General features: G+C 38.9%; 4 protein-coding genes across 8 annotated transcripts in view; all 4 read right to left on the bottom strand.

The window, feature by feature from the left end:
* Window positions 1–478, bottom strand: part of LOC127450567 (troponin T, slow skeletal muscle-like) — an 8,548-nt gene extending 8,070 nt beyond the window's left edge. For both annotated transcript variants that reach the window (XM_051714802.1, XM_051714803.1), the window contains exon 1: window positions 471–478. The gene's annotated coding sequence lies outside the window, so the exon portion shown is untranslated. The remainder of the gene's footprint in view (window positions 1–470) is intronic.
* Window positions 479–23,641: 23,163 nt separating this feature from the next.
* On the bottom strand, window positions 23,642–55,332 carry LOC127450725 (uncharacterized). Of its 3 annotated transcripts, none has more exons than XM_051715035.1 (14): window positions 55,108–55,332; window positions 41,273–41,376; window positions 37,490–37,561; window positions 32,628–32,699; window positions 32,055–32,168; window positions 31,801–31,948; window positions 31,354–31,377; window positions 31,130–31,180; window positions 30,822–30,866; window positions 30,665–30,709; window positions 26,483–26,524; window positions 26,242–26,345; window positions 25,564–25,886; window positions 23,642–25,471 (listed from the first exon to the last, which is right to left on the bottom strand). In XM_051715035.1, the coding sequence occupies exons 2-13, from the start codon at window positions 41,309–41,311 to the stop codon at window positions 25,818–25,820; spliced, it is 825 nt and encodes a 274-aa protein (XP_051570995.1). In that variant the 5' UTR covers window positions 41,312–41,376; window positions 55,108–55,332; the 3' UTR covers window positions 23,642–25,471; window positions 25,564–25,817. The 3 variants fall into 3 exon arrangements, with proteins under 3 accessions (XP_051570995.1, XP_051570996.1, XP_051570994.1); XM_051715036.1 differs by having other exon boundaries at window positions 41,273–41,372; XM_051715034.1 differs by lacking the exons at window positions 37,490–37,561; window positions 41,273–41,376; window positions 55,108–55,332 and adding exons at window positions 33,011–33,056; window positions 34,548–34,648; window positions 34,752–35,068.
* An 8,787-nt stretch (window positions 55,333–64,119) lies between these two features.
* Window positions 64,120–122,614, bottom strand: LOC127450689 (carnitine O-palmitoyltransferase 1, liver isoform-like). The gene is made up of 19 exons (XM_051714967.1): window positions 122,537–122,614; window positions 118,967–119,109; window positions 118,317–118,456; window positions 100,396–100,567; window positions 99,795–99,896; window positions 99,492–99,629; window positions 98,748–98,825; window positions 97,281–97,388; window positions 90,434–90,521; window positions 90,152–90,347; window positions 86,958–87,146; window positions 86,726–86,831; window positions 86,164–86,280; window positions 77,955–78,119; window positions 77,512–77,640; window positions 71,967–72,122; window positions 71,479–71,592; window positions 71,262–71,354; window positions 64,120–65,316 (listed from the first exon to the last, which is right to left on the bottom strand). Exons 1-19 carry the CDS (start codon window positions 122,610–122,612, stop codon window positions 65,206–65,208), a joined length of 2,421 nt encoding a protein of 806 aa, XP_051570927.1. The 5' UTR covers window positions 122,613–122,614; the 3' UTR covers window positions 64,120–65,205.
* Window positions 122,615–122,979: 365 nt separating this feature from the next.
* Window positions 122,980–139,575, bottom strand: LOC127450805 (serine/threonine-protein kinase BRSK2-like). 2 transcript variants are annotated; one of them, XM_051715169.1, is made up of 19 exons: window positions 138,268–139,575; window positions 136,491–136,585; window positions 135,970–136,055; window positions 135,662–135,802; window positions 134,096–134,212; window positions 133,983–134,016; window positions 133,772–133,840; window positions 133,386–133,532; window positions 132,990–133,021; window positions 132,707–132,871; window positions 130,902–130,999; window positions 129,888–130,038; window positions 129,262–129,322; window positions 128,143–128,746; window positions 127,714–127,762; window positions 127,071–127,194; window positions 126,767–126,980; window positions 126,593–126,682; window positions 122,980–126,463 (listed from the first exon to the last, which is right to left on the bottom strand). In XM_051715169.1, exons 1-19 carry the CDS (start codon window positions 138,353–138,355, stop codon window positions 126,255–126,257), a joined length of 2,574 nt encoding a protein of 857 aa, XP_051571129.1. In that variant the 5' UTR covers window positions 138,356–139,575; the 3' UTR covers window positions 122,980–126,254. The 2 variants fall into 2 exon arrangements, with proteins under 2 accessions (XP_051571129.1, XP_051571130.1); XM_051715170.1 differs by having other exon boundaries at window positions 128,143–128,425.
* Between the last annotated feature and the right edge of the window lie 4,604 nt (window positions 139,576–144,179).

Raw genomic sequence — 144,179 nt, 5'->3', positions numbered from 1 at the left:
CAGTTGAATATCTTTTCTATATTTTTCTTTTTTTTTTTTCCTTTTACCATTTTATATTACATGACATATTTCAAAAGAAAATAAAATTGAATGAGCCAGAGAGACAAGGAAATATTGGAAAGGATTATAAGGAATTGGAAAGGAGCCCAGGATTATGCATGTGTACACCATTTGTTAGGGATGTAAGCTAATAGAAACATGAGATCAGTATGTAATAATAACCCTCCCAGGAAAAGGCAGGGTAACAGTAAGCCAAAGCACCCAATCAGGGCCATGCATGGCTCTGTAAAACCAATCAAAGCTCAGCATTCATATAGTGCATTCAAAGTCATTTTGGTGTAATTGGCCAGGCTTTATTGATAATCACTAAAGCTGAAGCTTTATTTGGCTGGGGCAAATACAAGTCAAGGATATATGTATGTACGTAAGTGACAAAAATCACAGAACAATTTAAATGGATGTCTACTCACCCTCTGCTTGTTCCCTAACAGACAGTTAAGACAGACAATAGGAAGAAAAAGAAAAAAACAATGAGCAGACAGGAGTGATACATGTGCCCTTTAATGTGATATTTTAAGCTCAATAGTTAATGTTAATAAATGAAAATACGTTACTAACTCATATTCCTCCTCTACATCAGACATGATGAAACTAGGAAAGAGAACAAAAGAGAGATTGATGTTTAAAAGTGCAAAGAAACATAAAAGAACACAACCCTTTATCTTAATAACAATTATTAAAGTGATAGTTCACTCAAAAATACAAATTCCATCATCATTTACTCATCCTCATGTCGTTCCAAATATGTGTGACTTTTATTTCGTGGAACACCAAAGAAGATGTTTAGGAATATTTTTATTAGGAACTGACAGCCTCAGTCACCATTCACTTTGTATGGACAAAAGATACAGTGTGTGTTGGGTAAATTGTTCAAAAAAGTAATCCACTTCAACTGACTAATTACTTCTCCAAAATTTTAATCAGATTACATTCATTACTTCATGGAAGTAGTCATTGTATTATTAATTTGCCTTAACACTTTTAAGGTATTTTCTAAAGCACTTTTAACAGAAAAGTTTTTGTTTTTCCATTCAACAAATTAAAAAATAATGTCTATATTTCCTACTTGTTCATTGTTACAGCACCTCATGTTTCTCCCTTATAATAACTCATTAGTGAGTCTTCAGTGGCCATAAAAATGCAAACAGACAAACATATGAACATGAATCATGTTTTATATATATTCTACATAAACACAATTATTTTGGCAATATGTGTAACCCAAGCAATGGTCTTAAAGCAATTAACTTTAATGAATGGCAGTAAGTGTAATTGGATTACACAGATTTAATTTAATGTGTTTAATGTGTTATGCTACCTTTGACTGAAAAATTTTATATTAAATCAGCTTAATACTTTGTAATCAGATTACACCCAGCACTGATGATGACTGCGTCTAACATTCTACCAATCTGCCTAACATTGTTCTGTTGTGTTCCAAAGAAAGAAAAACATTCAGGTTTGGAACAATATTATGGTGAGTAAATTATGACGGAATGTTCATTTTTCGGTGAACTATCCCTTTAATATGCTAAGAGTGGGGATGAGATAGCAAGAGAGAGTGACAAGTTAAGATCCAAGTAGCAACAGATCTAAATTGTTCCATTGTCCCAGCTTGCTGACACCCCTCTGAATGCTTCATAAGAAGACTGATGGGGTGCGAACAGGTGGGAATGCAGAGACAAAAAACACAGAGAGAGATACAATTTCTGACACTTGCTTTGGTTCCGTTCATCCATTAATCTTGCACTTTTCTGTTGTTTCAGACATGGTCTTCTCTCATTTTTTCCCCATTCAAGATCAAGAGGTACTTACTTTACCTTTGTAGCTGATAAGTGTATAAGAGAGTCTGTATAACTATGATATGCACTAGCAAGAGCAAGGATATTTTAAATAAAGATGTTGTAAATCACTGGTGGTTTCAAATGACTTGTGTTGCTAAGTACCTGCCCTTGATTTCTTAAAATGGGATTCCAGTATTTGATTTTAGGAACTGGCAGTTAATGACTATCACACAATGTTTGATTACAGAGTGAGAAAATAATCATTGGTATCATTAACCTTTTGCTGAGTGATTTCACCTCCTGTGCCTTATGCTGGCATGTCATAGCCTGTGTTATCAGTGTCATTCAAATCTATCTCTGTTATTTGAATAAATTGTATGGTTGCTATGTCATCACCCAAGAGATTTTATGAGGTGGATAGCTGTCATCACCCTTCTTATACTTTACTATCTCCAAAGGCTTTGCCCATATAAAACCAGTGTCCTTTCAACAGTTTTACCTGCTCTTACTGTGCTAATGAGATTCTCAGCATCTAAAGGACATGAGTCTAGCAAAATTCTGCATGAAACCATAGACAAATGAATAGATCAAATTACAAATGGTGGTTGCTCTTTCTCCAGATGACCCAAGTGCATAAAAGGAGCAGACAAAAGAGTCATTTTGAGACAATAAGATGGGAAAAGCATCAGACAAAGAGAGGGTTTCGGGGATGTGTAAAGTTATGAGAGGTTGTAGAAGAATTAACCGTGTAATTCTGAAGGGTTCATTTGAGCCAAGGACGCATGGGGAGATTATATGAGTCACGACGAATGTTTATTGCTCTAAGAGTGAATTTTATTAATAGTTACAAGAGTGTTAGCACTCGATCCAAAATGCAGTTGAACGAGATACAACAAGTATGCCTGAAAAAAGTATTCTGGTATGACCATTGTTGTCAAACTACAGACATTTCTAATAGATTCAGTGCACATATATTGTATAGATTTAGTGTGCATAATATTCTGCCCAAAGTCATTATATTACATTAATTATTTGGTCCTGAATAACCACATATGTGCAGTTTTGGTCCCCTACAGGAAACTGAAGCACATTTAACAGATGAACATTTACAAATAACACTGTTATAACTGCACACAAGACCTGAAGATAACAAGTAGACCTCCAGTTTTGAGAAATCGTAGATAATGTGTTGAATTTACTGAAAATACAGCGGAATTCATGTACTTTTTCCAACTCAGTCAACAATGACAGCTTATCAAGACAGAAAGAACAAACTATTCAGACAGTGAAGAAATATTATGCTAGATGTATTCTTTAAAAATGAACTCCAATGATAGGTCTGTATATGGGTAGCTGATGCCAATTAGTCTGCTTGATGCATAACCTATCCATGGACTTTCATTTTATTAACATCGAGTTTTAAAGGTATAATTTAAATGAATGTATAAAGCTAAGCATATATCTTAGGTCCTGTACCTGCTTACCATTTTTTAATCCCCATTTTTAGCAAAGTGCTATATAAAATAGTTTTTGATAGAGTATAGCTGCAGGGTGTCACAGCAAGACATGTCAACTACTCATATGGAGTTGTTTAAAAAGAAACAAACAAAAGACTTTTACCTTATGGTGAGGCTAGGATGGATTCACTGTGGATAAGGATGAAAGACAAGCACTCATAGGCTTTCAATGAGAAGAGAGTCTCAGTGAATTACGAGAGTTTTGTAACGAGGGGCAATGGGTTGTTTTTATATGTAGACAGGGACAGATGGAGGGTTTTAGCAGCTACGGCAGAGGACCATGGGTGGATTAGAAATTAACCCTGGGACAGAAAGATGACCACCACAAGGGATTAGGGGAGACAGAGGGAATGACCTCATACAACAAAAACAGAGATAGAAAAAAACAAAAGGGACAGTTGGGGACTAAAATAGTGCAGGGGATTTACTCACAATTCTTCCCAGAATACATATTTTCAAATTCACACTTTGAAGGGTAAAAGGATGGGCTTCCATCACTTACCAATGATACTGGTCTTTTAAAGCGAATATTTATTTTAAAAAATACAAGAAGAATATGATAAATACTGCATCAGAAAAGTATGTATTTGTTGTTTTCCTTTCCTGTTCCTTTATGCACATAAAGTAGTCAAAACAATAACCATATACGTAGTTAGTCATTAGATAGATCCTCAAGACACCCTTTAACCCTGTGAGGCCCATTGTTGTAATATTACAACATCAGTTTTAGCTCTACCAATGTAAACCTGCACATGTTTTTTTTCTCTCTAAAACCACATTTACACAACTAATAAGTCCTATTGTTCAGCCTTGCAATGCTATTGGATGTTACATTTTGTAAACAGGCCTGTTCACCTGGCCATGAACTCACACAGCCTGCAAACTTGCCTTGAAGCACATCATCTTGTTTTACTGGACAAGATAAATCAACATTCAAGTAAGTAAAATGTCAAAAATATTTTTTTTTCTGTGATTAGTAATATGTCTAGATCATGCAGATATTAAGGTACTGTTGAATGCTTTGATCATATTAGATTTTGAGCTTGTTATGTCAATGTTGTAATTTTACAACACTGGGTGAAAGGGGTAGCTAAATTTGCCTGTGCACCTTGCACATTACATGGATGAATTGTACTTCTCACCTATTTCATGTGAAAAAAATACTAATAGAAACATACTATTTTTGATCATTTACAAGTTTAAAATGTCTTCTTTGTTACCATTTTGAGTTCAATCAAAATTTCAAGTTGAATTAATGAATACATTATTTCTTTGAGAATTTGAATGTATTTGTGTAGCAATATTTGAAACTATCTGTATCTTATCATTTATAAAATATACTTAACTGGTCCTGTTTTCTTTTCTGGGCTTTGCTTGTTTGCCCAAATATCAGCTTGCTTCACGAGGGACAGATGATAATGTTCTGGAATGTTGGGGGGTATAAGTGCTATTAGCATGATAAGTAGAGGGCACAATAAGCTAGCCAGACAGTATTGTGTGAGTTCTGTGGAATGTGTGAATTCTGTAGAATAGGTCAATTCTTTAAAACTTGTAAGTATGATTGGGATTTATTTGCATTGAGATTATTTAGCCTGGAAAATAGTCAGTGATTTTTTTTTTACATTTCAGAATGCCACCAGCCAGGAAAGACCGTCTAATCTACAATGTGTATGATGTCATTGATGCCATCCAAAATGGGAACAGTGACTTTGAGAAGGACTCTGATACAAGTGATGAAGAGGAATGTGGAGATGCCTGTGAACTGGAAAAGGAAAATAAAAAACCCAATGACTGCCCATCGGATGATTATGTGGACATCATGCCAACAAAACCAAGCCATTCAAGAACACAGACCATGCCCCGTGACAGGTATCGCTGGCTGAAAAAAGATTTTATCAGTACCAACACTGATTTTTCAGGTCAGGGCTATGAACAGAGCTAAACATAGTAAATGCCAAAGTTTTCATTCAGTTGATCAGGTTTTGTAAATACAATCTGAACATATATCTTTTATAATAAACAATTTTTCATAAAAATATGACTTGTCTGATTATCATTATTGTGTGATTATTAGTGTATAGATACTGTATATAGGCTACTGTTATGGGGCTACATAAGCAGTACACCCTGCAAATGAACCATTAGATGTTCTCTACATTTGTTCAGACAGTGAGTAAAATCACTGAAATTCTGCTACCCAACAGGCCCAACATTGCAATATTACAACTTTTCCCTAAAAACTTACTAAAATGTAAAAAATGTAAAAACCCATTTATTTCTGCATTAGAGGCCTCCTACAACAACATATAAAAGGTGAAAAATTTTTTTTTTTTTAAATGTTTCTATATTTGGGTCTCACAGGTTTAAGCAGCCTCACAAAAAGCCACCAGTGTGGCAACCAAATAATGCCTTGAGCATCTTTTCATTTTTACAGTCCAGGTATCATTATATTTTTACAGTCCAGGTTAGTTTATTATAAGAAATCAATAGCTGTTGCCATCAATAAGGTCCAACTACCAGTTATAATCGGCTCACAGAATCATTGTTTTGTTGGAAAATGAATACGAATCTGATTGGTGTCTTAGAAGCTAAGAAATAAAACAAAAACAGTGTAGAAGCAAACCAGAAAAGCTTGCAATAATGTTTTCTTATATTTCTCTGCGAATATAAATCTATAGTTGTGGTTGGTTGTGGGGGTTTTTCCTCTTCAATGACACACTAAATGCAACACATTTATGAATCAAAATAATTTTTATTAAAAAGCATTTATCCAAAATAACATTTTGATTTTCAAATGTATTCATCCCCCAAGTCAAAAGTTTGCACAATTAGATTTTATGCCAATTCAGTGCTAGTACTTCAGCTCTATTTACAGCTGAAGTGTATAATTTCTGTGCCACTGTAGGACCAGTATACAGAACAGATAGTCACGGCCCCAACTCATGCCACTGGTCCTGTCAATTGCCAATGGTCCAAAATGTTGTGTCAGGCTGGACGGGTCGCTCAAAACTTTGGAATTTTTACAGCGCCACAGAGACAGTGTTTACAGTTTTGACAAAATAATCTTACAAATGGTTTACTTATAGTTGCCTCTGCAGATTAAGCTGGGATAGGAAGAAGTATTTTAACACACCTGCTGCTGAAAATGAAGCAGAATATCATACTGCCATATGTCTGGTAGAAAGGATGATGTTAACTGCCGGTCTGGACTAAAAGTAGCACTCTTTATTAAAGCCAAAGTGCTCAACCTTATACTCTCATCACACCACAGAATGTTTTTCCAAAGGTTTTTATATTTTATCAGATTGGTTTCAAGGAAAATCCAGGAAACTGTTATTGTCTGCATTTCTTAAAAATGGCTTTCTTTTAGCCACTCTCCCAGAGAGGTTGGAACTGAGAAGTGCTGAAGAGATTATGTCTTGGGTGGTACAAACCTTAATATTTTAGCAAAAGGGCCCTGCAGCTCTGTTAGTTGCAGCTGGTCTCTTGAATACTTCAGTGGAAACAGGGAACGGCCAACATAAGGAGCTCTACAACCCAAAACAGACTGCCAAATAAACATTGCAATGTCAGATGTACGTTCAGGTATTTAGTATATGATCCGTTAACATAATTATCCATTTCAACGTTACAGAATACATTTTTTACCGAAAGATTTAAATATGATTTTTTTAGTCATGTCAGGATCCTGCCCTGGGATTGGGATTTGGTTAGTTTTGGTTACCATGTGTTCTCCTTGACCCTCCCTGCTTATTTGCACCCTGGCCATACCCAGTTGTTAGCCCTTATTAGTGTCATCTCACCTGTTCTCCATTAGCCTACCTTTGTGTATTTATTCCTGCCTTGTTCCTGTGTTCATTGCTTGTACTGTCTTGTGATGTTACTTGACTTTAGGAATTCTATCAAGTTTCCTTTTCCCTGTTATTTCATCTTTTTTTATCCTTTCTGCTCCCTGACAGTGTTTTTATTGCTTGTCCTTAGGATTGCATCTTGGATCAAGTGCTAATACTCTCGTAACTATTAATAATTTGAACAAACCCCAAGCCCTAAGTAATTAACTTTACCCTGTAACATCAATGATACCTCAAATCATACAGCTTGTGGAGGAGAGGTATGTTATTACTTTTCTAAGCAAACAGACTTGTGATTTCCGTCAAGTAGATGATAAAATTTACAAAAACATTCTCATAGACTTGGTTGATGGAATGTTTCGAACAAAATAAAGGGGCTACAGTGAATACTTCATATAGGTACTGTATTTAATTACATAACATGAATGAAATATTAATTTAAGGGATTACTGACTTCCTACTTGTTAGGAACATGAAGAGGAAAACCAGCTACATGCCACTTGCAATGACTGGTATTATTAAATATGTCATGAAATTTGTTAGATTCCCTTTATTGTTCTTTCAGTTATGGAACCGTAGAGGGCAACAGAGGAGAGACATCTTCAGTAATTTAATCTTTACCTCCATCGTTCTATACCTCTAAATTCCCCATCTGGTGAGAGTGTGCTCTCTAAAATGTGCATACATAGCAGTTATAAAAGCAGATACAAAAGTAGAAAATGTCTGTATTTGAGGTGATTTGGTAGTTATGTTATCACATATTAAGTACACTGGATACAAACACAATACACCACATTCAATGTACAAAATTAAACATTTTATAGTGAATTAATAGCCTTGTTTTTACAAAGAAACTACTGGCATGGTCACTATGAGAGTCTGAAAGGAAGATAGAAACAGACTGTGAGTGATACATTTGCAAACTTCAAAACTATCAAAAATATAAAGTAATAGGTCAAAGATAGGTAATTGTTCTACAAAAACAGCACAAAGAGATTGTAAAAAAAAAAAAAAAACACTTCAAACAGGAGAGGGAAAGTACACTTTTATGACATAATACGGGTTATGCAGAACAAACCTCCGTATTCTGTAAAACAGGTTGCATCGCTTCTGGTTCAGGTCCTCTGTACGTGCTACGTTGAATATGGCACTGTTTTATTCAAGATGCCTTCACTGAGGTACACAGTAGAAATCATTGTTAGGATTATCCCGCTTCTGGTACTTTATTGGTCTTGACAAAGACATTTTCTTCTTCTCACTAACATTCAGATATTAAAATCGAATTAAACTCCAACAATAAAAAGCACTAGCTAGGTTAGCTGAAGTCCATAGCTATCGCTGTCAGTTAATACTGTTACCGCCTTCTCCGACAAGCAGCTGTGATGAGGCCAGTTTTCCAGTTTGGTCATGTGACATTCGACATAAAACCTATTTACCTGTGAATTTGTGTTGTATTGGGCTACACTGTTTTCTTGGTCAATAAGAAAGGGAAAGAAAATATCCAAGTGGAAAAGAGAAGGTCGAGCAATCAGCACTATCCTGTCTTCTCCCAAGTCCAGAACTAGAGTTCGAGCAGACATCAAGGTAGGTAAGGAAGAATAAGCAATGCCAAGAACTGCTGACTTTCTTTTAATCCACTGGTGCATGGTGTCCACTACAATGAACAGGTCTATACCATTTTTACCTATTAAGGGTGTGATGTTACATGCAAACCACTATGGATGATTACCTTTGACGTAACCATAATTCTACATGACAGTCCTCTTTATGTCATTGCGTTTTTTATTATAAACCATATAAATTCAACATGGCTAACAAAACAGGTGATGCACCGTACAGTACCTCTGGAATATGTCCCAGGTCTCATTTAAAATTAAACTGTGATCGAGCCTTCTCAGCTGCAGCACCACACCTTTTGAATAATTTGTCGCTCCATATAAGATCCTCTCCAACTACATGTTTTTAAATCAATTCTTAAATCTTACCTTTTTTCTGTAGCATATATGGAACTATGCTAGTGTAGCATTATTACTCTTATTGTCTTGTGTATGTGTGTAATTTATCTTTGTCTTTTGTCTTGTTATGGTGAATCTTATAAAGCTATATTTATTTTTAATTTGATTAATTGTACAGCACTAAGGTCAACAGTTGTTGTTTTTAAATATGCTTTCTAAATAAATGTGACTGACTGACTGAATATGTACTGTACCATTTACTTCTATTGCAAGATGTGTCAAAATACATATTTAAAAATATATTGGAAACTATAGTGTTCTTGTTTTGAAGAAAATAAAAACAAAGATTTTTTTCTTTGTGATTTTCATCATTTGCATTAACTAATTACAAACAAGATCTCCATTACTCACCACTCCAGGAAGCAGGATCTCAGCAATCAGATACTCTGCATTTCCAGTTGGGGGATCCACCAATGAACAGAACTGAGCTGGAGTTTGTAAGGCAAAATAAAGGCATGCATTAATAAGTTACATTAAAATAAGTAAAGTTTTGCCTCACATTAACCAAAGAAATCTCAAAATGAGCATAACAAAAGAGTGAAGAAAAAAAAAAGGCATGGCCTTTGTACAATTTCTGGTTTATGCCAAACATAAGTGAAAACACATCATTAAACAGTATGTAACAAACCAAACAATTTACAAGTCAAGTTGTACCACTTTTGTTGAAGTGCAGAAATATACATCCAATTAACTTTAAAATGAACTCACCATTTGGCAGATGAAGGCGTGGTGTGAGGTTTCTTGTACATACAGACCAACAACAGAAGAGAGCAATAAGCCACAGATATGCAGTATGTAAACAGCATGGACTGCACACTGACAAATCACTTCTCACATGACCCATTTAAACACAGTAATATCTGTTAATTCACACAACTTCTGAGTCCCTGTCAGGTCAGTTTATTGTACTGTATGATTCAAGCACACATGTTCAGATCCAAAAAAGGACAACAGTTCATGACAATATAAGAACAGATACAATTACAGACATATTATAGTTAAAATCCATTTTAAGATAAGACTAAAGAGACTGAAAAAAGCAAAAAAGATCACTTAAAGACTAACTGAAACAAGTACTCAATTTTAGGATAAAGATCTGACACATTAACTTATATTTAAAACCCAATTACACTTTCAGAATTTCTGTTATTTTCTTTCCATTGCCCTCTAGCCACAATTGCTTTCCTAAGAATTTGGTGTCTTCTCTTAAACATAGATAACAGAGGCATCACAGGCAAAGAGCTGTCTCAACATACAATCCAAGGCAAAGTGAAATGCTGTATTAAATAACACTGCAAGACATAAACATTTTTTTAAAGGATGCCGTAGAATGGCGTATGCACATGTGCAAGTGGTAATATATGTGCAAGGTAGGTGTATTTACAGTTATTGAATTAAATATGAGTGAATTCACATATGTACATGACATATTTATTTATTATTGCACTATTGCTCCTGAAGGCAGTTTAATTGTTCATGTGGAATATGGCCTGAGGGTAAAAACTGTCCATTGTAGTTTCCTTCTGTCTGATTTGGTGGCTGAACCAAACCAGACAGTTATAGATGTTCACAGGACAGATTCTATGACGGCCGAGTAGAACTGAGTCAGCAGCTCCAGTGGCAGGCTGAACTTCCTCAGCTGGCAAAGGAAGTACAAACTCTGCTGAGTCTGTATGCAGACTCGTCACCTTTGCGGATGAGGCTGATGAATGTGGTGTCATCTGCGAACTTCAGGAGCTTGACAGAATGTATTCATTCGTATACAGGGAGAAGTGCAGTGGAGAGAGCACACATCCCTTAGGAACACCAGTGCTAATAGTGAGGGTCCCGGATGTGATTTTCTGAAGTCTCACTAGCTGCTGCCTATCTGTCAGAAAGCTGATGATCCATCAAAAGAGCTGGGTCAGTTTGGTTGAGAGAAGATCAGGCATGATGGTATTAAAGGCTGAACTGAAGTCCACAAATAGGATCCTTGCATAAGTCCCAGGTCTGTTGAGGTGTTGCAGGATATAATGCAGTACAACACTGACAGCATCATCCACAAACCTGTTTGCTTGGTAAGCAAACTGAAGGGGGTCTAGCAGGGGTGCAGTGATATCCTTCAGGTAGGCCAAAACCAGTCTCGAGAGCGACAGGTCTGTAGTAATTAAGTCCTGTGATTTGGGTTTTTTTGGGACCGGAATGATGGTGGAGCATTTGAAGCATCAGGGAACTTCACACTGCTCCAGTGATCTACTGAAGATCAGTGTGAAGATGGGGGCCAGTTGGTCAGTGCAGACTTTCAGACAAGCAGGTGAGACACCCTCTGGGCCTGAAGCTTTCCTAGTCTTTTGTCGCCGGAAGACCTGGCACACATCCTCCTCACAGACCATAAGTGCAGGTTGAGTAGCAGGAGGGGGGAGGAAAGGGGTTTCAGGAGGTGTTGGTGTGTGTGTGTGTGTGTGTGTGTGTGTGTGTGTGAAGTAAAGATCAGAGCGGAGGAGGGGTGTGAGACTAGGCTTTTCAAACCTGCAGTAAAACACATTTAGTTAATCAGCCATTTGTTGATTCCCTACTGTCATGATTCACTGTTGTCTGCCCTGTGTTTTGCCCTGCCATCTGTTCCCCCTGGACTACACTACCCATAATCCCCAGCTCTGATCACTTCCAGCTGTTCCCTATTGTTCTCACCTGTGTTTCATTTAGTCATTAGTCTTTGGGTATATATATGCCCTGTTGTCTGCTTGTTCTTTGTCAGTTGTTGTAGATGTATATGTGTTTTGACCTCCTGTTTATCGACCAGTTCCAATCGTTGATGTTTCCTTTGTTCCTGTGTTTTCCCCTTGTGGTTGTTTTCTTTGTTCCTGTGTTTACCCCGTTATTTTGTACTTTGTTTATTTATTTTTTATTAAAGTTTGCCACACCTAGATCCAGCCTCCCGTGACCTCCTTCCTCACGTTACAGAACAACTGACCGCAAAAATGGATCTAGCGTCATACTTCACGCAACTGAGCCAGGCGGAATTATCTATAAGGGAGTATTCTCATTTTTTCTCCACCGTTGCCATCCACACAGGAGTTGATGATGAAAACCTGAAATCCATTTACAGAATCGGACTCCCAACACGCCGGTAGAGGGAATTTCTGGAGACCGGAGACTACACGTGGTTTCTGAGTCTTCCATGCCTCAGCCTGCTCCATGCCATGTCACAGCCACGCCTCAGCCTGCTCCATGCCATGTCACAGCCACGCCTCAGCCTGCTCCATGCCATGTCACAGCCACGCCTCAGCCTGCTCCATGCCATGTCACAGCAACACCTCAGCCTGCTCCATGCCATGTCACAGCAACACCTCAGCCTGCTCCAAGCCATGTCACAGCCACGCCTCTGTCTGCTCCGTACCCTGTCACAGTCACGCCACAGTCGGCTTCACGCCATATCACAGCCATGCCTGAGTCTGCTCCACATCACTTCACAGTCAATTCTGAATCTGCTCCACGCCAGGTCACAGCCAAGCCTCCCACGGCCCCTGTCTACAAGTTGAATGATCCGCCATTGATATCGGTGCGTTGGGCCACAAGAACCCTTCCTCACAAATTATCAACGCCCACACCTGCCATGGCCAACGAGCCAGAAGCTTCAACCGTCCCAGAGCCAGCGTTGCCAGTCTCGTCCAATCCCAGAGCCAGCGTTGCCAGCCTCGTCCGTCCTAGAGCCAGCATTGCCAGCCTCGTCCGTCCCAGAGCCAGTGTTGCCAGCCTCGTCCATCTCAGAGCCTGCGTTGCCAACTTCGGCCTCCCTGAGGAGGAGGAGGAGAAAGGCTTCCGTTTCCAAGTCTCAGCCCATGTTCACGACCACAGAGGTCGTTTCCAAGTCTCAGCCCATGTACACGACCACAGAGGTCGTTTCCAAGTCTCAGCCCATGTACACGACCACAGAGGTCGTTTCCAAGTCTCAGCCCATGTACACGACCACAGAGGTCGTTTCCAAGTCTCAGCCCATGTACACGACCACAGAGGTCGTTTCCAAGTCTCAGCCCATGTACACGACCACAGAGGTCGTTTCCAAGTCTCAGCCCATGTACACGGCCACAGAGGTCGTTTCCAAGTCTCAGCCCATGTACACGACCACAGAGGTCGTTTCCAAGTCTCAGCCCATGTACACGACCACAGAGGTCGTTTCCAAGTCTCAGCCCATGTACACGACCACAGAGGTCGTTTCCAAGTCTCTGCCTATGTACACGACCACGGAAGTCATTTCCAAGTCTCAGCCCATGTTTCAAGGAGCACAATACTTGTTGACCCCTCTCCAAACATAGCACTTATGATTGTGACCATAAAGCTCTATTTTGGTCTCGTCACTCCAAATTACAGTGTGCCAGAAGCTGTGAGGTGTGTCAAGGTGTTGTCGGGCATATTGTAACTGGGCCTTTTTGTGGCATTGGCTTCTTTCTGGCAACTCGACCATGCAGCACATTTTTGTTCAAGTATCATCGTATTGTGCTCCTTGAAACAACCACACTGTCTTTTTTCAGAGCAGCCTGTATTTCTCCTGAGGTTACCTGTGGGTTTTTCTTTGTATCCCGAACAATTCTTCTGGCAGTTGTGGCTGAAATCTTTCTTGGTCTACCTGACCTTGGCTTGGTATCAAGAGATCCCCAAATTTTCCACTTCTTAATAAGTTATTGAACAGTACTGACTGGCATTTTCAAGGCTTTGGATATCTTTTTATATCCCTTTCCATCTTTATAAAGTTCCATTACCTTGTTACGCAGGTCTTTTGACAGTTCTTTTCTGCTCCCCATGGCTCAGTATCTAACCTGCTCAGTGCATCCATGTGAGAGCTAACAAACTCATTGACTATTTATACACAGACACTAATTGCCATTTAAAAAGCCACAGATGTGGGAAATTAACCTTTAATTGCCATTTAAACCTGTGTGTGTCACCTTGTGTGTCTGTAACAAGGCCAAACATTCAAGGGTATGTAAACTTTTGATCAGGGCCATTTGGGTGATTTCTGTTATCATTATGGTTTAAAAAAGAGCCAAAAAACTCTGTGATAATAAATGGCTTCATATGATCACTATCCTTAAAAGACAGATTTTTGCATGATCAGTCAAATTTTCAAAATCAATGCCAAAATTTCACAATTTCTGCCAGGGTATGCAAACTTTGGAGCACAACTGTATTGTGAAAAGGAATATTCCTTCCATCTGAGCACCCATCTACTGAGGTACTTCAACTTGGGAATTAACATTACTTGCGTTTGAACATCATATTTACGGGCAAATTTGCGTCCTTTTTTTTTTTTTTTAGATATTTCCATTGAAGCAAAAAATTGTGGGTTGTGAGTGCCCAGAGGAATACACCTCATGCATCCTCCGCATTCCCAAGAAAAGTCACATTCGAAGGCTGCATACATGGTATGTTCTTTCTATACATTTTACTGTGTTCTAAGCTGTAACCATCCATGTATCTGAATAATGTTTATTTGTTCTCTAAAGATATAAAACAATGGGGTTTTGTTGCTGTAGTCATATGTGCACTTTGTTTTTCAGAGGTTCTTTATTATCTAATGCTTTATTGTCAGTGTGTTGCTTGAAATTATTTAATAAAAACAAATATTCAATAGTTAGTTTAAAGTGTGTTCCTTTTCCCTATCTATCAATGCCATGTCTTTTTTAAAATAATAATTTGTAAAACTGCATGTAAATAAAAACATAATGTAAAAAATGCATCATCTGATTGAAGTCTGTCCCAAATGCACACTTTTACCAATCATGCCCCCTCATGGACTTGCAGACTAGTGCCCCATCGGTCTGCGCTCAAAGGAAGACCACAAGGGCGGAGGGTGCCATTTGGGAAAGGGTGTAACTTGTAGGACCTTCTGACTCCAGTAGTTCCACCAGTGCATCAGAATCAGAATCATATATATATACACACACACAGACACACATACACATACATATATATATATACATACACACATACGTAGTGCAAATCTAAATACAAATCAGTTATATACAGTGCAAGGGAATGTAATGGCAGAAGAGGTTGGATGTGTTGGATAATATAAAAAGACTAAGCTGTATATTTCACATTAATTATTGCTCAATGGGGCAGTTTTAACTGTTCATAAGAAGGATAGCCTGAGGGGAAAAAATGGGACAGATGAGGAGGGGGTGGTACAGCCTGTGACTGACAGATATTCAGGAACACCTTCTGTTTGTCTGACACAGAGGTGGTCTTCACACACATGTCTGGCATTGAAAAGTTCAGATACAGACAGATAAAAGGATGGGTTTAATTATAAAATAAACACCAACGCCACCAACACAAATTAAATACCAATTTCTCAACAAACGAACAAATGTTGGTCTTCAACAGTCCTGGACAAAAAAGTAACAATTTCTTTAAATTAACCTGGCTGTGGTTGGATGACTGTCACTTTGTATTTTTCCCATGGTCTGTGAGGTAAGGCAAAACAAATAATACATTTGTCTTATCTTTGCAAAGATGAGATGGAACAGGATGTCTCTATTGCTTTTGGAAACCCTTCAACCACTTAATTCACCCTTTCATTTTGAATCCTTTAATTGATTTTTAGAAATAATTAAAAGATGACATGGGAAAACTAAATAAATAACACATTGTGTTTTGATACCACACAGTGAAATTATTAAATCAGTGTCATTCCTTTTGTATGCACCATTTATAATAAAACAAGTTCAATGTTTCTGCTTGTTTTCTAGAGTTACTATTTGCTTTAGGTTAATGTGTCTTTATCTCAGACCCGCTCAGTGATACAAACTCATGAGAGGAAAAAGATGAGAAAGTCACAGCTGGTGTTCTAGATGTATATTTTAGTGCCACGTAAAAAAATAATAATGATAATAATAATAAAAAAATAGAGAATAAAGTCGTAGCCTTATGAGACTAATATCTTGATATTGATATCTTGAGAATAATGTAAAAATTATTATCATACTTTTGACTTTATTCTCAACATATTATGACTTGAATATTCTTCTTTTTTATCTTTTTTTTTTTTTTTGGCACAAAAATGCTGCCGTATTATTTTCAAATTGATTTTGTTGTTGTTGTATTTAAAGCTTTTTAAAGTGTTTAAGCATAAATTGACCCTTTCAAGTTATTTTAATAAGGAAAATAAATAAATAAATACCACTAACAAAATTACAATTACAAATTAACTTCAGAAAAGGTCAAAAGACCCTGCCAACAACGCTATCGAAGATTCGTGGACACTCTGACGTAGTTGAAATAGGCGGCATCTTTCGTTCGGAATGCTTGGTTTTGTGAACTATATTTAAAGGGGCCGCAAAACATCCAGACATGTCAACCGGTATCTTTTTGCCGACCTATCACAAGTAGCGTATATCCTCATGAAATCTTTTAAATGTGAAAGTAAGAAATCGATCGATGGCATAAAGTAATTAAATATAAAAAGACAAATGCTGATGGTATAAATGTGTTACCGATTGATCAGGCAGCACGGATTTGCATGCTATGGTGCCAAAATTAGCATGCAATATATTATATATAATATTATATAAACCATAATATCCACTTCATCAACTCACCTGGCACACCAACAATTTCAGACACCTTTGTCCACGCATCGTTTTTTTATTTATATCCCTGTAAGCAAACAGGGACAGATCGTATATTACGGGAAAACCAGCCACGGCAATAATTAATTTCTTCTCCATTTTGTCTTCGGAACTATTGTTTGATGGGAACATCTTGGTTACATACGTAACCTCGGTTCCCTGAGACGAAGGGAACAAGACATGCGTAGTTACGCGTATGGGGGAATGCCTTCATACACAACCTATTTGAAACCTCTCTACAATAACACCAATATTCTAATATTGGCTATGGTGTTTGAGCCCCGCCTGTTTTGGCGCGAAACTGACCGCTATAAAAATAGGTGCACAGACACCATTTCCTCAGAATTTCTGACTGAGAACAAGGAGCGCATCACTCGTGCCTCAAGAACTCTGAGTCTTGTTGTGCGGCTAGCGTTCGCAATGTCTCGTTCCCTTCGTCTCAGGGAACCGAGGTTACGTACGTAACCGAGACGTTCCCTTACGACTCAGTCCACTTGACATTGCGTAGTTACGCATATGGGGAACAGAATCCCATCACGCCGCACTACACAACATAACCTCCCAGAGAGGAAACATGGCGGCACAGTCTTGTGGGACGGCGACCGACATGAGTATGCTGCAGTGAGTGATCCTTGTGATGACCAGAAGGAGAGCACTCATAACGAATATATGAACTATAGTCATATGGTATGAATTAACTCCTTATGAACCCAGCCGGGAAGGGAGTTTATTTATAATGAAAGTGCTTGTGACTTATGGTAAATTATAACAGCCTGAATGCAGGCGGTTGTGTAAATGATGGGAGCCCGTACTTAAAGGGAAGGGCATGAGTATATATATATAGGAGGCCATGCCTCTCGTTGAGTGTGCTTTAACACTAATTGGCAAGTCTGATCCTGCGACTCATAAGCCAGGGTAATTGCATCAACAATCCAGTGAGAAAGTCTTTGCTTGGAGACAGACATTCCTTTTGTGCGTCCTCCATAGCATATAAAGAGCTGATCAGACAGTCTGAACTGGCAAGTACGCTCAACGTTTGCTTGTAGCGCCCGCACAGGGCATAACAAATGCAATGATTGTTCCTCATCCGAATTAAATGGAGGAGGGAAGAAGGCCTGAAGGTGAACCACCTGAGCTTTGAAGGGTGTGGTCAGGACCTTGGGCACATAGCCTTTCCTGGGTTTGACCGTGGCTCTTGAAAGACCGGGGCCAAATTCCAGACATGAATTGTCGACTGATAGTGCATGCAGGTCACCAACCCGCTTTACTGAGGCCAGAGCCAGCAGTAGTGCGGTCTTAACGTGAGAGCATGCGCAAATCGACAGAGTCCAAAGGCTCGAAGGGGGGCCCTGCGAGAGCTTTTAGGACTAAAGTTAAGTCCCAAGTTGGGACTGTAGCCGGCCGAGGTGGGTTTAATCGTCTTGCTCCTTTAAGGAACTTTATGATTAAATCATGCTTGCCTATAGAGGCGCCGGCTTCATGTGTGTGATACGCATATATAGTTGCCACATACACTTTGAGCGTTGACGGAGTGAGTCCTGCATCTAATCACTCTTGAAGAAATATTAGAATTTCATGTATGGGGCAGTTTACTGGATCCTTGCTATGTGAGAGACACCAATCAGTGAACACCTTCCATTTTAGTGCGTAGAGGCGTCTCGTGGATGGTGCTCTGGCCTGTAAAATGGTGTTCATGACTGAACGCGTCAGTTCTGGTGCGTGTAGTGTGCCCCGTTCAGGGGCCACACATGCAGGTTCCACAGCTGGGGCTGGGGATGCCAGATTGTGCCTTGCGCCTGAGAGAGGAGATCCCTCCTCAGTGGTATTTCCCATGGTGAGCTGTACAGCATCTCCATTATTTCCGGAAACCATGGCTGGTTGGGCCATTTCGGTGCAACTAATAGAACCATTTCCTTGTCCTCTCGGACTTTGCATATGACAGAGTGAATAAGGCATACCGGGGGAAACGCAAATTTGCGTTTCGCCGGCCATTTGTGTGTCATTGCATCCGTTCCCAGCGGGGCTTGTGACTTCAAATACCAGAGGGGACAGTGGGTATTCTCCACTGAGGCAAATAGATTGATTTCTGCTTTGCCGAATATTTCCCAAATCCTCAACACAGTTTGAGGATGAAGTCTCCATTCACCCGGTATCACCCCTTGGCGTGACAGTAGGTCCGCACCGTAATTCAGGCGGCCTGGGATATATGTCGCTCTCAGGGAGAGGAGATGATGCTTGCTCCAAAGGAGGAGGCGACGTGTCGCTCTCAATAGTGGCGGTGAATGAATTCCACCTTGGCGGTTTATATACGCCACAACTGTCATGTTGTCTGAGCGAATCAGGACATGACAGTTCGCTATTTCTGACTGAAAAGACTTTAAGGCTAGAATTACAGCCGACAGCTCTAGGCGGTTGATATGCCACGCCCTCCTCACACCTGTCCAGGTGCCGAAAGTCGGGCGTCCATCGCACACTGCCCCCCAACTTGTGTTGGAAGCATCCGTAGTCACCACTTTAAGCCTGACAACTTGCCCCAGCGCAACACCTTGCTGGTAAAACGCAGGAGCTGTCCATGGTACTAAAGCAGCTATACAGCGGCGGGATATGGTGATGCGCATGCGCCCTTGGCGCCAAGCACGTTGTGGTACGTGGCGCTTCAGCCAGCACTGAAGAGGTCTCATGTGTAAGAGACATAATGGGATGACTGCTGATGCCGCCGCCATAAGTCCTAATGCTTTCTGAAACAGCTTCAGAGGAAGTGTTCTCCCCAGTTTGAACTGAGACAGACACTGTAGAATGGCCTGAACACGCAGGCTGGTGAGGTGTGCACGCCCGCTCGTGGAGTCGGGGCGGACTCCCAAAAAGGAGATTTTTTTGGCTGGGGGAGAGTGCGCTCTTCGCCCAGTTTACACTGAGGCCCAAGCTGTTTAGATGCTGAAGCAGTAAGTCTCTGTGCTGGCATAACAGAGCTTCTGATTGCGCCAGTAACAGCCAATCGTCGAGGTAGTTCAAGATGCGTACGCCGCTCAGTCTCAGAGGGGCGAGAACTGCATCGATGCACTTCGTGAATGTGCAAGGAGCCAGAGACAGTCCGAAGGGCAGGACTTTGAATTGATACGCTGTTCCCTCGAACACGAATCTCAAAAACATCCTGTGATGTCGTACAATTTGGATATGAAAGTACGCATCCTTCAGATCTATCGACGCAAGCCAATCGTGTGGGCGTACATGCGATAAGATCCAATTCTGAGTAATCATTTTGTACGGGTGCTTTATAAGTGCGCGATTTATATGTCTCAGATCCAGGACTGGCCGAAGTCTGCCGTCTTTCTTTGGAACAAGAAAATAACGGCTGTAAAACTCCTTTTGTGCTTGACAATATGGTACAATCTCTATCGCGTTTTTCACAATAAGACTGTGTATTTCGGCTCGTAACACAGGCACATCTTCAGACGAAACCATGGAAGACAGAACGCCGTTGAAACAGGGTGGCTGGCATGCAAATTGGATCATATAACCATGTTCGATCGTTTTTTGCACCCATTCTGAAATGCCCGTTAGGGCTCGCCACGCGTAATGGGACAGAAGGCAATTTGGTTTGCTCACCGTATGATATAATGTGTCGCTCTCCATAGGGAAGCGGTTGTGCATAATGTGTGTGCTTTGAAGAGGAAAAGGGCTCTTTATTGAGAATGTATGAGCATCTTGTGCATTTGCAACAAGTGCTGTATTCTTTTTTGCATTTTTTATTGCATAGGACACAGAAACAACATTTTGCAAAACATTGTGAACAACGGTTACAACGACTTGGCCTAACCGGTGGCTCGACGGGGGCAGGTGCTGGCGCTGAGTTAGCGGGCATGAGACTTTTAGCCGGGCGCTGGCTTGAGACAGAGCGGGGGCGAGCCATCTGCGCTATGCTCCGTTTGGGCATAAAGTGTCTTATAGCTTGTGATTTCTGCAGAGTCGCGACATAACGCTCAGCAAACTTACTCACTGCACCACCAAAGAGACTGGCAGAGGCAGAGATGTGCCGCTACCGCCTCCTCCACAGGGGGTAGTTGGGCATAGCCATTCTTTTCCCCGTGGTCCACGTTCGTGAGAACAGCGTCACTGCACGTGCGCGCTGAGAGGGGCACGTGCCAGGACTTAGAGAGTTCGCTGTGAACTTCGGGGAAAAACGGGGCAGATTTGCGGGACGCGACCGTTTGATGGTGTCCGGATTGCAAGAACCACTCATCAAGGCGAGACTGCCCAGGTTCTTCTGGGGGAGACCACTCGAGTTTGAGTTTTTCGACCGCCCTCGCATGGACACGAAGCATCTCCCTGTCAATTCGACCGCCCTCGCTGGGGGGAGGGGTGGTAGCATCATCCGCTGACTACTCGCCTGATGCAGCGAGAGACATGACACCATCATTATCATCCCCAGCGTCAGAACCGCCAAACGAGATGAGGCCACATGCTCCTTCGGAGGGCCGGAGCTCGTCTCACATATAGCGTATTGGGAAACCTGCGCTTCGTGGAGATTGAGGGGCTCGTGGGGCATGTGAAATCCACCTCAAATTCATCCTGCTTGACCTCGCGGCCCCACCGTGCCTCCTCGTGTGAATCCTCGGGTATCACAGAAGAGGCAGGTGGGAGGGCACAAGAGGCTGATTCGTTCCTCAGAACGAGGGTGATACGAGCGAAGCATCTTGAGACTCATGTCCTCACAGTGAGGACAGTCTGTCTCCGTGAGAGCTGATTCTGCGTGGGTGTGGCCACAATGCAGCTCTCTTGCTTGTCTGACGAAGGGATGTGTCTCTCGCATAATGAACACTTACGGAACGGCATCTTGAAAAAGACACGAACACGTAAGTGGCTCTTTTAGATATATATAAATATATGTAAGTTAATATATATTTATATTTTATATAATTTATATTTATATCACACAATTTATAATTGCTTTAAAAAGGATACTCTACACCTGCCGACGCACTGCGGAGAATCAGGATGCTGAGGCCCGTTCACCAGCGAAGCGTCAAGCGGCGAGGCGGAGAGATGTTCGCCGGAGCACTGCAGCGGAGCAGAGAGTCTTCTCGCTGCTGTGAAGATTCCGTCCGCTGACTCGTGAGTATTGACGGCGAAGGGTAGAGGGCTTCTAGAGGAGAGATGAATCGCTGTTTTGAAGGAAGAAATTCTGAGGAAATGGTGTCTGTGCACCTGTTTTTATAGCGGTCAGTTTCGTGCCAAAACAGGTGTGGCTCAAACACCATAGTCAATATTAGAATACTGCCGTTATTGTTGAGAGGTTTCAAATAGGTCGTGTATGAAGGCATTCCCCCATATGCGTAACTACGCAATGTCAAGTGGACTGAGTCATAAGGGAACCAAAGTTTACACTGTAGTGTTCTCTAGACTTCACTAGAGCAGAGCACTTCTATATTCCAATAGGTTGCCACCAAACCGCGTCAGAGCTCATTACCATAATGTTGCCCGCACTTGAAATTTCCTCTGACGCCCACAATGCCCAAGACGTGCCGGCCACGGACACGCCGCTTCTCGCCGCCGAGAGATGTTGGCTGCCATAGAAAATGAATGACTTGTGGTCAATTTGACGCTCTCGACGCCTCTGGTCTGAACGCACCATGAGGAGAGGTAAGTGTCTCAGTTAATGAACAATTTAAACAGATTCTTAAAGTACTTTAAATGTATGTTACGGTGAGACCACGATAAGATACGACAGAGAGAATATCAATCCTGGTATGAGTAAAATTACATTCCTTTATGCTAAATACACTATATAGACTTTTTATTGCTTTCAGTACTTATTTGTTGTATCGTATTTCAAGAACAGTGTAATATTGCAAATATCAGTTCACTGCCTGTGTATATTGTCATAAGTAAGGAAAGGTCTGTTAAATGACTGTCGATCTGGATTTTATTTTGTTTGCTTCTTTGATCAATGTAACTGGTTAATTTGTTACTGCACGGAGTGAAGAGCGCGCCAATAAATGGCAATGCATTCTGGGTAATGTAGTTCGGTGTTTAAAAATAACATTCTATGGTTAGAAAAGGGGAAAAGTTACTGAACCTGTGAGTTCTGACTTTGTGATACTGTGGTTGCCTGCATATTAGAGAGATGGGACAATGTACTAACTGAATAATGTATTCACAGATTGTGAAAAGGAAGATTGTTGTAACACTGTCCCATTTTATGATTGCAGGTATGGTTGGTGAATTTTATTTCATTTATTATTTCAATTTTTATCATTCATAAATTCCGTTAGTTTAATAAAATATGCCTTTGGTGTTGTTATGCATTTTACTGAATGGAACAATCTAATATAAAATAAAAATATAATACTTTGTAATGTACTGAGTCTGCAAGAAGCACTCTGAGGAGAGATTGTGAAAAGGAAGATTGTTGTAACACTGTCCCATTTTATGATTGCAGTAAACACACAAAAAGGCACTGGTGGTGTTTGTACTTATTGTGATCCTGTGGTGCAAGTAGATGTCCGCCACATTCACACAGATCTGTCCAAATAAAAAGTCCCTTGCAAAAATTATAAGTAAATTCTGACGCTTGTTGTGGTATGCGTGACACAAAGGTTTTATAAAAAGCAATATATCAGTGAAGGCATCATTGTCAAGATAGATTTTACTCTAATGGATACCATTTTATAAGAATTTCCTTATTATTATTATTTATTATTTTGTACCTGAGAATGCAGTCAGGCAAAGCATTTATAATATGGAAGAAAACAAACAAGTCAACTAGGCTATATATTGGAAATGAAAACAAAGACTTTCATGATATAATCCTTTAAAATTAGACTTATTTAATGGGTGTATTTTGCAACAATAAAGTATAATATAACAATACATATAATACAAATTACATTAAATTAAAAAATAGCTGCTGAAAAAGGCAGTATATTTTACATTTGGCATATCAGTATTTTCCTGTGAGTATAATTTCCCTTCCCCTTTTTAATTTTCAAGAGAAATTCACTGGCACAACCAAACAGAAATGAACAGTTCTGTCTCTTCACCCAAGTGTTGAAAGGGACACATATTTAATTTAACTTTATGTTTAACTACAGGCTCATCACGGTACACACTTGATTAATTAAAAGTCATGAAGCTTAATACAACAAGTGTTTTATTCATGCACAAGGGAAATTCAGGACTCCCAGTTTCAAAATGGAAAATAACACCACTTGGGTGAATTTGTTTGTGCATGTTAATAAGCTGCATTAGTGTGGATGATCAGGGTTTCTGCAGGTTTTATGAAGCTAAATTTAAGACCTTTTTTAAGACCAACTAAAGAAAATGTAAGGAATCAATGTGTGTGTGTGTGTGTGTGTGTGTGTGTGTGTGTGTGTGTGGCATTTTGTTTTTATTTAGTACTGCCCCGAAGAAGCTATTTGACATAACACATCCTCACATATATTCCACACAACAAAATAGTAACTGAATTTACACACATGATCCTGTTAAGAAGTTTACATTCCCTTGGTTTCTAATATGGTGTGTTGCTTTCTTGATGATCAATGACTGTTTGTGTAATAATTGTTCACGAATCCCTGCTTTGTCCTGAGCAGTGAAGAAACCCAACTACAGTAAAATTATTCTTCTGCACATATGAGTTCTTCCCAACAGTGGCTATATATGAGGTCCAGATTACTAATACACAACTATTACAAAAGGTGCAAACAATTACTGATGCTCAAGAAGGCATCATAAGAAGAACCAAGGGGTGCACACTTTTGAACAGGATTTGTGTAAATAAGAGTACATTTTGTGTTGTGTAGCTTTTGAAGGACAGTACTACAGGTTATTTGTATACATTCTGAAAGGGGTATGGAAACTTATAAAAACAAAAGGGTTATGCAAACTTCTGCACTTAACTGTATAGCCTATATAGTTTGTAAAAATGTATGGTTTTTAGTTTTTTCATGATTTATCTACATTTTAGCTTTTTTTCATGTACAAATTCCATGTAGCCTATCCTATCCATATGATGTCATATTGCATGTGTAATTATGAAATGACTTCACAAAAATTCACAACATTGTAACCAAAAATTCAAAATACAACCCCCCCATCTGAAATATAAGTGCTTGTACTACGTAAAAAGTGCAGTGTAGCTGTCTAAGTGTGACATTGTCTGATTTACCTCCGTGCTTGTGGGGAAATGAACATTAAACCAGGACATAATTACAATGTTTCGAGAATTGTCGGGACACCGGGACACACCTCTTCAAAATGGGACGCCTGGTCACCCTACTAAATGCAATGAGAAAACAATCCCGCAACGAGAAAACAATCCCTCATACAACATTTAATGCCATGACCTTATGAATTAAAGACTTGTTGCTTCGATTTAAGACCTTTTTAAGGCCTTATTTTGCAGAAGGGCGAATTAAGACTTTTTAAGACCTGCGGAAACCCTGAGATATTGTCAATGACAGATTCAAAAATAACACTATGACATGCAAAGATCTTATGTAGTAGGTTGTATGTAGAATCTGGAAGAAAAACTCCACAGGACTTCAGTTTCCATACGCAGGGGCAGACAGTGACTGTGATGAACTGGAACAAGTTGGGAAACAACCCAGATTCACCCTTCTCAAAAACCGCAGACTTGAGAAAATGGAAAAGCAAATTACATGTATTCACAAACTCTGTGGTTAAAGACAACAAAAATTTGCCAAAAGACAAAATGAGCAGCTTACCGTGTTTCAGACTGGTATTATAGGAATCATCATGGAAGGAGAACAGGAAAAAGGAAGAAGTTTTTAATGACAAGAAAACCAATAATGTCATCATTCTACTTTACTGATATGGAATGCTACAGTATGTGCACAGAATGACATTTCATAATGGTATAGACAGTTGTGAAAGCTGTCGTTAAAGCTTGTTACTGACACTGTACATATGAACATTGTATCCCTGTCCGGAAAAACTACAAAAGCTGGTATTACCTAAATCAGACATCTACCTCTACAATCTGTAAGGGTCCCATCTCTGTGGTAATATTTTCCTGTGAAACGTTTCCCTTTAAAACAAACAACAATAAAAATGTTTTTACATAGATAAAACTCAAAAAAGATTATGGACAGGAAACAAAATATTTGGTATATTTGATAAAAAGCTAATGAAACTCAAAACAGCCTCACCCAAAAGGAAAGTATATCCAGCTTTAAATTCACACACAAATGCACGTTTGTTTGTCTGATGGGGACTTTTCATGGATTTTTATTGTTTTTATGCTGAGCTAATGGTACTGTATTTTCTACCCCTAATGCTAAATCTATCCCTCACAGCTTTTTAAATGAAATATTATTAAGTTTGTTTTGTTTAAGTCTTTTTCCTCATGGGATTCCACATAAATGCTTCATTACTTTTATTACCTTCATTACTTTTATTATCCTGTACAGGTACCACACACAAAAGAGTAGAAGGATATTCAGTAGTAGAGAGACAGCAAGGCTCCAATTGTATGAATTAACTGTAGCTGGGAAACAAAACATAAAAGCATGCTTATGCTGGTTTACAATGGCATTTGGAGGTAAGGGGAGAGAGACAAAGAGAGAGAGAAGAAGGGCAGACAAAAATAAATCAGTCAGCCAGACCAAGAGCTCTTAAACTTACACAACATTTCCTGCATCTGTGTTTTATTTTCTATTTGGTGATCTGTGATAAGAGGGACACACAAAACAACATACAGAAACAAATCACTTTTTGACTTATGACACTTATGAAGTTGGCATATGATGAAATTTGTTTGATTAGTTGTACCCTGAGCCAAACTTACATACATACATATATATATATATATATATATATGTACAGTAAGTATATTATGTTTATAATAAAAGTGTAAGTATGTCAATGCATACTATATGTAATATATTAGTAATAGACCTTATTCACGCTAGCACCATCTTTGATGACAATGAGGCTGTGATGGATAAACTTACTCTCTCTTCAATGGCACGGATGATATAAAGCTGTAAAAAGCTCCTACATCACATCTGATTTTCCACAACTCATGTTGTCTGGATTTCTTTGTCTACTGAATGTTCTTAGATGTTTTTTTATTTTCAATGTTTTGTCCACGGAATGATCCAAAAACACTTTAAACTGCAGTACAGCCCATTGAAGAGATGTTAATTCTATCCCTCACAGCCTCGTTATCATTCCCGTTAAAAATCAAAGATGGCACTAGCGTGAATAAGGTCTATAAGTAAATTTAGTAAAACTATTAAATTAGTAACAATGGACACTCAGTGGTTACTTTATTAGGTACTTTTTAAGGCAAATATCTAATCAGCTAATTATGTGGCAGCAATTTAATAAACAAGCCCACATGGTCAAGAGTCAGTAATGTCTTAGAATTTAATGTCTCAGTAAATGTCTCAGAAACTGCTGATCTCCTGGAATTTTCAAGCACATTAATTTTGTAACGATGTAGCTGCTGGCAATGGCAATGATGATGACGAAGATGATGAGAACCCAAGTGCAGTTTTATTTACAGAACGTGAAATCCAAAAACCCTAACTAAATATAAACATGAACATGGCTTGACTAAAAGCTTGACTTGACAAAAACTTGACAATAAACGTGGCCTGACATAAACATCTACACTCACATTCAATACTTGACAAAGACACAATGGAAAACATGAGGCTTAAATACATGGACATGGGGAAACATAAACCAATGAACAAATAGAACTCATAACAAGCTAATTAAACAATAAACCAATGAAAACATGACACATGAACATGGAGGGAAAACAGGAATCACATGACAAGGGAAACAGGAACTAAACATTTCAAAATAAAAGACATGAATCAACAAAATACACATGACAAATTTCTAGAGCAGTAATTCTCAATCAGGGGGCCATGGCCCACCAGAGGGCCTCAGCAAACTTCCAAGTGGGTTTTAAGATGGTTTAATTATTTAAAATAAGTTATATTAAAGCAATATGACAAAAATACCACAAAAACGTTTTTGTTTTTTTTTTATTTGAAAAGATGCCGCCGCTGATGGCTGCTTCAGTGTGGAGCTCTCTAGCATTTTTGTTACTTTTGTTTGTTTGTCATGTTTTTTGTCACTCTTTCCCGATCAGTTTCACCAAGGATGAACTGCTGAATACTCGGCAAAGCGTACCTGATAATTATTTGCCAGTGTTTGATCATTCAGGCATTTTATTAGACACCTTAGTTGGAGGCTCAGCAGTGCTCTACAAGCGATCCAAAAGAAGCATGCGAGGGAAGCGAGCCAAAGCGCTTGTGAAGCTTCCTCAAAGTGGCTTTAGGACTCCGCTGCCGAGTATTCATCTGGCGAATGTCTGCTCCAAAAAAACGGACGAACTGCTTCTGCTCACTCAAACAAGTAAGGACTTTTCTAACTCCGCTGCTCTGTGTTTCACGGAAACCTGGCTGAGTGAAGCCATCCCGGACAGTGCATTTCATCTGCCTGGCTTCCAGCTGTTCAGAGCAGATCACGTTGCTGAATCATCTGGGAAAATGAGAGGTGATGGAACATGTTTTACATCAAGTATACAGTTGGTGTACAGATGTAACAGCATTGAAGAAGATGTGCTGTCCTAATTTAGACACTCTTCATCAACTGTAAGCCTTTCTACTCGCCGTGTGAGTTTCCCTCGTTTATTCTGGTGAGTGTTTATATCCCACTACAAGCCTGCTTTGACTGCACTGATCGGAGTGTTTTTAAGGCTGCAGCCACAGACCTGGAGGAGCTCACAGATACTGTGACATCATATATCAGTTTCTATGAGGAAATGTGCATCCCTACTAGGACATTTTTATCATTCAATAATGATAAACCATGATTTATAGGAAAACCCAGACAGCTTCATCATGCCAAAGAGGATGCTTACAGAAGTGGGGATAAAACATTGTACAACCAGGCCAGGAACATACTTACTAAGGAAATCAGAGTGGCTAAAAGAAGCTACTCTGAAAAGCTGAAAAACAGTTTTCAGCCAATGATCCTGAATCCGTGTGGAAAGGCCTAAAAAGCACCAGCGAGTACAAGACACCTCTCCCTCGCTCTGTAGAGAGTCAACTAATGGCTGATGAACTGAATGTGTTTTACTGCAGGTTTGAAAAGCCCAGTCTCACACCCCACACCCTCTCTGATCTTCACTTGACACACACACCAACACCTACTGGAACCCCCCTCCTCTCCCTCCTGCTACTCAACCTGCACTTATGATCTGTGGATGTGTGCCGGGTCTTTCAGAAACAAAAGACTAGGAAAGCTTCAGGCCCAGATGGTGTTTCACCTGCTTGTCTGAAAGTCTGCACTGACCAGCTGTCCCCCATCTTCAATAGATGACTGGAGCAGTGTGAAGTTTCCTGCTGCTTCAAACGCTCCACCATCATTCTGGTCCCCAAAAAACCCCAAATCACAGGATTTAATGACTACAGACCTGTCGCTCTCACGTCTGTGGTCATGAAGTCATTTGAAAGACTGGGTTTGGCCTACCTGAAGGACATCACTGGACCCTTGCTGGACCCCCTTCAGTTTGCATACCGAGCAAACAGGTCTGTGGATGATGCTGTCAATATGGGACTGCATTATATCCTGCAACACCTTGTGCCCACCCTAATCTGTCGATGGATCACCAGCCTTCTGACAGATAGGCAGCAGCTAGTGAGACTGGGGAAACTCACATCCGGGACCCTCACTATTAGCACTGGATCTCCTCAGGGATGCGGTCTCTCTCCACTGCTCTTCTCCTTCTATACAAATGACTGCACTGCAAAGGATCCCTCTGTCAAGCTCCTGAAGTTTTCAGACAACACCATGGTCATCAGCCTCATCCACGACCATGATGAGTCTGCATACAGATGGGAGGTTGATCAGATTCCATCTCTCGGGACCTGAAGTGGGACACCCACATAGTCTCCATTGTGAAGAAGGCTCAGCAGAGGTTGTACTTCCTTCCCCAGCTGAGGAAGTTCAACCTGCCACAGGGGCTGCTGACACTGTTCTACTTGGCCATCATTGAGTCTGTCCTGTGTACATTTATAACTGTCTGGTTTGGTTCAGCCACCAAATCAGACAGAAGGAAACTACAACGGACAGTCAGGACTGCTGAGAGGATTATTGGTGCCCCCCTGCCCACCCTCCAAGACCTGTACGTCTCCAGAGTGAGGAAATGTGCAGGTAGAATCTCTCTAGACCTCACACACCCTGCCCACTCCCTCTTTGAACTGTTGTCCTCTGGCTGGTGCTACAGAGCACTGAGCACCAGGACATCCAGGCACAAGAACCCTCAGGCCATTTTCCTCATGAACAATTAAACTGCCTCAGGACTCCCCCATAGTGCAACAATGTAAATACATATCCATGTACATATGTAAATTCACATATTTCATTCAATAAATGTACATACCCCTCCCTTGCACATACATTACCACATGCACATGTACATATGCCATTATATGTCCTATTATTTGTATGTCTATTTATACTCTTACTTTGTTTTATATTCTGTGTCTCAATGTAATGTTCTGTGTGCACTTGTTGCTCCTATCACCAAAAAAATTCCTTGTGTACGTGAGAACACTTGGCAATAAAGCTCATTCTGATTCTGATTCTGAAAACAACCACTAAAAATCAAGCTGTTCATTCCAGCCCCATTCACTCCTGCAGAATCTTACTCAGAGTAGATGCACACGGTTATACCAAGTATTGTAAAGGTGTACCTAATATAGTGGCCACTGAGTGTATACCGAAGGCATTATGTTACTCATGAGGCTGTTTGAATAAGTGGCAAATGTTGGTGCTTACTCATGGTTTGATGAATGGTAGTTGCTGATGGAGTGGTTGACAGATCTACAAAATGTAGCATACTGACATTTGAAAAAAGCAGAGTTATATGATAAGAATAATGCTACTCATTATCACTGATCAAGTTGCTCTCATGAGTGGCAAACTTGGTGCTTACTGATGGTTTGATGAATGGTTTTTGCTGATGGAGTGGTTGACAAATCTATAAAATAGTTAAATATTTGCCATTATAGATTGTTCTATCCATGCAAGCAAATGAAGATTGTTTCTAGCAATATTTTTTTTCTTCAAATTTGCTACAAAATTTGTACTGGATTTTAAAACAATGTATACTTCGTGTACATAAGAAAAATAATGGGATCCTGCAACACACAGGAAGATAACAGGATAATGTAACTTTACAGATTTACAGCATATTGGTTTAGAATTGCAGAATTTTTATGACAAGATATCAAAGCAACTTACATTCAAATACAGTGATGGTTTGCTTGATTCTTGGTGGTGAACTTGTTGTCCCTATATGATTATTAGGTTAATGTTAGTAGTTTCATTCAACAAAGTTTTTTAGTAGGTTCTTTCACTTTTCTCTCACATTATCTTCAGGTTCATATTAAATATGTACAACAAATAAAAGAAGATTAGAAAAAGAAAATTTGTGGTTGCAAGAGATAGAAAGTCAAATAACTTACTCTCTTTTGATGGGCATTTTAGAGCTAATAAATTCAAGGGAGACAAAGGAGAGAGAGGAAGTCAGTTCTTTGAGTTTGGCAGTTACGTAATAAATGAATCTGTGCCGGCAGAAATCTGTATTTAGCTCCACAGATTTCCGTAAAATCTGCATGCTCATCATGCTTAAAATGCTACACACCACGCTGTGCATGTTTGTTTATTCAATATTTGGGCTAAGCAAATGAGTTAATCTGAAAATGGAGTAGTCTCATCTCAGTTTAACACATTTTGCCATATTTAACCACACAATGTTTATCTCACAATCAATGCAGCAAATGTGAAATCAGATTCCAGGTGAACTCCTCTTGCAAATGAGATGTGTAGTGGTCTTTGGCCATACCAGGGGTAAATTAAGTTTGAGGGGAAAATAAAAGAAAAAAGGTAAATGAAAGGTTAAAAGTCCATACCTGATAATGATTCGTTGCAAGATTGTAGGTACATTTGCCCAAAGATGGTTTTGTTCACATAATTTGTTTTGTAACCACCTGTACAGCTGTGATCGGCACAAACCTTTTCAATATATTCTATGGAATTACCATTTCTTTCTGGAATTATCTGTAGAAAGGAAAATGGGAATCAGTCAATAACAACTGATACTGATTAAAATTTTTGAGCCAATTTCAAAAATATAAATAAATACACTACAAGCAATTATACTCACATAATTTAGCATTATTTCAAAACTTTCTACTACTTTGAATTTTTCCTTTTTCTTCTTATTTTTATTCCAAGACGAACATAGAGTGTTCATCACTGAAAGAAGTGTCAACTGTTGCTAAGAAAACAGTCAAGAACAGAAGACACACTTAAAAAAAATAGTTATATACTGTATGATAACCATAACATGACTATTATTTTTTAATACAAATCTAAAAAAGGTAAACTTCTAAACTAAATCTATACATTAAAATTCAAACCAGACTAGACCGTTAATTACTTTGCCTGATAAATACAGTCTTGTGGGTGTAGGGAATAAATCTCTGGCCAATTTATCCATCACCCCCATCTATTTCTATACAGTATATGTGTACAGATAACAGTCCGTACACCTCTAGTGGCTAGCATGTAAGTTAGAAAGGAAACACAAATATAACGAGCTAGATTAAAAAAACAAACACACATAAATTAACTACAAAACATTCTGACAACTAATCAATATATTAATAATAATAATAATAATAATAATAATAAAAATAATAATAAAAGTAAACAGTCTTTTACTGTTTGTTCTTACCTCTGCAAGATTTGTTTCGGATGGTGAGAACACTTTAATTTCAAACAAATGGTCTTCCATCAACTCATCATACTACAAGAATTCACAGAAGATATGGCTTATATTTGTGTGTATATAATGTGCAGAAAGACTAAACCTTATTTCTATTTCTATTCTAATGTAGTAAATGACTAGGGTTGGGTAAAAATATTGATTTTCCGATGCATCAAAATCTTAATTTGAACGATCTAGATATCGATTCTTAAATCCCAAGACCAATCTTTCATTTGTGTGGCAACCCTCTACAACACGAGTCAATCACTATATGCGACAAAATTTTGCACTATACAACAAGAAATTTCTGCACTTAGCCATTGGCTGGTAAATTTTCTGATTTCACTCACCATGAGTAGTATATTGGTGTAGACATTTTGCACCAAGCTCCTTTTACTGCATGTAGAGAATAAAAGATTGGTTTGACTGGTTCCATTTAATGTGTGTCTAAAGATGAGGTCTATGCAATCCATTTAAATAAACATTCAATGCTAATCACACATACTGTAGCACGGATGCGGGGAAAAAAAAGTCATTCGATTTAGTGCGCTCAATCAAAACACTTCTGTGAATAGCTCACTAAAATGCTGCTATTCTTAAAGAGACAGAACCGTTTTAGCACTTGTTCTATAATTCAAAGTAAATACTTTTGAATAGTACAAACTATGTAAACAATAAACATGTAACTATACAGTTTTTAAAGTATATATACAGAATATACACTGATCAGCCACAACATTAAAACCACCTGCCTAATATGCTGAGATGATATTCTTCTCACCACAATTGTACAGAGTTATCTGAGTTACCATAGACTTCGTCAGTTTGAACCAGTCTGGCCATTCTCCGTTGACCTCTCTCATCAACAAGGTGTTTCCATCTACAGAACTGCCGCTCACTGGATGTTTTTTGTTTTTGGCACCATTCTGAGTAAATTCTAGAGACTGTTGTGTGTGAAATTCCCAGGAGATCAGCAGTTACAGAAATACTCAAACCAGCCCGCCTGGCACCAACAATCATCCATGTGATTATCTAATCAGCCAAACGTGTGGCAGCAGTGCAGTGCATAAAATTATGCAGAGACGGGTCAGGAGCTTCAGTTAATGTTCACATCAACCATCAGAATGGGGAAACCTGAATGGTGCCAAAAACAAAACACATCCAGTGAGCGGCAGTTCTGTGGATGGAAACGCCTTGTTGATGATAGAGGTCAACAGAGAATGGCCAGACTTGTTTGAACTGACAAAGTCTACAGTAACTCAGGTAACCGCTCTGTACAATTGTGGTGAAAAGAATGGCATCTCAGAATGCTATTCTGAGATGCGGGTTCAGACTGTTTTGGTGGCACGAGGGGGACCTACACATCATATATCAGTTTCTGTGAGGAAATGTGCATCCCTACCAGGACATTTTTATCATTCAATAATGATAAACCATGATTTACAGGAAAACCCAGACAGCTTCATCATGCCAAAGAGGATGCTTACAGAAGTGGGGATAAAACATTGTACAACCAGGCCAGGAACATACTTACTAAGGAAATCAGAGTGGCTAAAAGAAGCTACTCTGAAAAACAGTTTTCAGCCAATGACCCTGAATCTGTGTGGAAAGGCCTAAAAAGCACCAGCGAGTACAAGACACCTCTCCCTCGCTCTGTAGAGAGTCAACTAATGGCTGATGAACTGAATGTGTTTTACTGCAGGTTTGAAAAGCCCAGTCTCACACCCCACTCCCTCTCTGATCTTCACTTCACACACACACCAACACCTCCTGGAACCCCCCTCCTCTCCCTCCTGCTACTCAACCTGCACTTATGATCTGTGGATGTGTGCCGGGTCTTTCAGAAACAAAAGACTAGGAAAGCTTCAGGCCCAGATGGTGTTTCACCTGCTTGTCTGAAAGTCTGCACTGACCAGCTGTCCTCCATCTTCAATAGATGACTGGAGCAGTGTGAAGTTTCCTGCTGCTTCAAATGCTCCACCATCATTCTGGTCCCCAAAAAAACCAAAAACCACAGGATTTAATGACTACAGACCTGTCGCTCTCACGTCTGTGGTCATGAAGTCATTTGAAAGACTGGGTTTGGCCTACCTGAAGGACATCACTGGACCCTTGCTGGACCCCCTTCAGTTTGTATACCGAGCAAACAGGTCTGTGGATGATGCTGTCAATACGGGACTGCATTATATCCTGCAACACCTTGTGCCCACCCTAATCTGTCGATGGATCACCAACTTTCTGACAGATAGGCAGCAGCTAGTGAGACTGGGGAAACTCACAACCGGGACCCTCACTATTAGCACTGGATCTCCTCAGGGATGCGTTCTCTCTCCACTGCTCTTCTCCTTCTACACAAATGACTGCACTGCAAAGGATCCCTCTGTCAAGCTCCTGAAGTTTTCAGACAACACCATGGTCATTGGCTTCATCCACGACCATGATGAGTCTGCATACAGATGGGAGGTTGATCAGATTGATCTCCTAGCCAATCACATGTAAGCCAATGCCTTATAAGTCTGCTCACAATCTATCACATTGCTGTTTCAGTGTGCTAACACGGCAACCTCCACCACCCCACCACCACCAGTTGAGTCCCGTCCTGCACGGGGGTAGGCTCCTCGCCCCTGCCTCTTATCTCTGGCAAGATATGACGGTTCCAAGTATAACTTCTTCAGACTGCCAGACGGGGCTTATGCCAAAGAGAGACATTACATTTCTGTATTATATTCATCAAATAAATGTAATATAAAACTTTACTCAAGTCTACGAGTCTTCCTAACAGAAATATATATTATATACTATCAATATACATGCCATTTAATATATAAAATTTCAAGACATCATATTTATTGATGGAATACATGGATTTCTACATTTTTTAAATATGTGACTAAAACAATGAAAAACATATGAATATTTACGTAATGTACCTAGTTAGAAGGTCCCCAGTATAATTAACAGCATTAGCTGAGAGAGAATTTCTTTCATATGAAAGCAAAATGGACATTACAACTGAAATATATGAATTGGAATCTAATCTAAATCTAATCAGATGGAGAGCTTGCAAATTGGAATCAAATCGAATCAGGAAATCCATATCAATACCCAACCCTATAAATTATTGATGTCAATTAATAAACACCATAGGAGATTTGTAAGAATGATGACAAAACTACATACTGTGAGCTGTTAGTTGCATGTTTTGGATGCATTACAAGGAGGCTTAAAGAAAAAATTAAACCAAAAATTAAAACATTTTCAACATTTACTCACCCTCATGCCATCCCAGATATGTAGGACTTTTTTTCTTCTGCAGAACACAAATATTTTTAGAAGACTATCTCAGCTCTATGGATCCATACAATTAAATTCAACAGGGTCCAAAACTTTGAAGCTCAAAAGGGACATAAAGGCAGCATGAAAGTAATCTATATGACTCCAGTGGTTAAATCCATGTCTTATGCGATATGATCGTTGTGAGACACAGATCAATATTTAAGTCCTTTTTTACTATAAATTCTCCTCCCTGTCCAGCAGGTGTCGATAAGCACAAAGAATGCAAATCACTAAAAGAAACGCATGGATTAAACCACTGGGGCTGGTTGCACCAGCTATACGTACGTTAGAACTTAGACTAGTTGTGGCGTAAATGGGCACTAAGTCACAATTTACGCACTACTAAATATTTGAGCGTTGCACCATTAAACTTAGGTAGGACATAACCCTACGTATAAACTAAATATTTATGGAAGCCTCCGACAGGAGTAACGGTTGGAATAAAAAAGCAGAATGATACCTGTATTTAATGACATTAATGAGCTCATGTTTTGCTTGATAGGCAATGGGTCCTTTCAACATACAGTATATGATGGTGTTGACATTTACACTCATTTACATTTACGAGAGAGAAAAAAAAATTACTTTTAAGCGGCTTTTCAGCATGAAACCGATCTAAAGGTGCAGTTTTCAGAGTGCGTCGCCCGGTGTCAAGTTTCAACACATTCAAAATATAGATAGGATATTAAAATGAATAAATGTCTATTTTTCCAGCCTGTTGTATTAGTATTTATTTATCACCCCTTATTTATTTTCGATACAGTTCCTATATATTGTTATTTACACAGGGCAAATTAAACGTACTTTTGTTACGTATCGTATTTAATGGGGATATAATTTATTACAGCTGACAGTTACATGAGCAGACAAGGTTTGAACATCAACCGTAGCGAGATAAACTGAAATTCACGGCTTTTTAACACTTCTGTGTACAAATATGAAGGTTGCTTATTGGTTTAATACGTGTAAACATCATATTATGCGACTACGCATTACTTTACGGAGAGCTTACGACCTACTAGTTAAGTCTTGCCTTAAGAACAGGTGGTGCAACCAAATTAAGCACTGACTTAGTTACAAACTAACTAGTAGTTACTAAGCCCTTAGTGTGAACTTTACGTCCCAACTTACATGAGAACGTATGCACAGCTGGTGCAACCCTATCCTGGAGCCTTATGGAATACTTTTATACTGCCTTAATGTGATTTTTGGAACTTCAGATTTGTGGCCACCTTTCACTTGCATTGAATGGACCTACAGAGCTGGAATATTCTTCTAAAAATCTTTGTGTTCTGCAGAAGAAATAAATTCCTTCACATCTGGGATGGATGAGGGTGAGTAAATGATGAGAATTCTTTTTTTTTTTTTTTTGGTGAACTTTTCCTTTAAAATTATGCTGTTGGCCCCTCATTGGAAAACACCTCAAACCTACAACTTTCCCAGGTTTCCCAGGTTAGCCAGAACATGACAAAAAGAATAAAACTTAGACTCACCAAGTGTACTTTGATTCCATTATGCATACAATCACATTGGCCATGATGAACATTTGTTATGAATAAAATTGCCTATTAAAGAAAGGGGAGGAATTAAGTTAAAATAACAGCTGTCTACATGATCTGAAATATTTTAAGATTCTTGAAACACTGTAACCACTAAAGGCTTCTCAGCCCTTGAGCTCTACTCCCTCTAGCTCAGAGGTGCCCAAACTTTTTCCTATAGAGGGCCAAAAATCAATCTTGATTGAGGGTCGTGGGCCAAAAGAGAACAGTGCATTATAACAAACTCAGGGGTAGGAATTTATCTCTGAAAATGGGGGGGTCAGGGTCACCCCCTTACATATGGGGCATTGCATAATGTGCATTGTTACTAAAAAAATGTTTTTATTATTTACATATTTCCAAATATTTTGGCTATTAAATTAATAAGCCAATTTAATAAAACAATGAACTTTAGTCAGAGATATGAAGTGGTTAGTGTTCTGTAAAATTATTATTGTATCATTAATAACATTTTATAACACATCCAGATATTATTGTTGTTATTATTATTATGATTAACTACATTGTAGCATTTGATCATTTTAGCGCGTGAGCACGACACCGAACTGATGCAAAGCATGAGAAGCGGAGTGCCTGTCTGTGCATGTTTATGGCGTGAGCATCCGCCACTGACTCGGCACCATCTGCACAACGGGCGGCACGAAACAAATAATGTTCAGCGAAAATTCAAATAAAGAACGCAATGGATATATTAATTTGGAACTATATCAGTTTGCAGGGGGATTTTTTTAGACCAGAGCCCAGAGTAAATTTACAATCCTGTATGGAACTAGAGATGAAGATGAGAGATGTAACAGGTGTTTAAGTGTCTCTCTTCATCATGCAGCTGGTACATTTCACAAAGTATTTTTGCTATTTCTGCCTTTCTTGCAAATGTGCTGCATTATGAAAAATGTTAACTATGTTAACAGCTTTGTTGATTATAAACAGGAACAATATATTTTTATCGCATCGCTCGCTTACGGAGATGTGGTATAACACTATTTGCATGTGAATTAACAGGTTTAGAAAGATTTATACATCTGTAACATAAGTTCAGTATCTATGCGACAAAGCACTTTTTCACTTCGCATGCTTACACTTCTGACACTGCTGACAACTGCACGAGAGAGAGAGAGAGAGAGAGGGAGAGACAAAGCAGATTTAATTGAGCAGCTTCTGGAATTACTGTTTGATACAAAAACAAGTTTATTGATTTGATTTGTTCATCTGTATCTAATAGTTTACTAATTTGCAACCGCACTGTAAAGTTAAGAAAAGTGTGCAGGAATTTCCCACATTATGAATGTTGAAATTGCAGGAATTATTAATATTTTTTTTTATTTTTCCCCTTTTTCACCCAATTTGGAATGCCCAATTCCCAATGTGCTTTTAAGTCCTTGTGGTTGCATAGTGATTTGCCTCAATCTGGGTGGCGGAGGTCAAATCTCAGCTGCCTCCGCGTCTGAGACCATCAACCTGTGCATCTTATCACGTGGCTTGTTGAACGCGTGTAGACATAGTGCATGTGGAGGCTTCACGCCACCCACCATGGCATCCACGCTCAACTCACCATGCGCCACACTGAGAACAAACCACATTATAACAACCACGAGGAGGTTACCCCATGTGACTCTACCCTCCCTAGCAACCGATCCAATTTGGTTGCTTAGGAGACCTGGCTGGATTCACTCAGCACACCTAGCAAGCTAGTGAACTCCAGGGGTGGTAGCCAACGTCTTTACCACTGAGCTAGCTAGGCCCCCAAAATTGTGGGAATTATTAAAATTGTGCGCAATAGCCGCAATCCCATGCCGAATTTCAGGCTCTGCAAACTGTTTTATCAATCAAATCAAATAAAATCCCTTTATTGTAATTCAACCATATACACAAGTGCAACAGTGGGTGAAAGTCTTGGGTGCAGTTCCGAGCAACATAGCAGTCATAACAGTGATGAGACATATACCAATTTACAATAAACATCAGATTTACACAACACAATATACAAATAATAATATACAATGTACAGTATACAATACACACAATATAGAATACACATACACATAATATAGAATACACAGTATACAATAAAATTAGTATATATCAAATATACAGTAGGTTGTATTGTGCTGTATTGGCATTCAGGCTGTCGGCTGATAGTCAGTTGCCAGTGTGTTGTTAAGAGAAATATAATTATGACAGTCCAGTGTGAGATTAATAAAGTGCAGTGCTGATGTATTTTGATCGTGAGAGATCAAGAGTTCAAAAGTCTGATTGCTTGGGGGAAGAAGCTGTCATGGAGTTGGCTGGTGCGGGTCCTGATGCTGCGATACCTCCTGCCTGATGGTAGCAGTGAGAGCAGCCCATGGCTCGGGTGGCTGGAGTCTCTGATGATCCTCCGAGCTTTTTTCACACACCGCCTGGTATATATGTCCTGGAGGGAGGGAAGCACACCTCCGATGTGTCTGGCAGTTCGCACCACCCTTTGCAGTGTTTTGCGGTTGTGGGTGGTGCTGTTGCCGTACCAGGCAGTGATACAGCCAATCAGGATGCTCTCTACAGTGCAGGTGTAGAACTGCATGAGGATGTGGTGGTTCATTCCAAACTTCCTCAGCCATCTCAGGAAGAAGGGGCACTGGAGAGCCTTCTTCACAACGGCCTCAGTGTGGATGGACCATGTGAGTTCCTCAGTGATGACACCCAGGAACTTGAAGCTGCTGACTCTCTCCACCGGTGCTCCATTGATGGTGATGGGACTGTGTTCTCTGTATTTTCTCCTGAAGTCCACCACAAGTTCCTTGGTCTTGCTGACGTTGAGGGAGAGATTGTGCTCCTGACACCAATGTGTCAGAGTGTGTACCTCCTCTCTGTAGGCTGTTTCTTCATTGTCAGTGATCAGACCTACCACCGTCATATCATCAGCAAACTTAATGATGGCATCGGAGCTATGTGTTGCCACACAGTCACATGTGTACAATAAATACAGGAGTGGGCTGAGAACACAGTGTTCAGGGTCAGTGGTGAGGAGATGTTACTGCCCATTCTGACCACCTGGGGTCTGCTTGACAGGAAGTCCAGAATCCAGCTGCACAGCGACCTGTTTAAGCCCAGAGCCCGGAGTTTCTCATCAAGCTTGGAGAGCACTATGGTGTTGAATGCTGAGCTGTAGTCTACAAACCGCATTCTCACATTTTACTTTAAGGAATATGTGTTTTATAAAATAAATAAATAAATAAATACTCTGCAATCTGCTAAACTAATGCAATGAAAAGCTGTGTCAAAAGCATTTTTTATTTTTTTTCACTCTTGTCATATACTTCAAGACGGGCCAAATCAAAGGACATCAAAGTTGGCCCATGGGCCCTAGTTTGGGCATCTCTGCTCTAGCTGAAGTGTGTAATTCCTGCGACCCTCTAGCATAACCAAATGCATTTGCAAAAATCACTGTTTTCAAACAGATTTCAATCAACTTCCCCCATCTAGCTGTGGATGTACAAATGAGTCCCACCAAAAACTGTTTTTTGATAGCACCACAAACCCACAGTGTTAAACTTTTTGGTGAAATCAACCTACAAATGGCTAACTTATAGTTGACTCTGCAAATAAAGCTGGGATCCGAGATACAAAAAATATTTAAAACCATTATGGCTACATTCGATATATACTGCAATAAATTATAAAGTTCTTTCCAAGAAAGCTCAACTAACATACAGTATTAGTAAAAAAATCATAACTCACGGATAACAAATTAATTAATGTCCAGGCTTTCCCACACATTACGCTGCCTTGTTAACCACTGGAGTTTAGCTCCATATGCCACAATATTTCGGTTGACTTGCTGGCTACATAACATGGAAGAAGCAGTGAGACAAAGCAGCAAATGAATTAAAGTGCAGATATAGATGAGCATATATGCTGAGATGGGACATAATTGTAAAAAAAAAACATTCTAGTGCTCAACTAATAATAGTTTGCATTGTCCCTAGACAATTTTCAGTCCATTCTGTAATGGGTTCAAAGGAATATGTGTTGAATACGTTAAGTACCCAAATGGTCTTTGTTTATTACATCATCCTGACAAATGGATCTGGCAAAAACCTAGAACACTGAGATGCAAAAACCTCTAGTGGCCTCTTAACACTCAAATAATTACAGCAACAATAAGAGAAAATTGTAAACTTACTTTACTATATTCACATTATGAACTGTTACCTTCTGGCAGACGATACAGAGTTCCACTTTACAGAACTCGTTAATAGAACTCAAACTCTTAATAGCAGTTTACAATGAGCCAGTTGTATTGGGATGAGAGTTGTTTAGACTGTTTGAGTTGTGTGTAATGTACTTTAATGGATGAATGTTTGTAAACATTAGTGTTCAGAGTCAAAGAATCCAGAAGAATCCAGAATCAAATTTCCCTATGGGGACAAAGTGTAGGCCTATTCTATTTTATTCTTATTAACACAGTTTAATAAACACACAAGACTGGATTTAAAAACAAAGGATAGAGCAAAAGGTTTGAATAGAATAAAGGGTGTATACACAAGTATAAGTCCTCTGAAGATGCCAACCAAGTTTGAAGGTCTGCCTTCAAAGATCTGTGTAGTACATACTTTCAGCACTTTTAAAGTTAAAAAGTATTAAAATCTGCAAGGACAAATGCATGCATGTGGTTAGTTTAGGCTTCCTGACATAAAATGAAAATAAAACTTCTAAATCAAAGTAATCCATGTATCATTCGTTCATTTCATTCAAAATCGGAAAAACAAAAAACGACTTATTTCATTGTTCATTTACAAAACCAATATTAAAAAACAAATAATTACTTATTTTTCATAATTTCAATATAATGCTCAAGTTAAAATAGGAAAATTGGAAAAAATAGCCACGGGACAATCCATGTATTGTAATCCGTGTTCATTTCATATCCATTTTGAAAAAAAAAAATTTAAAAATGGAAAATGAAAAAACAACTCGTATTTTTATTTAGCAATTATTTGCTTTGGTAAATTATTCAATAACAGTTTTTTCCCTTTTTAAAAAATGCATTATGCATTCAGAAAATTAAGTTTGAGAAAAATGACCTTAATACTGATTTTGTAAATTAGATTAATCTGTAGGCTGTTATTTCCCGAAATGGCCACGGAAGTTCGCATAAAGGCTAACAAGGATTGGCACTTTTAACCTACTTTATATTCTGCTGTTTCTGTGAGGATCATAGATGCTGGAACTTAGTTTTATATGGGGACGTGGGAAAAGGTAATAATTTCTCCTTGATTTTAATCCTGTGCGAATTGGTCCTGCCAGTCATTTTTACGGACTGCACGTTCCCACGCCAATTATCCTGTAGACTATTTTACCTTCTATAAAACACCCAGTAAAAATAACCCCTGGTTATAATTCTGCATGCTGGTAAAAAAAGCCACTGAATCTGCACTGTCCAACCTTTAACTTTAGTTGTTTCTCAACTTGAGAAAATAATTTATGTGATATTTATATTCCAATTACAGTCCTACTTTAGCTAACAGTATTTTAAGCTTTACTATTGTGATGTACATTGTTTGTTGTTGGTAGATTTTCACATTATGGAAAATATAAAAACGGTTCCACATTTTCTCTCGGGGGGTACCTCTGAACCCCCATAATGTATATTTCTTTAGTCACAAGGCCTGCTATGCCCCTTAGGTATCTAAAAATATGCAAACACAAATACTGGACTACTGTCAATCAGCTTCAAAACAAACAGTTGATTTTATCTTCTAATATTCATATCAAAGTGCACTCGGTTGATGAATATTTGAATCTTTTGGTAGAATATTCCCCAAACCCCACTACTTTGGCTTTGTCTCTGGGGCCCCAATGTCATAATCCTTGCCTAATTCTGAAGAGACTGTTTTGACTTTATGATTTATTTATTTTTTCTATTACAAAGTACTATTGCTGCCAACTTGTACATTTATAGTAACTATTTCATAAAACTGATCAAGCATTTCTTATGTCATTTCATAGCTACAGTATACTGACTACTGAAACCATGTAAGTTATTGTCCGGACCTTTGCTGGGAAGGAAATGTAGAGACCGGACCTCTTGGAACTTTAACTGAATACCCCTGGTTTATATCAAATAAAGTTAATATTTATTGCACCAAAAGATGAAATATAGTGTGCATGCTAAAAGATCCATGCTTAAAAAGAGCAGGGTCATAGAATGACAAACAATCTTTTGTAGCATGTATAGGCGGTTATTAAAGGGATGTAGTATTTGGAGGCACCTCTGCTAGTCATGCTCGTTCACGAGAACTATTTTTCATATTGCATTGTCATGCAGGACTGTTTGCGGAACACACTGCAAGAGTTAAAATTTTTATATTTTCGCGTATGTCATTGGCTAATTTTGTTCATGGTTAAATTGTTTTATGGAGAAATAATGGGTATACAAAAGCAACATTACACACTCAATGGATTTCCCATTTATTTATCATCAAAGGTGTTTCTTGTCTTAAGTTTATTCTTTTTTTTAGATCTGCATACAAAAAGGTTAATTAGTGTTTGACAAAAAGCGCTTGGTGCAGATGTAACCTGACACCAGTACTCGCTCGCACTGCAAAGCTTACTAAACAGATCCCATCTGATCATATCCACACAAAAAAAAATTCACTTAGGACATATTTGACTGTGTTTACAGACTTTCTACAGTGTGCGTTCCCGCGCTGGTAAAAAAATAATTCATTGTTTTATCTGCTTACTATAAACCGCCCTGTAATATTTAACTTTAATTTATTGCTGCTTGTCATTTTTATTTATGCAGATTAAACTATCATAAATATCATAATAAAATAAAAAGAAACAAATAATTCCACCTTCCTACTAGGAAAAGTGCAATGGCAAACTACAACCTGGAAATTCCTACAAAATATTGCACTCCACTTTTGCCAAGACGCAGAGGCCTGTCGTCACACAAACATTCCAAAACCAGAAAGATGCACAAACATGGTAATATACCTTGACTTTTATTCAAAAATATCACTCTGTGAAGCAAAGGTTCTGCATTACATGATGATAACACTTGTTTAACAAACATTTGCAAAGACACGTGTTCTAATCATGCTATATTGTTCTCTTTCTATAAGTACCTGTAACGCAAATACGAGCATTGCAGCATCATTTACAATATGGTTGCTCTGACATGTCTCTAATAACAGTCTAACACCTGCTAGGCTAACAGGATCATTCCAATTTTGTTTTCTTATAATATTATGACCATCATGCAATGAAATGCCATTATGATCAAACATCAAAGATATCAAGCAGAAATATCCCACATCCAAGTTTTATGTAACACAACATAATGACTAGACTTTCATTTTGATAAATGTTACATCATGGCAACCAAAAAATTCCTGCATTCATCTCCAAAACATCACATTTATGTTAGTTTGTCCCTCACACTCTCATTTTCATCCCATCAAAAACCATATATGGGGCTACTGTGAATAAGGTCCATATGTGCTTGGCCCCCAGTGATTGCCGCTTGCGGCTATATTTATTATAGGGACTAATAAATAAATGTAATATTATGGAACCCTATATTAATTGTACTGATTTTCTTCTTTTTCTTCTTCTTTTTTTTCTGCTCTAAAAGTGTCTGGGCATCAGAGACCGTAAGTTATACAGACACCAAACTTGGCTGGATGATCCCAAATCCCCCTCACTACTGAGGCGCACAAATGCACACCCATCTGACCCTAGGTGGCTCTGTAATAAACACATTTGCATTTTGGCTCATATCTCTGCAACCGTAAGCGCTAGAAACGAAATTCTGCAACCGTAAGGGCTAGAATCGAAACTCTGATTCCTTGAGACAACCCCTACAAAATGTATATCTCCGATTTCATTTCCATCTATAATTGTTTTCTGCCATTTAACATTTTTGAAAAACCTTCTCCTAGACCGTTAGTCCGATCGGCGTGCAATTTGGTATTCATCATCTAGGCCTACAGACCCTCCTGATAAAAAGTTATCAAAAGAATTTCGATACGTGAAATCGTTCCGAAGATGTTAATGATACAATTCCGTGGGGGTCATGTGACGCCATGCGAGGATCGGATGTGTGAATGGCGAGCTCTGCGCATTTTGCTAGTTTTAATACCTTTTAATGATATAAACTGGAGAGGTTCGATACACTCTGTTCCATAACTGTTCTTGGAGGTCAATATGTCAAAGAATTCAAAATCCTCAGGCTCTGGAGTCATTAAAAAAACACTTACATGCTCAAGCTGACACCCCCAAGAAGGCCGCGAGCCAGGGAGCAGATCTGGACGGGAAGGGCAGGAAATGCGGCGAGAGATGTTGAACATCTCAGCAATGCTATTGTTACTGACTTGGAGGATCTTGCTGTGATTCGTCGATCAATCACTGCCATGGAGGCAAAGTTCACTGAAATGGCTACAAGAGTGGCAGATGTCGAGAAACGGATCAATTATCTGGAGTCATCAGAGAGGGAATTATCTGCTAATCCGCTAGCGACCAAAGAGGATTTGTAGCATGTCTGAGAGAAGTTGGTGAACATGGAGAACTGTAGCCAGTGGAATAACGTCTGTTTTGTCGGAATTCCTGAGCCGAAGAGGGTCAGAATATGATGAAATTCCTGGATGGGCTCCTTCCGAATCTGCTCGACATAACAGGCCATAAGCTGGAAATCGAGTGAGCTCACAGGATTCCAGCGCAGAGATCCACGGAGGGAGACAGGCCCTGATCAATTCTGGCCAAATTTCTGAGATCATCCAATAAAGATCTTGTGTTACACGAGGCGAGGAATAAAGGAAGGCTTTCTTGGATAAACCACAGCATTTTCTTGTTCCCAGACTTTGCAAATTCGGCAAGAGAGAAACGTGATTGTTTCAAGGAATGCAAGAAACTTTTACATCAACGGAAGCTCGCTTTTGCACTGATATTCCCTGCCAAATTGAGAATAGGTGCTAAGGAGGGCTATAAAACATTCACATGCCCACAGCAAGTGATGTCCTTCATAAAGTCAGTGGAGTGAGTAAGTCATTTTGTGGTACTCATGTTGCAGCTGAGTGGACCGGCTCACTGAACATTCACTTGACTGTCTGAGAAAACTGAGCGCTTTTTTTGTGCTGGTTCCACTTAGCGACTGGAGTTTATTTTGCAGAGTGGCACACCTTCGGGACAGTTTTGTGGATGAATCTACACACTCTTTGAGTTTATTCTGCCTACTGGCTGGAGTTTGTTTTATAGATTATATTTTGCTGTGTAATTCTGTCTCACAAAATATGTACAGAAGCACCGGACTTGAGCAATCTGATAGCAAAGTTCTCTTCGCGGGGGTTCTCGTAGGCGTGCGTGGACTGTTTGAGTTTGGAGGGATGGACACCAGTTGGTGCTGTCGTGCATGGGGTTAATGAGCACATTTTTCTTTTTTCTGTTTGTTTTGTTCTGGGGGAAGTTCGGGTTTTAATGGTCGCACCAATGTTGGAATATGGTCTTTATAATCTTGTTTTTGACACACAATCTATTTTTTCTTATATGTCAAATGTTAATATGAGTGGATTGTCTCTCTCCACATGTAATGTGAATGGGTTGGGGCACCCCATAAAAAGAAGGAAGGTTATTTCTCTTCTTAAGCATAAGAAATATGATATAGTGTTTCTTCAAGAAACACACCTTTCTCCGCAGGAAGCGGAAAAATCTGGAAAGATATGGGGTGGGCATTTTTTTATAGTACTGGCTCGAGTAAGAGCAGGGGAGTCATTACACTGATAATTAAACATCTACAATTCAAATGTCTCAAACAGAGCCACATACGGAGAAAAAGAAATCATATAGTTGGCAGTATAATGTGTCCCTTTTGCAAAATCCTGAATTCCAACAAATGCTAAAGACTGAAATCAGTGTCTATATGGAGACCAACTGTTCCTCAGTATCCTCTGTGGACGTGGCTTGGGAGGCACTTAAGGTGGTTCTTTGGGGCTAGATTATACAGTATGCCGCATTCACCAAAGAATCCAAAGCACAAGAACTTGTGGAATTGGAAGGGAATATTAAAAGTGCCGAAGCAGAGCTGAAGCGCAGAATGTCGTCTAATGGCCTCAGGGAATTGACCCGATTAAAATACAGATATAATTCTATTTTGTCGTGGAAGGTGGAGTTTTGGCTTTTCAGGTCAAGACAGTCATACTTTGAGTCGGGGGACAAAGCGGGGAAGCCTCTGGCTAGATATTAAAAACAGAGAGAGTCTTTTTCTACCATTCCCTCAGTGAAATCTGCTGGTGGTAAAATTTTTACCCCGTCCATTGATATTAATAATGCTTTTAAAGAATTCTATCTTGATCTCTATGGTTCCACAGCTTTGTCTACTAATGAGGATATTAGAAACTTTGTGGAACCATTAGAACTTCCTGAACTGAATTCTCTTGATTCTGAGATAACCGTGGAGGAGCTTGGCAAGGTAATTAAGGCCTTGCCTACGGGCAAGACGGCTTTGCCGCTGAATTTTTTAGATCTTATGCTACAGAACTGACTCCACTTTTGCTAGAAAGTTTATACGGAATCATTAAAGAATGGAAAGCTTCCGCCAACCATGATACAAGCCTGGATCAGTCTGATTCTTAAAAAGGATAATGATCCAAGCGAGTGTAAGAGTTACTTTCCAATTTCCCTGATCCAGCTAGACATTAAAATATTGTCAAAAATTTGGGCTAACCGATTAAGTAAAGTTATGTCATCTCTTATACATATAGATCAGGTGGGGTATATTCTGGTCCGTAACTGTTCTGATAACATTAGGCGTTTCGTCAATATCATGTGGTCAGTGGCGAATGATCAGACTCCGGTCGCTGCCATCTCACTTGACGCTGAAAAGGCATTTGATATGGTAGAATGGGATAATCTTTTTTTTTTTTAATGCCCAATTCCCAATGCGCTATAAGTCCTTGTGGTGGCGTAGTGACTCGCCTCAATCTGGGTGGCGGAGGATGAATCTCAGTTGCCTGAGTCGTTGGAGACTGTCAACCCATGCATCTTATCACATGGCTTGTTGAGCATGTTACTGCAGAGACATAGTGCGTGTGATGGCTTCACGCTATTCTCCGCGGCATCCACACACAACTCACCAGGCGCCCCACTGAGAGTGAACCACATTATAGCGACCACGAGGAGGTTACCCCATGTGACTCTACCCTCCCTAGCAACCGGGCCAATTTGGTTGCTTAGGAGACCTGGCTGGATTCACTCAGCACGCCCTGGATTCGAACTAGCGACTCCAGGGGTGGTAGTCAGCGTCTTTACTCGCGTCTTTACCCAGGCCCCCCGGGATTATCTTTTTAAGATTTTGGAAATGTTCGGGTTTGGGAATACTTTTATTGGGTGGATTAAGTTACTTTATAGACACCCGGTAGTGGCGGTTCAAACTATTAATTTCTGATTATTTTACTCTGGATAGGGGCACCCGGCAGATTTGCTATCTTTCCCTCATAATGTTCTGTCTTGCCCTGGAACCATTAGCAGCTGGGATAAGAAAGGAGGAGGATTTTCGAGGGGTGGTTGCGGGGGGTGTGGCGCATAAGCTTCTGCTTTACACAGATTATATTTTATTGTTTGTCATTGACCCTACTAGATCTATGCCTTGCCTCCACAGATTTATTCATTCCTTTTCTAAGTTCTCAGGATACAGAGTTAATTGGTCTAAATCCGAATCTTTGGCTCTGACAGCGTACTGCCCGGTAACAGCTTTTCAGCCAGGCGCCTTCCAGTGGCTCAAACAGGGCATTAAGTATTTGGGTATTTTATTCCCAGCAAATTTGTGTGATTTAATTAGAGTTAATTTTGAACCTTTAATAAAGTTGTCGAGCGATGTGGGCAGATGAGCTTCATTACATTTACTGTATCTATGACTGGGAAGGTTAATGTTATTAACCCTCTGGGGTCAACGGACAGGCCGGCGCATTCTGCTGGATATTTTCCTCATAACAGCGGAAACAACTTAAAATACTCCATCATTTTTGGGCATATAGATAAGTGTAAGACATCATTAGAGACTATAAAGGGTCTACTTTTATTTGTGTACACTCACAATAACAACAAAACCTTGTGCTTTTGTAAAATAAAGAAAATAAACAGGGTGCGTTTTCAGCCACCTCTGTCTCCGCGAGCATCTTTCTGAAACACGTCACAAAAATGAACTGAAAAATATTATCACACAAACATGAAACATATGTCTAAAGAAAGCTTAAAACAATTCAAATTTAAAACAAATATTCTCCTGCAATGTAATCTGTATGAAACAAAGTGATGTACAGTTTCTCCTGACTCAGCTACTTATTGCTAATGTGATCACACCCACCAGCAGAGCACGCTATTCATACGGTAATGTGCTGAGACGATCAATGCAAATGGTAAACGCCCCCAACAGTGCCTTAAAAAACATCAAGTTCATTCACTTTTCTGCGCGTTTGGAAGATGGTATGCTACACAGGTGAGGAAGCTCCTGGCTAGTGACGAAGAATTCACATTTTCCTCAGAAGAAGAGCGGGAATCCGACGAGGGACATTTGCATTTTGAAGAGCGACTTGATCCAGCTGAGGATACAATTTCGGATGAGTAAGTCTTTACTTACATATTAGTTGACATGCTATTTTATATAAACATGTAAATATTTTACTAGTTGGACTATTTCCAGACTTGCCAGCCAGGATTCAGAGTATTGAAATTTGAAATATGTCCTAATAGGCAAGTTTTAGTTACATTTAAATGTTGTTTCGGCTAAAGCAGGTATTTAAATTGTATGCTGTATGATATAAATATGATATGTAATATGATATAAAAATAATATGAATGTTTAGATTATATTTTAACTAGTGTTTATGCTGCCTCATTGTCATCAACGAAGATTGTGCTTGCAAATATCTGTTCGGGTGTAAATGTGTAAAATGTGCTGTAAATATGCCCATATTAGAAAATCAGCATATTAGAATGATTTCTAAAGGATCATGTGACACTGAAGAGTGCAGTAATGATGCTGAAAATTCAGCTTTGATTACAGGAATAAATTGCATTTTACAATATATTCAAATAGAAAAGTTCTTTTAAATTGTAAAAATGTTTCACAATATCACTGTTTTTGTTGTATTTTGGATCAAATAAATGCAGCCTTGGTGAGCAGAAGAGACTTCTTTTTAAAACATTTAAAAATCTTACAGATATAAAACTTTTAAACGATAGTGTAGGTCTAAAGTTTTTAAGTAAAGTCTATATAAAGAAAATGTATGGTCAGATTACTTCTTTTAACTTAAACTTGATTCTGTGAATAAGCTACAAACAATACATTCAATCATTAAGTCTCCTCACATTCATTCTCACTCAGGGGAGGGTCTTTGTCTCCTCAGGTGTGAATCACATCAATATTCATGATCATCCACGCCTCCTCGCATATGGCCTTTCTAACACTAAAAGTGTCTTACAAAAGTTAAATGACTATATTGTTTTGTATGAATGAGTGATCAGGTCATGGTTTTCACATCATTTTTGTAGCAAAAACTCTAGGCTAAAAGATCCAGTTCTCAAAAGTCTTGTGAACAAATGTTTTGTATGTGTTATATGGCCTTATTTCAGTGACTTAATTTATTTTTTTATTTTTTTCAAAAACCACGCATAAACGTTATTTTCTCAAAAATACAAACATGTACATACATGTTGTTCACATATTATTGTAGCCCAGTTTGTGCTGAATACAGTGTTATCAGATTTTAGCCATTAATATGTTTTTAAGCAACTGAAAAAAGCACAAAGGTCAAGGCATGTCAAAACTTCTCCAGGGCCCAAAACACCCTCAGACCCCAGAGGGTTCAAATGAATTGTATTCCAAAATTAATTTACCTGCTACAATCTCTCCCTAAATAGATGTCCCTCTCTCTTATTTCAAGCAATGTGATAGCATAGCGAAGTCCTTCATTTGGAGTGGTAAACTTCCCAGATTACATTTCAATAAGTTACATAGGCCGATTGACAAAGGTGGGCTAGGCCTGCCCAAGATTTTGTTTTATTATTATGCATTCGGTTTCCACTTGAGAGAGCCCCTCCCTGATTTTGTACTGAACAGGAATTTCTTGCCCCTATTTTGCCATTGCAAAGCCTTTCTATCAAACTAACCGGAGAAGTTAAGTTACACCCCGTTATCTCGCATTTGCACACAGTATGGACAAAAGTGTCCAGAGTGTTTAATTTAGACATTTATTTAAATGTTGCCTCGAGCATATGGTTACACGAGCCCATCCACCATATTAATTATGTATTAATAAGTCCCCTTTCTGCTGGCCAGAGTGGACTGTGAGGGAGGTTAATACGCTCAGTGACCTATATGACAGTGGAGTATTGAGCTCCTTTGAAAATATGGTTTAACATTTTGGGATTCCCAGATCTCAGTTCTTTAGGTATTTACAACTGTGCCACCTGCTCTGTACTATTTTTTGGGACTAGCATACGTCCCCCTAAAGTGGCAGATACTCTGGGAGTGGTGATTACTGCTTTTGGAAAAGGTCATGAGGCATCAGTGTATTACTCCCTGCTAATGCAGAGTCTGGGGGACGGAGATTCAACTTCTCTTAAGAGATTATGGGAGAAAGATTTAAACTTGGTATTGGAGAAGGGAGTGTGGGCTAGGATTCTAAAAAACGTCAAGTCTACATCTAGAGATGCAAGGGTGTGCCTTACGCAATTTAAGATTTTACATACTGGACCCCTCTAGATTGTATAGGCTTGGTCTTAAGGACACACCCACCTGCTGGCGATGCCAATTTGAAGATGGGGACACAACCCATGTTTTTTGGTGGTGTGTTAAGATCCAAGAATTTTGGTTGAGGGTTTTGTGTGACGTATTGATCACTCAATTTTCAGGGGTTTAATTTGATAGTTTTTATGTTTTCCCTGAACTGTCTGGGAGTAGTGACGATGTTTTCATTTGTTTTCATGGTGTGATGCTAAACTGATAAATTCTACAGGTGAAGACCATAATTATTAGATGAGACATGTACAGTAATGAGATATTGTATTATGTTTGAAATTAATTTTATTATGATTTTCCTCTTTCCTGCATTTTCCTGCCTGCAATTCACTTTCTTTTGAGTGTCTTTGCAGAATGTGCATGTCTTCTCTTAAGGGGAAGAGGTGATTTGGAAAACAGTATGGACATTAATTCAATATCAATTAAATGTATTTGTACAGTGCTTTTAATAATACATACTTTTTTATATTTGCTTTACAGAGAACATTGAACTTTTGTGTAAAATGTTTATAATGTATGTCCAAATAAATGTTTATTTGTATTGCATTATGTAGTTCTTTTTGTACGGTAGTTTATTGTGAGACTGCTAAGACATTATTTCATACACAAGAAAAATAAATTCAATCTATCAACAGGATCAGTTGTTTAGTCAACACTGAGTTCTGAAACTTTGTATACATTATCTGCAGACATTCCTGACAAAAAGTTATCAAAAGAATTTTGATATTGTAAATTGTTCAGAAGATATAGGCCAATAGGTTTTTGGGTATGGCTTATTATGACTAATTGACACAAATTTTGTGAGCACATATTTTAAACGTAACAAAATTTGTACACATGGACAAGAGGACCCTCTGAGGTAATATGCCAAGTTTCATTTATCTTTGATGCTAGGGGGCACTATAACTTAAGAAAATCCTATTTTTGCAATTGTGCTCAAAGCAGGTGAAATGTCATACCAAAATAGCTGTCCACAGCATCCACAGGATCTTTTCTGTCAAATTTGATCATTTTGGTCATCTCGCCATATGTGCTTGGCCCCCGACAATAGTCGTTTGCGGCTATATTTATTATTATTCTGCCCTAAAACTGATCGTGCAGACCAAACTATAATGCCTAGAGACTTTCAGGGATGGTAGTACTCCAGCTGGCTCGCTGTACACATTGAATCACCTGATCGGTCCATAGGTGGCGCTATAGTGAACAAGCCAAAACAAAAAATCACATTTTGGGACATAACTCTTGAACCATAAGGGCTAGAAACAATTTTTTTTTCCAGTGATTCCTTGTGTCATGCCAAAGAGTTTTGCCCCCTGTCAAATTTTTGCTCCGCCCCTTCATTTTCCCGCTATTTTGGAATGTTTTTAAAAAAATCAAAACTAACTCATCCTAGGCCGTTTACCCGATCGGAACCAAACCAGTGCAAAAATATTCAGCACAGTCCCAATATGAAAAGCTATCAAAGGAATTTTGACATTTTTATTTATCTTGAAACTGAAATGTCAAAACGTATGTAGTGGGCATGTCCATTTTACTAAAACGGTTATAACATTTGAAGGGATTGAGATATTATCACCAAATTTGGTACACTTATGTATGGGGTCATTGTGAGCATACAGAATTGCACGCCTTTGCCTCTTGGTGGCGCTATAATAATTAAAAAACTGAAAATGGCACTAACTATGGAACGGTTGGGCCGATCGTATTGAAATTTTGCATGCAGTGTCTGTGTCTAAGGTGCCATCAATGTCTATAAGGACAGTTGCATACCTTGAAAAACATGGCCGCTATCAACAAAATCTTTTAGCAGCTATTTGAACTAGTCCTAGTCCATTCACCCGATCAGAACCAAACCAGTGCAGAAAGATTCTCTGGAGTCCCAATATTAATAATTTTAAAAAAGCTAACTTTGGATTCAATGTCACAAAGAGTTATAACCGTTTACTTAAACGGTTATAACTCTTGAATGGAATGAGATTTTCACAAAATTTGAATGTATGGGGTCATTCTGAAATTGCATACCTTTGCCTCTTGGTGGCACTATAACAGTCAGGAATGTAAAAATACCATATCTGTGTGATACCTCACCTGATGTTTCTCAAAATTAAGGCACTTTAACATTGTTTTAGTTGCTTTCAGGCTATCTAATTAATACTTAATATCTGTTGCATGTGAAATTAAAGGACCTTAAAGGCTTGAACCCCGTTAATCGCTGCTTGCAGCTATATTGTAATATTGGTTTTGTAAATGAATAATGAAATAAGTAATTTTTTGTTTTTCCTATTTTTAATTCCTAACTGAATATGAAATGAACGAATAATACACCGATTCAAAGTAACCAGAGCCCCAAACATTCTGAAATATATCATTTAGAGTGTATTGGTTTTGTCTTGAAATCAAGTCCAAATGAAAATCCAGTGGGCCATCTAACAGTCCTTTCATTACGAGCTTGTCACAGAGCAGACTGCTTTACGTGTCAGACAGTCGCACAGGCAACAATTCCGTTTGAAAGGGTTAGTGTGAATTGAAGATTAAGAAATATTAATTTATAAAAACGAATCTGGATAATCACAAATTCTGCATTTTGAATTACGATTTAAAGAGTAAAAAAAAAAAAAAAAAAAAGAAAAAGGTATCCGGAAATATGCTTTAATCGTTGCCAACCAATGCACCAATATCTTTTCAGATTTAGACAAATTAAAGTAAAAATTAAAATCCTAAAATCCCAATAAAGCCATTTCTCTGTGAGCACGATGTAAAACATACGCCTTACCTTTCAGGCTTCTTGTCTCGTACTGTAGCCTATCATTTTACTTTCGGTTTTGAAGCTTCAACGAACGAGCCCCCTAGTGTAAAATCCCCCTTACATTCCACTCACGGAGTGCAGGAGAGTGATCAAGTGGAAATAGTTATTATTGTACTGGTCTATAATTTGTGGTCAACAAACAGCAGTTCTTAAGTAGCGTGGATATACCATGGCGTGTGCTGCTGTTTTACAGTCAACCGCAACCTTTGGTGTAATTAAACATGTCCCCACCCCCTTAGAAAGTTTACACCGTTTGCAATGCGACACTCTTAAAATGAAAACAAATAAAATTAATCTTGGCTGAAGTGCACCCACATTATGAAATAAAATTCCAAGAACATAATAGTGTACATTATGCTACTATTATTATTTATATTTGTAATCCGTGGAAAAATATCTGTCCGCACTGACTCGAGAGGTTTACTGCTTTTATAAAACGGAGACAAAATGAATATGATGAAAGACGCCAATTTTTAACAAGCAGTTCAACGTGTTTATAAATGATCATGTGAATAAATAATTCCTCTGCAAAGTGATAACCACCGGGAGGCGCCAAGATGAGTCTGATTGCCTCTGTCTTCTGATTCCTCACAGCAGTGCCGGTCCTACCCCATATGGCACCCTAGGCGAGACCCTCCAGTCACCCCCAGTCACGTGCTAAAAATTTATGTATTCATTTTTACACAAAAAAGTACAAATTAATTTATAATTAAATATATCAGAAATGGGTATAAACTGAATCTAGCAAAACATTAATAAAAACAATGTTGGGAATAAACACTACTAAGTTATGGCTTCTTAAGCAGGCATCATAAATTGGTATCACCATATATAGAAATAAACTTAAAGTGGGGGGCCTGGGTAGCTCAGCGAGTAAAGACGCTGACTACCACCCCTGGAGTCGCGAGTTTGAATCCAGGGCATGCTGAGTGACTCCAGCCAGGTCTCCTAAGCAACCAAATTGGCCCGGTTGCTAAGGAGGGTATAGTAACATGGGGTAACCTCGTGGTCGCTATAATGTGGTTCTCGCTCTCTGTGGGGCGCGTGGTGAGTTGTGTGTGGATGCCGTGGAGAATAGCGTGAAGCCTCCACACGCGCTAGGTCTCCGCAGTAACGCGCTCAACAAGCCATGTGATAAGATGCACAAATTGACGGTCTCAGACATGGAGGCATCTGAGATTCGTCCTCAGCCACCCGGATTGAGGCGAGTCACTACACCTCTTGGGCATTCCCAAGAAAAAGGGGAGAAAACCGGAAAAAAACACACAAAAAAAATTAACTTAATGTAAAGTGCACAAAAACCAAACCAAGTGGTCTAAGATGTTCAAAAAACAATACAAATAAACAAATAAATAAATAAATAAATAAATAAAAGAAAGGAAAGAAAGAAAAAAGCAAAGGCCAGAAGATCTGTGCACACTGTACAGTATGTTTCACAGCAGGCACATCTGTAGGCTTTCATCATTACTGGGGAGTCTGGGGCTCAACAAGTACACCATGATGTTGTAAGGGGGTCTGGGGGCATGCTTCCCTGGGAGATTTTATGTTTCTATTTATTATTTATTTATTTTATTTTATTGCAAAAATAGCACCAAAGCATTAATTTGAGGTTATTTTAAGAGCATCATTTGAACATTTTCTTTAGTAGCCTACATACTGAATATTGTGTAGCATTAATGAAACTATGGACTAAAAACATACTGACACCTTTTCACATTAGGACACAGCACAAGCTGAAGTTTATCAAACTTATCTTTCTCAAAAGCCTGCTGTGGCATTATCATGGTACAGTGATGGTACAACATGGTAAAATCTTGGTATTTTTTATATTTTGTGGTATTTATATGTTAGGCAACTCAAAGGAACATGTCCAATAAACATGGTATTGGCTTTGTCATTTTTGGTACTTTTAAGAGCTTTCATGTAATGTTAGTGTTTTGATACACTTTTATTTAGAAAATGTCATTACCTGCAGTAGACAATCATTTATGGCAAGCCGTTTTAGCTTTTATTCATTCGCAGGATATGCTAGTGGAAATTTAATTATTTATATCAACAATTACATTTTCACTAGTTAGAATTCTAATTCTTGATATCAAGAATTCACATTTTTACTAGTGGAAATTTAATTATTTATATCAACAATTACATTTTCACTAGTTAGAATTCTAATTCTTGATATCAAGAATGTAATTTTCACTAGTGGAAATGCCAATTGTTGATATAAATAATTAAATTTCCACTAGTAAAAATGTGAATTCTTGATATCAAAAATGACATCATTACTCGCAGAAATCACATTCTTGATTTCAAAAATGGGATTTCAACTAGTAAAAATCGTAATTCTTGATATCTGTAATTCAATTTTCACTAGTTGAATTTCACAATGACCTCTGATATTGTTGCAAGCTGAATTTACTTTTATTCATTTGCAGGATATGAATTGTTGATATCAGTAATTACATTTCCACTAGTAAAAAATGTGAATTCTTGATATCAAAAATGACGTCATCACTCATAGAAATCACATTCTTGATATCAAAAATGGGATTTCAACTAGTAAAAACCATAATTTTTGATATCCATAATATAATTTTCACTAGTAAAGTTTCACACCAATATGTCATTCACTCGTATTCAAAACACAATTATTGATATCAAAAATTTGTTTCTTACTAGTTGAAAGTTGAAAGTCCAATTTCACTTATCTACAATTCTTTTCTTTCTAGTAAAAAATATAATTTTTGATATCAAGAATGCAATTTCTACTAGTGGAAATGCCAATTTTTTATATCAACAATTGAATTCCAATGAATAAAAATGCTCATTTTTGATATCAGTCATTCAGTTTTCACTAGTGACAGTTTTAATTTCTGATATCTGTAATGTAATTGTTACTAGTAAGAAAGTCTTGTTAGATATCACTAATTACACTCCAAATTATTGATATCTGAAATCCACTTCCAGATATCAGAAATACCAAATGTAACACGTTGAAATTCAATTACTGAAATCAAAAATTACCATTTTCACTAGTTGTACAGTGCATCCAGAAAGTAGTCACAGCACTTCACTTTTTCCACATTTTGTTATGTTACAGCCTTATTCCAAAATTGATTAAATTCATTATTTTCCTCAAAATTCTACAAACAATACCCCATAATGACAATGTGAAAGAAGTTTGTTTGAAATCTTTGCAAATTTATTAAAAATAAAAAAACGTGTGTTTTGAATTACCTCAGCGACTGGTTATTACTAGCCAGTCAAAGGCACTACTGATTGAACACAGACTTGCTGCTTTGCCATTTGGAAAATCTAGTCTAATGTCATCTGGCGAAAAGCACACTTTTCCCCAGACAGTAAATCTCCTTTTTAGGAGTTCATGTCAACCGCCTAGAGCTACTGGCTGTCTTTCTAGCTTTGAGAGCTTCTCATTCTGATATTGTGAATCACCACATTCTGATTCGTACGGACAACACAACAGTAGTGGCATATATTTGTCATCATGACACGCTGGCCCACGTATGGCCAGCAAAATGCAAGTATGCGCTTCAAAACGGTGTGCCTCCTTCATTCTGTCATCAGCAAAGTCTGAGTGGACATGGAAACAGTTCTGTTAATTACGCCATAGTGTCCCAATCAGCTATGGTTTCCAGAAATGATAGAGATGTTATACATCTCGCCATGGGAAATACCTGAGGAGGGATCTCTTCTCTCAGGCACAAGGCACAATCTGGCATCCCTAGCCCAAGCTGTGGAACCTGCATGTGTGGCCCCAGAATGGAGCACGCTAAACCAAAAGAACCAGAGCACCCTCCAAGAGACTCCTCTACATGCTAAAATAGAATGTGTTCACTGTTTGGTGTCTTTCACATGGCAAAGACCCAGTAAACTGCCCCATACATGAAATTCTCATATTTCCTCAAGAGCGATTAGATGCAGGACTCACTCTGTCAACGCTCAAAGTTTATATGGCGTATCATGCACTTGAAGCTGGCGCCACTTCAGGCAAACATTATTTAATCATAAAGTTCCTTGGAGGAGCAAGACGATTAAATCCAGCTCGTCCAGCTACAATCCCAAATTCGGACCTAACTTTGGAACTAAAAGCACTCGCAGGGCCCCCCTTCAGTGTTTTCAGTAAAACGGGTCGGTGACTTACATGCACTTTCAATTGATAATTCATGTTTGGAGTTTGGCCCCGGTCTTTCAAAAGCCACTGTCAAACCCAGAAAAGGCTATGCGTCTAAGGTTCTAACCACGCCCTTCAGAGCACAGGTGGATCACCTTCAAGCCTTCTTCCCTCCTCCATTTAATTCGGATGAGGAACAATCCTTGCATTTGTTATGCCCTGTGCGGGCGCTACACACACATTGAGCGCACCCGCCTGTTCAGACTGTCTGATCAGCTCTGTGTGCTATGGAGAACGCATCAAAAGGAATGTCCGTCTCCAAGCAAAGACTTTCTCACTGGATCGTTGATGTGATTGCCCTGGCTTACGAGTCACAGGGTAAAATTTGCCCAATTGGTGTTAAGCACACTCAACTAGAGGCGGTGTGTCTTTACAAGACATATGTTTAGCAGCACCATGGTCTTCTCAAAACACATTCGCAAGGTTTTACAACCGAGACATAACGTCTCTCTCTTCACAAGTCCTCTCTGTTTAGAGTGCTTGCTATTTCGTTTGCCAAACATACAGGCTTTAATATGGGATCCCCATCATTTTACACAACTGCCTGCATTCAGGCCGTTGTAATTTACCATAAAGTCACAAGCACTTTCATTATAAATAAACCCGACTGGGTTTGTGAAGGGGTTAATTCATACTATATGACTAGTTCATATATTCATTCTGAGTGCTCCCCACCTGGCCCAACATGAGGGTCACTCACTTGTGGCATACTCAAGTCGGTCGCCGTCCCACGGGACTGCGGCGTCATGTTTCCTCTCCGGAATGTTATGTCGTGTAGTGTGGCGTGATGGGATTCTGTTCCCCTTATGCATTAGCAAACGCAATGTCAAGTGTACTGAGTCATAAGGGAATGTCTCGGTTGTGTACCTAACCTCGGGTCCCTGAGACGAAGGGAACGAGACATTGCGAACGCTGGCCACACTACAAGACTCAGAGTTCTTTTGAGGTGCGAGTGATGTGCTGCTTGTCCCTTAGTCAGAAATTTCTAAGGAATAGTGTTTGAGCTCCTGCTTTTATAGTGGACAACTTTGCACCTAAAAGGGCGTTGCTAAAACAATATAGCTAGTATTAGAATATTGGCATTTTTGTAGAGAGGTTTCAACTAGTTCGTGTGAAAGGATACTCCCATATGTGTTAGCAAATGCAATGTCTCGTACCCTTAGTCTCAGGGAATCGAGGTTACTAACCAAGACATTTTGCGACGAGAAAACATACTGCGCTCCGAACGGTGTAATTAATGGCTTCACAGGGCACTTTGAATTTAATACAATAACGTAGGATCGTTACAAACAGAATTTTCAATAAAAATGACTTCAAAAGTGAGTTCAGCCTGTTTTATTACACATTTCAGCCCTACAAAACTGTGGGACACAAAGCCTTAAATACAGGATGTTTCGCTCTCTTCTCAAATACAGGACCCCAAGAAAAAAGGTGTCCCGTATGGATGGACGTCAGGACGTCCCCGCTAAAACGGGCAGCAACAATAGCAGCGGCAACAAACGCTGCATATGTCACCCCATTTTTAAGCCATTGTCTGTGAAGAAAGTTCATATTTGGATACTGCCCTCATGAAAAGCATAATCAATGGTAAAACATCCATCGCTAAAATCTAATGCATGGTGAATATATGCAAGCTTACTGCGTTACCATGACAAGTAATGTGGACATGATAGCAAAAGCAACTACAGTCTGAACAGAAAAAAATATGATCTGGCCACATATAACTTGCAGTTTGAATAGTCACTCAAAAAAAATCAGATTTTTCCTGCAGTGTGAACAAAGCAAGCCTTTAAGACCATTTTTATTTTGAGTATGTCCTTGACAAGTCTGTGCTCAAAAAATTATCAACAAGTTAAAGGAATAGTTCACCTAAAAATGAAAAATGTACTTTTACTCACTCATTTACTCACCCTTATGTTGTTCAAAACCCATATGTGTTTACTTTTTCTTGCAACATAAAAATAGATATTTTAAGCAGCTCTATTCCTTAGAATAACAAGGGACAACTTGAGGGCAGTAAATAATTTTGTGTAGTTTCTTTTTGCTAGCCAGCTGATGTAATGTCATTTTACATATACATCAATGATGAAAAGAAATTAAAATTATGCTCATCTTTTCTTTGAGACAGCACAAAAAAGAAAGAAAAGATGACTGAAACAGGCAAATTGCTAGCAATGCAGACACAGTGTTTGTCTTGTACCATGAACTTAATAAAACATGTAATTTAAAACCAAAAATGATCCAATTTTGGTCGCATTTAAATTATCTTTAACGTATTTAAAGCGAAAATTATTGCATTTGCCACATTTACTATTTTAAAGGACCGAGGACACCCGCGAGCCCCCCAAAATGGTTTGGTGCCCCCCAGTGTTCAAGATATGGTTACAGCCTTGATTCAGTATATATATATATATATATATATATATATATATATATATATATATATATATATATATATATACAGTTGTGCTCAAAAATTTGCATACCCTTGGAGAATTGGTAATATATGTACCATTTTTAAAGAAAACATGAGTGAGCAGGAAAAACACATTTCTTTTATTTCTTATGGAATTCATATTCAACTGTAGGTTATAACAGAATGGCACAATCATAAAACAAAACATGGCAACAAAGAAAAAAATGAAATGACCGCTGTTCAAAAGTCTGCATAGCCTTAGTTCTTAATACTGTGTATTGCCCCCTTTAGCATCAATGACAGCGTGCAGTCTTTTGTAATAGTTGTCTATGAGGCCCCAAATTCTTACAGGTGGTATAGCTGCCCATTCGTCTTGGCAAAATGAATCCAGGTCATGCAAAGTCTTTGGTCGTCTTACATGAACCGCACATTTGAGATCTCCCCAGAGTGGCTCGATTATATTAAGGTCAGGAGATTGTGATGGCCACTCCAGAACCTCACCTTTTTCTGCTGTAACCACTGGAGGGACAACTTGGCCTTGTGCTTAGGGTCACTGTCGTGCTGGAAAGTCCAAGAGCGTCCCATGCGCAACTTTCATGCAGAAGAATGCAAATTGTCTGCCAGTATTTTCTGATAACAGGCTGCATTCATCTTGCCATCAATTTTCACAAGATTCCCCGTGTCTTTAGAGCTTACACACCCCCAAAACATCAGTGAGCCACCACCATGCTTCACAGTGGGGATGGTATTCTTTTCACTATAGGCCTTGTTGACCCCTCTCCAAACATAGCGCTTATGGTTGTGACCATAAAGCTCTATTTTGGTCTCATCACTCCAAATTACAGTGTGCCAGAAGCTGTGAGGCGTGTCAAGGTGTTGTCGGGCATATTGTAACCGGGCTTTTTTGTGGCATTGGTGCAGTAAAGGCTTCTTTCTGGCAACTCGACCATGCAGCTCATTTTTGTTCAAGTATCGTCGTATTGTGCTCCTTGAAACAACCACACCGTCTTTTTCCAGAGCAGCCTGTATTTCTCCTGAGGTTACCTGTGGGTTTTTCTTTGTATCCCGAACAATTCTTCTGGCAGTTGTGGCTGAAATCTTTCTTGGTCTACCTGACCTTGGCTTGGTATCAAGAGATCCCTGAATTTTCCACTTTTTAATAAGTGATTGAACAGTACTGACTGGCATTTTCAAGGCTTTGGATATCTTTTTATATCCTTTTCCATCTTTATAAAGTTCCATTGCCTTGTTACGCAGGTCTTTTGACATTTGACATGCTCCCCATGGCTCAGTAACTAGCCTGCTTAGTGCATCCATGTGAGAGCTAACAAACTCATTGACTATTATCAATTGATATATATACACAGACACTAATTGCAATTTAAAAGCTACAGGTGTGGGAAATTAACCTTTAATTGCCATTTAAACTTGTGTGTGTCACTTGTGTGTCTATAACAAGGCCAAACATTCAAGGGTATGTAAACTTTTGATCAGGGCCATTTGGGTGATTTCTGTTATCATTATGATTTAAAAAGGAGCCAAACAACTATGTGATAATAAATGGCTTCATTTGATCATTATCCTTAAATAAAAGACAGTTTTTTTGCATGATCAGTCATATTTTCAAAATCAATGCCAAAATTTCACAATTTCTGCCAGGGTGTGCAAACTTTGGAGCACAACTCTGCTTTATCTTGTTTTAGAAACATTGCATAAGATATTTAGGTTTTTCAGAGAACGTATTTTTAATATATGTATTTTTTCTAACTGTACTGGCAGATTTTTTTATAGTCAAAACAAGTGAAATCTACCAGTGCTGAAGAAATAAAGTTTTTGGAATACATTACTGACCGTTACTGACAGCATGTATTCTGTAATCTGTAGTGGAATACATTTTAAAAGTAACCCTCCCAACCCTGTGTGTATATATATATATATATATACATATATATATATACACACACACTACCAGTCAAAAGTTTTGAAACACTGATTTTACCACATCCTAAATCTGCTTTATTTATACATGTTGGATACAGCTTGACCTGTCCATATATGTTTCATTAAAAAATTAAGTATAATAATCATATTGTCAGCAACTTAAAGACAAAACAAGAAGTAGCTATATTTACAAATTTAATTTATGTGAAAAATTGGAATATTGCAAAAACAATTTGTGAATAAAGCAGTGTTTCCATCCCATGTGTTGAAAAGAAAAATCATCTCTTCTATTCACATGGCTTTCTGAACTTTTTTGATGCACATCTATATTCCTATATAAATTCTACAGCAATATATTCTATAAATGTGTTTTATTTATGTGCATATGTCTTCTAATCAAATACAAATTTTTCCACCTCAAGCAGGTATATACATTTTATGCCCATTTTGGGTATTTTATTATCATTTTAGTGTTTCCATCCAGCATTTTTTTTTTTTTTAATACATGGATGGAAACCCAACTAATGTTACGCCAAATCATGGCACATACACTCAGACTCCTGTTGTTCCAAATCTGTGTGACTTTCTTTTTCCTCCTTTTCCACAAAAGGAGATTCTACGCAAAATCTTAGCCTCGTTTACGATTCACTTTCATCACATGGCAAAAAGATACAGCGAAGGAGAACAGTGACCGAGACTGTCATTCCCTAACATTCTGCTTAACATCTCCTTTTGTATTCCATGGAACAACATGAGTGAGTAAATGATGTCAGAATTGTATTTTGTTTTGTGTGAACTATCCCTTTAAAAGGTGTTGTAAGTGGTTTAAGCAGTTTTGCTAAATTCCACTATAGCTACTGGATTAAACTGTACCTATTTCTTCAAACACACATCCCTGCTATTTTAATAATCTTTACAAATTAATTTACCATAATGCAAAATATTAAGAAATTCACCACCACTGTAACGGTCAACGCACATGTTATAGGTCTAACTAATCTACACAAGCAAGTGTTGCAACATATCATAATCGCTCCCACCATTAATCAACAAAATACAGATGCAAGAGTTAGACATCACGCTGCTCGCAATGTATAGCTCCATTGACTTTAATGGTAGAAATGTAGTTTTGTCACATCATTCAGCTTGAACTGTCGATTCTGTGTTAAACACACTCTTTTACATATATGTTTCCAACTGGATCCGTCACAAGTACTTCTTCCCATATCTCATAACTTATAAATTATGCATTAAATACAAGTCACCTGTCTTTGCACTTCCTGTTAATATTTAATCATATTTGACAAACAAAATTACGTTTTTATGAAGTTTTTTTGCGAAAAAGAAAAACTTTATGAAATCGATTGAATAGGGAAACACAATTAACTTCCCTGCTATAGCTCCACTTTACCCCACATTCAAAACATTACACATACACCTAAAAAAAAAAAAAAAAGACAAATATCAATCCATCTTCAGTACAACAGGAACGCACATCCAGACTCCCTGCCATGATTTATGACTGCTTTTTGGGGTTGCCTTGTGTGGGTCCCTTGAAGTCTGGGCTCAGTAGACTCATTAGATCCATCATGGCTTGACTGATTTGAGAGCCAAATTTATGAGAGTCCTGTGAACAAGATTAAATTTTACATAATTTCACATGCTATACAAGAGACAGGATAATGTGTCAAATAACTGACAGAATTATTTATTTTTTCTCTCCCTTTTTCTCCCCAATTTGGAATGCCCAGTTCCCAATGCACTCCAAGTCCTCGTGGTGGCGTAGTGACTGGCCTCAATCTGGGTGGCTGAGGACGAATCTCAGTTGCCTCCGTGTCTGAGACCATCAATCCGCGCATCTTATCATGTGGCTTGTTGAGCACGTTACCGCGGAGACATAGTGCATGTGGAGGCCCACGCTATTCTCCGCGGCATCAATGCACAACTCACCACGCACCCCACCGAGAGTGAGAACCACACATTATAGCGACCACGAGGAGGTTATCCAATGTGACTCTACCCTCCCTAGCAACCCGGCCAATTTGGTTGCTTAGGAGACCTGGCTGGAGTCACTCAGCATGCCCTGGATTCAAACTCGCGACTCCAGGGGTGGTAGTCAGCGTCAATACTCGCTGAGCAACCCAGGCCCCAATAACTGACATAATTAACATGTCATCATGTACAGTACTGTGCAAAAGTTTTAGCCACTTAAGAGGTTTCACAAAAACATTTGTCTTAAGATGGTTATTTATAAATTCAACTTTAGTGTGTCAATAGGAAAAAATACATTTTAGACTCACAAACATTAATTTTGCAAATAGAAAAGATTAGAACAGAAGAACAGGGCGCTCTGCAAGAGATGGCATTGCCCCCACAGAGCCCCCCACTGAACATCGAGTCAGTCTGGGATTACATGAAGAGACAGAAGCAATTGAGACAGACTAAATAGATAGAAGAACTGTGGTGAATTCTCCAAGAAGCTTGGAACATCCTATCTGCCAACAACCAAGAAAAACTGTGGCCAGGTGTACCTAGGAGAACTGGGGCTGTTTTAAAGGCAAAGATGGCCACCCCAAATATTGATTTAGCTTTTTTATGTTTACCGGACTTTGTATGATGTTAATTGATAAAAGAAAACCATTTATGGCATTTTTGAAGACATCCTCACAATGCAACATATTTCACAAGTGCCTAAAACTTTTGCACAGTACTGTATATATGCAGTCCTGTGAAAAAGCATAAACCATGAAATGTTTCTGCATTCTTCAGCCTATGTGTGCATATCTGGAACTTTTATTTGGATCATATTGATGGGTGAAGGTAATATAATTTGACAAACAGCAATGAAAGTTTGACAGATATTTTTCAACAAAAATACCTACAGAAATGTAATTGTTTTCAGAGGAAATAAATAACTACTTTATATTCAGCAGCTGGTATTGCCTCTTTGGCAGAAATAACCTGTCCAGGTTTTTTTTTATTTTTTTTTTTTTACTGTCTGTCCGTCTCTAATGTCAGCATAAGGATTTTTTTTTTGTCAATTCCTGTGTGATGTTGGAGGCTTATCTTACATGTACGGCCCACTTCACACTGGATTGAGATCTGGTATGAAACCTTCTCCATTTGTGGATTATTTTTTGTACAGCTGAATGGTGGATTTTTAATAGGATATTGCATTAATAATGATAACAGTTGCAAATGGCTTTAAATCCCATTCCAGACTCATAAGCCTCAACAAACTTCCCTCTAAGGGGTTCAGGCAGCACTTTGATCTTGGCATGATGGTAACATGTACTTCAATGCTTATGACCAAACCAAACTAGAGGTCTGCTACTTGCCCTGAGCGTGTTGGGACCCGACAAACTGTCGATAACAAACTGTATAATTTTGGTTTGGTTTTGCAATTAATGAAAAAATAAATGTAATATATACTGATCAGCCACAACATTAAAACCACCTGCCTAATATTGTGTAGGTCTCCCTTGTGCCGCCAAAACAGCGCCAACCTGCTATTATTCTCACCACAATTGTACAGAGCATGACTTTGTCAGTTTGAACCAGTCTGGCCATTCTCTGTTAACCTCCTGTTGATTTTTTCCCCATCCTGATGGTTGATGTGAACATTACCTGAAGCTCCTGAACCATATCTGTATGATTTTATGCACTGCAACCACACAATTGTATCCGATTAGTTAATCGCATGGATGATTATTGGTGCCAGATGGGCTGGTTTGAGAATTTCTGTAACTGCTGAAACTACGTGTGTTGGTGTGTGTGTGTGTGTGCTACATTGTTTTGACTTGTCCCAGGGTATTCACTGCTAGATTTAGAGTTGTTTGTCCAGTGTGTGTAAAACTATCATTGTTTTTAGTGTCTATAAACAATACTTCACTTGTTTTAGAGTATTATTTATTGCTAAAGTGTAGCATAATTTATTTGCGGTGTAATGAAGTCGTGTTTGTTCCTGCGCTTGTCACCTCTCGCGACCCTTAGTTTCGGTTGCCCACGTGACTAGCTTTGTTGTGCTAAGTAGCATTAAGGCATGTCCAGCGCCAGGTAAAATATTTAAACCGCGGGATCCATAATCATTCCAGGAGAAGCGATCTATCTACAAGAGTCTGCAGTTGCATTTAAGTGTGTTTATTCCATTGTTTTACTTTAATGTAGAGTAGTATTAATTGCTAGACTTGTGCTGTTTGTTTACTGTCTTGAACTCGCGTCGCTTAAATGTGTGTTGGTGTGTGTGTGCTACATTGTTTTGACTTGTCCCAGGGTATTCACTGCTAGATTTAGAGTTGTTTGTCCAGTTTGTGTAAAACTATCATTGTTTTTAGTGTCTATAAACAGTGCTTCACTTGTTTTAGAGTATTATTTATTGCTAAAGTGTAGCATAATTTATTTACAGTGTACTTGCCCACGTGACTAGCTTTGTTGTTCTAAGTAGCATTAAGGCGTGTCTTGCTATTTTCACTTTACGACTCATTAGCAGCGTGTATATATTTGACGTGAATGCTGACGTGGAAGCGGCAGCGGAAGTGGAAGCCCTCGTGTAAAGCCCTCCTCCTCTACCAGCAAGTCTACCTGTGCGAGTCCACCGAGCAAGGACACGACAAAGCGCCACTCACCATAGCTCTTAAGTATCTTTTAATTGTATCTATTTTCTTATTTTTCCTTCTACATACTAAACATGTCTACTTCACGAATAACATATGCCTTCAAGCACATCCCTATTATGTGTTACAGACAGTTTACACGATATAAACGCAAGACAAAACGCAACCCACACAACCTACGGCCACTTTGCACTTCAGCACCTCCTCCGCTCTCTTTCTCAGTGGGACTCTGGAATTGCCAGTCAGCTGTGAACAAAGCTGACTTCATTCCTGCTTTTGCCACACAGTCCACCCTCAGCATCCTTGCACTGACAGAAACATGGATACGTCCAGAGGATACAGCAACACCTGCTGCTTTCTCCAACAACTTCTTCTCTCACACCCCTCGACACACCGGTAGGGGTGGGGGAACAGGGTTGCTCATTCCAAACAACTGGACTTCTTCACCACACTCCTCTCCATGTAACAAAACTTCTTTTGAATTCCATGCTATTACTACAATGCAACCCACAAAAATACATGTTGTTGTCATCTATCGCCCTTCAGGTCAGCTGGCAAACTTTCTCGAGGAGTTGGATGTCCTGCTGTCCTTCTTCCCGGAGGATGGTAGGCCACTTGTGGTCCTTGGTGATTTCAACATATACCAAGACAAGCCCCAAGCCACTGAACTTCATGCTCTTCAGGCCTCATTTGACTTGGAAAGACTAAGCACTACAGCAACTCACAGATCGGGTAACCAGCTGGACCTCATTTTTACACATAACTGTGCCAACTCAAATATTCTTGTGACTCCTTTACATGTCTCTGATCACTACTTTGTTCAAATCAACAGGACTCTCCCATCTACATTAAAACAGACTCCGCCTTTGGTCTCCTTTCGCCATAACCTCCGTACTCTTTCACCCCCACACTTTTCCACTGTGGTCTCTAACTGTCTTCCCACACAAAAATGTATTTTCCACCCTGGATGTAAACACTGCCACAGACACACTAAGCTCTACTTTAACAACCTGCCTAGACAGCATCTGTCCTCTCTCCTCTAGGCCAGCATGTACAACACCACTCAGCCCCTGGCTCTCTGACGTCCTTCGTGAACATCAGACTGACCTCAGGGCAGCTGAGAGGAGATGGTGGAAATCTAAAGATCCAGCAGATCTAGGTAAGTATCAGTCTCTGCTTGCAACTTTTTCAGATAATGTTAAATCTGAAAAACTTCCTATTACCATAAGATAAACAGCACCACAGACACTCGCAGCTTGTTTAGAACATTCAACTACAGTAACGCCTTCCAAAACGGTCATAAATCTAGGGGTAACCATCGATAACAAACTAAATTTCACAGACCACATCTCAAAGAATGCAAGATCATGCAGATTTACACTCTACAATATCAGGAAGATAAGACCCTTCCTCTCTGAACATGCCACACAACTTCTTGTTCAATCACTTGTCATAACTACAGTGGACTACTGTAACACTCTCATTGCAGGCCTCCCTGCATGTGCAGTTAGACCCCTGCAAATGATCCAGAATGCAGCAGCACGTCTGGTCTTTAATCAACCAAAGAGAGCGCATGTTACACCACTCCTTGTCTCTCTTCACTGGATGCTGGTTGATGAATGTATCAAATTAAAAAAAAATTCTTGTTGCTCTTTAATCTGTTTTGAATACTATTCTGATGCTAGTGAAACTTTGTAATATGGCACTTTTCATACCACTGTCTCCTTAAGATGATTCGCTTATGTTTTCCTCTTTTGTAAGTCGCTTAGGATAAAAGTGTCTGCCAAATTAATAAATGTAAATGTTACAGTAGTAGATCAGCTTGGACATTTTTGCAGCTGCTATCAAGTTTGCTCATGCATTGGCCATCATTTGCAAAAGGCAAGTTTCTAAAGAGAAATCATCCACTGAGCATTGAAACTGCCGCTCAGTAAGTAATTAATTTTTTAGTTAAAAAGTGCAAGCATTATTTAGAGTTGTGACGAGAAGGAGGGCAAGGCTGGGCAATGATGATGCATGACCAGTGCTGAACCAGCTGATCAGCAGGATAAAGGGGAGCCGGAGGCACCAGTTTGAGAGAGATGGAGAGACACACATGCAACGCGGCCATGTGTGTCTGTTTATGTTTGTTTTAAGTTAAGTTTGACATTAAAACTTTGTTGACTGTTCAGCTGGTTCCAGCCTCCTCCTTGCCCACCTTGAACTGTTACAGTGGTGCCGAAACCCCGGAGGGAGGAGGGATGCGCTGTCACAGAGTCCTCACTGCTGCCATCCACCAGGGAGCAGCCGCGGCTGTCAGCCTGGGGACAGAGGGGTCGCTGCCGTCCACCGAAGAAGGGGAGGAGCAGTTCCGCCCGCCAGGGGCCGGAGGACTCGCTGCCGTCCGCCGGGGGAAGGGTGAGTTGATGTCCACCAGAGGGCAGAGGAGCAGTTGAGGACCGGGCGGCAGCACGTCAGGGAGAAGGCGAGCAAGTTCTTCTATCTGTCCTCTCTCTCTCTCTCTCTCTGTGTGTCTCCGCTCACCCTTTCCCTCTCCTCACGTCTCCCTTCGTCTCTCCCCCAGTTCACAGGAGGCAGGGTGGACCACCAGCTGACAGAATGGCTGGAAGGGCAGAGTCTCCGCTCCAGTGATTGGGGGGGGGGGGAGTTGGTCAGACTACTGAATAGGGAAGAGTGTGACAAGGAGCAGGCCTGGCCAGGCCATGATGATGCACAGCTGGCGCTGAATCAGCTGATCAGCGGGAAAGCGAGATAAAGGGGAGCCAGAGGCGCCAGTTCGAGAAAGCGAGAGACGCACGTGCATGTGGCGGTGTTTGTTTTAATTTAAGTTTGACATTAAAACTTTGTTGACTGTTCAGCCAGTTCCCACCTCCTCTTTGCCCACTTTGAACTGTACAAAAGTGTATGAGTATATATAAAGGGTTTATGCCAGAGTGGTGTAGGGTTGCTCAGCTCTTACAGTCTCTTTGCAGGAGTGTTTGGAAGACACATGGAAGTTGATCATTTCCTCTCCCATGATGATGTAAGATACACCATAGCCATCATCAGCAACCTTACAGAGAAACACAAAATATATATATATTTTTTAAACTGAACCTAGGAGTGCTTTTGTGTGTGTATGTGTGCATGTTGTTCAGTCAGTTCACTTTGTGATCACTGTTCTAACAATTGCTTACCGGACCAAAGCCTCCTCCCAGCGAGATGAACTCAGGATGGTTGACCAGATCAAACAGCTCCATCTGTTGCACAGGCGTCTGAGAGGTGGAGAGGCGCCAGGGCTCCGACAAGACCTATACAACCACACGCACATACATGCAAATATAGAGATCATTTTAAACCCACATGTACACTCACATCCTTGAGCTGCTCAAAACTCTCTTATCTATGAATGTATCCTTATCCTTTACATCAATATAAAGATTAACAATCTACTACTAAATGTAAAGAATAATGTTGTTTTGGATGTTTTTTAAACTACTAAACATTCTTAGTGAGGTCTTGTTGGTGCATTTTGAGTGGTCAAAGAGAAGGTGGTTTAAGGAGATTGTATCATTTGTTGACATCTTTAATGTCCAATATCAAACTCATGCCTAGAACAGAAATATCTCCGACCATAACGACTTGGGTAAATTAATCAGCCTCCCCAACATAAACAAACACTGACCTCTTTAAGGAAATGGGACTCTGTCCCCAGGTATTTTGAGACCACATACAGGCAGAAGAGGTGCCTGTCAATGCCAGATCCAGTCATGGCTAGACGGTAGAGATTCTGATGCTTCTCAGCAGCCTTTCTGAACAGCTTGCTGCAATGCTCTCGGTCCTATGAATAAAAATCAGGGTCATGCAGGCTAAACACTTAAACTAGCAAAATGAAATATTTGCCATGTTAGAGGTTACACGACACTGGGAGCTAACTGTGTGTGAGTGGCCTGTAGTTCATCCTTTTTCTAGAGCATTTGTTCTCAAAATGTGGTAAATCGGAGTGCCCCCAGGTGGTATGCAGCACAAATGAAGCTTACACTATTAAAAAAATAAGAAAAATAAAGTTTCTCTTTTATGTTCAGGTCATGCCTAAAGGTTTTTTGTTTTCTGGCAACAATTTTTTTTTTTTTTTTTTTTTTTCACACAAGTATTAAACCTTTTGTTTTAAGAATATCTGGGGTAGTTTCATAGGATCTGTGTATAAATAGCACTGATAAAAATATGATCACTTTGCAACCCATTTAGCCAGATGGCTTATTTTAATGAAATGTAAAGACAAATCCCAAATTATTTTACTTTGAACATCACTTGTACTTAAAACATTTGATTAGTGATTTGATGCATCATCTGGCATTGGAAAAATTAGTTTCAAGATCATTATGGCAATGATCTTAAATTTGGCAGCCTGTTCTTCCAATCAAAGATATTTTCAGGGTTGGGATGGTTACTTTTGAAATGTATTCCACTACAGATTACAGAATACATGCTGTAAAATGTAATTTGTAACGTATTCCGTTAGATTACTCAAGGTCAGTAACGTATTCTAAATACTTTGGATTACTTCTTCAGCACTGGTAGATTTTTTTCACTTGTTTTGACTATAAAAACTCTGCCAGTACAGTAAGAAAAAAATACACGTTAAAAATACATTCTCTGAAAAACAAGATAAATCAAATTGATCTTGTTTTAAGGATTTTTATATATTTTTACAGAAAAAAAAAAAATTATCAAGAATACGATTTTTGCCCTAATATAAAAGGTCTTACTAGAAAAAAGAAATTATGATCCAACGTGAATTTTGTTGATAAAACAAATATGACTGTGTCTGGTAACGTGCATGTAAAATGGCTAGAAATAGCATTTTAGCTTAGCGTAAATCTGACAATTTACACAAGGTTTATTTCTATTTCTTCTGCTCCAAACTTACTTCTCTGTCTTCTTGTATGAATGTAACACATCATAAGCAAGTGTTTCACCGCTGTTCAAATGCACTTTGGATCGCATCATTTATATGTATAAATGGTTTCTCTCTGAAAAGACTAAATATTAAATGAAACAAATGAAAATGAAACGTAATCTCTTCAGTAATCAAAACACTTTTTGAATATAACTGTATTCTAAATACCAATTATATAAATTGTAACTGTAGTGGAATACAGTTACTTATATTTTGTATTTTAAATACATAATCCCGTTACATGTATTCTGTTACTCCCCAACCCTGGATCTTTTGGATTTGTGAACTTTATTTTTCCCCTCAGTTGGTTTCTCCCTTTCCCCTATATTCCCCCTCTTTTTTTTAAATCACTGTAATGTTTTATGCACACTTATATACTGTTAAATTTATATATGTTTCATTGCATTGATTTATTGTGTTACATGAATTTGTAGACTTTGTGTATATCAAAGGTGCAGTAAAAATGGGAAGTTCTATTGGTACGAGTTGTTATTTGTGTGCATGTTTGTGCAAAAAAAAAAAAAAAAAAAAAAGAGCGGACAAATGTGGTGTTAAAAAAGGCAAGATTTTATTCTGTTTGTCCTCTTAAAGTCTGAGCATCTAAATTCCTGAAGGTGAGCTTAAAGAGCCATCTGCTTTTGACTGGCACTATTGTAACACCACATGGATTGAGCACTCAGTTTTGAGCATGGTATAGATAATGAAACGTCTCGGGTTACTTGACTGTAACCCTTGTTCCCTGAAAAAGCGGAACGAGATGCTGCGCTTGATTCAGCGCTTATGGGAACGTCTTTAGGAGTGACCAGCTGTGAATATGTGTGCAACACGTCAATGAAATTGACTAGAAACTTTATAGCCTCTGTTGGTGACATCATAATGCGCCAGTACCAGGGGCTATAAATAGATGTGTCACAGGTGCATCGTCAGGTATATTTGTCTGAAGAGCAGTCCTGGGACATCCTCAGTGCGGCAATGAAGCGCAGCATCTCATTCTGCTTTTTCAAGGAACAAGGGTTACAGTCAAGTAATCAGAGACGTTCCCTGTCAAAAGCTACACTTAATGCTGTGCTCGATTCAGCGCTTATGGGAACGATAATACCCACGCCACCACACTGTGGGTGTCTGGACCCCTTACGGTTGTGTAGTGTGTGCTCACAAGAACGCGAAAAGTCTCAGACATGAGCTTGTGATGTTGACTCAAGGACGTGAGAGCCCAGAGTGGCATGAACATCCAAACTATAAAATCTTATGAATGTGTGTGGAGAGGACCAGCCTACCGCATTACCGGTGGACGTAGGCCTGAAGAGCACGGACTGGACACAGTCTGTGAAGTTTCTCCTGATCCGGCATTGTGAACGTCGGAGGACAGAAGGCCTCAAGAGTGACCGGATCAAGCCTCGAAGATCTAAAATCGGACGCAATCCCCCATCCTTCTTGAGAACCAGGAAGTATCTGCTGAAGTAAGACTCTTTCTCTCTGGAAGGGGAACATGTTCTATGGCCCCTTTGACCAGAAGAGATTGCAGCTCTTGTGACAGTAAATGTGCTTGTTCCGGTTTCACGGTAGTGGGGACCATGCTGTTGAAACACGGAGGACGGCGAACAAATCGAATTCTGTAGCCCTTTTCTACTGTCTTTAGGACCCATATAGAAATACCTGGCAGTAGCTTCCATGCTGCCAGGTTCTCTGAAATGGATACCAATTTTGATACTTCCCATTGAAGGGATGTTGGATGTTCCGTGTCCTGGGCGACAACAGGAAGCATCGGAACACTCAACATTTTGCTGGAAACCGCTGCCCCCCCGAAACACCAGAGGCAGTGGGGATGGAGAGGTTTTGTGGGGGTGTCGGGAAGGAGCGGGTAGATGTTTTGCGCACCCGTCCCGAGGGAGGCTACCCCCACAGTGCTGGGCGCTAGACCGTCAGGACTACTTCTTTTTGGAAATAATGGTCCTGAGGTCTTGCTTTGGAGGCTGCTGAGGGCGACGAGCCGGTCCCCAATCTTTACAAGGGGGAGCGCGACTCACCACACTTTGTTTTTGAGCCTTCCTTCTAGACGGACTGGGGCGAGGCTGGGTGGCCAGCAGCCCCTCCACAACTGCGGCAAGACAGGAATTGCACAAAGGCTTCCTCGTGTTTTTTGACCTCCTGAAACCTGGTGACGACTGTATTCACTGAATCGCCAAACAGGCCGGAAGGTGAGACTGGGGCATCAAGTAGGAATACTCTGTCCTTATCTTTGATGCCCGTGAGGTTTAGCCACAGATGCCTCTCCGTGCTGACCAAAGCAGCCATTGAACGGCCGATAGCGCGAGCCGTCTGCTTGGTTGCATGGAGAGATAAATCTGTGCCTCGACGAAGCTCTGAGAATGCTTCATCGTCGATTGTACTACCCGCACTCAGGTCCTTCAACAGATCAGCCTGGTATGCCTGTAACACCGCCATGGTGTGTAGCGCAGCACCAGCCTGACCTGCTGCTTGATAAGCTTTCCCCACAAGCGTTGAGGTGGTTCTACACGGCTTTGTGGGGAGAGTTGGTCTTTTTAATGATGATGTCGAACCAGGTGAGAGATAGCCCGTGAGCGTCTCTTCTACCTGTGGCATCATTGTATATACCCATACCTTAGCACCTACGATAGTCGAATATGTCGACGTCGAAGGCACAAAGATACGGGAAGTATAAGGTTTCCCCCATGAACGAGTCAACTCGTCATGGAGGTCTTCAAAGAAGGGGAGAGACTGATTTTGTGTTCCCATCCCCTGGCCTCCAGACAGAAATCTGTCTTCTAGTTTCGATCGTTTGGGGGTCTCCTGTTCGCGTGGCCAGTCTAGCTGTAATCTGGCCACCGCACGAGTAACCACCTCAAGTAATTCCTCAACTGCTTTGTCATCACGTGAGGAATGTTCAGAGGTAGGCAACTCAAAGTCCGCAGACCCAAGAGATTCATCGTCCCCCTCATGAACCGAAGAGGCGCCGGGGCGCGCTTCGAGATCACGCAAGGGACAAACTGGATCTGGAGAGAGGGCGAGCGATAGGGACGGACCCGTCTCTCGCTCCTCAGCCAGATCCATACGCGAACCCCACAATGAAATGGTGGGTGCTGGCTCTTGGAAGTAAGCGAGACGAGCGTGCAAAGTCTTCACTGTGAACAGCTCACAATGCTCACACTCACCCCAACGCAAAAGCAAAACAAAACAAAACTGCTGTGTGTCCGATTCAGCCATAGGACGGACATGCATGGAAACACACACCGTTTTTTTTGTTGATCACACATTTTTTCTTTCTTTTGTCTTTTCCACACTTGAATGACAGAGAAAGAGAAAGTTTTCTGCACACTGCCTGACAAATCTAACTCCTATCAGAAGAAAAATAGAGAGCTGAGAAGCCGAGAAGCACAAACACATCACAGAGTGGTCTGAAGACATAAGACCTGACGATGCACCTGTGGCAAATCTGTTTATAGCCCCTGGTACTGGCGCATTATGATGTCACCAACAGAGACTATAAAGGTTCTAGTCAATTTCATTGACGTGTTGCACACATATTCACAGCTGGTCACTCCTAAAGACGTTCCCATAAGCGCTGAATCGAGCGCAGCATTAAGTGTAGCTTTTGACAGGGAACAGGCGGTGCAGTTCCAAGTGCTACATTGCTCCAAATTCCAAAATATTTTTAGGATGAATTTCTCTGAATTGGATTGCAAATTTTAAAATAGCTTGCAAAATAAAGTGTTTGAAATGGATTGCAAACATTCACAACAGTGATTTATCTCAACTACAGAAATATTCTGTAAATTTGAATCAATATAAGGCATTATGACATTATGTGTATGGTGCTCACAATCCTTAAGCTTGCACTCAGAGAGATATCAATTTGCTCAATGCTGAAAAAATACAGTATATGATGGAATGTTAATGGTGACGATCTAGTACTCAAATGTTCTGATTTAACAGAAGGTGGCACTTGGCCTGAATAGATTGAGAAACACTATTTTAAAGTATGGTCCACTAAGAGTACTTTTTCTTTAAAATCACTGTGACTCAAAAAGGAGGATGCAAATTACTGTGCTGTTCATAACCAAGAATGAAATGGCAAGAATTTTTGGATTTGGTAACCAGGTACTATAGTAAGTTTAGGCCAACTGATAAAAATTAAGTGTAAGTTGCAATAGAATGAACTTTTATAGTCACCAGGGTTGTCAACACTTCCTTCATCAAAAATTCCCTGAGAGATACAAGGAAGATTTAAAGGCATTCAAAGTTTTATCACCTCTCCTGCTTCCAATGCACGGACAAAGGCACAGCTTTCAATGGAGCATGAGCGTACAGTCTCTGTGCGACCCTCACGAAACAGACGTGTCATTGAGGCCTCATAAGTCAGGCAGAATGTCCCTCTATCCTGAAGTATAAAGAAGAAATAAGAAGGTGACATGGAACAAAATGTTCTATATGAGCCAAGATGTAGTGCAAGCAACTGCAACCCTGATGAATTTGTCTCAGAATGAGATTTTAGTAGGGTCACAATGCAAAAGACAAATAACAGGAAGCCTTTATTCCCAGGGCAAAAATTGACCTTGAATGCTAAATTTACATTAACTCAGTAGCACTATGTTGGATTCTCTTGTCATAGTTGTACATCAGGACACCAAAACATAAATCAGTGCTTTTGCATTTGTGTCAAGATAATGGACATGTATGGGGTAGAAAAATCACCCTGTAATAGGCCAGCTGCAGGGCCAGCTGCACAAAGGAATCTGGGCTGATTTTCATTTTCTTGATGCAGCCTTTCCCAAACTCTCTGAAGGGAAATACATGGCAGTCCACATCATCAGCTAGTGCTTGTGCAACAGCAAGAGATTCAGACACCTGGGCCTGAACCTACAAAAAGACAGAGAAAAGAAGTAGTAAGTGCACTTGTGATGGGTTTCATTTATCTGGGTCCTTGTAGAACAAGTTGAACTACTAATGACACATCTAACATTAGTCATAGAAACAGTTAGCAATGTCATATATTAAGAATGTGATTTAGCATGAGAAATAGCCAGATTTGGCTAATTTTCACTCCTAAATGTTTTTATTTTTTTGTATTTTCATATGAGCAATAAATCCAAACGTTTTTTTTTTTGTTTTGTTTTGTTTTGTTTTTTTGCCAGTCAATTGAATAAAAGGAGTTTTAAAAGTAATGTTTGAGAGAGAAAAACTGTTTCAAAAATTTACAATCATTTCAGAAATAAGTTATACAATGAACAGTTGAGTACCTGCTTCAGACCCATCCCACCCCCACCCCACAGTGGCTGCCGCCAACCCATCAATTCCTTTCCCCCACCATTCCATTTTCCCAGTGTCCACCGCAGACCCGTCCTTTTCCCCCAGAGGCTGCCGCCGACCCATTCCTTTTCCAAGTGGCTGTTGCCACAGCCCCCTTCTTTTGAGGTCAACCCCACTGCAGCTTCCCTAGAGGCACTCTCCATCGCTCCAGCTCTCCTGTTGGCACCCGCCTACTCTGCAGCTCCTTCAGTCTTGCCAATCCCTGCTCTGAAGCCACCTGCTCTCTTCCCACTTCCCTTTAATAAATTACTTTATAGACTTTTGACTGTCTGCATTTGGGTTCTCACCAAAACCTGACAGTCTGTGTCAACAAATAACTGAAGTAAAGCCTGTATTCCCTTCGAACAATAGACGCTATTCACAGAAGGGCCCTATTTGATTTTTGATGGGATTGAAAAATGAGGCTGTGAGGTAGACTTAAAGTCTCTTCAATGACATGAAATGTATGAAGCTGTATAAAAGGGCTGGGTATTGATACAGATTTCCCGATTCAATTCAATTCCGATTCACAAGCTCTCAATTAGATTCGATTCCGATTCAATTCAATGTCAAGTCATATGGGTTTATTTCAATGTCCCTTTTGTTTACATATAAAATAAATTCTATCCCAGCTAATGCTGTTAATTATACAGGGGAACTTTTAACTAGGTACGTTAGGAAAAATATTAATTTTACTAAATTATATTTGATAACTTTTTCATTTGTCACATTTTGGCTTTTATATAAATGTATTCAATCACTAAAGATATTATTTTTCATATATTATTTTTGTTACATATTTACAAGTATTTACATTGATTTGTTGCACACGTGCTGAAACTGGTACTTTACCTCGTCTGTGCAATGCATGATTAGAATGAAACATTTCTTTGAAGTTGTTTTTGATCAACAACTGACTGTAAAGAACAAAAAGGGTATTAAAAGAGACATTCTTCAATGACAAATAGGTTGCGTGGATCTCGTCTTCAACACACATTTAACAGAACAACTTTTACTCTCAACAAACTGTGAAAGGATCTTGCTGCTGAACACTTCACGACTAAACTACACAATTACCGGTGAGTGAAATGTAAACATTTACCAGCAAGTTGCCAAATATATTCACTTTAGTCGCATAGCGTGACATTTGGTTGTAAATGCGAGTGATTTCCTCTCTTTGTAGTAGAGGATTGTGCATTGAGTGAAAGATCAATCTTGGGATTTAAGAATTGATTTCAAGATCATTCAAATGAAGATCTCGATTAATCGAAGAAAAAAAAAAAAAAAAAAAAAAAAATGTACCCACCCCTACTGTATAAAGCTCATAGATCACATGTAATGTTATACAACTTTGTCATCTGAATTTTTTTTTTTTTTTGTAATTGTCATCGGAACCATCCAAACACTTTAAAACAGATAGACTTTAAGAAACTGTGGAGAGAATTCACCAAGAATGAATTGCGCTCAGTAAAAGTGGCAGTTATTTGCACGTGCTGTCTACGCTGGTTTAGCGCCTGAAAGGAATTATGAAGATTAGGCACAAAAATGAAGATCAGGCCACAAAATCTGTGCTGAATGCAATTTGTATGCTCCGTTCCAATCTTGCGGGCCGATTCTGAGCACTACACAGCAAAGGATGCAGCAGCCCACTGCGATCTGACACTATCAGGACTGTACAGCATCAATCAAAAATGTGATCGTGGAACTTAAATCATCTCTTTAACGTTTGCTGAAAGTGCACTATAGACTACATTGTGAATCTGGATATAAACCAGGTTATGGTTCTCTTCTCTCCATCACTCAGGTTTCCTCTTTGTTCTGGTCAAGCATCTTCTTCATCTACAGCTCCTCAGAGATGGAGGCAAAATCTCTGAGAGCAAAAAAAAGAGAAACCCTAACAAAGCTTTAAAACAATTTTCAAGCTTCAATCTTTTCAAGGCTCATCTTCTCTAGACCTCACACTGCCTTAACTGAACAAAACAAAAATTGCACCTGTACCTACACAAATGTACTGTGCTTAATGTTATATTTGGGGAATCATCTAGATATGTACATTTATGAAGTAGTATAGTATCCTTGCTACACATTAACTCAGTCAAGCAACTTGATGTTAATTAATATGAAGTTTGTTGTATTTGTAGTAATGGTAAGCGCTTCCCGTGGTGTGTAAGGTGTAGCTTAGCAAACGTTGCATACTCTCAGCTTCCGGTTTCCCTGTTCTTGTTTAATGTGTACTTGTCATTTAGCACATACCTAATATTGTGCAGTTACCTGCATGAGCATGCTGTGAGGTGACATTTCCAATTTCCAAGGGACAGAGCAAGACAGAAACCACTTTAAATATATGATGCAATAAATAATGCATTAAAAGTGTGCATTATGCAAGCAGCTGTCATTATGTACAAGGAAGTTCTCCAAAAATCCCCACTACTAATCTGCAAGTAATGTTTTGGTCCTAAAAAAGGCCAAAGGGAAATCCCCTAATTTACATACAGATTTTCAAACCTCTTCAGTGCCATGGTATGCGGAAAGTCCCCTGCAGTAGTTGGTTGATCAGTGCTACAGCAAATAATTAAAAAGACCAGGGACGAAACATTACTACACTATATACTGTATCTACCATAACACAAACGGCCAACATACAGTATCATGCACACGAAGCCTATTACTATGTGTCAATGCTAAACCACTGAGCCTTAGAAGCTTAGATTTAACTTGGATAAGATATTCTTGATAAATGTTTGCTGCTAGCACTTGCAGATCCTGCTCTGTCTGCACCAGGGTTGCACCAACTGTCTCACTCAAGTTGGTACTATATGTAAAGTTTACCCTCAGGGCTTAGCAGGGCTGGTCCTTGGCATAGGCAACATAGGCAATTGCCTAGAGCGCAAAATGATAGCGGGGTGCCACACAAGAAGAATTTATTTATTTATTTGTCAGAAGTGTGCCCACTCATGGCAACTGTGCCCCGCTCTACCCCTGTGCCGAGCGAAATGTGCCGCTAACATCCTTTCAGTACTGATAAATGGTTACGTACTGTTACCATACATCCTCTTTTTCCCCAGACATATCCGAAGGACCTGAAAAAAGCACCCGACCGGGACTTCAAATTTGGCTAAAAAAGTCCTGGATTTGCCTTTGTCTTCATATTGATATGCTCTCTACAGTAAGAACTATCATACATTCTGTGTATTTTCACAGTACTTTTTTCCACGCTCGCTCTCCTTTGCCCACCCAACCGACTGCTCACTCTCCGCACGCTGTACAGTATGTGTGCATGCGAAAAAAGATTGACAGATTGCTCTACAGTTAGAAAAAGCAATAACGCAAGTATACTTTTAGAAATACGTTCCCCAACTCAAATTATTAAATAGAAATAGAATCAGAGTAGTCATTTTTAACTGAAAATGTTTTCAGATCACGTTAGATAATGTTAATATCTAATAATGGGTATCAGGAAAAATTTAACTAATAAGACTGATTAAAATAGAAAATGATGAAAATTTTACAACTGGGTCCATAAGATAAATGTAGTGCAACCTCTGTATGTGACCTCTGAAGCTGGCACCTGTGTCTCAATGGCAAAAAAATAAAATTAAATTAAAAACAAAAAGTCATTAAAATGACCTAGGAACTGGTTGGTTAAAGGTAAAAGGTTAAAGGTTAAAGATAAATGTCAAAGAGTGAAGTTAGCATAATTTATTTGCAGATGCCACTTGGTTCGAAATTTTAAATCTAATGCAATGAAATGTATATTTTTTTTGTTGGTAAATGTTTTTATTTATTATTTACCACAAATTATTTACTTCATATTTGTATGTAAAATGTATTAAAAAGCTTTGCTTTTCTGCAGTTAATTAGATCAACTGGGGGACGCCAATCCAAAATTTCGCCTAGGGCACAACAGAGTCTGGGCCGGCCCTGGGGCTTAGTAACTACTAGTTAGTTTGTAACTAAGTCAGTCCTTAATTTGGTTGCACCACCTGCACTAAACACAAGATTTAAGCAGCACCCTAATTCGCATACTGTTGTGCTAGACATTCGCATGACACTGCCCTGTTACCCAAATATATGACATAGAAACAACAACCGTGGAAATAATTTAATCCGATTTTGATTTTTGAAGTAACTAAAACAAGTAATTCAATTCTTAATTATAAGGAACAACTTTCTTTGTAAATATAGCACATTTTTAAGTCACTGTTTCAAATATGACATCACCTCCCGTAGAATTATGGGATCATAAAGTATCCAGTGGATGCGCACTTCAGAATCTCGCCACAAAAAGGTTATCCAGGTATTTCAAGCCTACTGTTTTATGAATACTGAGGATTCCAAGATACTGCTTTTGACATACTACACAGTAGAGAAGTATGCATTTGGACACAGGGTTAGCTAGCTAGTTGGTCATAAGCTCTCAGTAAAACATTTTGTAGTTGCACGTTATGCAGTTAACATTAACTGATCCAATAAGCAGCCTTCAAACTTGTAAACAGAAGTGTTAAAAAGCTATGAATTTCCGTTTGGTTGATGTTCAAACCTTTTGTTCTACATTACTGTAAATGGTAATAAATTACATGACATTTACTCTTCATTTACTAATTTTCAATGGTAATTATGCAAATAATAATATTCAGGAACTGCATCAAATTAATAAGGGCAATTTGTTTAATAAATAACTACTGCTACAACAGACAGGGAAAAAAAACACTTATTTATTTGTACCCTGTAAAGCCTGACATTTGAAAGAATTGTCAAAAAATAGGATTTTCTGACAATACACTATTTTTAGCACCACTATGTTTTTTTTTTTTTGTTTGTTTGTTTGTTTTTTAAGGTCATTAAAAGGTCATTATCCTCCTGAGGCCCAGCAATTCATTTTTGTATAGGACGTTTATTTAAGTTTTCTTAGCCCGTACATGCTACAGCGGAAAATTTGGGGGTATTATCAGAGGACTCCCTGGGCTTTTCAGAGATACCAAATGTTTGAGAGTTTGGCCATGACAACTTCTCCTTGGTCTATAAATATGGACTGAAATGTTTCACAGTTCAATTAAGCACATCAAATACAATATGAATAAAATATTTTTTTTTTTCAATAAATTTTTTTTATCATATGTATTTTGTGCACCAAACACTATATTGACATTTATAAAAGGAAATAGTCTTCCGTGCGCGCTAGTGATTTTGATGGTGCTGCGCAAGAGTGCATTAGGGTTATGATTAGCGCCATGACACCAAGTGCTTCACTTGCACTTGGGGGGCATAGAGTGACTTTTCGCACAAGTCCGCCACCATTTTTAATGGATTGATATTAACAATGAAAGCACTTTTCACAAATAACCACTAGAAGGTGCATGTGAAACTTACATGCGAAAGGTTATTTGGTTCTTCAGCTTGAAAAGAGAGTGAAACAGGGGCCGTCAAACGTGTATTATATTTGATACACACAGCATTATAGGGTTAATATCCTATACATTTTGTATGTGCTGAAACTTGGCATGCCTAAGTGACGCAAGGCGACGCACATGAAAGTGCACCATTTACACTGGCGGCCAAAAGTTTGGAAAAATGTACAGATTTTGCTGTTTTGGAAGGAAATTGGTACTTTAATTCACTAAAGTGGCATTCAACTGTTCACAAAGTATAGTCAGGACATTACTGATGTAAAAAACAGCACCATCACTATTTGAAAAAAGTAATTTTTCATCAAATCTAGACAGGCCCCATTTCCAGCAGCCATCACTCCAACACCTTATCCTTGAGTAATCATGCTAAATTGCTAATTTGGTACTAGAAAATGACTTTCCATTATATCAAACACAGTTGAAAGCTATTTGATTCATTAAATGATAAACACCTATACGATTAACAACTGTTTCCAATTCTAATGAGCTTGGGGAGAGCATTCCCTGTGTCCTCCGTCCCTCTTGCTGTGAAGTCCTTTTCAGAGGGCTACCCGGGCTTGTGAGTAAGAATAAATATTTTCTTTGCTTAAGCTTTACCACTGGAGTGGCCTGATTCATTTTACAGGTGAATTTCCACCACATAGTTGAAGAAGTTCCGAACATTTTTTTCAAATTGTAAAAGTAATTTTTCACGTTATTAATGTCCTGACTATACACTGTGATCAGTTAAATGCCACTTTGGTAAATAAAAGTACCAATTTATTTCCATAAGAGCAAAATCTGTACATTATTCCAAACTTTTGGCCACCAGTGTAGATTTTTTTTCATGCTGCAGAGCCGCAAAGAAGTCAGTTTTTTTACATAATGTTCTCTCTTGTAAATGTAAACAAGTGTAAATATCAACATCATATTAGTATGTCTGAAGGATTGAAGTCTGTAAGGCAGCTCATTGATGTCATTCAATCATGCACTTTTTTATTCCAACCATTACTCCTGGTCAGAGGCTTCCATAAATATTACCTTTATACTGTAGTTAGGCTTACGTATTCCCAAAGTTTAATGGCGCAATACTCAAATATTTAGTAATGCATAAATTGTAACTTGCCCATTTACACTATAACTAGTCTAAGTTGTAACTTACAACTTAGCACGGCTAGTGCAACCGGCCACAGGACAGAAGGCAGAGGGTATATTATATACTAAGCAAGCAGTTATATTCTAGGATTAAATACTAACATAGGATAGAATGGGTTTTAGTCTTTGTAACTGACTTTTAAATTATGACACCCTTCCAAAAAAATCAAGCTTGTGATGTTTAAACTCACCTCAGGATCAAAGGACTGTAATCATAAGAAGTTCCTAATAACCTAACAAACATATTAAATTTCGCAACATTTAGGGACTATTATGGTTTAAACACTGAAACACAATTATTTGGCTGTGCAAGAGAGCTGATCAAAGACCCTTGCCTGTCAGTAATCATCCTATAATAAAATAAATAATTTCTAGGCTCTTCACCTCAGTCAGGCTAAACATAAACCAGTTCCAAAGCATCAAAGTGTCCAGCTGGCCAAAAAATGTCTACAAAACAAGAATCATGTTCATACTGCCTTCAAACATCTGGACATGGTGAGTATATCAAAGTGTGTACTTGCTCCCCAATTAGGTATTTATCAATCGAAAACATTTAGTGTGAGAAGACTGCCATTTTGCAAAAATATTCTCAACCAATCTGTCACTGCAGAGAACAAATCATGTAACCCTATATGGCCTGTCCAACCAGAGCATAAAGTGGGCCTGAAATTATTCAAAATTGTGCATTTATAAACATACTGCCCGTCATGTCGTCGATACAAACTCTTTAGAACTTCAGAAAGTACTTCCATTATTAAAAACTGACAGGGTATTTTCCCGATATTAACCACATTGTTAATGTATCAATCATCCCTCACTAGAAATAATGAAATCTACGCATGACTTCTTATCATATCATCATGAAAGGTGGGGATGATGGAGGACGAAGGAAGAGCAGGTTGTTTGGTTTTATGTGTGCACACATGCATGTCTTGTGAGCATAAAAGGACCTTCAGAACCTGGTGGAGGAATTTGAGCCATGACATCAAGCTCAGTGACACACGTCAAGCTCTGGAACTTGGAAAATACAAAGACGAAAAAAATATATATATTGTCTGAGTATATTGTCTAACCTCCAATGGTATGTCCCAGCTTAAACGATGAGGAGGTGGTAAGGAGCACTCAATCTCTCCCCTGCAGTTTCCTTCTGTGGTGTAACCCAGCTGAAATGTGTCTGTGGCGAGAGTGAACTGAGAGAGTGAAAGAGAGATGAGTGACAACATTGGGGTTAAAAGATTGCAGCTGGAAAACAATCTCCTAGTCACACATGCAAGGACACATCCACTTTGATGCAACATTAACTAAAAGTTAATTATATATTGGCACACATTTGTTAAACATCTTCAGTCTGGAGGCATCAGTAGAAAATAAAAGGCTTGTGGGTGATCAAAGCTGTCTTTGTCCTTACAGAAGACCCACAAATACTTTATGTATTTTTAAAATGAAAATGTCATGAATGTAGACTTTTAAATGGAAAAGGGCAGTCGGTTGGTGACTTATATTGAAACTTGATTGCACATGTACAGACCCTACTTGTGGTGAATGGAACATTTAAGATGTGTCCAAAGCTAACCACAAGACCCTTGCCAAAGGTCATTGCTTCTGTGAAATGGAGACTCTCCCCCTCCCACTCACTTCCCACAGGTGGGCCACTATGGGAGCATCAGCCCAAGAGTGTTCTGCATTCAGTCCATTTTTTCCATTCTTATAAACCATGACAGAAAAGGACTTATCAAACCACCTGAAAAAGGGAGGTAAAGAAAAGATAGAAGTGAGCCAAAGCCCTAGACATGCAAGTTTCCTAGGACAAATGTCCTAGGAAGTCTTTTAAGTTCTCAGATACAATCAAATTATATTCATCTCCCACCTGTCGTAGCATTTGCCATGTAGAAGAGATTTTGCATAGCGGTCCAAGTTCACAGAAGGTTCTTCCCCAATCATGCCTTCTTCCTCATCATCAAGTGTGACAAAAAAAGCAGATTTCTCAATGCAGTCCAATGATCGCTTATTCACACCAGAGCTGAAATACTGTTTCCGGACCCGAGCCCAGGGCACCCTAGTAGGACAAAAAAAAGATAGATTGTTAAAGACACAAACACACAAAAAAATAAAACTTCCAGATAACCATTATAATTTAGCCATCTGATATAACAAGCACATATACGGTAATAGTAGGTATTGTATCGTACAGATTTGACAGATTCGGGTTCAGATTCCAATTCCCCTTAAAGGAATATTCAGGGTTCAATTCAAGTTAAGCTCAATCGATAGCATTTGTGGCATAATGTTGATTACCACAAAAAATTTTTGAAAAAAATAAAAATAAAAAAAAAGCATAAATCTTGGTTACAGTGAGACACTTACAATGGAAGTGAATGGGGGCCAATTTTTGAACATTAAATACTCAGGCTTTCAAAAGTATAGCGACAAGATATAAAATATATACGTGTAAACATGATTTTAGAGTGACAAAATTGCTTCCTAACCTTTTCTGTGGAAAGTTATAGCCAATTTTACAACTTCATTGCCATGACGATGTAATGTCGACAAACCCTAAAATGACTGTAAAAAAAAAATTTTAAAGCTCAAATAATACATGAGTTTTAACAGAAGAATTAATGCAAGTGCTTTTACAAAATTATAAGCTTCACATTTCTGCCTTGAAACCCTCCAAAAATTGACCATTTATTTCCATTGTAAGTGCCTCACTGGAACTTCTGCTTTCTTAAAAGAAAAGGAGGGACGAGTCGAAATTACTTTGTGGTAATCAGTGTGTTATGCCACAAATGCTGTTGATCGAGCTAAATTTGTATTGAACCCAAAATATTCCTTTAACAATTTATTTTTCCTTAACGGTTCTATTATAGATTATTTTAGTACTTTAAAGGAAGAATTATTTTGAAATAAGAAATGCAATTCTTGTTAGATTTGGCCTGTTGCCAAATTATGAAATCATTTCAGATTTCCACTTAGCAGATATAAACAAATCAGAATTCAATTTAAAAAGTGATGTTCAAATACAATCCAATAATTGATCCTAACTATATATTAAATAATAAATGAAAACAAGTAACAACAACAACAAAAAAAAGTGACATTTCATTCATTTATTCTTTTATAAAATTCCACTGATAACACTTGTGTGTATCTTTAACTACATGTTGTCAAATGAACAACCAGGCAGTAACTGCACTGCCTGATTTAAGTCTCACAAGCCTTAAGTAGGCTACAACATTTCAAAACACAGTAACAGTTCTTATTTTATTTAGAGCTGGACATGACAAAAGTCATAATTTATGTATCAGTAAGACTAATTCTGTAACCGCTTCGAATGATCTACAAGTGTTTTTGATTCACTAAATTCTGATTCACTAGAGAAAACTCATAAGTGTCATTAGCTTGAAATCCGCAGATTTTTTGATTCACTAAAAAGAACCGGCTTTATTGAGTCATTTGTTCTGAAATCGGACAACGCTGGTTACGCGGAGTTTTCTGCTGTAGATTCAGTAGTGGGGCAGCACTGCCACTGTCTGAACAGTGCTTATAATACGGTTTTCTGTCCGCTTTAGTGGAATATTGCGCATTTGGGGACCATTAACAGAACAGAAAGTCATAAAGCATACAGATCCGGTATACATTTTCTTTTAAATGGAACTGTTCTGAACAAGAACCAGTTCTCGATTTATAACCCCAATAGTAAAAGATAAACAGTAACAAACACATAACATTTCTTTGAGAAGTCAAAACTTCCTTGTACCCAGCTAGGCTTTTAAAAGCTTTTAAGTATGTTAGTGAAACTATATCTAGTTTTAAATCAGGAAGAACATTCACTTTTTAGCATTCTTCATAACTGCTGCATTCAGCCATTTACTTCCTCATTCATACATAAGGAATTTGGATGGAAGCTATTTGTCTGTTTATTTTAAACACGCTAGCTTACCATCTTTACCTGATAAGAAGCAGTTTCTTCAAAGACATGTTAAGGGAAAAACACGCTGTATGTGAGTTACTGTAGCATAAATTACAACACTGAAATACTCAAACATTCTCTCGTTACGGCCCCCTAAATACAAATCTGGAAAGGCAATATGTTAAAGAGCTTCTGTGGGTAGCTCTGTTTCAAACAGAATCCCATAATGCCCCCTGCTGGACAGCAAACACACACTGCCTCCTAAGTTTTGTTTAGACTGGGATCTAAATTCACATTTTTGGGTGTACTAGACTCAAAGCTTTCCATTTTTCTAAACATCTAATCCATGTTTCATAGTCTAAACAGTCAAAATCTATGTAAAGTATAAAGTCCGAATAAAATCTCATTTGTTTTAATGTATCGCAGTCTGAACGGTCCAATAGGATTTCAAGTCTTTTTTTTGTCATGCCGGATGCAACGCATATGTGACATTTACAAAATGTACAATATTTTCTGAAGCAGTGTTCAAATTCATTAATTTTCCTCATATAGCGAAATATGTCATGAAAAGAGAATTAGTGAATGTTTTGGACAGAATACTGGTATAAGCATGGATGCATAAAATATCTCTGGTTGCTTATGCTCACTCATGTACCTCATGAGTTCATGATGGCGAGATGGCAAGATAGACGTGAGCAGAGGCAAAATCTCCCAATTTGTTGTCCACTCTTTCCACACTGACAGCTACTCTCAGCTGTTGTATGAGAAAGTCTTTTGGCATTGTACTGACAATTACATCATTACTACAGCAACAGATGTACATACACCAGATATTGACTGCACGGTCAAATGGATCAGTTTCATTACTTGCAAATGACAGACTGAGTGCAGATAGTCAGTCCTAATTGGATTGGATTTGAAAACCATATCAAGTCAAGTCATTTTTATTTGTACAGCGTATTTCACAACAGACGTCATTTCAAAAGAGCTGTACAGGAAATTATGCTATAACAGAAAATAAACATGTAATGTCTTAGTCATCATTGTGCGATTTAATAAAAATGTGATAGCAGATTGTGCCTTAATAAGTAGATAATATTTTAATATTACCAGATGTGTGTGCAGTGTAAACAAAAGGCCATGTTTCTGACCTGTTTCCTGCAGTTAGTGCTCCTAGTTTGTCCTCTCCTGGGAAAGGAGGTGAGGGGTCATCCAGGATCCTTTGAATCTGAAACTGGATCTCTCTGGGTGACAGCAAGCGTCCCGCTCGGTAAACCCATAACCTGAAGTACCGGCCCCTGTGGTACACAGCGACAAACTCACTGTCCTGCCAGTGCTGCAGCACATCTGAGAGATCAAGGGATCATGTCAGGAACACAAGACCACTTTCTTAACAAGTATTTGTGTATTGAACTCTATGAGTGCATGTGTACCCGTTTCCTCCCCAGGGATGCGTGTGGTGTTGAACATGCGTTCACACTGAGCTGCACACAGTGGTATGACAGTGCCAGGAATACGACTCTAAATAAGACAGAATCAATGACTGGTTGGTTTATTGAAAATATGTAAACAAATGGCATATTCTCTAGATTTTAAATTGAGTATTTTTCCATTGTTAAACAATACGTCAGTATGATATACTGTAATATTGCTGTGTTTTAATAGATGTACATCACACACACACTTACACCAGGGTTCCCATACTTCTTGAGCAATTAATTCCATGATTTTCTATTACTTTACAAGCTGTTTGCAATTTCTATTTGATATTAACATTTTATTGATTCACAAAACAGGATTGAAGAAACAGAACATACACACACAAATCAAATGTTATATCCCTCCCCCTGAACATCCTCCCCCCCCCTCCCCTCACACTACAAACATCTAGTGGTCTAACAAAAAATGAAAGTATACACATACAAATACAAAAACTTTTGTATGACTCATACATTTAAAACTACAAATCTCCCCCCACTGCACCTCCTCGAGAACCTTCCAAAAAGGTTTTTTTTTTTTTTTTTTTTTTTTTTTTAAACAAACCCATGCTACCTAGCCTTCTTTATGACATTCCCTCAAATGCCACCACCCTGCCCATCTCTGTGTGCCACTCTTGAAACGAGGGCGCTCCAGCAGACTTCTATCCCCTAAGAAATTATTGGCAGACAAATCAATCACTGGCTAAGAGCCAATTCTTTATGTATTTATCCCCTATATTTATGACTGCCTCATCGCCTAAGTCTGGGGAAAAATGAAATTTGAGTGCCCAATACATCACACACAAAACTCTGAACCCACAACCAAAATTCTTGGATCTTAACACACCACCAAAAAACATGGGTTGTGTCACCGTTTTCTGATTGGCATCGCCAGCAGGTGGGTGTGTCTTTAAGACCAAGCCTATGCAATCTAGAGGGGGTCCAACAGAATCGATGTAAAATCTTAAATTGCATAAGGCGCACCCTTGCATCTCTAGATGTAGACTTGACATTTTTTAGAATCTTAGCCTACACTCCCTCCTCCAATACAAAGTTTAAATCTTTCTCCCATAATCTCTTGAGAAGTTGAAGCTCTGACCCCCAGATTCTGAATTAGCAGGGAGTAATACACTGATGCCTCATGACCTTTTCCAAAAGCAGTAAACACCACCACTCCCAGAGTATCTGCCGCTTTAGGGGGATGTATGCTACTCCCAGAAATAATACAGAGCAGGTGGTGCAGTTGTAAATATCTAAAGAATTGAGACCTGGGAATCCCAAAATGTTGAACCATATTTTCAAAGGATCTCAACACTCCACTCTCATATTGGTCACAGTGTGTATTAAGCTCCCTCTCAATCTCAATAAATAAATCTCTGAATTAAACATTCTGGACACTATTGTCCAAACTGCATGCAAATGCGAGATAAAGGGGTGTAACTTAACTTCTCCAGTTTGATAGAAAGTTTCATAGAAAGGCTTTGCAATGGCGAAATAGGGGCAAGAAATTCCTGTTCAATACAAAACCAGGGAGGGGCTCTCTCAGGTGGAAGCGACCAATGAGCCAAATGTCTGAGACCGAATGCATATTAATAAAACAAATTCTTGGGTAGGCCTAGCCCATCTTTGTCAATCGGCCTATCTGGGACATTTACAATTCCAAATGAAGGACTTCGCTATGAATTCAAATTGCTTCAAATGAGAGGGGGACATCGGGCCTGGGTAGCTCAGTGGTAAAAGACACTGGCTACCACCCCTAGAGTTCTCTAGTTCGAATCCCAGGCTGTACTGAGTGACTCCAGCCAGGTCTCCTAAGCAACCAAACTGGCCCGGTTGCTAGGGTAGGTAGAGTCACATGGGGTAACCTCCTCGCGGTCGCTATAATGTGGTTAGTTCTCGGTGGGGCGCGTGGTGAGTTGAGCGTGGATACCACGGTGGATGGCGTGAAGCCTCCACACGCGCCATGTCTCTATGGCAACGCGCTCAAGCGACATAAGATGAACAGGTTGATGGTCTCAGACACGGAGGCAACTGGGATTCATCCTCCACCACCACATGGACTTAAAAGCGCACTGGAAATTGGGCATTCCATATTGGGTGAAAAAGGGGAAAAATAAATAAAAATAAAAAAGAGAGGGGGACAGCTATAGGGCGAGATTGTAGCAGGTAGTTGATTTTTGGAATAAAATTCATTTTAATAAAATAAACCTTCCCAATCATAGATAAATGTAATGAAGCCCACCTGCCCACATCACTTGAAAAACTTTTTATTAAAGGGTCAAATTTAACTAACTAAATCACACAGATTTGCTGGGAATAAAATACCCAAATACTTAATGACCTGTTTGGGCCACTGGAAGTAGTCCGACTGAAAAGCCGTTAAGGGCAGTATGCTGTCAGAGCCAAAGCTTCGGATTTAGACCAATTAACCCTGTATCCTAAGAACTTAGAAAAGGAATGAATAAATCTGTGGAGGCAAGGCATAGATCTAGTGGGGTCTGAGACGAATAATAAAATATCATCTGCGTAAAGCAAAAGCTTATGCGCCACACCTCCTGCCATCACCCCTGGAAAATCATCCTTTTTCTTATCGCGGCTGCTAATGGTTCCAGGGCAAGACAGAACAATAATGGGGAAAGAGGGCAATCCTTCTGGGTGCCCCCATCCAGAGTAAAATAATCTGAAATTAATCCATTTGTTTGTACCGCCGCTACCGGGTGTCTATAAAGTAACTTATCCATCCAATAAACGTATTCCCGAACCCGTATATTTCCAAAACCTTAAAAAGATAATCCCATTCTACCATATCAAACGCCTTTTCGGCGTCAAGTGAGATGGCAGCAACCGTACACTGATCATTCGCAACTGACCACATGATATTGATGAAACGCCTGATATTATCAGAAGAGACACGGCCCTGAATAAACCGCACCTGATCTATATGTTTAAGAGATGTCATAGCATATTTAATCGGTTAGCCAAAATTTCTGACAATACTTTAACATCTAGCTGGATCAGGAAAATTGGATGGTAATTCTTACACTCGCTTGGATCTTTGTCCTTTTTAAGAATCAGGCTGATCCAGGCTTGTGTCATGGTTGGCGGAAGCTTTCCATTCTTTAATGATTCCATATAAACTTACAGCAAAATTGGAGCCAGTTCTGTAGCATAAGAACTAAATTCAACAGCAAAGCCGTCTGACCCCGGAGCCTTGCCTTTAGGCAAGGCCTTAATTACCTCACCAAGCTCCTTCAAGGTTATCTCAGAATCAAGAATTTTTTTGATCAGCCGACAGTTTAGGAATTTCTAATGGTTCCACAAAGTTTCTAATATCCTCTTCAATAGATGAAGATGTGGAACTATTAAAGATCAAGATATAATTCTTTAAAAGCATTATTAATATCAGTGGCCATGGTAAATATTTCACCACTAGTAGATTTCACTGAGGGAATGGTAGAAAAAGACTCTCTCTGTTTTATATATATCTAGCCAGAGCTTCCCTGCCTTGTCCCCCGACTCAAAGTATGACTGTCTTGCCCTGAATAGCCAAAACTCCACCTTCCGCAACAAAATAGTATTATATCTGTATTTCAATCGGGTCAATTCTCCAAGGCCATTAGGATGACATTCGGTGCTTCAGCTCTGCCTCGGCCCTTTTAATATTCCCTTCTAATTCCACAAGTTCTTGTGCTTTGGATTTTTTGGTGAAAGCAGCATACTGTATAATCCGGCCCCTAAGAACCGCCTTAAGTGCCTCCCAAGCCACGTCCACAGAGGATACTGATGACCAGGTCTCCATATAAACACTGATTTCAGCCTTTAGCATTTGTTGGAATTCAGGATTTTCAGGAAGAGTGGCAACACCTCTAAAAACACCAGGGCGTGATCGGAGACTACAACAACATATGAAATGAGGGAATTAGATATAAAAAATAAAATTAAAAAAAATTATCTACTCTAGAGTAAATCTTATGGACTGATGAAAAAAATGTATAGTCCCTACCAGATGGGTTCAAAAGTCTCCAAATATCTGTAAGACCAAGATTTTACACATCCTTTGAAGCGTCAATGTTGCTCTAGGGGGCATGCACATTTTGCTTCACTATGATCAAGGACTGAGTCCATCAAAAGATTAAAGTCTCCTCCCAATATTATATCATGAGGGGTGCCAGCAACATCCCTTCAAGATCTATAAAAAAGGCCCTGATCCTCAACGTTAGGTGCGTAAATATTAGCCAAAATAAGACTTTGTCCCTGATTTTCAGCTAAAACAATAAATGACTCTTCCTAATTTATCTTAACATCTACAATTCAAATGTCTCAAACAGAGTAAACATATCAGTGTAATGACTCCCCTGCTCTTACTCAAGCCAGCACTATAAAAAAAAAAGTGCCCACCCCATATCTTTCCAAATTTTTCAGCTTCCTGAGGAGAAAGGTGTGTTTCTTGAAGAAACACTATATCATATTCCTTACACTTAAGAGAAATAAACTTCCTTCTTTTTATGGAAGTTTGGCCAGAATTGATCGGGGCCTGTCTCCCTCCGCGGACTGCTGAGCCAGAGCCCCACGAGGATCCCTAACTCACGGGCCGCCATGTCGAGCAGACTCGGAAAGAGCCCTTCCAGGAATTTCACCATATCTTCTTTGCCCTCAGGAATTCCGACGATTCAGACATTATTCCACCAGCCACGGCCCCCCCATATCCTCCAACCCCCCCAGACACACTCCAAATCCACCCCAGTCACCATCAAACTAGCAGATAATTCCCTATCAAACAGACTCCAGATAATTGATCCGTTCCTCGACATCCCCCACTCTTGTGACCACATCAGTAAATTTTGCCTCCATGGCAGTGATCGATCGACGTATCACAGCAAGATCCTCCAAGTCAGCAACGACCTTCGTCAGCATTGCCGACATGTTCAGCATCTCTCGCATCTCTCCAACCAAATCGACTCCCGGGCTCGGGGCCTGCTCAAGGGTGTCTGCTCAAACACATAAGTGTCTTTTAATGTCTCCAGAGCCTGAGGATTTTGAATTCTTTGACATATTGTCCTCCAAGAACACTTATGGAACAGTGTACCGAATCTCACCAGTTTATGTCATAAAAGGTATTAAAACTAGCATAGTGCGCAGAGCTTGCCGTTCACACGTCCGATCCTCGCATGGCGTCACGTGACTCCTCGCTGTTTGCAATTTCGAATAAATTGGTAACACTTTCCAATAAGGTTGAATACGTTACATTAGGTAACAACACAATATTATACATGAAGTAACAAAGAACAATACTACATTCATACATTAACCAAAACTGATAAATGCTGTAAATACAGTTAAAGTCAGAAGTTTACATACACTTAGGTTGAAGTCATTAAAACTCATTTTTTAACCACTCCATAGTTTTAATATTAGCAAACTATAGTTTTGGCAAGTCGTTTAGGACAAGACTTTGTGCAAGACATGAGTAATTTTTCCAACAATTGTTTACACTGACAGACTGTTTCACTTTAAATTGACTATATCACAATTCCAGTGGGTCAGAAGTTTACATACACTAAGTTAACTGTGCCATTAAGCAGCTTGGAAAATTCCAGAAAATGATGTTGATAGGAGGTGTACTGAATTGGAGGTGTACCTGTGGATGTATTTTAAGGGGGTGCTTTGCTGCAGGAGGGACTGGTGCACTTCACAAAATAGATGGCAACATGAGGAAGGAAAATTATGTGGATATATTGAAGCAACATCTCAAGACATCAGTCAGGAAGTTAAAGCTCGGTCGCAAATGGGTCTTCCAAATGGACAATGACCCCATGCATACCTCCAAAGTTGTGGCAAAATGGCTTAAGGACAACAAAGTCAAGGTATTGGAGTGGCCATCATAAAGCCCTGACCTCAATCCGATCGAACATTTGTGGGCAGAACTGAAAAAGCGTGTGCGAGCAAGGAGGCCTACAAACCTGACTCAGTTACACCAGTTCTGTCTGAAGGAATGTGCCAAAATTCCAGCAACATATTTTGAGAAGCTTGTGGAAGGCTACACAAAACGTTTGACCCAAGTTAAACAATTTAAAGGCAATGATACCAAATACTAACAAAGTGTATGTAAACTTCTGACCCACTGAGAATGTGATGACTGAAATAAATCATTCTCTCTACTATGATTCTGGCATTTCACATTCTTAATATAAAGCAGTGATCCTAACTGACCCAAGACAGGGAATGTTTTCTACGATTAAAATGTCAGGAATTGAGTTTAAATGTATTTGGCTAAGGTATATGTAAACTTCTGACATCAACTGTAAATATTGTTCATTGTTAGATCAAGATACCTAATGCATTAACTAATGTAAACATATACAACCTTAATGTAAAGTCTAACCAATCATTTATAAAGACACAAAGAGCATTTTCTAGCCGACAAATTATTGTAGAGCTGAGAGTACTTGGAAAATATACTGTATATTGACTATAGAAATTGCTTTTTCAGATTTTACTGACTTGCCATGCCTGGAAATAACATTAAAAATCCCTGGTATTTCAAGGTTTTCAATGACCATGGAAACACTGATACAAATATAAATTTCAAGTACATCTAATCATTGTTCTTGTTGTATGCCTGGCCAATGGTTGTGAGCTATGTGTCAAGCGAGAACAATCAAGGAAATCAAGGGCAATGATCAAACAGGTAGAGACATGAATACTGCTGTTTCTAGTGTTTGAACGTTACTATAGACAGTGAGAGTGGTGTTGAATGGGGTTTCAGATTCTGTTCCTGACAGTTTTGGGGTGGGTCACATACAGGTTTGAGCTCCTCCCGGTTGACCTTGCGGCGATATAGAAACAGGGCTGTGATGGTATTTCCAGCTCGAGCTGCCTGATTAATCGTGGGTGTCACATACAGGAAGTCCTGAGCATAAGACATACAGAGGATTAGTGGGAATCTATTAGGGCTAGAATGTAACTGTCCAAAACAGGGTGTTGTAAACTTAATCTTTCAGACAGTTTCCCTTAAATTAGAATACATAGTATTAAGTTATATGTTGTTACAGTACAACTATTTTTTATTTTTTTTTTATAAGACAAACTTTTGGTAACATTTTACAATAAGGTTGTAAATGTTATTATTAGTTAACGTAATTAACTAGTAAATATTAACTAACATGAACAATACTTTTACAACATACCTTAACCTTGGTCAATGTTAAAGGGATAGTTCACCCAAAAATGAAAATTCTCTCATCATTTACTCACCCTCATGCTATCTCAGATGTGTATGACTTTTTCTTCTGCACAACATAAATGAAGATTTTTAGAAGATTTTTAAGCGCTGTATGTCCATACAATGCAAGTGAATAGTGACCAGAACTTTGAAGCTCCAAAAAGCATATAAAGGCAGCATAAAGGTAATACATCAAACTCCAGTGGTTTTGGGTGAGATCTGACCAAAAGTCTGACCAAGTCTGTTAGCACCATCATGATTTCAAGCTTCATTAAACTTCCTAGTGCTTGACAAATGCACAAAACACTAGATGGTGCTATAAGAAGTGTAATTGAGCATAAAATCATGATCACCAAAGAGACTGCTGTCAAGATCACATCAGAAGACATTGATTTAACTCGATCTGCTTTTTGGAGCTTCAAAGTTCTGGTCACCATTCACTTGCATTGTATGGACCAACAGAGCGGAGATATTCTTCTAAATATCTTTGTTTGTGTTCAGCAGAAAGAAAGAATGTCATACACATCTGGGATGGCATGAGGCTGAGTAAATTATGAGAAAATATTAATTTTTGGGTGAACTAACTCTTTAATTTCAACATATAAAACATTAAAAGTGTTATACATTAACACCAGTTAATCCATTATGAACTAGCCTAACATGAACGAACAATGAACAATAGTATAATTATATATTAGTCTAATATATATATATATATATATATATATATATATATATATATATATATATATATATATATATATATATATATATATATATATTTTATTAGTAATCTTTAACTAAAATTAATTTTTGTTTTCATTTTTAGTTCATATCAATGAATTTACTGACATAGAAACATATTGTGAAGTGTTTACAAACTTTCTATAGAACACTTATTGTATATATATATAGTTACAGTATGTCTTTGACATCATAGAAAAGCTGCTATTCAATGGTGAGCTGTCTTATTAAGCTATATCATGCATAAAGATAAATCACATGGGTATGATACGTGACAACGAGTAATGTTGTAAGCACACATACCATGCCATAATAGTTACTGTTGACCATGATGGGACTACGCCCACGAAGGTAAACATATTCCTCCCACCAGTCACTAACCTGGGAGAGAAAGAAAGAGATAAATGAAAGAGATAATTAACATTTAGACTCCACTAATATGACAAAATAAATTGTTTAAATATAATATACAAAATATACAGTATGTGAACAGTCTAAATCTTATAGATGCTGACCCGCTGTGGTATCCGTTTTAACACACCCAACACTTTAAAACGCATGAGTCACAGTCACTGGAGGCATAACATATGAACAGGTTCAGAAACAAACTTGGCTTTAGGGGTGTTTCAGATTTATGCTGGCTACTGCCAGAACAGAGGATATTAAAACAACATGTCTATGTAGGTAAGCACCAATTTTTGGCAAAGAAATGTTTAATCTTTAAGGCCTGGAAAAGTTCAATTTTGTGGAAAAGAATTTTCAACTTACATTCAGAGTTTGACTTAAGTTTCTTTTTAGAGGTGCCAACAATACTTTATTAGAAACTTAAAGTTGCTCTGCGCACATCACTCATTCAATACCAACACACATCAGTTTTAATCAATAATTTTCAAACAAGTGGAATTGTTCAGTAACAGCATTTTAGCATGTAGTATTGCTAAAGAACCAAATACATTTACATGATCATGATCATAAAGATGATAATTATAATATAAAAATTTAAAAAAATGATGATGTTTACGATATTGTTTTGATTTCTGCACATACATAGTTGGTGGCCCACAGGGCTTTGAGTTTGAGGTATCTCTGAAGGCGGTTACCCAGACTTTTCTCAAACTCAGCAGCCAGTCTTGTCATTCGCTCAAAATCAGCCGCACTTAGCAGAGGCTTCACTGACTCAAGATGCTGAAACCAGGAGTGAGAGTGAGAGCAAGAGAGAGGGGTGTCAGGTGGTCTTATGAAAACCCAGACCTCAAGCACATTTTTAGGAGACAACATTTCCCAATAACTCATGAAGCAACTCAACACACACTCACGCTTACACTCATAAACCATGTTATGTTGACTCACTCTTTCCAGTGTGTCTTTAATGGAAGGTACAGGCAGGTGTGGTAAAGAAGTCTGATAACTGTAGAGTAATGGTTTCCTACTAGACAGCAACTGAACTAGAGTCTGTCGGAACAAGTAAGGGGCACAGACTAATTAGTCATGTTTAAAGGTGAAGGGTGTCATTTCTGTGCCTCTAGCGACACCAAATGGATTATTAAAAATAACAACTCTTTTTCCACAGATTTCCAAAACACTAAATAAATTCCAACCAAAAGGTATTCATTTACTGCTCTGCATAGATAAAATGCAAAATGTGACAAAATGTAAAGTTACTGCATTTTTTAATCTTTGCAGGGATAAGAAAAAGTATGTTTTAACATCAGTAAACATCCCAAACTTCAGTTATAAAAACACATTACAGATGGTGGTCACAACAACAAACTCTAAGTAAACTTTACAAACAATAAGTAAAAGTTCAAGCGACACTGTTCAAACTGATATTAATGTATAAAGAGTATCTTTATAGAAATTATATATATATAAAAAAAATAAAAATAAAAAAAAAGACACATAGCCATGATATTTCTCAAGGCTAGGCTACATGAAATACTAAAGAACTGACCGCCCAGACTTTGGTCTTGGTAGAGATACAACCATGTTGCTCGAACATCCATCGATGGTATGATAGGAGAAGTTTTAGACAGAACCTCAGAGCCAGAATGAGGGACAACCACAGCAGAGTACTGAACACCAATGCTGACAGCATTGTTTGCCCCTGAGCACTCAGAGACAGACTGAGAGGAGAGAACCACGAGGAGAAAATTAGTAACTTCCAAATTATTATACTGTATGCTCCATATGAATATAACTTCCAATATATCCTAAAATCAAATGCTGTCATTACACATAGACTTGCTGGTTAATAAACTTTCCCAGGTTAATAGTTAATGCACACATATAACACACTGACTTCCCCAGAACTAAGGACACCTATCCACCTTTTTCTTGAACACAGAAGTCTTCCATGATTCATAATGGATGCCTGTTTGCACTTTCCAGTCTCCACTGCATTGACTCGCATTAGCGTATTATAATGTGATGCGTATTACATTTTTAAAAGTTGTCAAAACATGTGGCTCCATGGTGCCGATACATTAGAGGGTCACATTGTTATTTGACAGTGCCTCACCCATCAAAGTTTGAGTGGGTGGATGATATGAAGCTATGGACCCAGGTTAGTTATGTAAATACAGTTGTGCTCAAAAGTTTGTATACCCTTGGAGAATTGGTAATATATGTACCATTTTTAAAGAAAACATGAGTGAGCAGGCAAAAAACATTTCTTTTATTTCTTATGGGATTCATATTCAACTGTAGGTTATAACAGAATGGCACAATCATAAAACAACATGGCAACAAAGAAAAAAAATGAAATAACCCCTCTTCAAAAGTCTCTACCTTAGTTCTTAGTCTTAGTTCTTAATACTGTGTATTGCCGCCTTTAGCATCAATGACAGCGTGCAGTCTTTTGTAATAGTCGTCTATGAGGCCCCAAATTCATGCAGGTGGTACAGCTGCCCATTCGTCTTGGCAAAATGCCTCCAGGTCATGCAAAGTCTTTGGTCGTCTTGCATGAACCGCACGTTTGAGATCTCCCCAGAGTGGCTCGATGATATTAAGGTCAGGAGACTGTGATGGCCACTCCAGAACCTTTACCTTTTTCTGCTGTAACCACTGGAGGGTCAACTTGGCCTTGTGCTTAGGGTCATTGTCGTGCTGGAAAGTCCAAGAGCGTTCCATGCGCAGCTTTCGTGCAGAAGAATGCAAATTGTCTGCCAATATTTTCTGATAACATGCTGCATTCATCTTGCCATCAGTTTTCACAATATTCCCCGTGCCTTTAGAGCTCACACACCCCCAAAACATCAGTGAGCCACCACCATGCTTCACAGTGAGGATGGTATTCTTTTCACTATAGGCCTTGTTGACCCCTCTCCAAACATAGCACTTATGGTTGTGACCATAAAGCTCTATTTTGGTCTCGTCACTCCAAATTACAGCGTGCCAGAAGCTGTGAGGTGTGTCAAGGTGTTGTCATTTGTGGCACTGGCACAGTATAGGCTTCTTTCTGGCAACTTGACCATGCAGCTCATTTTTGTTCAAGTATCATTGTATTGTGCTCCTTGAAACAACCACACCGTCTTTTTCCAGAGCAGCCTGTATTTCTCCCGAGGTTACCTGAAGGTTTTTCTTTGTATCCCGAACAATTCTTCTGGCAGTTGTGGCTGAAATCTTTCTTGGTCTACCTGACCTTGGCTTGGTATCAAGAGATCCCAGAATTTTCCACTTCTTAATAAGTGACTGAACAGTACTGACTGGCATTTTCAAGGCTTTGGATATCTTTTTATATCCTTTTCAATCTTTATAAAGTTCCATTACCTTGTTATGCAGGTCTTTTGACAGTTCTTTTCTGCTCCCCATGGCTCAGTATCTAGCCTGCTCAGTGCATTCACGTGAGAGCTAACAAACTCATTGACTACTTATACACAGACACTAACTGCAATTTAAAAAGCCACAGGTGTGGAAAATTAAACTTAAATTGCCATTTAAACCTGTGTGTGTCACCTTGTGTGTCTGTAACAAGGCCAAACATTCAAGGGTATGTAAACTTTTGATCAGGGCCATTTGGGTGATTTCTGTTATCATTATGATTTAAAAAGGAGCCAAACAACTATGTGATAATAAATGGCTTTATGTGTTCACTATCCTTAAATAAAATCGTTTTTTTTTTTTTTTTGCATGATCAGTCATATTTTCAAAATCAATGCCAAAATTTCCCATTTCTGCCAGGGTATGCAAACTTGACCACAAATGTATTTATTATTATGACAGCCAACAACTGCACAAGCTGAGCCTTGACTCATGTTTACTCCAATTAACACTTAAAATGGTTGTTGTTGGAACCCTCATATTGGTGGTCTGTACATTGCTTCTTATAGGAACCAGAAACAAAAAACAGTTCAGAAGCAATTAGAATCATAATGGTGGTGCCCAGTGGTTGGGCAGGAAAACTGTAGAAATGGGAATGGCCATTTTAAGGGATGAGATGAGCAAATGAGATGTTTTCCATTTTTAGTAAATTCCAAAACTTAAAGGGATAGTTCAACCAAAAATGAAAATTCTATCATCGTTTACTCACCCTCATGCCATCCCAGATGTGTATGACTTTCTTCTGCAGAACACAAACAAAGATTTTAAGAAGAATATCTCAGCTCTGTAGATCCATACAATGCAAGTGAATGGTGACCAAAACTTTGAAGCTTCAGAAACCACAAATGCAGCATAAAAGTAATCCATATGACTCTAGTGTTTTAATCAATGTCTTCTGAAGCTATCCAATCTGTTTTGGGTGAGAACAGACTAAAATGCAAGTCCTTTTTTACTATAAATCTTGAAATCAGCAGTCTCCTTGACGATCTAGCGCTCTGCGCATGTGTCAAGCACTAGCAAGTGTAATCGAGCTTTATCCTTTTCATGAGTAGGGTCTACATTCCTCTGCAGTGCCCCTGGAGTGAGTTATTTTTGCATGTGACACTGCACGGCCGGTAGAGGGGGTCAGAGTGTAGATGAGTATTTTTTATTTTATTATTTAAATTTTTCATTTCTTGTCATAAAAAAAATACTGTATATAATATAGTAAACATGTGAACAAATGGGTTATGTCTGCTGTACTGTATTTGTTTTATTTCGTTTTTATTACTGTAAAAAACAAATGAACAAGTAATATTAGCAGTCCAGTTTGCCTATGTACTGTTTGACATCTCAGACGTGTGTGTTAAGCGCTAATGTAAACAGTTATGTGTAAAATAAACATTATGTGCTTGAAAAGACTCTGAGTAGCTGATTGTTTGACAAATGACAACTGCTACTAATTGAAACCTCGTTTCTCGCCGCCTCCTTTCCACTGAAAAGTGTTACACTAATGTAAACAAATGGCAGCACACATTGGAGGAAGATCGCATTTGATGTATTGATTGTGCATATAAGAGCTGTAACTTTTTATCGTGGTACTTTGGTGACGAGTTGGATGTATGTATATAAAATAAACGTATTCTGTGGTTTAAAAGAATGTATGAGTTAACTGTTTGAGCTAATATAAATAACAGACACTTGACCAGCATGACAGTATGTATGAAAGGGTTAAATAATGATTGTGCCTAGAGACTGCAATGGCAAGATGTACAGTGAAAATGAGTTACATTTTGGTGTTGTAGGAACAGTATGTGTTAGGAATTAAACTAATCTGTCTGCATTCTACGTCATTATTATAGGGAAATGTATAAAATGGAACTAGCCACATTCGACAACCATTATAAGAAAGCTAAATGACCAAATTATTTGTCTGAATAAAATTCTCCACCATTAAGATCATAATACAATGTCTCAAAAATCAAATCAAAATCAAATCACTTTTATAGTCACACAGCCATATACACAAGTGCAATAGGGTGTGAAAACCTTGGGTGCGGTTCCGAGCAACATAGTAGTCTCGTTGTATCCACTCACAATTTCTATTGTAGAATTAGCTTTAATAAGGGAATTATGATTAATTCACTTATTGGAGTAATACTATCCTCATGGCTTATTGAAAATAATAATCACACATATTTTAGGTTTGAGCTTTGAAGCAAGATCTTTTAAAATCAATTGACGAGATTATTTATCAAAATATACCAGTCAAATTATCTTTGAATACAAACAAGACTTTATTGCTAAACATAAAAACTAATCCAACACATACAAACATTAAACAGGTTGGTGAGTAAAGTGACAGAATGTGAAAGAAATTCAGTAACTTTATGGAGTCCATAGACAATGTTAAGAACTACTTATCCTTCTTTGAGTCTAAATCTATTTGCAATTGGATAACCCAAAGTATAAAAAATAATACACCAGCACTTTCAGCAAAAGTCTGGAGATGGGGGCCTGGGTAACTCAGCGAGTAAAGACACTGACTACCAGCCCTGGAGTTCATGAGTTCAAATCCCAGGGCGTGCCGAGTGACTTTAGCCAGGTCTCCTAAGGAACCAAATAGGCCCGGTTGCTAGGGAGGGAACAGTCACATGGAATAACCTCCTCGTGTTCGCTATAATGTGGTTCGCTCTCGGTGAGGCGCGTGGCGAGTTGTGCGTGGATGCCATGGCGTGAAGCCTCCACACACGCTATGGCTCTGCAGTAATACGCTCAAGCCACGTGATAAGATGCGCAAGTTGACGGTCTCAGACATGGAAGCAACTGAGATTTGTCCTCCGCCATCCGGATTGAGGCCAGTCACTACGCCACCATGAGGACTTAGAGTGCATTGGGCATTCCAAATTGAAAAAAAAAAAAAAAAAAAAAAAAAAGAGAGAGTCTGGAGATGTACTTGCGTGTCGTTGCATTTCCTTGCGTTGCTTGGTTCATTGGCTCTTTGTAGAAAGTTCATTCCGTTGATGTCTTGGACTTCTGTTAGATCGTGGATGTCTGTTGCGTCGATGGATGATGAGGCGGGGCTTTGAAGCAAGGCTTTCTGCAAGGAGGACTCGTGAATCCCTTCACGTGTGTGAACCGTAGAGCAGAGAGTGAGAGACTTCCTCGGGACTTCGTGTCCCGAGCTTCCTTGGACTCTACATGACACGGAGGCTGCAAGCCACGAGGGCCAGAGCGCGGAGGAATGAGGAGCTGCAGAGGAAGTGGAAGAAGCAAGAGAGCTGAAAACAGAGAGAGAAGGAAGACAGAGAGACTCCTTCCTTGGTACCATAGTCTTGTGTAGACCTCCGAGGCTCTAAGACAATCAGAGGCAGCTTTTCAGTCACATGGTCAACTTGTCTGTCCTTTTCAAAGTTGATTTACAATCCTTAGTGTAAAGGATTCTTAAAATTCCCACTCAAAATAGTACATGTTTAATCATGAACTTTTATATCTTGGATACAACTGAATATATCAAAAATTAATTAACATACTGGAGTCACGTGACGCCATGCGAGGATCAGACGTGTGAATGGCGAGCTCTGCACACTTTGCTAGTTTTAATACATTTTAAATGACATAAACCGGTGAGATTCAATACACTCTGTTCCATAACCGTTCTAGGAGGACAATGTGTCAAATAATTCAAAATCCTCGGGCTCTGGAGATATTGAAAGACACTTACATGCTCAGGTTGACACCCTTGAAATGGCCATGGTCCAGGGAGTTGATTTGGTCGGAGAGTTGCGGGAAATGCGGCGAGATGTTGAACATGTCGGCAATGCTGACTTGGAGGATCTTGCTGTGATATGCTGATCAATCACTGCCTTAGAGGTGAAATTTACTGATGTGGTCACAAGAGTGGGGGATGTCGAAAAACAGATTGATTATCTTGAGTCAACAGAGAGGGAATTATCTGCTAATCCGCTAGCGACCAAGGTGGATTTGAAGTGCGTCTGGGAGAAGTTGGAGGACATGGAAAACCGTAGCCGGTGGAATAACATCCATATCGTGGGAGTCCCGGAGGGAGTGGAGGAACAGAATATGGTGGAATTCCTGGAAGGGCTCTTTCAGAGTCTGCTCGACATAGCAGGCCATAAGCTGGAAATCGAGCGAGCTCACAGGGTTCCGGCTCAGAGATCCGCTGAGGGAGACGGGTCCCGATCAATTCTGGCCAAATTTCTGAGATCATCCGATAAAGATCTTGTGTTACATGAGGCGAGGAGTAAAGGAAGGCTTTCTTGAAAGAACCACAGCATTTTCTTGTTCCCAGACTTTGCGAACTCGACAAGAGAGAAATGTGATTGATTCAAGGAATGCAAAAAACATTTACATCAATAAAAGGTCGCTTTTGCATTACTATTATATAAGTCATTTGGTTGTACTCATGTTGCAAGCAAATGATGTTGAACACTCGTTTGACTGTCTGAAATAGCGGCTTTAGGAGTTTATTTTGTAGAATAATACACATTTAGGACAGTTTTATGGATGAAGCTACATGCTCTTTGTGTTTATTCTGCCTATTGGCTGGAGTTTGTTTTATAGATTATCTTTGCTGTGTAATTCTGTCTCACAAAATTTGTATAGAAGTTGTCACGGAGGTTCTTGTAGGCATGCATGGACTGCGAGTTTGGAGGGATGGACGCCAGTTGGCGCTGTCGTGCATGGGGTTAATGCGCACGTTTTTCTTTTTGTTTGGTTCTGGGGAATGTTTGGGGTTTGACTGTTGCACTAATGTTGGAATGTGGTCTTTATAATCCTGTTTTTAACACGCAACCTATTTTTTCTTGCATGTCAAAATGTAAAATGTTAATATGAGTGGACTGTCTCTCTCCACATGGAATGTGAATGGGTTGGGGCACCCCATAAAAAGAAGGAAGGTTATTTCTCTTCTTAAGCGTAAGAAATATGATATAGTGTTTCTTTCGAGAAACGCACCTTTCCATGCAGGAAGCTGAAAAATTTGTAAACATACGTGGTGGGCATGAGTAGGGGAGTCATTACACTGATAAATAAAAATCTACAATTCAAATGTCTCAAACAGAGTAAATATAAATTAGGAAGAGTCATTATTTGTTTTAGCTGAAATTCAGGGACAAAGTCTTATTTTGGGGAATATTTATGCACCTAACGTTGATGATCAGGGCTTTTTTATAAACTCAGCAAAAAAAGAAACGTCCCTTTTTCAGGACACTGTATTTTAAAAAATTTGGTAAAAATCCAAATAACTTCACAGATCTTTATTGTAAAGGGTTTAAACTATGTTTTCCATGCTTGTTCAATGAACCATAAACAATTAATGAACATGCACCTGTGAAACGGTCGTTAAGACACTAACAGCTTACAGACTATTAAGCAATTAAGGTCACAATTATAAAAACTTAGGACACTAAAGAGACCTTTCTACTGACTCAGAAAAACACCAAAAGACCAGGTCTCCTAAGCAACCAAATTGGCCCGGTTGCTAGGGAGGCTAGAGTCACATGGGGTAACCTCCTCGTGATCGCTATAATGTGGTTCATTCTCGGTGGAGCGAGTGGTGAGTTGAGCGTGGATGCCGCGGTAGATGGCGTGAAGCCTCCACACACGCTATGTCTCTATGGCAACGCGCTCAACAAGCCACGTGACAAGATGCGCGGGTTGACGATCTCAGACACGGAGACAACAGGGATTCGTCCTCTGCCACCCGGACTGAGGCGAATCACTACGTGACCACAAGGACTTAAAAGCACATTGGGAATTGGCCATTCCAAATTGGGAGTAAAAGGGGAAAAAAAAAAAATAAAAAAAAAAAAGGATAAACACCAAAAAGAAAGATGCCCAGGGTCCCTGCTCATCTGCGTGAAAGTGCCTTAGGCATGCTGCATGGAGGCATGAGGACTGCAGATGTGGCCAGGGCAATAAATTGCAATGTCCGTACTGTGAGATGCCTAAGACAGCACTACAGGGAGACAGGAAGGACAGCTGATCGTCCTCGCAGTGGCAGACCACATTTAACAACACTTGCACAGGATCGTACATCTGAATATCACACCTGCGGGACAGGTACAGGATGGCAACAACAACTGCCCGAGTTACACCTAGAATGCGCAATCTCTCCATCAGTGCTCAGACAGTCCGCAAAAAGCTGAGAGAGGCTGGACTGAGGGCTTGTAGGACTGTTGTAAAGCAGGTCCTTACCAGACATCACCGGCAACAACATCACCTATGGGCACAAACCCACCTTCGCTGGACCAGACAGGACTGGCAAAAAGTGCTCTTCACTGACAAGTCACGGTTTTGTCTCGCCAGGAGGTGATGTCGGACTCGCGTTTATCAAAGGAATGAGCATTACACCGAGGCCTGTACTCTGAAGCGGGATCGATTTGGAGGTGGAGGGTCCATCATGGTCTGGGGTGGTGTACCACAGCATCATCGGAATGAGCTTGTTGTCATTGCAGGCAATCTCAACGCTGTGCGTTACAGGGAAGACATCCTCCACCCTCATGTGGTACCCTTCCTGCAGGCTCATCCTGACATGACCCTTCAGCATGACAATTCCACCAGCCATACTGCTCGTTCTGTGCATGATTTCCTGCAAGACAGGAATGTCAGTGTTCTGCCATGGCCAGCGAAGAGCCCGGATCTCAATCCAATTGAGCATGTCTGGGACCTGTTGGATGAGGTCTAGGGCCATTCCCCCCAGAAATGTCCGGGAACTTGCAAGTGCCTTGGTGGAAGAGTGGGGTAACATCTCACAGCAAGAACTGGCAAATCTGGTGCAGTCCTTAATGCAGCTGGTGGCCACACCAGATACTGACTACCTCCAACCATGATACAAGCCTAGATCAGTCTGATTCTTAAAAAGGACAAAGATCCAAACGAGTGTAACAGTTACCATCCAATTTCCCTGATCCAGCTAGACGTTAAAATATCGCCAAAAATGTGGCTAACCAATTAAGTTATGACATCTCTTATATATATATAGATCAGGTGGGGTTTATTCGGGGCCATATCTCTTCTGATAACATTAGGCATTTCATCAATATCATATGGTCAGTGGCAAATGATCAGACTTCGGTCACTGCTATCTCACTTGATGCCGAAAAGGCATTTGATATGGTAGGATGGGATTATCTTTAAGATTCTGGAAATATACGGGTTCAGGAATACTTTTATTGGATGGATTAAGTTACTTTATAGACACCCCGTAGCAGCAGTACAAACAAATGGATCAATTTCAGATTATTTTACTCTGGATAAGTGCACCAGCAGGGTTGCCCTCTTTCTCCATTATTGTCTTGCCCTGGAACCATTAGCAGCCACGATAAGAAAGGAGGTTGATTTTCCAGGGGTGGTGGCGGGAGTTATGGCGCATAAGCTTTTGCTTTACGCAGATTATATTTTATTATTCGTCTCCGACCCTACTAGATCTATGCTTTGCCTCCACAGAATTATTAATTCCTTTTCTAAGTTCTCAGGATACAGAGTCAATTGGAGTCATTTGGTCTAAATTCGAAGCTTTATTTCTGACAGCATACTGCCCAGTAATGGCTTTTCAGCCAGGTGCCTTCCAGTGGCCCAAACAGGGCATTAAGTATTTGGGCATTTTATTCCCAGCAAATTTGCGTGATTTAGTTAGAGTTAATTTTGACCCTTTATTAAAAAGGTTTGAGCGATGTGGGCAGGTGGGCTTCATTACATTTATCTATGATTGGGAAGGTTAATGTTATTAAAATTAATTGTATTCCAAAATTCAACTACCTGCTCAATCTCTCCCTGTAGATGTCCCCCCTCTCTTATTTCAAGCAATTTGATAGCATAGCGAAGTCCTTCATTTGGAATGGTAAACGTCCCAGATTACATTTCATTAAATTGCACAGGCCGATTGACAAAGGTGGGCTAGGCCTGCCCAAGATTTATTTTTTTTTTTTATTATTATGCATTCGGTCTCAGACATTTGGCTCATTGGTCGCTTCCACCTGAGAGAGCCTCTCCCTGGTTTTGTATTGAACAGGAAGTTCTTGCCTCTATTTCACCATTGCAAAGCCTTTCTATCAAACTAACTGGAGAAGTTACACCGTTCTCTCGCATTTGCACGCGGTATGGACAAAAGGGTCCAGAGTGTTTAATTCAGACATTTATTTAAATGTTGCTTCGAGCATATGGCTGAACCAAAATTATTTATTAATAAGTCCCCTTTCTGTTGGACAGAATGGATTGTGAGGGAGGTTAGTACGCTCGGTGACTTGTATGAGAGTGGAGTGTTGAGATCCTTTGAAAATATGGTTCAAAATTTTGGGATCCCCAGGTCTCAATTCTTTAGGTATTTACAGCTGCACCACCTGCTTTGTACTATTTTTGGGAGTAACATACACCCCCCTAAAGCAGCAGATACTCTGGAAGTGGTGATTACTGCTTTTGGAAAAGGCCATGAGGCAGTGTATTACTACTTGCTAATTCAGAGTCTGAGGGACGGAGCTTCAAGTTCTCTCAAGAGATTATGGGAGAAAGATTTAAATGGTATTGGAGAAGGAAGTGTGGGCTAGGATTCTAAAAAACATCAAGTCGGCTGGAGCACCCTCATTTCAAGAGTGGCACACAGAGATGGGCAGGGTAGCATCATTTGAAAAGATGTCATCAAGGCACTCGGTAAGGGGCAATGGTGAGAGTTTTATAGTTTTAAATGTGAATATGATTTGTTGAAATTGTCAATTGTATACTTTGTGGAATTTTAATTTCTGCTTTTCTTTATTTGTTGATTGTTATATTTTATTTTCTCCCCAAAAAATTATGTTGTTTATATATTACGTGTTGGGGTTAGGGTGGGGTTAGGGATTGGGAGGGGGATAGGGAATTAATGGGGGTATAAAAGTGATAATAGTTGATTCTGTTCATTTATATTGTTTTATTTTGTATTCTGTATAAGAATCAATAAAGTGTTAATCTGAAAAAAAATTAACAAACATTCCTGAAAAATCTGCAGAAAGAATTTCAAATGATAGTAAATAAGAGGCGTTTTATCCTGAATAGTTACCATTCTTAGTAAAAATGGCATGAATATCACAAGATTAAAGATTATAATCATCGATTTGTCAGTTATAAGTGATTACAAATCACTACACATTTTTAAAAGATACATCAGGCTATAACCATTAATTTGTCAGTTATAAAAGTGATCACAGGTACACATCATTTTCAGAGTTCTCTAGCAAGGCTAGGTATTGCGTACATTTCCGTACAAAAAGGGAGATTCTGTGCATTTTATAGGGTTAACTCAGCAAAGTAGTGACTTTGTGTGTAATGTTCATGGATTAAGATGAGATGTCTTCATATTAGGATCGTGCAAACACGAGGGTCTTTAGCTCTGTCTTTTAGCACTTTAGTGAATTTTTTAGCATGTGACAGAAAATGTCTCATTTTAAGTGTTCATGTGTTACTAGATGAATGAAACAAGAGACTTAATTAGCTGCTATTTGCAAAATACTGATCACAGTGTCTCGTGATCTGATGAGTCTAGTTTAATTGTAGCAAATTGGTTTATACTGAAGGACAAAAACAGAGTGTTTTAGCATCTCCTGGGGTTTCTAGGAAGTGTGATCTAACACAGGGGTCATAGGGGATTCCCTGATTTACGCCATATATGAAAAGGGGTCCTCTTCATTCACAGATCTTCTTTTGTTCGTTTTATTGGCCAGACATTGAGGCACTTGACAGCGATAGAGCTTGAGGAGTACTAGCGCCATACAAGCTGACATCTCTTTGATATTTTATTAATTCACTTGCTTTAATCAAAATACACATTTAATATAAGTTAAACACAGTTATCAAAGTCGTTTATTGAGTAAAGAGCTGTGGATGCAGTTCATAAAGTGAGATTTTGAACAGATTCTGTTTTTGAGGCCTACTGTTCTTTGGGATTGAGGCCTACATTTTGAGGCCTTCTCCTCTTTGGGTAACAAGATGCCACCCAAAGTACAGAAATATCCAGAGGAAGAGCTTTTGACAATGTCTACTCTTCAATCCATGATGGAACAACAAAAGGACTTTTATAGGGAACTGCTGGAGCAGCAAAGAAAGAACTTTAAATCCTGTGTTGGAATTATCTCAGAAGGTGTGTATAGGAGAGTGGATAATGCACTTAAAGAGATACAGGAACTCAAGACTAGTCTAGAGTTTGCTCATGGAAAATTGGAGAGCCAGGACAACGTGCTACGTGAGTGTGGAAAAAAACCGAAACAACTGGAGGAGAACCTGACAAAATTTGTTAACACCCTTGATGGGATTGAAAAAAAGATTGACTATTTGGAAAATCAATCACGTAGGAGCAATATTATTATTGATGATGTTCCTGAGGAAAAAGAGGAAAACTGGGAAAATGTCAGAAATGAAAGTACAAGAAATACTAGGAAAGAAATTGGGCCTGAATGTGAAGGATATTGAAATAGAACGGGCCCACAGAGTTGGGAAGTTTGATGATAGTAGGCCAATATAGATCGTAGTAAAACTCCTGTGCTACAAGGAGAAGCAGATGATTCAATCACAGGCTAAGAAACTTAAAGGAACAAGGATTTACATAAATTAAGATTACTCTGACCTTATTAGGAAGAAAAGGAAGGAGTTAATGCCAGACCTGCGTGCAGCCTGGGAGAGGGGTGATTCTGCAGTGTTGAGGTATGACAAGCTGATCATTAAACCCAGAAAAAGTTCCTAACTATAAATGTCTGACTTTACAACCAAGGATGCTTCTTATCCCTAATAATGACATTGAGCCCTTTAAAGCTCCCAAATAAAGGCTTGGTAATTGCACATGTGAACATCTGTAGCATTAGGAACAAGATACATGACTTGAATAATTTGGTGCTTGCAAATTCCATTCATATATTGGCGGTATCTGAGACTCATTTAGATCCATCTGTTCAGAACTGTTCAGAGTTATTGGTTATGGTTTCTCCCTCTTTAGGAGGGACAGAAATATATATGGTGGTGGGGTAGCAATTTTTGTACAAAGCCATCTTCCTGTTAAACTACGTTCTGATCTTATGATGATTGGTGTAGAAGCGTTGTGGGTTCAGGTACATCTACCCCACTTGAAACCAATAGTGGTGGGCTGCTGTTACAGACCTCCTGATGCTGACGCTGACTATTTCTCTCAATTATGTGAATCAATTGACAGAGTGTCTGATGTGAACAGTTAAATATATTTGCTTGGAGATATGAATATAGATTGGTTAGCCAGTAATTGCCCAAGGAAGAAAAAAAATATTATCATTAATTAATACTTTTAATTTATCCCTAAATGTTTTCCTGCCAACAAGAGTTTTCACTAATCAAGCAGGCTGTACTTCCTCTACATGTATTGATCACATATATACTAATGTCCCTGAGCTATGCTCAAATACAGTCTCTGTGCCAGTAGGTTTTAGTGACCACAATATGGTTGCTTTCATTAGAAAGGCTAAAATTCCAAAAGCAAGAGCTAAAGTTGAATACAGACGGTCATACAATAGATTTGTTAAAGATCACTTTGTGGAAGATGTCAGAAATATCGACTGGAAATGTGTGTACAGTGCTGATGAACCAGAGGTTTCCTTAACTGCGTTTATGACTATATTTATGGAAATTGTAAACAGACATGCACCTATGAAAAAGTTCACAGCTAAAACTAAAACAGCCAATGGATTGATGTACCTTTAAAGAATTGAATGAAACAGGAGGAGGAAGCTAAACTGGTAGCAGTGAAATCAGGTTTAGTTCAGGATAGATTGAAGTACTGTAAAATAAGAAATCATGTGACTAAATTAAACAAAATGAAGAAAGAATATTACAGGCAAAGAATTGAAAGTTATAAATATGGTAAAAAAAAAAAAAAAAAAAAAACTCTGGAATACCTTTAATGAAATCATGGGAAGGAAGAAAAATGCATGTGCTACTTTTGTTGAATCAGATGGTATGTTTTTAACTAAGCCCCAAGATATAGCTAACTATTTTAATAACTTTATCAATAAGGTGAACAATTTGAGGCAGCACCTAGGTGGTACTGTTTCCAACCCTTGTGAATTGATAAGTAATGAAATAATGTATGGTAAAAATTTTATGTTTCAATTCAATTGTGTAGAGGCTAGCGATGTTGAGATATTGCTGAAGATTCTTCCTGAATATGGCAGTTCAAGCACAGACAATCTTGATAGTAAGGTGCTAAACATTGCTGCTGATTACATTTTGGGTCCTTTAAGTCACATATTGAATAGATGTTTGCTATGTGGGGTGTATCCTAAACTGTGGAAGGAGGGAAAAATCATTCCATTGCTTAAGGGTAACAAGTTACCTTTTAGTGGGCCTAATAGTAGACCAATAAGTATTCTTCCTGTGCCGAGCAAGGTTATGGAGAAGATTATTTTAACAATAACAGCTTGACTACTAAATATCAACATGCATACAGAAAGGGTTACTCTACTTGCACAGCACTTATACAAATGACTGATAATTGGTTGAGGGAGACTGATGACTCAAAAATAGTGGGAGCAGTTATGTTAAACTTCAGTGCCGCATTTGATGTCATTGATCATGATATTTTAATTGATAAGCTTAAATGTTATGGTTTTTGCCCATCTGCAATTACTTTGAAGAATTATCTTTCCTCTAGAGCACAAAAGTTTTTTTTTTTTTTATAATGGTAGTCTATCAAATTAGTAGTTTAGCATGTGGTATACCTCAAGGAAGTTGTCTGGGACCACTCCTGTTTTCAATTTTTATTAATGACTTGCCCTCTGCTGTGAAAAATGCAGGTATAACAATGTATGCTGATGATTCCACTGTATATTATGCAGCATGTACATGCCATGAATTAAATCAAATTTTGTCTAGTGAACTGAATATAGTATATGAGTATGTCAAAACAAATAAACTAGCCTTAAATATATTTAAAACTAAAAGTATTGTTTTTTGTGTCACGACACAAATTGGTTGCTAAACCTAAACTGGAGCTATCTATATCTGGGTAACCCATACAACAGGTGGACAAAGCTAAATTGCTGGACGTAGTCTTGGACGGTCAACTATTATGGACTGAGCACATCAATTCAGTTGTTAGAAAAATGGGTAGAGGTATTGCAATGACAAGAAAGTGTTCTCCTTATGTACAGTCACACATGCTGAGTATAGTTTCTAAGTCATTAATTTTGTGCCACCTGGACTACTGTTCAATAGTATGGTCGTCTGCATCCAAATTAAATTTAGCAAAATTACAAATTGCACAAAATAGGGCTGCCAGACTTTTTCTGGGCTGCTCTATTTGAACTAGCACCAGAAAATTGCACTCCACCCTTTCATGTCTCACTATTGAGCAAAGGATTTCTTGTAGGATGGCCTCATTTTTCAGCTGCATCATTAATTAAGAGATGCCAACATTTTTATTCGAACAAACAGTTTATTGCAAGGACACACATAATCACAACACCAGATTTGCTGGTAATGGTCTCATTGTGGCACCCAGCTTAAAGACTAACTCTCTGAAGAAAACTGTCATTTATAGAGCCATAACAAACTGGAATAATTTTCCTCTTGATATCAGTTTAATAAAAAATAAATCATCCTTCAAAAAGAGTATGCAGAGATATTTATTGGTATGCAGATGTAAGACTGAACAGTAGGAGGTATATTGTAATTGGACAAGTTTCTCAATATTGTGTTGTGGTTATATTAATTTTCATTTTCTTTTTGGTTTTAATTAGTATTCCACCTAATTGTATGTTCAGGGGTGACAGGCTTTGAAATGTACTCCTATATGAATGCTTTAAATTGTATATATGCATTTTCTATAAATGTAGTACAGTAATGTAATTTAATGTATATGTGATTAAGTGTATGTAATGTTATGTGAAGTATGTCATGTTTGGACCCCAGGAAGATTAGCTGACTGCCATGGCATCCGCTAATGGGGATCCTTAAAAAACATTAAAAACAATAAAACAATGTTCTTCATCTCATTTAGCTGGGCCAGGCCAGACTTTAAGAAGCCATTATGTCATTCTCTGAGTTTATGGCTTTTGAGGAATTTCCAGGGGCCTCTGAGCATGGAAATTAACAATTTTTCGGCCTATGAGATCCTACAATGTGTTCTCACCAAAAACCGATATCACTTCAAAAGACGTTTATTAAAACACTGAGTTGTTTGGATAACTTTTATGCAACCTTTGTGTGCTTTTTGGAGCTTCAAAGTTTTGGTTACCATTCACTTGCATTATGACCTACAGAGCTGAAATATTCTACTAACAATCTTTGTGTTCTGCAGAAGACAGACAGACATACACATCTGGGAACTATTCCTGAACTATACCTTTGAAACGATGAAAGGTAAATGTTTTGCAGAGGATAATATGGGTTGAAATGAATGGGAACTAACTGTCAGGATCCTGCCTTCTGTCTGTTTTCTTGTTAACTCTTTAGCGGCAGGATCCTGACACACTGTATGTAATGTTTCTTTTGTTATTTTGTCTTTCTGCCCCATCTGTTTCTGTTCTCTCTCTTGTACCCTGGCCCTGCCCCCTCGTTTCTCTGATCTTCTGTTAATTTGCTCCACCTGCCCTTCTCGTTTGCCTGCCTGATTTCTCCCTCATAGACTGCATCCGAAACCAGGAAAATGCTGCCTTCGGAGGTTGTATACAGAGGCAGGATGAAAATAAGCTTTTCAAACTGTTCGGAGACCAGTTTCCTTTAGAGTTCCATTCATTCAAAATAACTGTCAGTTAAGCAATTAACTGATTAGGCAGCTGCCACGTTTTCGGATGTAGCCATTGTTTTCTCCTTGTGTCTCTTGTCTTGTGTTGGATTCTTCCTCTTGTTTCCCTCCAGTTCAGTCATGTTTTCCCAGTCGGTCTGGTTAGTTCTGTTTTTTCCCCTTTAATGGGATTTTTTTGTTTTCAGCCTGTGTTGACCTCTGTCCAGGCTTTTCTGTTGTTTTTCAGCTTGTTTTGGTATTTTTGTTAATAAAGTCTTTAGCTTTTTTAAGGCTTAAAAGTTGCATACAGTAACATTTACCCATGAAGAAATTAAAAATGAACAAAAGGTTTAAAATCATGTAAAATCACAAGATGAAGAATCTGGTCAGCAGCATATGTGCGAAAGTGGAATCTGAAATCAAGTAATTGAGTTCCGAGCACATGAATGACCAAGCGAAGTCATATTTACAAGTGGGGAAACTCTGAATTATAGATGATACCCAAGTTGCAGAGTTGTGACGTCGGAAGGGGCGTGTTGACGTGAAAGATGATGGAAAGCATGATTGTGAAGTGACTTCAATTTCAGAGCTTTATTTCAATAACTTTAATATGATATTTAGTACAGTCAATTAATAACTCACACTTTGTGAGGTGTTTTTAAAGAAATATAATTTTTAAATATAATTTGTTTGATAACAAATGCATCATATTGGTCGTGTAAAAGTGAAGGTGCATTTAATTATGCTTATTCACTGGTAAAAAGAAAAGAGCTTTTGTTGTCATTTATTGTGTATTTGTTTAAGTTTGGTGTCTTCTGTCATTTGTTTCCCACATGAATGCATGGCATGTTGTAATAACCAATGCTGGACTCGGAGGTAGGAGCTTCCCAGGTGCACTTGAAGGCGGCATTAATAAAAGCTGTTTTATTTTACATGGATCTGGGATGCTTCATGGAGTCTGCTATGTTGGGAGCACATGACCAGCCAAATACTGCTCATTTATCTCAGTAGCCTCCCCATTTTCAGTGATTTTTGCTCACAGAATAACTTAATCATGCCTGACTCTGAATAGTGCATTTCTACAATGTCGTCATCTGTAACTGATGTTGATTTTGCATGATTCCACATCCACACCACTAGGGCTACAAAATAGTTATGACTACAAAATAATTACTTATTCTTTGTTACAAGGACATTATGCTCTTTCTCTAGCCTGAATTTTACTATGCCAAATTATTGTACATTGCCTTAGGAGAGTGTCACTTTAAGGTAGTAAATTATTTTAAAGAATAGCCAATTGAGTCAACAGTCTACTGAGAGGTAAAAGGAGGTGTTACCTGAGGGGCAGGTGCTCCTGTATCTTGGTAATGAGGCCCATTGATGGATCGGACTGCATGTACATAGTAGCCAGAATTGCTATGACAACAAAAAGCCAGGAGGAGGGGCTAGCTGGGTATACACCTTTTATGATTCTGTTCTGTTCAAAAAAATAAAACATTCATAAGTATTAATGCAAGCATGTACATGTATGCACACACATTTGGGCTACACAAACGTCTGGAGAAACTGCCAAGGTACTAACTCAGCTTAAAGTTTATTGTTCATTCTGGTAGCAATACACAAAGGTGTTTTATGCAAAACAATGGAGCAGAACTATCCAAGGATTCTTGGAATTTTAACATTGAATAATAATGCAGTAGGTGAGGAGAATGAATCACTTAAGCAGCCAAATTTTCCTAAAGCACAAAATGCGTATATCTGGTTCTGGTATAGTGTTTTAACGGCATTATAAAGAGCAAACAGATATCTTCCGTTTACAATAAAAACACAGACCATCCCTCTGAGAACTTTAACCAGTTATTTATTTGTAAAAAGACTAGACTAAAAACAAAGCAGTGCACTGAAACTTCATGTTTTATGATTTTGTAGCGCAGACACTGAGACATGAACACAAATAATGATAAGCACACTCATTCCAGTGACTGACCCTAATCCTGCTGATGCGTTTCTTCCAGGACCGCCATCCGGAGAGGTAGATTTGATTGAGGGCCTGGTAGGAGAGGTGCAGGTTGATCCCCTCTGCAGTGATGGTGAACTGAAACGCTACTGCCTGGTGTGCCTCTGCCATCACTTTATAGATACAGAAAAATCACAATCTAGGCATTATACAAAACAGTGTATGACTAAAATATAGGAAGCACAATATTTTTTATTTATTTTTACTGTAATGGTTCTCCCCTTTAATATTGATGATGTACAAGCCCAGGAGGAATTGCATGAAAAATCCAAACAATATATTCAGGAAGACCACAGAAATAAACCGTTGTCATGTCATTCTACCAGTTGATCAACATCTGGTAAACATTTGCAAAAATGCCAGGAAACCTGTTTTTTTCCATGTTAAACCAAACTGTGAGGAATAAAGATGCTATAATTATGATATCAACGCCCCCCAGTGTTGTTTTAATATACAGTTTTTGTCATCCACTGTAGAGCCATGATTTCACCATTATTATTATTATATTGTTATAATATCATAAAAACAATAAGTATAAAGCAGGATTATTCTCAGTGCTTTAATGTTGTCTTGTTTCCAGTTTTTTTTCCCATTTGTATGTCTTTGTATATAAATTAGAGAAATTATTGTACCCTAATATTAAAATATTAAAAAAAATAAAAAAAACATAGAAACATGGTGAACTTGAGCAACATAGTAGAGTGGGATGCTGCGGTGGAACTCAGTTTAATATGAAAATGATGTGGTCAAGCAGAGATGGAATGAACAGTTATGCAAAGTCAGCAATTATGATGTTTGTACATTAAGGCCTATAGCATTTGGTGAACTGCAACACAGGGACTTGCTGTGGAGTAACAGATGCACAAAAGGATGCTAAATAGGTACACCCTCTTAATCCAAATCACTTTCTTGCACCAGCAAACTAGAAGTTAAACATTCCTCGGTATCCAGGAGCGTGTTTACTGATAATGTATCTTTATATCCATGTATGCATTCCCCAGTCGTTGAGTGATACCACTATAAAAGAGGTCTCCATAAAATTCTCACACACTATCTGAAAGTAATATTCCTGGTTCAACACAAGTTAAGCTCAATCGGCAGCATGTTGATTACAAATTAATTTGACTCATCCCTCCTTTTCTTTAGAAAAAGCAAAAATTGTGGTTACAATGATGCATTAATATGTGGTGATAAGATGATTACTGATTGTATTGTGACTCAATAGTTGCGTTCATATCTGATGTCTGCATTAATGTATGCTTTGTCCTATTTCATTAACTTTTTGTCAATTGAGGTGGTGTGAATGCACGAAAGTTGTTTACTAGTCACTTGACACATTGGATCACTCTATAAAAATGTCTGGTTCAATTAACGAACTTGTGAAAACAACTGATGAAAGGGTACGTTTACACGACAACGATGTACTAAAAACGGAAAAGATTCACGTACAGACGACAACGTTGTCAAAACGATCCCCGTTCACACGGATCCGCGAAAACGACTAAAAAGGCTGTATTATGCATGCCAGGCCAGTAGATGGCGATGTCACTTTGTAAAGAAACACTACGCGCCTGCGCACATAAGCATTCTTCCACAGAGCGGTGAAATCAAACAATGAAGATGGCGAAAGCAGAGCAATTTTGTCTGGACAGACGATGAGGTTGCTTTATTATTACAATTACTTTGCTGGAGAAGCAATACACTCAAAATCTTAAGCAGCACAAACACAGTCTTGTAGTCCGCCATTGTAGTTTTAAATGTCTCGCGCGCATGCCTATAGACTGACACGTAATACGCGTGTGCATGACGTCATCGTAACATTTTTGTATGTTTACACGGAGACAATAACCGCATCGTTTTCAGAAACTTGCACTTTGAAACCCGTTTTCAGGCCCCAAAACGCCGTTGTCGTGTAAACGAATAGCCAAAACGCATACAAAGTTTTCCGTTTTTAGTTGAAAACGTTGTCGTGTAAACGGCCCCCATTGTTATGTGTTCCAAGTACCTATGATTAGCAGTTAATGCCTACACCTGAAAGTGATCATACTCAACTTTAAAAGAACTCTGTGCAGTAAAGTGGAAACGGTTGTGTTCTCCTGTGTTAAACTACGTGAATAAATGCATATATGAATTTGAGAAAGGGCGCATGGATCATCTTGCTTTTTTTCTTAAACTAAGAGAACTTTTTCCACGGATCTACGCACGCCGAACTGGTAGAGCACAGTGACTCCATTTCTAATTCCAATGGGGCACTAACAATAACAATGGAAGTGAATGGGGGCAAGTCCGTAAACATTAAATACTCAGTTTAAAAAGTATAGCCACAAGACATAATATGCATGTCACTTACTAACCTTCTGTGTAAAGTTATATCCTATTTTGCAAGTTTGATGTAATACTATAAAATCTAAAATGACTGTAAAATTTATTTAAAACAACTTTACAGCTAACATAATACACAAGTTAACAGAAGAATGTAAGTGCTTCTATAAAATGAAAAGCTTCACATTTCTGCCTCCAAAAATTTGCCTAATTTATTTCCATTGTAAGTGCCTCACTGTAACCTCAATTTTTGCTTTCTTAAAGAAAAGGAGGGACACGTCGAAAAGCACTTTTTGCTGTTGAGCTTAACTTGTTCTGAACCAGTAATATTCATTGGAGTTGCATTGCTAGACATTACAAAACCAAATGACATGAAGGGGTTAATGAAACGGCATATTCACAGAGATGGGACAAAGCAAAAAATCTCTTGTCTAATTTTAATTTATCCGGTAATGCGTAGTCTGTGTCGACGGTAAAAGGTTTTTGTTAAACATTAAACCTGGATTTCATAAGAAAAATGAAGGTAGAAGACAATGGGTATGGTTTGGGAATGACTAGAGCAATGATACACACAGAATGCTGTTAAACTGGTAAAACGTGGTTGCAGTAACGACACTCGAATGCCAGAGAGAAAAATAATTTACTCAGGCTCACAGTCATGCACCCCCCGCGCGCAGAACTCACTTGAAGCGCGCGCGGCGGGCTGTCTTTGTTATGAAGAAGAAACATCACGAGAGACCACCCGGGGATGCCGTGCTCGACGCAATGTTTGGGTGTGGCGTCATTACTAAACATTTGAGGTGAACTTAAAATCCTCCTTTGAGAAATAAAAACTCCGCTCAAACGAAAGCACGGTGTAAAGCCTTTTTGGTTTTGGTTTATTTTTGCATCCAGAACAACATGGAAAAAGTCAAACGTGTTGCATAGTTTTGATAGCACGCACTTAACTCCTGTAACAAACTATGTTTTATGGTTTTCAAAGTGACCTGCTTTTAAATTTCTGAAGAAAAAACAAACATAAGAACTAGTTTTTATTGACAACACTAACCATGGAAAGGTCAGCAAAAGTTTGTCTTTACACACTTTAAATCCTACAGCACTCCAGAATACTACTCATCACGCACAATCACCGGTTACAAAACTCTTCAAACCAAAACAAACGAGTATTTTTCGTTTTTCTTTCTTATACAAAATTATGACATGATTAAAAAGGCATACCTGTAGGTTTGAAGGCAGTTTTCTGACACAGAAGTAAAGTTAACGCTCCCCACCCTTTCACTTCCAGAAAATGCATACCTGGGCTGATCTGTCATCAGTGTAAACTCAGTGCCCCTCATTTACATACGTGATGACATCACACCTTATTGACGTACAGATCCAGCTGAACTAAATATAATCTTTTAAACATAAAGTCTTAAAACTTCTAATTAATATGATAATGTGATGCCTAATTACAGTGTCCTCAGTTTTGACCTCTATTTTCTACCCCAAAGTTAAGAGAAAGCTGATTTAACTGACAAAACTCCAACACACACAATTCATAGGTCTGCTTATAATAAATGAGCACAGCACATGGACATATTCCATAGCAGATTTTAGCCACAACAGAAAATAAAACGTGGGAAATTAGAGAAAGTAAAAGTGAAGGGAACTGCTCAGATTTTTTTTATTTTATTGTTTATTGTTCATCACAGGCAATAATAATAGTGCACTTTCATTTTTTTTAACACATACATTTATTTTCTCATCATTATTTTTTCCCTCCAAATTATTGACTTGCATTTCTCATGAAAAAGTTCCAACTGTGCGCGATGGGGATGAAAGAGTACAGCTTTACAATCTTAAGAGGAGTAATCAGTAATGATGACAAAGATAATCAATAATCATTAGGTGACTATAGAATGGATAAAGAATGAAGATATGAGTAATATTTTCTGTTTATAATGAACAGAGATTAGGGGGAATGAGCATACGTTGGGGGCAGGCAGGGAATATGTATATAATGATAGAATGGGAAAGGGCTTGGATTAAAGTATAATCCTATGATGAGTGTGGGGGGAGCAGCAGAAGGCCGAGGTATATAATGCATGGTAAATGAGTGAAGACTATGGATACATATGAAATGTGATATGTGTGGAGTATGTGTTTCGAGGGAGATGCGAGTAACAAAAACAAAATGTAATTCAGTGCACAATGTGAAAGGAACGAGAAACAGACACATCCAGGTGGGACACAGAGAAAGTGGAGTGTATTTCACATTCACTCAGAGCTGGTGTCCAGACAGTCTGTATTTGCACACTCCCAGACTTCCCCTGCCTGAGAATTAACATAATTGAACATAGAACATCCTCAGGGTTTTGCTCTGGAGTTTCCTCTGCCTCTGCTCGGGCATTTGCAAGTGATTGGGTACGACTGTGACCCAGAGTGCACATGCTAACTATTTTGTATATTTGGATTTAAGGCATTTGGAGTGTACTAAAATAGGAATCTACCCCTTATTATAACTAATGACCAATGCTCCTGAACATTCAACAGTTTGAAACAGACTGAACAGTTGTCATTACATCCAGTGAGATATATTAAATGTGCTATTGAAAATCATTTCAAAACATCATGAAGATGCAAGAGTGTCTTGTAGACAAAACAGTCTGAAGCTTGGTGTAAATGTCTATCCACTTTGCTATTCCCAGCAGTTGTCTATTTTAGGGAGAGAGTGTATGTTATGGTTGTGGGAGGTGGGCGGAGGGAGGACCAGAGCAAAACCTTGCTTTGCATTCAGTGCTACTTGTGTCAGGAAAAGAGTGGACTAGAGGGTGCGTATGAAAGGGTGGGAGAAAGGAGCATTACGGTAAGATTCTGGGCTACAGAGGCTCATTGGAGAAAGAGCTTTTAAGTGGATATTCAGGATCAGGTTTCCCCCATTCACGACCTGATCTTAAACTTAATGAGCTAAAAAGCCCCACTGATCCTGAGTCTGCACTTAAGAGAGCACTTCACCGATTCCCATGGGTGGGCAAGGAAAGGGACAACTATTTGTTTGAATACAATTCTCTTTTTAGGACAGTGCATTCCAGTTTCAAAGTCCAGTTATCATTCATTTTGTTTTATTTTATCAGTTTTGAGAAGAAAAGCCTTCTCATTGACAGTCATTTTGTGTCTTTTGAGTCTGTGTGTGTACGTGTGTGAAAAAAGAGAGAATACTGCTCGCGTTTAGTACAAAGGTCTGGCCTGGCACACACGAGTCTGAAACTTTGGGCTCTTGTTTGGGTAACATTCTCAAAGATGGAGAGTGAACACAGAGGGCTAAATATTCCCTCTTTTTTTGTTTTGTTTCTCTGCTTCTATAAGGTTCACTTCAGTCTTTACATTGTACATCCTGGAGGGTTTAGAAATATATTCCCAGTGGGAGACTTCCAAGGCATGAAGTCACTGCTTGGTTGATTTCTCAAAGTTGTTCTCCAATTTTCTTCTTTGAGAGAGACGTTTGTTTTTTAGAAATGAAATGAAAATGAGATGAGCGAAATTAGGACTTTTGAAATTATTTTTAAAAGGACAATTTGACGCATTTTTTAAATATATTTGGAAACAAATATAATCTGCCATTTTCTGTATTGTGGATTTATTGATCTACCTGTACTTCTTTTCTTTAACAGCCTGAATTTATTCAAATAAATAAATAAATTAAAATTCACTAAAATAATAATAAATAAATAAATAAGTCTTTAAATAAACAAAGTAAATATTTAAATATCTCTTTGTTGTTGTTTTGGACATTCATTTGTTTGTTTTTTCCCATTTTGTTGATGGCAAACTTTTCACAGCTCAGCTAAAAAATGGAGGCCTTCAAGTTTCTTTTCCTCTCCCTACTTCTTTGCATGACATTAGAGAGTTTGACTCTGGCTATCTTTTTCCTCTTGTCCTGTCTCTGTATGAACGTGTCATAGGAAGTCTTGATGCCTCTTCATTCCTCTGTGCCCTTCTTAGTGAGTAGGGAAGGGGATTTGAGGATCTCTAAAAACTGATGAATTACAACAGACCAATGCATGGGCAGTTTCAAGTGGGCAGCTCTCCACTACGTTTCCAACACTACTGATTTTGTCAAACAGTTTTGGATCTATAAAATATCAGAGTTCAAGCTCTACAACACATGTATGAATGATTAGTGTTTAAAGTAGCCTATATCTTTAACACTAAACATCACACTATTTTTCCAGGTAGGAGGCATAATCTGTGATTACCTCATGAAGGTATAGCCATATAAAAGGACTTCGACTACTTCAAAGTAGAATCCTTGGGTTATAAAATTTAGATTCCTACTTTGATTCCTGCTCTGAAAAAAAAATTCCTTTTTGTTCTCCATGTGGTGAACAACTCATTCTGATATTCTTATGGATTTTGATAAATCGTTGCTCATTAGAATGATGATAATAGTGATGATGATGACAGTGACAGTGATGAAGATGTTTGGGAGACATTCTTTTCTTGCTGTTTGTTCCTCCATAAGCTTGTCGACATTAGATCACTGGATACGGCCATGGAAGTCAAACTCCTTGTTTGTATTGTTGCTGAATAAAATGTTTTATAGCTGAGGTTTACATTGTAAAGCAGTAAATCTTGTTGTTTTCGCATGTCAAATCCATTGCTCCTCAGACGGATAAGTGATTTTAATCGTCTCTGGAAGTGTATTTTTTTCTATAGTTGATTATTTGCATGTTGCTGTCAAGGAGTAAGAACACTTCCATGTGGATAGATTCCTGACTCTCCAACTGTTGCAGCTGGACCACAGGGTTTCCGCTATTGATGTGAGAATCTGGGCTTAGTATACCTGTTGTTAATTACTGTGCAGATGGTCTATGTGGGAAAACAGGTTGTCTCTAAGGGAAAACAGGGGAGGGGCTTATGCCCACCCACTCTACAGCAATTCTGAAGAGTTTGCTTAGGGCTGAGACTGGGTTCCATTTGAGGAAAGGAGGCGAGTTTTATCCTTGCCAGAACCTTTCCTTTGTAGAACACTTCCACTGCCCCCAATACTGCTCCCTTCTCCTCGTTCTGCCCGCTCACCGCGATCACCCCCACCCTCCGAGCGACGAGAGTTCTGACGGGTTGGTGTGCTGGGTGGGCATGACGAAAGTCCATTCTTCTCATCTGAAAAAAGAAGAATTGAAGACAACAGGTTTAGGAGAGGGTTTTGTGCTAAAAAGTGTTACAGAATTTCATCTATTTTCTTTTCTTGAAATTTGTCTTTGGGTATTAGTGCACATGTGGAGCATTTACCTGCAAGTGCCTGCACAGAGGGCTGGTCATGTGAACTGAGAAGCTGAACCTGAATGGTCTCCACCACTCTTTTAAACCTGCGACTAGGACCTGAGAAAGAGACGCCATAGCATTATCTCTATGAACTTCAATAGCATTAGTTTTTTTATACAGTCTCTCTCTCTCTTACAATACCTGATAATAAGGTGAAGGTAACACTGTAGATGCCAGTCTCCCTCCTTCCCTCCCTTTCTCTCTCTCTCTCTCTCTCTCGTTCTCTCTCTCCCTCAGAGAAGGCGATGTCAACCTGAAATTTGACAGGCTTCTGGAAGACAGAAGGACCTCCGGAGGACTTGTACTCTGCCCGGAAACTTGTCTGAGAGATCACACTGTGACTCAGGGAGGGAATCTAAAGGGGAAGAAAGACACAGTTTAGAAGTTTGAATCTTCATAGAGGGGAGGGGAGGGCAGGGCAGGAAAGGAAAGGAAAGATACTAACTGATAGAAAGGCGTGGACAATGTCAGCCTTGATAGAGCTCAGTGGTTTGTCTCTAATCACCACAAAAATCTGCTCTTCCCTCTCCAGACTGATGAAATTTCCAAACCAGGACTTCTTTGCCAGCCTAGAGCAATAGATAAAGATGAGGCTTACAAACTATATAAGCAAATAAATATACGTACACATTGTAATTGTTTCGTGGTTTTACATACAATACATGTTTAGGAGTTTTGCAATGCGCAGTGGTGTAAATATCATAAATTGTTTTGGTCATTTGGATATATCTCCATTTCAAAATAACTTTTATCTTTGAAAATACAAAGACTAATTCTGCAAGTGTGCAAATGATACTGCCTGTGAAAGTTAATTGCCTATCTGTCTTTATTCCTAGAGTTTCACTCATTCTGGGAAACGCAGCTGAAAAAGCTTCAAAACAAACACATTGAATCATAGGGTCAGGTTGATGAGAAGCACAATATTAAGCTTATGTCACAAATGACAAGCAGAATTTTGTGCAAATCTGCTTTGTTGTTGCAGAAACATTGGAGTATTTTAAAACAAAACAAAAGTCACATTGCATTTGTTTCAATATAAAGAGGGTCACAAACACTTCTCTTACAGATTTGTTCCTATCATTACTCACTCTGGGCTGGACTCTGGGGTTAAACTTGACATGTCCTCTGAAGTAGGAACTATTGAAACAAAATATTGACATTTTTAACATAATGTTTGACTTAATAACAACAACTCATGTCAAAGGGATTCAGTAGTTCGGCCAAAAATTTAAATTTGTTCACCATTTACTCACACTCATGACTCTTTTTTTCCCATGGAACACAAATGGAAGTGTTAGGCAGAATGTTAGCCTCAGTCACCATACACTTTATTGTATGGAAAAAAGATGCATTGAAAGTGAATGGTGACTGAGGCTGACATTCTGCCTAACAACTCCTTTTGTGTTCCACAGAAGTAGGAAAGTCAATTGTGTCTGGAACAACACAGGGGTAAGTAAATGATGAAATTTTTTTTTTATCAACTATCCCTTTAAGACACTGGATAATGCTTCTCTCACCCTGTAGTCTTCGGCGATGAAAGCGTGGCGAACCCAGCAGGTTGTTCTTGAAGGAGTTGAGGCGTGTCCTCCAGTGGGCAGAACTACTGGCAGCCATTCCACCACTTCCCCCAGGGCTGGAGGGCGGGGTTAGGGAGAGGGAACCACCACCCACACCACCACCCCCTTCAGCTCGTGAGGAGGAGGAAGAGGAGGAAGAGGAGGGCGGGGTGGGAGGGGGGTGCTGGGGATGGTGCACAGGGGTCCCCAGAGGGGTGGGGAGTGGGGAGCCCTGTGGGGTAACCTGTGACACATGGGCAGAGTTAGGATAGATGGTCTTAGTGACAGACTTCAGGACAGAAGGAGTAGGGAAGAAGAAGCGAGGGATGGGGGAGAGGAGCGGAGAGGGTGAAGGGGAAGGAGACGGGGGAGTCTGCAGGGGTAGGGACTTCATAGACTGCAGGTGTGGACGCTCTGAGGGTGCTTTGGAGGGTAGGGTCTGGGTTTTTGGGTCAGGCGCACGTTGGGACGCCCGGGGTGAAGTGGAACTTCCTGGTTTGGGGTCTTTGGACTGGGTGGTGGGAGCAGAGGTGACCTCAGTTTGGCTGAAAGTGAAAACTGGGCTCTGATGAGATGGAAGATAAAGAACAGAAGGATGGAGAGGAAAAGAGGAATTGAGGATGAGATGAGAGAATGGTAATGAGAGTTAATGAAAGCTATGCTATATGATTATTAACATTAAAATTAAACTGAGAAGAGTTAGGAAAATGATGCATAGCTCTCTGAGAGGCTTGTGACATCTAGAGTAAATTAGTAAGCAAGTGTTTTAATTATTAGGGTATTAATTAATTGTGCAAAATGCAAATTAAGCAATACGGTTATAGACATGATCATTGTATAAGTGTGTGTTTGTGTGTGTGTCTGGAACTGAGTGATCTTTGGTGTGAATAATGACGCCAGTATGAGGACAGTATGAGGTAGATGAACATAAAAAGCATAACTGAATCCAATTCCACTTTGCTGTTCATACTACAATAACAAAGGCAATTGTTCTTTTCAACAGCGAGCACTAAAGAATATTATTACTTCTAATCCAATATCTGTATGGTAAATGTAAATGAAAGGTGTGAAGAAACGTACTCTCGGGCTGCTGAGGGGACTGGATGAGAGGCCGGTTGAAGCTCCGCTAACTGAGCGAGACCTACCAAAACAACAGGATATACCAGTCAACCAAATCTCAGGATATCATAGTTGCATTGTGTGTCTCATTGTTTTTCAGTTTGATTAAAACCTTGGATATGGTTAATTTACTTAGATATTATGTTAACAGCAATTAAGTGAAAATAAACAATTCTCTCTTAATTTACTCACTCTTATGTTGATACAAACCTGTATGACTTTCTTTCTTCCTTGGAACACAAAAAGAGCTGGTAGAATATTAGGCACTGACAGCATTAGTCCTATCTTACTTTAATTGTGTTGAAAAAATGCAATGAAAGTGCATGAGGGTCAGTCCCTCACAATCATTCTACCATCTCCCTTTTGCATTCCACAGAATAAATAAAGTTTAGAACAACATGAACATCCGTAATTGATGAAAGAATTTTAATTTTTGGGTGAAATATCCCTTTAACCCCTCGTTTAGCACAGTCAAAACCCAAAACTCTTCACGTTTTCCTTACACATTTTTGGAAACTATTTTGACAAGCACATTATGTTGAACAGGACACAATTAGGCTTTCAATTGAAGGGCAGTTTGCATGTACCTCTGACTGTGTGCAGAGGAATCCTGTGCTCTGCGGGGAGGTGTCGGAGAGCCCTGTTCTGTCACACTCAGTACCTCAAGACTCTTTCTCTCTGGCCGGCAGCGCCCATGACGGGTCAACATGGGCGAGTCCACTCGCTTACGGGGAGGATCTGATCACACAACCACAACAGCATAACACATACACCCACTGTAACACAAACATCTACTGTATACACTTTATGCACAAGTCACATGACAAACCTTACTATGTCCAAGATAGAGTAATCTAAGGTTTGTTTTTTTATACATCACTATAATCTCTGCTGCACTGCAGTCATCTGTATTACAGTGATAGTAGGGGAAATTAGCAAAGAAGCTGAAAAATAAATCCTTTTCAATGTGTTTATGAGAGACTGAGTGCTTCTATGCAACATGCTGTAGTCAATAGTACCTGCATACAACATGTGCTATGCTAAGAGAGACAGGTCATGGCATGGAAGTGAAATGACAGTAACTACAGTAGAATTACCCAGGCAAACACATTCCTTTCAAAACAATAAACCACTTTACACCAACTGTGCATGAAAAAAGTGTAGTAAATAGAACATTTCAATAAATTATGTCAGTAGCACTGATGCCAGATTGACAATATAAGACCAATTTCCTCTGTGCATACATTAGGAAGTCCTGCCATGATCAAACCTGCACCACTTGTTCTCCAACTTGCTAAAGTGTTCTAACAACAATGTAGACTGACTCCCCTGTCAAGCTCTTAACGATGATGATCGTTCACCTTGAAATCCCTTTTTAGTCTAGGTCTGGTCTTGATCTGTTTATTTTGGGGAACAAGCCCTCAATATGTTACATTTAAAAATCACTGAAGTTTGCCTTAGAGACATGCTAGAACCCTTTAAGGAATCTGGCTTACTTTCAGGCCTAAAACAGCAGGGTGGTTGCTAGGTTACCAACAATTCTCATGGTATTCAATGACAAGCTTTGAACGCGCAGGTCTGAATCACAAAAATGCGCTCACCAATATCATTTCTGGGTGGAAGATGTTCATCTTCATAACTAGGGTAGCGCTCTTTCCTGTCCAACAGAAGATAGTAGATCAACTTCTCCTGGTTTTCTCTGGGAGAAAAGAGATGGGAAGAGACATTAAAACAAATAAAAGTTGAAAATTCTACAACACAAATGCACTAAAGTGCACTATTCTGTATATTTTACAATACTTTGTAATGTTTCACTAGCCAATACGACTGTGGTCCTGGACTTTACACTGAAACATTTATACCATGCCTATCGGTGCCTATTGGGGCAAATTATGTGTTTATTGTGGATCAAACTTTAAAAAGTGCATCATTTAACACGGAATAGAAATTAAACCCTTTGTAAAATATCAGAAATTACTAAATACAATAATACAAAATGTATAGATAGTTTGCACTGGTTTTAAAATGTCTGTCTGTTCTTGCACCATTAGCCTTCTTATACGACAGTTAAATGTAAACATCAACGGCTAAAATTATTCCAGAATGTTAAAATCTGTTAGCTAAACTCAAATATTCAGCACAACCAAATATCAGTAAACAAATGGACAATTATTAAATGATGGATCAGTCCTACCTTGACTGAAAGCTTTTTAATTGTCAGATGTTAAAAAAAATTTCGACAGGAAAAAACAACACCATTGTCCCATTTTTGAGAGGATCTCACTGGGGTTATGATGTTTCCAGCAGCACTGAATACACGTTCAGAAGCAGTATTAATCTCGTAAACTAAATAACTGACAAAAATGCATGAGGTGTTTTTTTTATTCAGATGAGATGGAAAACTATGCATAATGAGGATAATTAAACAATTCTACTTAAAACATATTGTTGATGAAAATATGATGAGAAATAAATAACACTGCAAGATATTACCAATCCACTAACAATATTTTAGAAGAATAAAAATCTTGTTTGAATAAAGCAAATGATCCGGTCATCGTATTTTGAGGATTTTCCAATCTAAGCTGCAGGAAATATCTGAAAGAGCTGAACACCAGTAAACTGAAGAGCTTAGTGGGTTAATAATCTTTTTTTCAAACACATCCTAATATATATATATATATATATATATATATATATATATATATATATATATATATATATATATATGGTATTAATCAGCTACACCAACAACACAAATATATTATTACCACTTTCATCTGCACAGAAAATGAAGCAAATGCACAACTGAGCTTGTATTAAATTGCTCATATCTGCACAGACAATAAAGCGAATGCACAGCTGAACTTGAGCAAGTTGCGTGCTATGCGTAACTGGCATTGTGAATAGGCCTGTGCTGTAACAATGCGCTATGTTGCACAAAATCCAAAAGTCTCTTAAAAATGAAAATTAATACGTCTCTAGTATGAAGAATCAACAACACAGTAACAAAGGATCTAACACTTCACTATACTCATAATTTTCTATTATTTCATGAATTTATTTCAAGTTTTCGCAAGGTCCTATAAACTGATGCCTTTATGTGCACATCGCTGCCGGTGCCACTTCACCCCAGTGGTTGTCACTATGATCCTAGCAGCCCTACCAGATTTTCCAAAGTACTATTAATTTCTACAGTTGTAAAACTCTGTAAAAAATTACTTCATGTACTTTTAAGGTCCTACTCTAGCTGTTGTATCTTGTTTGTTCTTTAATTTACAACATGAAATTATGTTTTTGTGCATTACTCTTTTCTGAGTGAGAGACCAAAGTGATTTGATTCAAGTTTGGCCATAATGGCACATATGACTGGCCACCCACACATATAAATGTTGTTTAGACTCACTCTTCACACTGCAGGTCTCTGGTGAGTTTGACACGGTCTCTGAAACAGCCCAGGGAGTGCATGCTCTCTAGAACATCAGGGTCCAGATCTGTAAGCGACAGAATCCTCTTTACACTCACGCGCCTCGGAGGTGGCTGCTCTGGACACGGCTCATTCCTGCCCCCTCTGAGACAGAAAGACAAATAAACAAACAAATCGATGAGAACTAGACATGTGGGTAGTAGACAACAAAAGACTGATGATGGAATTGTTTTTATGACAATATACCTCAGATGATACTTACTGATACCATGGGTGCTTTTGTATATCTTCCAACTGAGAAACGAAACAACCAAAATCAGAAGGATCATAAATACATAATACAGAGTTGCTTTAAATCAATGAATTTCCATGAATTTTCCAGTGGATCATGATTACTCGATAAAACAATTTACAAATATCAGAAAATTTTATGTTTGCAATAGAAATTTTGTATTTAAGATTTTATTCGTTTCCATGACTTTTGTACATCTGGAAATTACAATGGTCAAATTCCCTGATATTTCCAGGTTATCCATAACTGTGGGAATCCCGTATAAATATTTGTTTATATAAGTATTTGGATGCTTTAGCAGAATTGGTGTATATGAACAAAGCTGTTTGATGTTTGTGAGAGAGCACAGGTGTGTGTGTGGCCCACCGTGAGGCGTTTCTCTGGGTTGACCTCAATCATGCCACGGAGGAGAGCCTGACAGTCTGGAGGAATGAAGTGAGGCATGTGAAATACTCCACTCTTCACCTTTTCCAGCAGCTGACGCAGGTTATCATGGTCAAAGGGCAATGCTCCCTGTATGGTGAGATGTTACAATTCATACACATTTCGGAGTGCAAGAGACAGATGTTTTCCTTTAGGTAGCATCAGAGCTTCCATATCCCTACAACCAATGGCGGTTTTTAGACATTAAACACCTAGCCTTCACTTCACTTTAAAAAATGATGCAAAGAATATGTAAATAAGATATTAAAATAAAGCAAAAATGGAAGAAATGTTCAAATGAAAGATGAACAAGAAAGCAAACTTCTTACCACCAGCAGAGCAAAAAGAATAACCCCACAGCTCCATACATCTGCCCTGCGTCCATCATATTTCTCTCCCTGTGACAAAGTCCAAATAAATACAAAAACATTGATTGATTTTTTTTTTTTATTTCCATCTAAGAGACTTATAGAATCTGTATGATCTATGTGAGATATATTAAAGCATATGGTGCTTATCCTCTAAGAGCATCAAACTTACCCTGATGACCTCAGGACATGCATAATGGGGTGATCTGCAGATACATAACACAGAGAATGAATAATTCTTCTTTATTAACATAGCATTCCACCACAAATCTACACAGTACTGACCCACAGCTGGTCTCCAGAAGGCTGTCCCCAACCTGTAGGGAGGCCATGCCAAAGTCTGCAATTCTGATATTATTCTTCTCATCCAGCAGGAGGTTTTCAGGCTTTAGATCTCTGTGGCTGGGAATGAAGGGAAGACAGACAGTGATAACTGACAAAACTGACAGACAGTTACAATCTACATGTAATATATGCAATTTGTAATGCAAAATAGTCTCAAATAACAGCAACATCAAGAAAAAGGCTGAGAGGCTGCAGAACAATCTGAAACTACAGAATCTATTTCTTTTATATATAAGAAATATTTTCTATTATATATATTTATATATAAATAGTATGTTTTAAAACAAAGCATATGTCCTGTATCAGAATCTTTAGTCACCAGCATTTGTATCACCGCATAATGTATCACATGCCTGTACAAACTGGAAAGTGGATGACAGATATTTGCAACATTCAAACTTCCCTGCACCATTTAATGTGATCAAGGTCCATTTATAATCTTCTGTACTAGAAACAAATCACAGCACTACTCAGTACTCAGCCTATCGACCACACTTTTGACTTATGCACACTAAAATAATTAAAAACAAACCTGTTCATACTGTTTAAATAGACAACTGCATGAATCATTAATTGTTACCATCTATTACTTGCCAAAATATAGTCCACTTCTTAGATCTGCATCACTTTTGAGCACACCAAACAGGGTCTCTGTGGCCTTTAAAGGGATAATTCCCCCCAAAATAACAATTCTCTCATCATTTACTTACCCTCATGCCATCCCAGATGTGAACGACTTTCTTCCTTCTGCAGAACACAACTGAAGATTTTTAGAAGAATATCTCAGCTCTGTATGGACCCATGCAATGCAAGTGAATGGTGATCAGAAGTTTGAAGTTCCAAAAAGCACATAAAGGCAGCATAAAAGTAATCCATAAGACTCCAATGGCTTAATCCATGTCTTCTGAAGCAATCTAATCAGTTTTGGGTGAGAACGGACCAAAACATAATGCTGTTTTCACTGTACATCTTGCCATTGCAGTCTCAAGGCACAATCATGATTTCAAGATCAATCACACTTGACACATGAGCAGGACATTAGGCATTAGATGGCGTTAGGAAGTGTAATCATGCTTGTAATCATGATCTCCAAGAAGGCTGCTGATGTCAAGATTTATCGTGAAAAAGGTGTTACATTTTGGACAGTTCTCACCCAAAACCGACTGGATCATTTTAGAAGACATGGATTAAATCACTGGAGTCTTATGGATTACTTTTATGCTGATTTTATATGATTTTTGGAGCTTCAAATTTCTGGTCACCATTCACTTGCATTGTATGGACCTACAGAGCTGAGATATTCTTCTAAAAATGTCTGTTTATGTTCTGCAGAAGAAAGAAAGTCACACGCATCTGGGATGGTATGAGGTTGAGTAAATGATGAGAGAATTTTCATTTTTGGGTGAACTATTCCAATAGTTAGGAATAGTTACAATACATCGAGAACACTGCTACAGTATCCATATCATCATTTAAAGGGAAACTTAAATATTAATAAACTTTTACCATATAGAGTGGCTGTGACAGAAGTCCAGAGCAGATATTATTTGTCTGAAGAACTTTCTGGCCTCTTTAGGGGTCAATCTGCCTTTCTTCACTAGGTAGTCAAATAGCTCCCCACCAGACACGTGCTCCAGCACTAGATATCTGAAAGACGGCAAGAGAAAGACATTTATTGAACACATAAACAGAGATGGATATGCATGAAATGGTACACTACACACAAGCACACTTCCAGAAAATGCAGAATGTCAGTTTAGACAAGACATGACCAGACATGCTTTAGATGTGTGGAGAAACAGAGCAGTACTTACAAATATTTGTTATTCTCGTACACATCGTAAAGTTTAAGGACATGAGGGTGCTCTATTAGTTTAAGAATAGCTATCTCTCTCTCCACCTGCAGATATGGGGAGAGAGAGGAATATTGAAGGGGAGTTGAAGAGAGAAAAGGAATAATTGATGTAGGAAAATGCAAAGCAAAGATGATTTAGGCATGACCATATTGTATCTTGATTAAGAATTACTTTCAGTTAGAAGTGAACTGGTAGAATCATTATATAAACAAGCATAGACAATCAACATTACAAAATGGACAAAATGACATAGCAGGGAAAGCCTCACATTTATAGCAGAGAACATTTGGGCAGACAGTATAAACTGTGGTTATTAAAACAGTTTGGGTTTTGCAGCTGTGTTACTGAAAAGTTATTGCAAATAACAAAATGCTGTGTAAGCAGGAACTGACTGAGAAAAAAATAAAAAAGGTAGAAGCTTCAGTAGTGGCCTAAATTCTTTGCTGTTTTTTGTCTTTGTACGAGAATGCAAAACTTACTTTCATAAGAACAGACTCCGATAGCTTTTCTCTGTTAACTATCTTTATGGCCACCTTCTGTGTTGTAATACAATGAACTCCTAACTTCACCAGACCTGCAACAGGAACACAGACAGTCATTCTTCATTTGATGCATTCCAAAAAAGGGCAACATTACAGTAATATAGAACAACATATTAATGCTGTGTGCTGAGCACAACTGAGAGCAAGTCTTTACATAATGTTGCTTCACTAACATTCTTTAGCTATCTTACCAAAGTGACTTCAGTATTCATGTGTTTAAAGGTCCATTATGTCAAACATAACCAAAACCACTTTCATAAGATCGTATAGGTATACACAGGACCACTTAAAAGTAGTTCACCCAAAAATGAAAACTCATCATTGACTCACCCTCATGCCATCCCAGATGTGTATGGCTTTCTTTCTTCTGCTGAACACAAAGATTTTTAGAAGAATATCTCAGCTCTGTAGGTCCATACAATGCAAATGAATTGTGGCAAGAACTTTGAAGCTCCAAAAAGCACATAAAGGCAGCATAAAAGTAATCCATACGACCCAAGTGGTTAAATTAATGTCTTCTAAAGATAAACAATAGGTGTGTGAGAAAAACAGATTAAGATTTAACACTTTTTTAACCATTAATCTTTGCTTCCGACCAGATCTCCTATGCGTGTCAATGAGAGGGTCGAGCTTAGTGTTGTTTACAACTGAGGAGGAGGAGGAGGAAAAATGTACTTAAGCTTAATAGGTATTGATATAGATGTGTATTTGTTTCTGTTTCTTTTTCTTCCCATATTTTTTTTTTTTTTTTTTTGTGCACGGGTCAGTTCTCATGTGAACATGCCAACGCGCTTACGTGATACGAATATGGACGTGCATAGGACATCTGGTCAGAAGCGAAGATTAAATGTTAAAAATGTTTTAAATCTTGAGCTGTTTCTTTCACACATCATCTTGAGTCGTATGCATTACTTTTATGCTGCCTTTATATGAATTTTGGAGCTTCAAAGTTTTGGACCATGATGACTTGCATTGTATGGACCTACAGAGCTGAAATATTCTTCTAAAAATCTTAATTTGCGTTCTGCAGAAGAAAGAAAGTCATACACATCTGGGATGGCATGAGGGTGAGTAAATGATGAGAGAACTTTCATTTTTGGATGAACTATCCCTTTAAGTCCAGATGGGATAGGCCTGTGCAAACTGAAATGTGGATCACAGATATCTGCATCATTCAGACTTCCCTGCACCATTTAATGCGATCAAGGTCCATTTACAAACTCCTGCACTAGAAAAAAAAATAAAAAATCAAAGCACTATTGACTTATGCACACTAAAATAAAATAAAAACTACCTGTACATACTGTTCGTATAGACACTTGCATAAATCGTTAATGGCCAGCATCTATTACTTGCCAAAAATAAATAACAAATAGTCCACTTCTTAATGTATATAGATCTGCATCACATTTGTGTATGCCAAACAGGGTCTCTGTGGCCTTTAATTTCAGAATAAACAACAGAGCGCATACAGGCTTTAAAATAGGACAGTAACAGCCATAAAAGACCCCCCAGAAAAACTCAGAGAGATCAAATACTTTCCATATCCCTTATACATCATAGTGCATCCAGTTCATTTCATCAGCTCTAAAATTTCACAGCACACACACACAACCGTTCAAAAGATTAATTCTGTAATGAGGCGTGTGAAGTGGAGCAGAATTCGTTTGAGTGCATTAACTGTCCCAATATCCCAAATAGGAAATGCTCTTACCTGTCTGGCCCTTCCCCAGCGTCTTTTCCAGTCGGTAGGGCCCGACATACTGAGCTGCCTGACTCCCCGACAACTCCTTACTGGACATTTCGTTCAAATGCGCTTTTATGTCTCAATATATGGGGTAAATCAGTGCGTTTTCAAAATGCATCCACGGGAATCTGTCCTGCTCACGTAATAGCGTCGCCGTACAGACATCACAGACGGCGAGCGATGACACAGGGATGCTGAGGCGTGATGTCAATGCCGTGGCCTACTCCCAAACATCTGATGGAAATCAATCGGTAACATTTTCCGTATGCAAAAATAAAAGAGTAACAAAAATCATGGGTTGCGTGTCCAGCCAGGCCTATACCCTGAACTACAGCTGTTATTGCGGTTTAAAGGGCCTGTGATATTTGTTGGAGGGGGCCACGATTACATCTGTCAGTATTGGCCGATCCTATATGACTTATTCACAACGCGTTTTGATAATAGCTACGAACAACTATTATGTAAAATGACTGTGATTATTTAAGACCGCTAAAGACAACAAGAATATTCGAAAAACTGGTGTAAAATCATCGATTTAAATTAGCCGGTATCTTTAAAACAGATACTCATGTAGCCTACCGATATTATCGCCAAACTGGAAGTGACCAATTTGTTAAAAACTTTGCCATATCTATCCTGCGAAACAACCGCACATCTTGTTTATGACACCTATCTGCTCTAATCTAAGTGCATTGTGTCCCTCTTTTGTCAGCGAGGCGTCAAGAGCTCCGCAGCACTAAGAGTTTCGTCTTATTTGAATCAAAGTTTTGATGTAAAGGATGAGCGTCCTGTGTCTGCGAATAAAACTACGGTTTATTCCAGGCCTCACATCCGGTAATATAGGAGAACAGAAAGGGAGAAAACAGCCACCCTTTCGCGAAGGAAAGCCCCAGTGTCTTCAATCACTACCAACTGTTAATCCCCCGCGCGCGTCCCAAGTGTATATTGCAATGTTGAACGCTAAACGTAGTGGGTTTTATTTTGCTGAAATCCCTTGCTCTATTCATGCAGTACACATGCCTGGTCAAAAAACGAGCATCTTTAACTAGCGTAGGAGCCTCCTCTCCCCCTCCCTCTCGCGCTCTCTCCCTCCCTCTCGCGCTGGCTATGTGCATATCACAGCATCTTCTCGCGCTCTCCTCCCGTCGCCTCGGCTACCGCGCGTGGAGTCATCCTCTCAATCTCGACTCTGTGTCAATGGCGCGCGAAACTGCTCGGCTTTAATCCTTTCGGTGCGACTGCCTTGTTGTCAAGAGTCGGTTATGCAGGATATCACTCCTTCTGTCAGTGAGGCCTTTCTCTGTTTTCCATCTCTCTCTCTCTCTCTCTCTCTCTCTCATCCGACACGAGCAACATCAGCATCCGGGTTCTGCGCTCAGTGCGCTCCTTGCGTCCACTCCCTTACGTGATTCCCATCGAACATTACCTCGTCATACCCCCACCCCCATTTCTGTTCGAGAACACGTTCCTCCTAGCTTTGAGCTCATTCAGCACATTATTAAAGGGCCAGTTCACCCAAAAATTCTCTCATCATTTACTCTCGAGCCATCCCAGGTGTGTATGACTTTCTTTCTTCTGTAGAACACAACTGAAGATTTTTAGAAGAATATCTCAGCTCTGTAGGTCCATACAATGCATGTAAGTAGGTGCCAGAACTTTGAAGCTCCAAAAAGGACATAAAGACAGCATAAAAATAACCCACACGACTCCAGTGGTTAAATCCATGTCTTCCGAAGTAATATGGTAAGTGTGGGTGAGAAACAGATCAATATTTAAGTCCTTCTTTTACTATAAATCTCCACTTTCACTTACGCATAAATATTCTTCTTCTTTTGCTTTTTGGCGATTCACATTCTTCCTCACCACCTACTGGTCGTGGCTGGTCAAAGGTGGAGATTTATAGGCACGAGAGTAAATGATGAGAGAACTTTCATTTTTGGGTGACCTATCCTGTTAAAATTGAGCACCAATCTTAACTTTAGTTGGAATAAATATAAGCTGCTTTATACTATTTTTAGTTTATGTTTATGGTTGTCTTGGAATTTGTTTTATAATATTTATTTTAATGAGCTGTCCCTTTTGCATGGAATGTTTTTTCTGACATTTTCTTAAGAAAACCGCTATCGCAGTGGTTCCCAAAGTGTGAGGCGGTGGGCACTGCAGGGGAGGCGCAGGGAGACGGTGGGATTGGAGATGTCCATTAAAAAAATAGCTATATTATTATTATTATTAAGCATAAACTTTTGAAGCATGCTTCCAATCCAATTGAGTGTCAATTGTGCAACTGATTGATATATTTCAGCTGGACGGTTGAGTCTGTAGAGGACAAAGACTCTCCGTGAAGAGAGGTTTGCCAGTTTGTTTTCTTGTTGTACATTTTAAAGTATTAAATCCACTGTTAAATCTTCTGCTTTTGTGAGAACATTGCATTGAAAAAATGTAGGCGGCTGCCGAAGCAAATTAAATGATATTCAAATTCGTCTTGCTTTTGCCGTTGTATAAGTGTTAACTTATGCTTCACTTCCGGAACATGGATGAACGCGAGGTGCTTAAAGACTGGATTCGTGTGAGTGTTGTGTGATCCACCGAGAGTCACACGCGAGACGCGCTCTGATCGTGACTGAGCACTTATCTAGCCATTGCTAGCACGTTTTAGCACTGACAAGGGAAAGGGGAAACACCCGGGTGCTTCTTATTTCCTAAATTTTGCTTCCTCGTTTCCTCGCTCCTCCGTCCTCGAGCCCGTGACCCGGAAACCGATCAAAGTTCACATCTGACACAATAGTTTTAATTCATGCTTCACCTTTGCGGTTTAAATAAACCATAATTGTCACATACTTCAACTGTGCATCTTGAATTATTAGGTTTTATAATGAAAATATGGAAAGTGCTCCTATGCAGCTGCGCAGAGACGGCGCTCTGAAGTGACGCGTGAGTGATTGTACAAAAACATCTTCCTTCGATTCTTCTGTCCTCGTTTCCTAAATGGGTGGAGCAAGGAAACGAGGAAAGGATGGAAGGAAAGGAAACGAGGATGCACAATTTCAGAAATGAGTAGGACCCCTGCTCTTCACCAGCATCAATTACAAGACATTTCACATCTACACATCAACAACACCCTTACTATTTATCACAGAAAAATGGTCGATTAGTAAAGGGGGCCTTGACTGAAAAAGTTTGGGGACCTACTACGCTGAAGGAACATTTGCACCGCATGCAAAACAACGGTGCCGCTAAATGAATGCACCATACCTGCAGTTTTGTGCGTGAACACAAGATGGCAGCAGAGACTAAGACATTGAAAAATCGCATAAACAGTGAAATGCGCGTGTAGAGATTTTTTTGTTTCTTAATCTAACCTAGAAACATTTATGTAGCATAATGCCACTAGGACTACTATCTTTCAGTGCTAATCCTAGATGCTGTATTATGCAATTTTTCCACAGGCATTGTTTTAGCACTGAGCTCTTATTTAAAAAGTGGCATAGACTACCTTAGAGAGGCAGTAACTGTGTATACATAGTCCATCTTGTTACAATTTTCTTGTTGAAGGTCACAGCTACGGAAAAGAATCAGGTTTCTAGTGCGGGTCTTTTGTGTTATCTCTTTGCAGATCATCAGACTGAGGTGATTTCTCCCTGCAGCCTTTACCTGCAGGTTCAGCTCAGCACTTTCATAACCTCCCTCACGTGTTGCTTCTCATTGTCAAACTGCTGTGTTTGAAGTCATTCGCAGGACATTTATTGACCTCCCTTCGTAACTGTATGCCTTTAATGAGAGCTCAAAGTTTTTGTAAAGTTATCCCCTTTCTCCAACCTTTTTGGCAGATCTCCAGGAAAGCAACAGCACACCAGACTCCCTCATCTGCCTAGAGTGTTGCTTATGTCAAGCCTAACTATCATGGAAATACATGGAACATGGAAACACATGAAAACATTCTTGAAGATGTGGTTATGCTATATAGGACACAGTAACTGCTCAGACACAGACAGTTAAACCCTGGATGATGCCAAAAGATGTTTGGGTATGCACTTGGTCTGTATTTTTTGAGTCTACCATAGTAAACATAATAGTAATAATTGAGAATGATGTTTATGCCTTGTTGCCACAGAGGAAACCACTGCTCTCAAAAAAGATAAACTTGAAAAGATTCATAGACAGACAGACAAGATATCACACATTACACTTCTGCAGATAATTTGGGATGGAAGTCATAGACACTTAATCATTCATTCTTAATCTTAAAATCCTTTAGTTTAAACATTGTTCACCAACATCTACTCAGTTTACTTAAAACAAGACTCGTGTTACACATAGATAACTAATATTGTTGTTTTCAATCTGTTTAGCTTTGTCTTGCTCACTGGGGCCTAAAGAGAATAATTTTTAGGCATGCTTTTTAATCTCATTATTCATTTGAACCACACAATGAGGACTTTAATAGCATAATTTCTTGTTACAGCATAATTTTCTGTAAAGCTGCTTTGAAACGATGTGTTGTGAAAAGTGCTATACAAATAAATATGACTAAATATGACAAAAACACCTCTTAACGTCCGCACAGGTTTGATCAATATCTTTTAAAAATAATTTAGTTGAGGTGTTGCCACTAAAGAGGGAAATTTTCATTGCATCTACTTGCAGTGAAAGGCAAGGGCTTACTTAACCTTTTCCTTAAATTGACTGATTGTATAAACCTTTTGTTTAATAAGGGTATATAGTAGAGGATGTGTAAATAAACCACTAGCACTTTACAATAAGGTTCCATTTGTTAACATTATTAGACAACATTAGTCAACATGAACTAACAATGAGCAATACTTTACAGCATTTATTAATCTCAGTTAATGTTAACTTCAACATATACTAATACATTTTTTAAATCAAACCTTGTATTTGTTAACATAAGTTTATGTACACTGAACTAACAATGAACAATTGTATTTTTACTAGCTAACATTAACAAAGATTAATAAATGCAGTAAAAAAATATATTGCTAATTGTTTGGTCCTGATACCTAATGCATTAACTAATGTTAATGAATGGAACATTATTGTAAAATGTTACCTATTAAACCTTTTTCTTTTTCAGATCACAGGTGAGATGTTCTTCATGGAGATATCCAGGTACTTCCAAAAGGTTCACCAACATTTTCTGCAAGCCAGGTGAAGATTGGCATGACAATGCATTCGCCTTTTTAATAAGCATGCGTTTCCAGTTTTGGATTGTTTAAATGACACTAAACCAGCGCTGTACTGTTTGCTTGTTTGAGCGTAGTCCAAACCCATAGGATTTGTTTTTACATAATGGGCAAGTCTTCACACCTTTAGCTTTCAATCTTGCTAGATGATCAGCTCCAGCCAAAGCCTAAGGTCTGATTGATTGACTGATGAGATAAATGCAGTTGGGGATTTGAGAGGCCGTATTTGTGAGCTTCCTAAGGAGTCAAAGTGAGGGGTTTAGTGTATTAGTGACATTAGAAGGCTTAATCTCCCCCTTTAGTTTAACTAAACCCATTACCAAAGCCCACATAATCCTTGCCTAAAATCCAGTTACTTTACATTAGTGCTGTATATATACTGTACATAAAATTTTATGTAAATGCATAAAACTGCCAAGACAATTTAGAAGTCACTTTAGTAACACCGCACTGTGAAAAAATTTTCTTGCCAATTGGGAAATCTTTACCTCTAAATCATGTTTTTATTTTCTGACCCTACTGGCAAAATGTTTTTTTCTTGTTATTAGGATAAACATTACTATATTATAATGATTTGTTAGATTTCTCTGTAAACAAGACAAAACATCTGTTGTTTTGCTTCTAAAATAAATGTACTTGTTTTAAGAATGTGTAGATACTTTGACTGGAAAACAAGAC

This window comes from Myxocyprinus asiaticus, chromosome 13 (genome assembly GCF_019703515.2).
Source record: "Myxocyprinus asiaticus isolate MX2 ecotype Aquarium Trade chromosome 13, UBuf_Myxa_2, whole genome shotgun sequence".
Lineage (NCBI taxonomy): Eukaryota > Metazoa > Chordata > Actinopteri > Cypriniformes > Catostomidae > Myxocyprinus > Myxocyprinus asiaticus.
This window is presented reverse-complemented; position numbering and strand designations above follow the sequence as displayed.

What these genes read in the sequence shown, in the direction of transcription:
- LOC127450725 (XM_051715034.1), bottom strand. Translation starts at nt 34,844, where the DNA reads ATGCAGTCCCGTATTGACAGCATCATCCACAGACCTGTTTGCTCGGTA. An exon ending in GCAGACTTTCAGACAAGCAG is followed by an intron (nt 33,057 to 34,547) that starts GTGAAACACCAT and finishes CTCTACATGCAG; the next exon opens with TAAAAGGAGCTTGGTGCAAA. An exon ending in TTGAAATAATGCTAAATTAT is followed by an intron (nt 31,949 to 32,054) that starts GTGAGTATAATT and finishes TCCTTTCTACAG; the next exon opens with ATAATTCCAGAAAGAAATGG.
- LOC127450689 (XM_051714967.1), bottom strand. Translation starts at nt 122,612, where the DNA reads ATGCATTTTCTGGAAGTGAAAGGGTGGGGAGCGTTAACTTTACTTCTG. An exon ending in CCAAGACCAAAGTCTGGGCG is followed by an intron (nt 99,897 to 100,395) that starts GTCAGTTCTTTA and finishes TTGTTCCGACAG; the next exon opens with ACTCTAGTTCAGTTGCTGTC. An exon ending in ACCGGGAGGAGCTCAAACCT is followed by an intron (nt 90,522 to 97,280) that starts GTATGTGACCCA and finishes TGTCTTATTTAG; the next exon opens with AGTCGTATTCCTGGCACTGT.
- LOC127450805 (XM_051715169.1), bottom strand. Translation starts at nt 138,355, where the DNA reads ATGTCCAGTAAGGAGTTGTCGGGGAGTCAGGCAGCTCAGTATGTCGGG. An exon ending in CATGTCCTGAGGTCATCAGG is followed by an intron (nt 133,841 to 133,982) that starts GTAAGTTTGATG and finishes ACTTTGTCACAG; the next exon opens with GGAGAGAAATATGATGGACG. An exon ending in GTCCCCTCAGCAGCCCGAGA is followed by an intron (nt 128,747 to 129,261) that starts GTACGTTTCTTC and finishes CCATCTCATCAG; the next exon opens with AGCCCAGTTTTCACTTTCAG.